Source organism: Salarias fasciatus, chromosome 15, assembly GCF_902148845.1.
Source record: "Salarias fasciatus chromosome 15, fSalaFa1.1, whole genome shotgun sequence".
NCBI lineage: Eukaryota > Metazoa > Chordata > Actinopteri > Blenniiformes > Blenniidae > Salarias > Salarias fasciatus.
The window spans coordinates 22,785,389-22,929,567 of NC_043759.1; the positions used below are offsets into that span (position 1 = coordinate 22,785,389).

Here is a 144,179-nt window from a genome sequence, read left to right on the forward strand (position 1 = left end):
GCGTCGTCCTTCAGTCACACTGGCTTCAGCTGACCGGAAGAGACGTGACCCGTCGCTCCACATCCTGGGTGTAAACCTCCAAGATCCCGAATTTCTTCCGTTTACACGTTGCCATCAACAATGCTTAGTTTGTACAGTGTAGACGGTGCCATGAAGGTTACAACCACGAGGAAGCCCTTTTAAACTGGAGTTAAACACGGTTGCAAAAAAACATTCCATTTATTTATTGGCTTCAAAACAGCTCCACTCATTCAAAAGCACAATCCATAAAGAGCTTTGATTCAAACTTTGATTTAATTTAAGAAAAAAATTTAATGAATAATATGAACATTACATTTCTTTTAATGATCTGAACAACAGTTAAAACACACGGGGGACAAAACAATGAAAAAGCAGAAGGTACAGTTCCTTTCGTTTCGTTTGTGACACGGCAGAAAAAAGGCACACGCGACATCCAGAGACGATGAGCTGGCTCCGCCCCCGGGAGCGGAAACTACGAGAAGAGAAACCATGAATCCTGAAAGCCAAAGACACGCCGTAGTGCTTCACCTCAAGCGTGCTGGAAAACGCAGCTACTGTTTAACAGACAGTTTGGTGGGGAAAAAGAACAAAAAAAAAAAAAAAGTTTTTGCTTCTAAAAATTGTCTTTTCTGTGTGCTGCTGATGTTTCTTTGAACGAAGCGGTCCAAATAAATCAGAATAAATCCCTAGTTTGATTTAAAATTGCTGCAACAAAAGGGCCCTAAAAACAAACTGCAGAGAAACACACAGGCCCGAGTTCCACTCACCGCCGTAGAAAACATCCTCATGTTTAAAAGTGATCAATAAAATGAAAGTACAGGAGAACGAACCGTGGAAGAAAAGATTTGGAACGCTGAACTTGCCCAGCCCAAAGAAGAAGAAGAAGAAGAAGAAAAAAAAAAAAGGAACACTTATCAGATTATAAGAGCACAGTCTGGCTTTTCAACCTTTTCTGAAAATAAGAGCATGTGGGGAACTTTCAGGAATAAATAGGGGCGTGAAAAAAAAAACAAACAAAAAACAAACAAACCCCGCACTCACAGATTAACTGGACTGACTTCACAACACATGGAGAAACTGACAGTGCAAATCTTCTAACCGAAGACACACCAACAAGACACACCCACTCGTTTTTGTACAAATGAATTCAGGATCTTTGTTTTCTCCTGTTCTCAGGATAAAGATGGAATGAAGCTCCAGGATGAAAAAAAAAAATAAAATTAATGGGTGTTTTTTTTTTTTGGATGCAGATAAAAATTAGTCATTAAAAATCAATGTTAAATTACCTTCTTTATTCCTAAACCCTTCATTAGACACATTTTTTTCTTAAAAAAAAAAAAAAAAAATGTTTAAAAGTAGAACTCTGGAGCACCTTGTTGAGAAACATGTGAGACAGAATTAAAACCAAGAAAAACAAATTTCTAAAAGGCAGCGAGCTTGACTGGTGGCACTAAGTTTGGACTTGTAAAGGAGACACGAGTCAATCCAGTCAACTGACTACAGTGCATGAAGGTGTTTCTACGGGGTGATGATGAGTGACCTCTGACCTGTGGGGGAGGAAGAGGAGGAGGAGGAGGAGGAGGAGGAGGAGGTCACCCTGGTCCACTACACCTGTATGAAGTGAAATGCTTACTTCCCCGTGTTGAATTCTCTCAGGGGAAAAAAAAAAAAAGGAGGGGGCAGAGAAGCCTGGAAGAAGGGAAAAGAGAGAGAAAGCGAGAGAACCAAGGCTCCGTTCGGACTCCCCTCCCCCTGCAGGCTCGGCGGGGCGTTTCTCTGACGACGCCCGGCTCGTACAGTACCTCACAGTCCTTTGGATTCGTCAGAGAGTTCTCAGAGACTCAGAAGTGGCGTCCTGAATGGATCCAGTCACAGAGGATGGAGGGATGCTGAAGTGTCCGGTGACTGGAGGAGGAGGAGCCGCGGCTCCCGCCCCCCCCGCTGCTCTCGTTCGTCACTTCACCACTCGGCGTCCCCGATGGCTTTGGAGAAGACGTAGTCTCTCCCGTTCAGATTCATGATCCCGTCCTTCAGGTGGAATTTCCATTTGTTCTTACTTCTGTGGATCTGCGGTGTGAGAGAGAGAGAAGAGAAAATGAAGGATGTGGGCGTTCAGAGCAGGTCGACGCCGTTTCTAATGTCTTCAGCACGCCGGAGATCCGGCCAGACTCGCACAGAGAGACATGAACCGGCGCTGACCCCTGGCCCCGGCTCAGTATTTATACAGTGTTGAGGTGTTGGTTCATCGCGGGATGAAGGTGTCCTACCTTGTCGTACTGGCACACCACTACATTCTCCGTATCGAACAGCTCCTGGTCCTCCTCGTCGCTGACGTCGTCTCCGCTGTTCAGAGGCTCCTGGGAGCAGAGAGGCATCCGCCGTTCACAGGGTTTTACTCACAAAGCCCCGCCGGGAGCGCGCCCGCTTCTCCCGTCGACGGCGTCCCCTCACCTCTTCCACTTGGCCGTCTTCGCCGGCGTCCTTGTCCTTCTCCTCCTCCTCGTCTTCGTCGTACTCCTCCTCCTCGTCCTCGTCCTCTTCCGAGGAGGTGTCCCCGGCTCCGTCCACCTGGAGCATCATGGGGGGCTGCTGCGCCTGCGGCTGGGCCTGGGCCTGCTGCTGGACCTGGGCCTGGGCCTGCACCGGGGCCTGTGCCGCGGCCGCTCCCTGGGCCTGCTGGACCTGCTGGACCTGAGCTGCCGTGGCGGCCTGGCCGGGCTGCGGGGCCATCGCCGCAGCCTGCATCACCTGCAGGGGGCGTCAGAGGACAGACATGCAGCAGAATCAAGACGCTGCTTAAAACTCCTTTGACAATGAGGGACGTGCTGTCTTGCAAAAAAGAAAAATCTGAAAAGCCACATTGTCCAGGGAATTGGTGGTTTTAGAGTTGAGAGTCACCGGATCAGGAATTAAACTTTGCTGACGGCTAATAGAAATGTCCACGCTGTCACCATTGGTAATGTTTGTGGCTTGTTGTTCTCAGCACGTTTGGCTTAATTGCGGGGGGGGGGGGTGTTGGTGCTGAGCTGTGGGGAGCGGTGCAGTACTCACATGCACTGTACACTGCGCCCTAGGCGGCTGCATAGTTCGCCTATTCCCATTCAAACTGCGGCGCACAGACAACGCCATGACTGCATTTGCACTTCCTGCCACTAGGTGTGCTGTTTGCATGTTCAACCTTATTTTACACAGACACCACAGAGGAAGAAGGGCGCCACAGCTGCTGCAGGCTCTCTCTGCATGTTGTTAGAAAAAGAGTGTGAGCCGGCAAGACGTGGTAAAATGTTCGTTGATGCGATGCACCGTTTTTTCAATAAAAGAGAAGAACTGAACGATCGTTTCCGCACATTTTCTTTACGTCGTAGCAATTAAACCGTATGACAAGCAGTTTGTGTACTCAAAAGACCAAGATTCCTTGCGGATAGAACATGCGCAGAACAGTTTTTCATGTCCCTTTCGACCGGGTTTTTAAATATGAATATGAGCATATTCAGGGTTTTGCACGTGTTTATATGGCTGTGCGCCACGTAATGTATTATTCCGTCAATATTCCAGTTAATAAAGAGTTATTGCCTGCATATAAACGTACTCAATCTCGCGGCATTTCGATCTCGCGAGATCTCGTGACACGAGATCTAGCATGGCAGTTATGTCCGTCCTAACGCCCCCTGGTGGCTGCAGGGTCAGAGTAGTAGACGTGATTAATGATCACGCTGGACACATGCGGACTCTAACTCTGAATCTGAAGTGTGAAATAAAGTGTTTGGCAGCGTCGCACATGCTGAGACTTTAATTCTGCAAAACTCCACCGCCTGAGGGTTTGTGTTTTTTAAAAAATGCTGCAAAAAGCTGAGAGAAATCATCATTGTTGCAGTTAAAAGCTTTTGCTTCATATTAGCAGCAAACAACAACAAAGCACCCCTCAGGAGTGTGGAGGCCTTGACGGGTTGTCGCTGTGGCTTTGCAGAGCGGTCAGTCCCTGAAGGAGCCGTGGTTCTGACCTGCGTATTTCCTTGGACTTTGTTTCCTGGAGCTAAGACGATCTGCTGGGGCTGTATGATGACTCCTGTCTGCTGGGGCAGGCCTCCCTGCAGAGGCGCCAGAACCTGCACACATTCAATAAAACACACGAAAACAGTTTCGCTTTTTAAATGCAGGAAATCTCCCGTAATACTGCAAAAACATGCTAAATCTCAAATAACTGATCTGACTGAAAAGCATGCGTTATTACATTACATTTAACTCCTGCTGTTTCTTCTGGAGTGCTCATTAACAGTAATAGCAGAAACACTCCTCAGAAGGGGGAAAAGGTGAGATTTGTGAGATCAGCATCCCCTGATTTCCCAGAAACACCCTGTGTTTTTCATGGCACTTCTCCCTCCACACTTCCAGGTGAATTTTCCAACTGTTGGTTATTCCAGTGCGTCACAGCCGCAGGGCCCCGCGGCGGTGGAGCCTTGTTTAACCCACTTTTCAGGAGGAGTTTATGGACTCACACACACACACACACACACACAAACAAACAGGAAGCATGCAGCTGCGTCGCTGCGTTACCTGCTGAATGACGGGCGCCTGCACGCCGCCGGGCTGCATCTGCTGCTGCAGGAGGATCTGCTGCTGGGGTTGGATGATGTACTGAGCGCCGTTAGCAGCGCGGACCACCTGCAGGATCTGGCCTGCAACCACACCAAAACCTTGTAAACACTGAGGGGAGGGGAGGGGAGGGGAGGGGGGGGGGGGGGGGGGGGGTTTCCTCAGCAGTCACTGCAGAGGAGCGCTGTTTGAGGGAGCTTTACCTTGGCTGGTGATGAGCTGTTGGTACGGAGTGACTCCGGTGGGCAGAGCAAGAGTTGCTGCGGTAGCTGCTGCACTCTAGAGGACAGAAGGAGAACACACACACACACAGACACACACGTCAGAGGCTTCAGTCATGTTTAAAAGTAAAATTTCATGCACTTAAAACCTCGTCACAATTCCTGAAGCAGTAACTTCAATTCTTACTCAGCCAAGATGGAAGAAAAAGATCAGTCAATTTACAAGTGAAGCTTCAGGACTGTGTTTGAAGGTTAAGGAGGGAAAAAAAACAATCAGACGTTGACATTTACAGGTGGTTTGCAGAAGCCGCTGTGAAGCAGAATTTCATCAGAATAACAAAGAGCTCACAGTGTGCGGCGTGAACATTCTGCACAGAGACAATAGAAAAGGAAAATCTTCCTTCGTCTATTCTCTCTACAACCTGCACCGGTCGTCACGCTGGCCGTGTGTTCAGTGGCTACTCGATGGTTTGAGCAGACTCTCAAACTCATTGAAAATGTGCACAAAACCTACTCACCATCCCCGTTGCACTCATGTGCTGAAGGATCTTCGAGTCCTGCACGATGACTTGCTGCTGGGGAGCTGTGGAGAGAAACACGTTCAGGTCACACAATCACAGCTTATCAGCTTCATCGATTCTTCTGACTTCTGTATCTCAGTTATTGATTGTATATTTATTGCAGCACCGTTCATCTATTCTCGTCCTGGATTTCATGAGACAGATTAGAGTCAGTGGAGCACTGTGGAATTATCCAGGCCCGTTGGTGTGTGATCCTGTTAGCAACTACAGCGATCGGCCACTGAACTCCACCACGACACCCTCACTCCGTCATCCAAAGCACACCTGTGCTGTAGGATGGTAATCCCAGCTCCACACTGGCCAAAGGGAAATAAAGCGATCAACTAGTGAGTGCTGTTTGTTTTGTAATGAAACCACACACGCACACATAGAACAATACACTATAAACATAACAATGGAGAGTACACGGACATTCGTGTGGATGGATGATGAAGCTGGATTGTTAATATGAGTGACTCATCTCTAAAACTACCAGTCCAGGGGCCTCATTTATCAACCGTATGCGCAGAGCATTCACACCCAAAGTATGGAGTTTATCAACTTGGACTTATACCTTAAATACAAAGCTTGAAGAGAGTCACAGCAGGTGCAAAAGCCACATATGTCGTCTGTTTTGATTAAAAATGCTCAGCTGGGAATTTCATCTAGATAGAAACAGGCGTTCCGTATGTGGGGTGACGCCGTGGCAGCTGGGTAAAATATATGGAAGTGATATTTTACTGAACCATGAGCTCTGCGGGGAACGAGTTTTCAAAGTGCAGCTGATCCGTTTCCTGATTTACGCACTATACTGGATCCAGAGACAGGAAGAACCGAAGCCAGAGAACATCCAGCTCTGGTTCATTCTGGTATTTCTGACAAGGACTGCGCCACCAAACCACTTAGTTTTGTTTTTTCCTTCTGGCGATCTCTCCTCTGAGCATTAACTGCAGTGACTACCTTATCACAGGCAGCATTTCTCCTTTTGTTGGTTTTTCCAACATTCAATGTAACAAACAATGTTTTCTGGTTTATTTCAACCTGCTGAAATGTATTTCAGATTCAGAAAAGTGAATACTTTTTTTTAAATAAATAGGCATGTTGTTGCAATATGTGGTTAATTAGAGGCGTTTCTGAAGGGAGATGAACCCTAAAGTGCATGAATTAAGAACAAGTGGGATTTATCAACACTGATGACTTACTGATGTGGATACAGCCCATGTATGCATCGTTAATAAATACATTTTTTTTGTCCTTACAAAAAACTTACATTCGTAAGACATAATTCAGAACTTTTTGTACGGTTGATTAATGAGGCCCAGGAGAACATGGACAGGAAGTCATGACACTCTGTCGGTGACTCTGAGCACCACTGTCATGTAAACACTCCCACAACTTAATGACAGTTTCCTGTATTCGCTTAAAAACATCATTAAAAATGGGGCCCAAGACACAAACTCCATAAGAAACAGGCAAAGGTCAAAGGGCTTGACCTCATTTTTATAATCCCTCTGTAATCAATGTATTTTTAATTTATTTCAAAGTGAAAGGGAATAGATGCTGACATTAAACACCTCGCTTAGAAATGTAAAGTCAGCGCCAGCGAACCAGCAGCCAGAATCCTCGTGTTTATTTGAAGTGGAAGACCTCAGACGAGAATTCCGTGGCCCTGACAAAGCTCAAAGCTACGCTATGTTAACAAAAACACAGGGAGTGAGACATTTCTAACGAACACATGCTTCTGGCTAGAAGAGTCTGGTACAGGTGTTGGATGAAGCTCTTCACGTGAACATGTTGAGGTTTGTGCTGTCTCTCCTGTGGACCCACCTTGCTGCTGCTGCGGGGGGAGGATGACCTGCTGCGCCTGTGCGGGCTGGGTCACCTGCTGGACCTGCTGGGCCTGCTGGACTTGCTGCTGCTGCTGCTGCTGCGCCTGCAGGGCCGCCTGCTCCTCGGTGTGGAAACCCTCCACGGCTTTGGACTGCAGCAGTTTGTTCTCCCACAGCTGCAGAGAACCAGAGGGAGGTTCAGGATCATCCAACTCCGGGTCCGATCGGGCCGGCCCAGTCCGGACTGGCGCTCACCGTTTTCAGCTCCAGGAGGACCTGTTCGTCCACGCCCTCGTCCAGAAACAGCTCCCGCACCTCATTGATCACGTCCTCGATCACAGACTTGTAAAGTTTAGGCTGTGGAGGGGAAACACGAGGAGAGTGTGAAAGGTCTCTGAGTTAGTCTGCTCAAGAGGATTTTCAAACTCTGCATTAAAAACTGCAACATATCTAATCTGGCAAGAATCTTCCATTAGAAATAAATCGTCCCAGATTGGTTTTCAACTGTCTTCACTTTACAATTCTTCAATTTTGCCATTAAGAGAGGGAAAAAAAGCATCTAATCTTGTAAAATTAATCATACATTTAACAATTTGACCAGATTAGGAAGGATGCAGTTTTAATGCAAAAGTTAAGAATCATTCCAAGCAAATTTTTAGTTACTTTCTAACAAATTAATAAATCTGAGATCATTTTGACCAGATTTAGCAATGCATTGTTAAATTTTGCAACCAAAACAGGGCTATATCTAATCTGGTAAAGTTCAGGTTGTGACAGAGCAAACATTAGGAGTGTGGGGATAAAAGAAAGCTCTCAAGGTTTGATTTCTTAGAAACTGCATTAAAAACAACATTAATCTGAACAAATTTGTAAAATGGCTCCAACATCTTAGATACATTTTCTTGGGAGGATTCTTGCATTTTTACAATAAAAAACACATTTAATCTTGGGAGAATTTTCCATTATTGATAAATCTTCCCATATTGGACATGGATTTTTTTTTCAGTTCGTTTTGTTTTTAAATTTTGCAAACAAAAACAGGACCCTATATAATCTGGTAAGAGCTACCAATGACAGATTAGAAGAACAAAGTGATCAAAAACATTTTACAAGTCAGACATTGGCAGAATATTCATTTCAGCATTCATCAGGAGAATCCAGAAAGCTGTGTGTTTGTGTGTGTATCTCTGCTCCTGCAGGGTAATCTCTGGGTGTTTTAGCTGCTGGCTGTGCCTTGTTGTTCATCCCCTCTGTCGCGAGCAACAACGTTTACGTCCCACGAGACTGATGCGCGATCGCAACCCGGTAAACACGCAGCTGAGGCGGGTTGGCGGAGGAGGAGGCCGCCGCCGCCGCGCCGCCGCGCCGCCCCGCCGGTCCGCCGCAGACCTCGGTCTGAGCCGCCCTCCTCCCTCCTGCCTCCCCCTCGGCCCGGTCGGCTCCTCCACTATTTAAAGCTCCGTCTGGTGTTTATATGTGGAGCCGCGTGACGTAGCGTCGAGTAGCACCTTCCCATCCCGGGCAAGTCTATATTAGAGAGCCAACATGGCGGTATAAAACCAGGCGGCGGGAAGGAGGAGGGCCAGAGCCGCGCGAGACACACACCGGGCACAAGGAAGCCATTTTACACAGCACGGCCGGGGGCACTTCCCTACTAAAATACTACACTTTGAAGGAATTTCTCTTCTTATTATCTCTTCGCTTCACTATTTTGTCTCTTTTTTTAAAGGGAGGTGGAGATATTTGTCTTTTTCGGGTGGAAGAGGAGGTTTGGGACGGATAAATCCTCTCCGCTTGGACGTGGAAATGGAGGACAATGATGAGGCAGCAGACTGACTAAAAGCGACGAAAACCTTTAATAATTTCTTTTTCAAGGAATAAAACTAAAAAAAGAAAAAAAAATCGGGGTTGTGACAATGTGCTTTGCATACATCTGTAGTCCTCTGCCTATTTTCTTAACTATTTAGCAGAAACTAGAGCTACAACGGCAGCACAGGCATCTAAAAATATTTTATATTAGTATATCAGAAGCCTTTTTAAAACGGTGAAATGAACGAAACGGCCAAGAAACCCCTCAATTCTCTATTTAATTTGACATCTCCCTCAATTAATTGGTTATTAATGGTGAATTTACTGAACCTGAATTTCCCTCGTGATGGATGTAACAGTGAAAGTGTTTAATAAAGCAGATTCATTCAAAAAAGACCAGCTTGTTGACAGTTTTTCATTAACTTCACCCCCTTTTCCCTCCCCACTGACAATCCTTAGAGATTGATCCTTACCACTGGGTTCGAGTTAGCCGAGCTCGCCATTATACGCGTAGTGTAAAAACCACACGGAAATAGGCGAGAGACAGAGAGCCAAAAATATACAAAAAAGCGGGTCAAAACAACTGGGAGCGGTACTTTAAAACAGCCGGCATCGCGCTTGTAAATAAAACACAGTTTTGACGGTCTTATTTACACTCCCGGGCTGCGACTCCCCAGCCGTCCTCCGTCCGTCGATGTCCTGCTTTTTATACTGAGCGAAGGAGCTGCGAGTGCGCGAGACATAGGGCAGGGTCAAACACAACATCTCGCGAGAGTTCCCTTGGAAAGTGATGACGCATCGTTACAGAGGCGTGCTGGGAAATGTCGTTTAAATAAACGATAAGGGTTGAGCTGAGTTTAAAACGACGAAACTTCTTGAAATAGTGCAATAATAACTTTAGAATTATAGCTTGAAATATTTTTGTTGTTGTGGTGGTGGTGGTGCGGAGTATTTGTATTGGAAGTGTTTATATTTTCCCAAACCTAACAATTATTAGCAGAAACTATTGTTCATACAGTGAATACATTGTTTCAATTATCCCTAAGGAGGGAAAGGACAAGTTGGAATATAGCAATTATTGGCCAGTTAGTGTCTCAAATATAGACAATAAACTTTTTACCTCCATTATAGCAAAAAGACTGAAAACCCTCTTACCCAGTATAAGAGCAGACGGGGTTGATCAAACAAAGACAGACACAGGACAGCATCAGTAAGGTGTTACATGTGATTACACAAGTTACCCAGCAAAAAATGAAGACACTGGTGCGAGTCCTGACACAGAAAAAAACATTTGACAAGGTGAGGTAGTCACTTTTATATAAGGTACTTGACAAATTTGGTTTTCATCCATCTATAATCAATGTAATCTCTGAGCTGTATAATAAACCTACAGCCAGAATTAATTCCAGTCACAGCATCAATAGCTGATATAAAACTGCAAGACCAAGTAAACTTACCAGACAAGCACATATGACATGTGGTGCTCTTAGGTTGGAATAAGGCAATCAAGCTTTGTAATCTTGAAGACAAAACTAAAATTGTATGATGGTGCACATATGATTCTGAATTTACCCCAGTAAGTATGAAAACAGGTTTAGGAAGTGGATCTCAAAAGACTTAAGTAAATAAAATATAACAGCATGAATAGAGAGCAAAAAACTATGTGAAAGAGAAGTGGGCAAGAGGCTCAAGACAACAGGTTAGACAAATCTCTTCAGAATAGCAGACACACTGTATAGAACAATGGTGCTGCCATGAAAGGTAATAGAATAGTAGTAACCTAAAAAGGTGTGCTGTCATTGTGAGTTTCCAAAAAACGCATAAGGCAATAGTTAAAGGAGAAGTTTTTTTTTTTTTTGGACATTTCATTGTATTTTCTTCAAGAAGATATTAATATTGGAATTACGTTGAGATTGTTGTCCTTTTCGGTGGTAATTGTTTGATTTAGTGAAAATATGACATTTTCATCACTTACACCCTGCAAAACAACAACATATTTAAAATTTAAATCTAAAGTTTCTGGTCAGTGATAGGAAAGATCGAGAGAGCATGTAATTATTCTTACACAAATGAACTAAAGCAGATCAGAGTAGTCTGACACATCAGATTATTCTACTCTCTGTCTTTAACTGACCGATGAAAAGGATATCATTAAAACAAGTTTGAAACTTTTTGTTATGAATGTTCACACATTGACATTTATAATAGGAGCAATTTACAGGCACTAAAAGAAGATTGAACATGTTTTTGGACTATGTGAAGAAACCTGGAGAAAAGATACATATTTCCATAGAGAGCACAAGTTTTCCTCAGCATGGAAATCAATCCGAACTGAAGAATCAATACAGAGGTCTGAGTTTAGGCATCAGAGTTACTTACTAATAAGGCAGACACTGAAGACACCGGCCTTGGCGGGCCTTCGAGATTTCATGAGCCAAACTCTCTGGTTGTTGAGCCGTGGTCTGCGTGGATGATGTTCATGAACTTCAGATGGTATAACGCCGCTGCCACCTGGAAGACATGAGAGGTCAGAATGGATCATGTGAACACTGACCAGACTCAGTGTGTCACTGTGAGGGCAAAACCAAGCTCAACACACCTGGTTGAGGATGGGTGTAGAAACCGGAGGGGACAGGAAGTAAAGCTGGAAATAGCACAAAAGGAAATATGGTTCGTTTGCCCTGAGACTGACAAGAACTAAAAGAAAACCACACACAGTGAATTATGTTGCAACACACATTTGGATCCTCATCAGATGTTAGATTGCTCTCTTTCTCTCTCTCTCTTTCCAGTCTGGGACAGAGGAGCTGGATCACATTCTTCAAATGATCATGTCTTCACTCATCCCATGCAGACGGATCAATCTGGAACAATCCTGCAAAGAAACAAGCCAATGCAACATAGCAACAAATAAGAAAACTACTTTAAAGTGTCTTTAATGACACTTTTATAGTGATTTAGTTCAATCAGAATCAGTCAAAAGAACCACCTGGAATACATTCAAATTGCAGACTTTGAACACCAATACCGCAGAGTTCATTATACAGGATGTTATTTCCAGCTTTAGTTTATGCATTTTCCCAGTATTATACCTGAATCCAGAGCAGCTGAGGGTCGGGGTTTTCTGTATCATCAAGCGGAAGGCTGCACAGCGTCAGCTCTGAAGTCTGAAGGCTGCCTGACCAGCCTGTTTCCTCTCTTCCTGTTTTACTTGAACACGTGTGCGTCGCTGCATGCCAGTCCTCCTGTCTGCCATCCCTCTGTGTGTGTTTGTGTGTGTGTGTGTGTCATTCCTTAATGTGTTTCACACATCAGACGTCTGATGCTCAGATGTCTCCTCGTCTGCTCCCAGTATGTTAGAGCAGCGTGATCACAGCTGAGAGGATTCAGATAAATTCATCCAGGAGCATTTTCCCACCTTCTTCAGGAAGTGTTCGCATCAAGGTTCAAGGTGACTTTCTCAGAAGTCAGAGCGAGATGAAGAGATCACCGTGGTCACATTACAGCCTACACCACTTAAACTGATCAGAACTTCACACAGAGTCAAGTGCAGCTAAAGTAACTCAGAAAAGCAGATTACTGTTGTCCAGTACAGCGATTTTGTCACAGATATTCTCAGTTTAATGTGTCACTTTACTTTGTTAAACAAAAAAATAACATTGTTACTGCAACAAGTTACAAACTTACAAAATTAGAAAGTTACAAAGTAACATGCTACTCCCCAGCACTGCTCACTGCAGCTATACACGAGCCTCTGTTATGGAAATATCCTGCAAACCTTACTTTCAGCAGCTGTATTAGATTATACTTCTTTTCTATTTTCTGCCATCGAGAATTTGCTTCATAAACTATTTTTTCAATCAGCTTCTCCATTTAAAATGTGGCCAGCAGGTGCTGCTGATGATATTTATTTCTTGTGTCACACTTCCATTATCCATGAAAAGCACATTCTGCTGCACCGTGCATGGAATATAAACTGGAACTGAAGATGAACTCCATTTAACTTTTGCTTTTTTTTAGTGCAGCCTTGGTGTGTTTGAGGCTTTATAATAAAAAAACAAAGAGATAAAACAGTGAAAGGTGTCTGTTTCAACACACTGCGATGAAGGTTCATGTGTCGTTAACTTTTCTTTCAGTTGATCTTCTAAACCAGTCATTTTCAAAGTATGTGGTGGCTAAAAGGGAAAAAAAGGAGGGGTGGTCCTTGAAGTTTGGACAGTTAACAACAACAACGAAATGGTCAAACTATGAGACCAGTTTGGAGCTTTTTGTGGGCCAGTTTTGGCCCACGGGCCTTATGTTTGACACCTGTTTGACTGCTGTCATATAAACACATGAAAACCAAACATCAGCTCTGGAACAACATCAAAGGTGTGCCAGGTTCAGAACATGTGGAGAACAGTTTTTAAATTAAATGTGGGAAAGCCTCTGGAAGTCTGGAATTCAACCCAAGATCACCTATCAGTAATTACACACACACACACACACACACACACACACACACACACACACACACACACACACACACACACACACATACACACACACACACACACACACACACACACACACACACACACACACAGATCCACTTGTTCTGCTGGTTCTGTAGTAACACCGTACCACCACAAGAGTGTGATCACACCACACACACCAGGAGAACAATCTGACACACACACACACACACACACACACACACACACACACACACACACACACACACACACACACACACACACACACACACACACACACACACACACACACACACAATCCATTCACTTTTGTAGAGCTTGCAACTATTTTACATGTTATTCAATAAGGAGAGATTGAAGTGTGTGTTTCTCGTCGTCTCCTGGTTGAAACACACTCCTGCTCCTGAGCTCCAGGGAGGGAAAAAATGTCCAAAAGAGAAAAAAAAAAACCCCTCCAAAATAAAACAATAAAGCTTGGCAATAAATGAGAGCTGACAAGAGAAACGCTACCTCCACTTCTGTCTCCATGGAAACTTGCCTGGCCGGTCACTCTGTGGATATGGATGATATAGACACACACACACACACACACACACACACACACACACACACTCGAAAATGGAATGTCACAGCATCTCGATGAGTTGAATTTATTTCCCTGGGATGAAATGAGGCCCGGCTGACCCCGATGAGGACATGCTGGTGAATTTACCTGTAACCTCCCCTCCTCTCCTTGGGGGGGGCGGGGGGCGGGGGGAGGGGGGGGGGGGGGGGGGGGGGGGGGGGGCGAGGAGAAGTGTAGGCATTAGGAGATAAGAGGAGGGACCTCGGAGTGTAATCTGTGTCTGGGAATCTACAAGATGAGATCAAACGCTCAGCTGTGGCGCGGCGTCGCTTACCTCTGAGCCTCGCTCACTGTAGCTCAGCAGTATGATCCCCTCTAAAGATCTGGAGAATGCACACTTCTTTCTTTCTTTTCTTTTTTTTTTTGCCCCTCATCATCCCCCCCCCCCCCCCCACCCCCCCCCCCCCCCCCACCCCCCACCCCCCAACCAACACTCTTCTTTGCTGTAGTTGCATAGCAACAGAGGAGCTGCTAGCTCCAGTTGTGTTGTGGTGGGAGCGTGCAGCACAGGGAGGCACTGGCTCAAGATTAAGCCGGTCTCTGCTTCAATTATGAATGGGCCTCCTCCTCCTCCTCTTCCTCCTCTTCCTCCTCCTCCTCCTCCTCCTCCACCGCCGCCACCACGATCCAAAATGGCACCGCTCGCGTCGATAAGAGACGTCGAGGAACTCTTTGGTAACTCTCTTCACTTCGACCCCCCCAGCCCCCTCTCCGAGGAGGAGGAGGAGGGGTTCGACTTTAATCAGAATTATTGAACTTAAATGATTAGAGGAGGCAAATGAATAATTAACTGGCTGGAGAGGCCCGGGTATGATAAGACCCTTGTTGATGGGAATATGGGAGGTTAATGATTGGGGTCAGTCTGGAGAGCAAATTAAAGAGCCTCCAGTCGCACAAAGCCAACACTTTACACACCGGGGGGGGGGTTACAGTGAGCTGAAGTGGCAGGTGATATGTCTGACGTGTCTTTTGTTCGGGTATTTCACTTTACGCCCAAGTTTCCTTCCACTCTTCCGTTGCAACAAGGACAAATTGAAGATTTTTGTAAAAAACCTTCACAAATTTATTCAGTTTCATAGATTTCTGGTTCGATTTTTACCGTGCAGATAATGATTTTTGACTTTTTCCACACGTGCAGGCAGGGGCGACTTTCATCAAGGTAATTAATGCAACATAATTTATATTAACTAACAGATAATTACAACATATGTTTGGCTCAAAATGCTCTCTGGGGCCACATCGCTACTGTTTGGTGCCCTCAGCTGTGGAAATAACACATTACAAGTCCTCACAGCTCTGTAAGGAAACAGCTGGACCTGTATTCGTTTCCATTTTTCAATTTACAGAGTACAATTTGCACCATTTGTTTGACTTCTCTACATTTTAAAGTCATGAAGGAATGTCTGAATAAAAGCACAACTTCAATTAATCTGTATTTTTACAGTAAAAATGTGCGATTTATTTCTACATTTGTGTGAAATTAATGTTGTTAATCTGAAAAATGTGTTTTGAATTTCGATATTTGACACAGGGAAATGAAATCCAAAGTGTTTTTTGGGGTTTTTCAAAGAACCGCCTTCCTGTTCTCCAGTGGATGAATCCTCCCAGCGGTGATGACCTTCTGACCTTTCCTCCAAAGCCACCGGCGCATGAAGAGTTAAATAAGATCAGATGAACAGATTCAGTTCAGACTTTCATGGAACCCAGACTATGAATCCTCCAAAGGATTCTCATCAACTTCTGCCCTAAAAATCACATTTTTGATTAATATTAATATGTTTTGACGGGTTTTTTTTTGGAATATATCATAAATTCATGTCCTCCAGAGGATAAATAATGCTGACTTAAGAGATTCTTTAAAATTTCCCACAGTTTCCCCTCATATATTTAACTAACTTTCCGTATTTTATGTCTTCAGTCAAAAAAAAAAAACTTATCTTCTGCAACTCGTATTTTTTTTTATTATTGCAACCAACTGGAAGACAATACATCACATAAACATCATTGTAGTTTTTCAGAAAATGGAAAACAAAATAAAACAACATTTATATATTTTTTTGCCACGGTATTGGACAACGTTGATATTTACATGTAGTGATGAAATAGGTCTTGAAATCATTCTTTGGCAATATGATTGCACAATAAGGAGAAAACCGAAACATTTACTGAAAAAAATAAAACAAAACGAAAAAACTTAAAAAAAAAAAAAAAAAAATTAAGGAGAAGAAACCAACACCCGGGTGTACTCTGCATCACATCTCACAGATCAATAACAGTTTTGCATTTTGACATCTCTAACCTATGGCTTTCCAATAATCAGCTCAGACGTTCACCAGGAAAAAGTGGCAGTATCGGAGAGGATTTCGTCGAGAGGAAAGCAAAATAGAAAATGGGTCTTCATAAAAAAAAAAAAAAAAAAAAAGGCATTAAAAACATCAACAGATGAAATAAAATGGCAACTGGTTTATTGGAGAGCAGTTTGCGGTTTTGGCAGGTTTGGAAAGAAACACTTGTTTTCGGGGGACTTTCAGGCAGTGAAGTGTGTTTCCAGGACTCACAGGTCGGGAGGTCAACTTCCCCAGTGAGACACAGGAAAAGAAAAAAAAAAAAAAAAAAAAGATGGTGGCTAAAGCAAACCCCCTCCTCCTCCTCATCCTCCTCCTCCTCGACACGTTACTGTTACATCAAATCCCGGCAGACAGAGATCAGACGAGAGACGGATGGCACACGACACCAACAACCGACGCCGCGTCTCTGTTTTGGCCTCTTTGAAAGAAAAAAAAATAAAACCAGGGGATGCCATCCGGGTTGCCATCCGGGACGCCATCCGGGACGCCATCCGCGATGCAGAGGTGGCGGCGGCGGCGATGCTACAGGTGGTGACAGACTGCCCCGGTCTCGGCCTCCACCTGAACCGACTGCCTCTTCCGGAAATCACCATTTGACCCACGTGAGCAGGTGGAGGGAAAACTTTTGAAACACCTGTCGGCTCGGCGGCAGTGCAGCGTCGGCGTCTGGCCAAAACTCAAGTCACATGCTCGTACACCTCGCAGGGCGGCGGGAAGATGTCAGAAAACAAACGAAAAAAACAGGAAATCATCAACAACCTCACATCTCCTGGTTAGTTATTCTCTCATAAACACAACTTTTCTGCGTCGTATCCACGAGCTTCATGTGCTAAATAATGCAAACATAAGGCCCGTGGGCCTAAACGGGGCCATAAGATGCATCAGTATGGCCGCCAAACCAACAAGGTAATTGTAAAAATTCCAAATAAAGTATAGATTTTTGTTGACGAGTCTTTCTTGGTTTGGTTTTGTGATAAAACAGACAATTTTCATCGTGTTTACTTTGCGCCACAACCAAGAAAAACGCTCAAATTTTAAATTTACAAGCAGTTATGGCGCCATTTTCCCGATCCGACGCACTCGAGGGCCCATTTACACATTTTCAAGTGAAAACACAAAACATTTGTTGCATTCTAGGCAGTTGAAAACCGAAGGTGTGTGTAGTTTCACGACCAAAGCTACCAACAGCACCCACTAGTGGCCCCACATGAGAACTACAATTTTCAGTGTGACGTTTGGATGTGAACAGCGAGCAAATGCTAAACTTTTCCGTAACGAAAACGCAAAAAACGATGCGTTTTCATTTGAAACGTGTAAAACTCTCTCTTTTTCAGCGTAGAGCCGTCCAGAAGATGTGAGGTTTGTCACGTTTTCCGCGTCCGTCCGATTCAAACGATGTCAATGAAAAAAAAAATAATAAAAAAAAGAAGTAAGGACTCGTGTACATTTACACACACATACACACACACTGGGAGCAGAAATGAAATCAATACTGTTATAAATAAAGACAGGTAACGTTCTGTCGGGACAACAGAGGTACTGGGGCGGGGGCAGGCAGGCAGGCACAATGTTAAAGGGTGTGTGTTTATCCCGGGCACACAAACTCACACACCGGGAGGAGGGGAGGGGGGTGGACGAGATGGGGGGGCAGAGGTTAACACTGAACACCAAAAAACCACTGTACAGGCAGAAGAAGACGGAAGCCCACCCCTTCGAGGTGATTCAGACGGACGCCCGGGGAGGGGGAGGGCGAGATGCACCACCCCTCCACCCCCCCTGCAGGGTGGGGTGGGGTGGGGGGGTGCATTTCGCCCTCCCCACCTCCGGGGCGCCTCTGAATTGCAGAGTGATCTCCCACGTTCCTCCCTGAAGACGCGTCTTTGAAAGCCCGCTCAGAAGTAAAGAAGAACGACACGACCCCCCCCATCCCAAAAAAAAAAAAAAAAAAAAAAAAAAAACAACAAAAAGAACCAAAACAAAGAAAAGAAAAAAAAAAACAACCTCCAATATAATCACGGGTATAAGAATTGGCGGCAAAACTTTTTTTTTCTTTCCTCTAGGATCAAGGTTTATATGAAAATAAGTCATGCTTCATGCTAAATACATCGTTTATCTTACATGATCTTTGAATAAAAAAGATTTGCTTCTTATCTTATTTACAAGCACCCATGCAATATAACTGAGAAAGTCCTGCAGGTCAAATTGCTTCAATTAAGAAAAGGAAAAAAATAAAATATTTTCTAACCTTTTTACAGAGTTGTCCGCGCGGGACAAATTGCTTATATCTTTATGAGGGTAGAGTGAGGGGTAAACAGACACGACGGGAATAAGAAAAGAAAAACAACAAAAAAAAAAACAAAAAGAAAAACCCCACAGGTTGTCTATCGAGTCCTCAGACGCTGTCGAGATGAGTTGGAAGGTGTGTGTCGCTACTGGCAGCTCTGATATCTAAGACTGGGGAGCTTCTTATAGGGACGTTTACATTGATGCAACAACAACAACAAAATGAAGGAGATATTGCCTCAGACCCGGCACACTATCCGTCGCTATGGTGATAAACATGAGCTTTTTTTTTTTTTCTTTCTTATTTTAATATATTTATTCTTAAATACTATGAGTGCTCTTGAAATAAACCATGTCTTTTTTACCCATGACGCTTTTGTTATAAGTGGCGTAAAATAATCTTGAGTGCATGAATATATATCACATTGGGTTTTACAATTATCTTGACACTTAAGGTCGCTCTCTCTAGCTCTTCACGCGGGTTTTTTTTTTCCTTTCTTCTTTTTCTTTCTTTTTTTTTTTTCCTTTACCGTCAGCGCTCGTCGTAATTGGCTACATGAAGCAACCTGGTCGCTTATCTTTGGCACAGTCTCACATTTGTGCTCGTGGATGTAAGGAGAGAGTGATGCGGAGCGAGTCGCCGTCCCTGCTGGGCACCGCCGCAAGATTGCTACAGATTTTCACATAGAAACGAGAAAAAAACAAAAAAACCAAAAAAGGAAGAAGAAAAAAAAGTCGAAACACACACAGCCATCTTCCGTTCCCGTGACCTCGGCTTCTGTCGCGTCTCCACGTGTCCAAATTGGTGACAAAACATGCGTCGTCGTTTTTTTTTTTTTTTGATTTTCTTTTTTGTTTTTTGTTTTTTTCCTGTAATCTTATGGCTTTCATCCCCTTTTGAACAACAGAAACAACAAAGACACATGAGAAATACCCATTTGATGTTAGTGTTGCTGAACATGTAGGAAAACATAGATTTTTGATATTGCCACAAATAAGTAGGATTCACCTAATGCCCTGCAGATAGATAGAGGGAGATGACCAGTGTCCGTGGAGACTAATGCTGTAGTAACGTTACCTGTTCACCTATTTGTGTGTTTGTATATGCGTGTTATTGTGTGCGTGCTTTGAGCCGTCTACTGTGTGTGTGTGTGTGTGTGTGTGTGTGAGATCTATGTGTGTGTTTTAGTTTCTCAGGGCCTCTTTCTGCTCCTTCTGGCCCTTGGCGGTGCGGTTTGTGATGTTGTTGAGGCAGGCCCGGACCCCCGCCAGGTGGAGCAGCGACCCCGCCGCCTCTTTCATCTCCTCGTCGTCGCTCTCCGGCGGCTTCTCCACCGCCGCCGCGCGCCGCTTCTTCAGCGGCAGCGTGTCGCCGACGCCCCGCGCTCGGCTTTTGGTCCAGGGCAAACTGCTGCCCGCCAGCGTCCCGGCGCCCCCCGTCCCCGAGCTGCGTCTCTGTCCGCGCGGGGGCTGCTGGGAAAGGTAGGCGGCGGTGGCGATGTGGGCGTCCAGCGGGATCTCCCGCGGCTCGGGCTTGACGTCCTCCTGGATCTCCACGGCGATGATGTCGTCGTCGTCCAGCGGGGGGGACGCGGCGGCGCCCTGCGACGGGCACAGCCTGCTGGGGGACTTGGCCGTGCTGTAGGTGTGGTCGTCCTGGAGGTCCTCGCCGCAGGGGGGCGGGGAGTAGCGGGACGGGCTGTCCTGTCCTCGGCTCAGGTAGTCTCCCAGGGATGATCTGCCCGGGCCAAACACACATACACACACACACACACACACACTGTTACTGCTGCATACGCCTCACTCCTCCGTTTTTTTGGGCTAGAAAGCATAAAGCGGCCCAGGTGATAATCTATCACTCTCAAACGGCGCCCTCGGGCTGCGGCGCACCTTGCTTAGCTCAAATTAAAAGCTCGTATCTCCCAAATAAGAGCCAGCCGTTCCTTTTCGCTCTCATTTTCAGACCGCCACCTTTGCATTTATTTTTTTTTTCTCCCCCCCCCCCCCCTCCGGTCGGGCGGCCTGTGGGACTGGCTCAGCACTACCAGAAACTCCGGAGTCAGGACGGCGTTAACGGACGGCGGCGGGGTTGTCCTGACAACCAATAAATCAAAAAGGAGCTTCGGCGGCGTGCCCCGTCCCCTGGACATTCTCTCCTTCAGAATCGGAGGGCGAGCATATTAATATCGTATAAGAAAAACACGCGCCCCGTACGGTGATCAAATATTCACCGCATACCTTTAGCGAGCCTTTGGGTATGTTTAATTCATTACGCGGCGCGGCCCATCATACTCGCATGCTCCTGTGATGGATGTGCATGTCCGTGCATGCTCCGAACCGCGGCCTCTCCCTCCAAGAAAAAAAAAACCCGCGTGCGCGCGCACGTTGGGTAAACACAACACACCTGGATGAAGCGCCGTGCACGGCGGCGAGCGTGTGAACACGATAAAGACGTGATTATGTAAACCGCGAGTGGAAAATTTCGTGTCTGGTTTCGGGCGTGCGTTCCTGCGGGGGGGGGGGGTTTACCAACCTGATGGCCGAGGTCCGGCTCCCCACGGGGCTGACGGGTAGGGGTCTGATGACGGGGAAGAGGGCCTGGCTCCGGACGCGGGCGCCGTTCTGGATCACGCCACGGGGAACTGGAAGAGAGAGCAGCAGACGCTCGGCTTCAGACGAGACGGACGCAAATCCCATCTGGGAGAGAAAAAAAAAAAAAAAAAAAAAACCTTCCCAAACCCAATTGGACCTGGACCGGGCCCCGGCGGCGGCTCGATGAGCATTCACTGACCGTCTGAGGAGGCCAACAGGGCAATATTGATGAGCAAGGCAAGGTTAAATTGAGCGGGAAAGCGTCATAAATGAGTTAGGGCCGCTGCGAATCATTCAATTACCAACGACCGCTGGGCTCGGCTCGACCCAGCCTGTCTGACGCTGCGGGCTGCACGGCGGCCGCTGGAGGCCCGGGGCCGGCCAGCCACGCTCACACGGGTCTTTTGTTTGGAAAATTACAAATTTTACTTTCCATGGCGGACGGTAAAAAAAAGTATTTCTGATCTGGTTTCCTGAAAGTTTTCACCTTCGGGAGGCGGTTTGTGGGAGGAAGTTTACAACTAGTACACTGAATGCCTGTTTATCCCAAGAAAAAAGAAGAAGCCTTGCACAGAAAGTAAGAGTTACTGGAGAAAACAAAACCTAACGATTGCAGTTTAATGGTGAGTCACGGAATTCCTGACGTGCAGACGCCAGTTCCTCTGAAAACATCACTTCGTTAGAAATCACTGGCAGTGATGCATGAAAAATATCAAATAAAATCAGAGACTCACAACATAAAAATGTTTTTTTTTTTTTTTTTAATCATTCTATTGTGCAAAGAAAAAATCCTTTTAACCTATTTACACTTTACATATTGGGATTTCAATACGGGATTTCATTCACATCATATGAGGCAGATCAGCCACGAATTCAAACGAACCCTCCAAGATCCAAGAAGAAGACAGTTGAAAAGTTGCCGGAGAGAGTGGGCAGCATCGCTAAAGTGGGAGAAGTTTAGAAGTGCAGATATGAGGACTCATCCAACGGTCCATCTGGTGTCGGTGAGTGACTGGGCAACAGGAGCCTTGGTCGGGGAGGAGGCAGCGTGCTCAGTGGTCATGCTAACCAGCTTTCAAAGAAACCAAAGAACCTGACAGAAGGACGACTCTCCAGCGCGACATGGAAATTGTGCTGCTCTGAAAAACAGGCATATGGCAGGCCCACCTGGAGATCACCAAATATTACGTCCCATCGTCTAATGAGACAAAGACTGAATCCTGCGGCTTCAGAGCCGGGCATTTCAACATTTCAAAAAAAAAAAAAAAACCAACAAAAAAACCAGGTGCAGCTTATGTTATCGCGTCCACGCCGAGGCACGATACGAATGGTGTGAAACACAAAGGGGTCAGCGAGGAAAAACTCACACCGCAGAGCCCGGACACAGCGTCCAGCCACACTTCCACTCCACCAGCACACAGCCGGGATAATGGACTGGCTTTGGAACAAATCCCTGAATATCCTCGAGTGGCCCGCTCCGAGCCCGGACCTGAAGCCATCTGAAATATCTGCGGGGACGGCGGAAGATCAGGGTTTACGCTCCTGAACCGATCCGCCGCCCGGGCGCCAGGCGCTACGCCTCCGCCCGCCCGTTTCACGCTAAACCTCGAAGAACACTTGGAGATGTCGGACGACTGGGCGAGTTTTCCTCTTGCCCAAAATTACAGGAAAATACTTTGAATTATTTCATCCGTTGACCATAACTCGCTTCAGTCTACCGGACCGGTCACAGTGACTCAACGCGCCGTCATGCCGTCTGGAGTAACGCCGCGGTCAGCTGGGTAAACTCTTGCAGCACATTTGGTTTCTCCCTCATATTCTGTGGATTATTTCAGATTATTGTGCAACAACACAACACGGCTCCCGTTGAATCTGCTGCTCTCGTGCACACGCTGACCTACTTTGACAAAAATGTCAAAGACGGTTTGGTTTCGGGGAAACAAACAGTCAGAACTTCCAAATGAAAGCGTTCCTTTTGAGCTGTTTTCACATTTTCCATCAAGGTCAAAGTCTGCTTCTTTCTTTTTTTATACCTCATACTGGACAGATGCAGACTGGTGGGAAGACATTAGGAATGTCAATACTGTCACTGTTGTAAATACGAATGTATCATCAGAGAAGAGAAGAGAAGAGAAGAGAAGAGAAGAGAAGAGAGTACATCTGAGCCAAAAGCCTTTATTATTCAGGGCCGGCTGCTCGCCACAGCCATCCCAGTTCACTAAAACAGCTGTCATTTCCATCTCTGGGGTCAGCCGGGGTTTTGCAGATGATGACCTGCTGTTTTGCTTTTGTCTGCGCTGCGGACTCATTCATTAATTCACCGACGCCGACACCTATTTACCATACCGTCAATATATAGCCGGGAAGCCTGTTGCTGCTTTGTTTCTCTGCTTTTTTTTTTTTTTTTTTTTTTGAAATCGGAGTCCGTACAGGAAGTTTCTGATGGATGTGAGGGGGGGAGAAATTTGATTCGCCCCGGGAAGCACGAGCTCATTAAAACATACACGATTCTGTATATTTGGACCATGTTGTACAGACACACACATAAAGATGAGTTATGATGGATTTGTTTGTGCGTGTGTGTGTTTTTTCTTGTCATCCTAAGTGTGTTTTGCAGCCCTTCCCCTCGGCCGGCTGTGTCCATAGTAATCTTATTGACTCCAGTTAGTGCGGCTCTGCCCCTGATATCTCCAGCTCTGCTCTCCATAACCTTATAAGTAAGTCCCTGCACAGAGTCTCTTTTGTAATCTTGATCACTCGTTGCATGCGTGCGTGTGTGTGTGTGTGTGTGTGTGTGTGTGTGTGCGTGTGTGCGTGCGTGTGTGTGTGTGGGCAGTGCGTTAGGTCTCCCCGGGTTGATGTGCACCCCCTGCCCCTCCCTCTCCCGCCGCTCGCTGGAGTCGGGCTTCGGGTTGCCATCGCAACAGTTTCCCCGTCCACATGCCACCGAGTGGTAGATCATGCATCAGACGAGAGAGAGAGAGAGAGAGAGAGAGGGAGGCAGCGGGGAAGGAAATACCAGGCTCTGTTTGACATGGCCTCTCAGAGCTCAGCGACACACTCCTGACCGCCGCTGTTTACCCTGGATACACACACACACTCGTCTCACGTGCCAGTCCTGCATCCTCACCTCCTCCTCCTCCTCCTCCTCCTCCTTCTCCCTCGCTTTGCAGTTTAAACATCTCAGCCAGCCCTTTCTTTTTGTCCTTGTAACTCCATCCTCCCTCCCTCCTCCCCCGCCGTATCGATCTCGCCGTCGCTCTATGTATAGTGGTGACTCATATTTCCAACTGTGCGCGCATGCTGTCTCCGCAGGTAAAAAAGTCTGGGACATATGCTGCCGAGACGAGGCGACGAACGGAGCGGGCGTCGCTCCCGAGGAGTCCGTCCTCGCGCCTCAGAGGGAGGAGGGAGGAGGAGAAGCCGTCCTCCCGTCTGGTCAGCCGCTCTGCCTCTTTCTCGCCTGTTTTTCCAGGATGGAGTCGATCCCCTCCGCCTCCCTCACCCCCCCCCTCCACTCCTTCGCGGGCCGCGCGCTCGCCCGGCCTCCTCCGCTCTCCCGCCAAATGAGTTCCACATGGCCCCGCGGGCGGAGGAGCACGACCGGCACCGTACCGCTAACACTCACACGCCGAGTCCACAGTCAAAGGTCACTCCCGACAGACCTTGAGAATGTACCCCCCCTTCGGTCTCCATCTTCGATTTGGCTGCTGCGTGGTGTTAAAGCGAGTACAGAGTCTGAGGGCAGGATGCATGCTAATGCCGTCTGACTGATGGGCTGACGGACGGGCCGGATTGCTGGTGGGCTGAAGTTGCTGGCAGTTTAACTGGATGGCTAACCGGCTTGTCTATCTGACACTCCGGCTGAGGGTTTAAGTGGCTCCCTGACTGACATGTGCTATAACGTGAGGCTTGGGGGGGCGGGCAGCAAGAGCACATAAAGAGGAACACTTGGTCAATGTGACTTCATAAGCAAGGTGGCACACAATCAGAGCAGGACTGAGACCCTCCAGAATCAAACTTAAAGGAATATGTGCTCTGTTTGCTTCCTCAAGGGACTAATTTATTAAGATTTTCCAACCCAGGGCTGAAATCAGGTCAACCTTTGACCCCTCACCTGCTCCAAATGTACATTCATACCGGTACAGATGCTTCAGACGTGGGACGTTTCACTCCCTGGAAGATTCACCCTTTTTATCTTCACACCAGCAAACATGGAGTTTCGCCTTGAAAACCAGGTTTCTGGTCTGGCCTGGTGGACTGCCCACAAGCAGCTCGTCTGTTTGTTAAAAGGGTTTTAAACGTACGACGACGTGCTGAATAAAGGACTCACTTCTCTATAACGACTCGTAATGCGCTTTTTCATTAAATGTGCCACTACTGTGGGAGGCAGCAATAAAGAAAGTTTAAGAATAAGGAAGCTAAACAAAGCCATCTGACAGCATTTACTATATCAACTCAATAAATATATAGATAGGCAGCGAGGGGTGGGATCCCACGGCCCCTCAATGCACATTTCGACTGAAGAAGGGGTGCAAATCTTCTTCTTACAGTGATTAAAGCTACTTTACCAGCAGACTGGTGAAACATGCCGAACAAAGCCGCCCTGCCAACTATCACACATCAAGAGCCTCTGAATTTATTCTTAAATTCATATAAAACAAGTATAATCTCAGAGCAGAGAAAGAGCAACACACAGCACTGCCTCACCGCTATCAAACCAGCCTCAAAGCCGTGCTGTCAAGGTCGCTCTGTCAAAACACGCAGCTGCAGGAGAAGGTTTGTGGACATTTCACTGTATTTTTCACCAGAGGGTTTCATTAATATTGGCTTTATGTTGACATTGAAGTAATTTCCTGTAGTAATTGTTTGGTTTTGTTAAAAATATAGACACTTTAATCACATATAAGTGAGAAAAAGTTAAAATTTTAAGTTTATTATGGTACGATTTTGGTGGTCCAGCCCTCTAAAATGTGTTTGACACCGCGGGTCTATATACACGTGCAAAAGTCAGCCGTGGTTGTGAAAATTTCTTAAATACAGGAAGGTAGGAGGGCGGCTTTAATCAAGAGCTGCAGTGTGATGAACTTTGTGGCTTCTGGCGAAGGGAGCGGAGGAGGCGGTGGAGGAGGGAGGAGGGGGGGGGAATAAGTCGGGTAAGCTCCCGGCCACCGTCCTCGCATTCATCCCAGTCCGGGGCCGGGTCATCCAGCCTGGGCTCAGAGCGCGGCGGCTCTGAAAGCTCTGGGAACGGGAGATGGAGGTAATAACCAAGTAGGGCACTCACAGCCCCAAACTCACTCCGCCGCCCCCCTCCTCCCCCCAAACCCTCTCAGAAACCCTTTCCTTGTCTTTGCCCCTGGCTGGCTGTCACAACCCCCCCCCCCCCCCCCCCCCCCTCACCGCCACTGCCTGTGAATGTCACACCTGACCATTCTTGTACTTTGGAAAACACATTTTCGAAAGTTTCCCGTCTCCCCGTCACACGTGCACTCCCAGCCAGCCTTCCCGACGAGACTGTCTCTCCCCCTCGCTCTCTTTTTATCTGTCTGCCCGTCTGTCTGTCCAGCTGCTCAGACGCATCACTCAGACGCTGCGTGTGTGTGTGTGTGTCTACAGGGAGTCCAGGTTTTCAGACACTCTCTCCAGCCTCGGCTCCTTGACCATTACTACTCCATTATCAGCGGCGGTGGAGGGCGCGCCGCAGACGCCTAATGTATCCATTTCCCCCTCCATTTAGGACTCGGCAGCCCAGCGAGCTCCCGGAGTGCTCCCTGATTGGGATTGAATGTCCATTTAAACTGCCGTCCAGCCACCGGGGAGGAGGTCGGGAAGGAAGGAAGGAAGGAGGAGGAGGAGGAGGAGGAGGAGGAGGAATAATGGGAAAAATACGGGAGAAAAAGGAAGCCTGGAAGAGTAAAACACTGGCAGTGTTTGTCCGTCGTTAGAGTCCCTCAACCTTGTCTCACAGACACAGTATCGGCGGTGGGGCCTTTCTGTGGGAGTTTGCATGCGATTCCAGAGCAAGCGTGGGTTTAAGCGCTGCTACTGCGCATGCACAACATGGGTGTCGCAAATAGTCCTTCTGCAAATGCGTGGCTGGATGGACAATAAGAAAGTTTGACTGGCATGCAAGCTACATCATAAACAGACACCATTTTCACAACGCTGGAGTGTAAACAGGAAACTTTTAAGAAACAAAAATGCAACAAAAAAAAAAAAAAAACACTGGATTTTTACTTATAAGGTTGTTGAAACGGGACCTTAGTTTCCTCCCACAGTCGAAAAACGGGTTAATTAAGTGGCAGGAGGGGAAATGGCAGCAGCAGAGTCCAAGCAGAGTTTTTAGAAACTTTGCGATCAGTCGATCCAGAGACATCCAGGACGAGGACTGGACACGACTGGCATACGAACTGGTAACCCGGCAGCCAGAAGTTGTGAGCAGAGACGCTCGAGAAGTGGATCTGGGATGGGAAGTTCAGCCGCTGACGGATCACAAGAGTGGGTTTCCAGGCAAGACCTCTGACCCCTGATCCCAGCACGTATAGTTCAGAAGTAATTTCCACAAAGAAATCGCTTTCTTTTTTAAAGTTCGCAGGTTTGAATAACACTACTTTAAACCACTTTCTCTTTGAGGTTAACTGTACTCTGAAATACAGCGCTGCCCAAACGGATGGATCGCCTTTTTCTTACCAGCTACACCTTTATAAATCCTTTTTTTAAATATTTCTTTTTCTTTTTTTTTTTAATTTAAAGTTTGCCTAGATTGAAAAAAGAAAAAAGAAAGAAAGAAGAAGAAGCGGCATCGATCCTTCGGCATCAAGCCAAGTGTCAGAACTCTGCGCTCTGTATTCTCAAGGTGCGCTCCTAAAAAGAGGGATTTGGAATTGAGATGATTGGAGCTGGCACATCCGTAGAGAGAGGGAGGGAGGGAGGGAGGGAGCGAGGGAGGGAGAGGGTGAGACAGGAGAGAGAAACAGGCGGGAGATCACACACGCAGACACAAGCGCGAGACGTGTGGCGAGGTGAGGCGGTACCTTGTAGGAGGACTCCTCCGTTCTTTCTGAAGAGGGGACTCCCCGACCACAATGGAGGACTAGAAAAAAAAAGAAAGGATGGGGGGAGGAGGAAGGTGGGAGGGAGAGAGAGAGAGAGAGAGAGAGAGAGAGAGAGAAAAAACAACTGGTCAATCATTTGATGGTGTCGCAGCAGAAGCGGGAGCAGCCCCGGCCGGCCGGCCGGCTCCGTCGCCAGGCAGATAGCGAGGCAGGAATTTGAGCCCATAAGCCAGCGCTTCTGATTATAGTGATTAGATTCCCGGGTGTCCCACTGTTGCCATTATTCCCTGTGATTACCTCAGAGAATTACAGCCTCCACGCTGTAGTCCATGGGGGTAATTTCTCATGACAACCCCCCACCGCCCACCGCTGGTCCATTCACACACGTTAAGGAAAGAAAAAAAAAAAAAAAAGACGAGGGAAATCAACGCACACACATTAAGCACTCACACACACACACACACACACACACTCACGTGTGCATACAGCGTGGTGACACATTAAAAAACTGGCGCACACAAAGCCGGGGACTCAGTTTAGGTGATCATTGCACCACTAATGAGGGAGGTAATGACGGCATTCCTCACATAGATGGAGATATCTTCACTGGCACGGGCAGACGACAATAAATACACTTCCGCCGGCGAATCCATAATTTTTTAGACAGAGGGGGGGGGGAGATGGCGGGATAGGGCGGAGGGGAGAGGGAGGGAGGGACGGGGACGAGGCTGTGAGAGCTTTTCCAGGTTGAGTGGTCTTTAGCTCCCCATTAGAGAGCACGTCTGACTGCTCCTTCTCTCTCTCTCTCTCTCTCTTTTTTTTTTCCCTCTTTCCCTCTGCAGCCAGACAGGCTGTTCCCAAACACGGTGGCTGTGTCTGACAACACGGGTCTCACAGTCATATCTACACACTCACGCACACACACGCACAGACAGACAGACAGACAGACAGAAAGCACCTGGGGGACGCCGCCGTGAACTCTGGGAAAGCGGCGCGCTTGTTTCCCACTCACGGGGAGAATTTCCTTTGTGGTGTGAGGCGTGTTTTATGTCCTGCTAAGCTGCTGAATGAGAGGATCTGGACGGCTGCACTTGTGATGCAGCTCTCACCTCAACAGATGTGTGTGTGGGGGGGACGGACACACACACACACATGCATGCACGCAACGCACTTACTGTACAAGCCCACGCACACACACACACACACACACACACACACACAGAGGGACGCCATGTGCATGCGCACACACGCGGCAAAAGGAGCGAACGCAAATTTCAGCCCTGAGCCACCTGCTGTTGCCATGGAGAGTTGCCACATTGCGTTGCCACGGCGATAACATATTTTTCCTCCGCTAACAGCCTGTCTGTTTTCCCTACTACCCCACCCCCCACCCATCTCTTCCCCCTCTTCTCTCCCGCTCTCACTCCCTCCTCTTTCTCCCACTCTCTCTCTCTCTCTCTCTCTCTCCTCCCATCCCTTCACGACTCACTCACTCTCGCTCGCTCCCAACAAATGGCTTCACAGCGCGACAGCACCTGACTTATGCTACATGTGTTGCCATGGCGGCGTTCCGGTTGCCACGGCAACCCTGTGCATTTAATGTAGTGGGCGAGGGGCTAAACTCGTAGCAGACGCTCGTTCTGCAGCCGCCCCATCCCCACCAGCATCCTCCCTCATCCTCTCTCTCTCTCTCTCTCTCTCTCTCTCGGAGGGAAGAGATGGAGGCACGAGCAGGAGAGAAAAAGAGAGAAAGAAAGAGAAATGAAGAAATGAAAGGAGCGAGCTCTTCCTCTGCCCCCCCCCCCCTCCTTTCCATCCATTCTTCCCGCCCTCGCTCACTCTCATCCAGATGCTGATGGGGTGTGAAGGAATGCACCACGAAGCTGACCCTCCTTCCCAGCATGCTCCGTCTTACCTTCTCCCACTTTCCACACACACACACGTACAAACATCTACATACACTCGTTTGGAAATGCATGCATAGGATAAACACACACAGACACACACACACACACACACACACAGACACACGGGAGGAAACTGCATGTGGGGGTCGACTGGTGCGGCGTGAGTTATTATAGCCCGTGTATGGGGAGAAAAAAAGGAAGGTGTGAGCGACAAACGGCAGAGGACAAAGAAGCATGGGCGCGCTGCCTCTCTCTCCCCCCCCCCCCCCCCCCCCCCCCCTTTTCTTTCCTCCTCACGCTGACACTTCCTTCTATCTATCCATCTCCATCGCTCCACGCGCCCGGCTTCCACTCCTGCGTTGTATGGAACTGCTTGAGACAGTCCTTGACCTTAACATAATAGACATGCTGTGCAGCCGTTCACGGTCATTACACTTCATAACATAATATTCTTGAGAGCGAGGGCTCTTGAGAGAGATACCGTCGTATATTGATTGGACTTGACTCGCGAGATAAAGGAAGCTGCTAATGTCGTGTTCTAACGCAGACGTTTGTCTGACTGTGTGGCCCACTTTTCACAATTCTTCTCAACACCTTTATTTATTTATTTATTTATTTTTGGCCTCACTGTCACAGGTAAACCTAACTCATGTCTTCAATGCTCGTTTTCTCTGAATGATCATTTCATTCATTCCCAGACTTCTTGGAGCTCCTCGTATTCTCTTCAGTCTTAAAACAAACTCTTTAAACTCCGATCTTGTTAAGGTCCGCCATCAAACCATCACTCTCAACTGCTTGTAATTTGACACCAGCATCATCATCATTTTGATTCCGTGTATTTTTACTTCACTGCCTCTCTTCCTAAAAAAAGAAATTGCAGTTTTGCATGACAATGTTTCTAAAAATGTTTTGCGTTTCCACGGCAACACTTTTTAAAACAACCTCGAAAAGGTAGAAACACTGAAAAAGATGCAGCTAGCCTGCCAGGTGTGCTGTTACTGCAACGCAATCACACATAAAGGACTGTAAATGAGGCTAAAAGATTCCACAAGCCACACGCCATCAAATTCTTGTAATTTGACACCTGAATCTGCCATTAATAAACCATTCTCCTCCTTATCGGAGCCACTTAACCAAATCTTTTAGATCTCTTGTCTCATTCGATTTGAACCTCTAGCGTCACTTTATATGTGGAGCATTTTTTTTCAGTGCAACGTTAATTTTGATTTCGACAGTCAACATCCAGCCGAAACCTCTCCAAATTTAAGATGTTCTCAAGAGAAAAGGAAACATCTGGACACTAAGAGATTCATCTCTTCAACAACTCGGACGAATGTGAGATAAAAAGTAGAAGAAAAAAAAAATGACAGACCTTAAGTGTTTTTTTTAATCTTCATCAAATTAACATTCAAGGTTAATGAAAGGGGCTTTTGTGCTCCCAGCCATGTGTTTTCTGAAGAAGCTCCATGGAATCCACAATTTGTTTATCTTCTTTTATCATAAGAAGTAAAAATGAAAACAGTCTGCAGCTGTGAATTCTGACCTCCTTCCCACTGTGGCCTCTCATCCCCAGTTATTACATAACAGGCGGGAAGGGTTATATTAAAGATGCTTTATCTGTTGTTCTCTCCTGTGAATTCTCCTCGAATTAAACAATGAGAGACTTAAAATCTTAAAAACAAACTCTTTCCACGGTGTGCAAACCCAGTAAGAACCAACCTGGCGATTGAGAGACGACCACTCGACCAGCCGAGTCTCGGCCGCCGCAAAAACCAAAGAGAAGCAATCACGAGAGGGTTTGATTGAAAACTTCGGCGTTCAAGGTTCAAGTCCTTGAAGTCCGCTAATCCCTGCTCACAGCGGTTGATGGTTTGAACCTTTGCGGGTCGCTCTCAGATGTAAAGGAGGGAACGAGAGCTATAGTTTTGAATAATCAATGAACCAGCCGAGTCAGATCAACAAACAAGTCATCAGCGACTATTGTGATAATTGACTCTTTGATTTGTTTTGATGCAATTATCCTCAGTGTTTTGCCGCGGCGGCTTAATATCTGTGAGCCTCAGACTTGGGAAAACTGATTAATTTAAGTTGGAGGCACACACACACACACACACACGCAGGTGCTGCATCGCGAGGACGCGGGGAACGGGATCTCGTTCCAACGCCGCCGCCGCCTGGCAATGCAAATGAACGGCCCCCGCCCTCCATCCTCCTCCTGTTCCGAATCCAGCCTCCAATTTGTTCCACTTCCCCATACCTCATTGTTCAAAATGACACTTTTACATTTTATGGTGAACCAATTATTCTGTCTTACACAGTCCGCTGGCTCTGCATGCCAACCTGCCCCGATCGGCTGGGGAGAGGTGGAAAGAGAGGGGCGGGGGGGCGAGGCTGGTGCTGGTGCTGGTGATGGTGAAGAGAGAGAGAGAGAGAGAGAGAGAGAGAGAGAGAGCAAGGAAGAAGAAGAAGAAGGGAAAAAAAGGCCTAATAGTGGCTCTCTGACATCTCCACGGGGATGAGCGGAGGAGGTGGGAAGCGAGATGTTAGCAGAGGAGAGGTCAGGAGAGGAGACGGAGGAAACAACACAGGTGGAGAAGTGTGTGTGTGTGTGTGTGTGTGTGTGCGTGTGTGTGTGACCGCGAGAGGTTGAGGAATAAAGTGAACGTAGACAAAAGAGGATTTAATTGAATGATAAAGTGACGGAGAGAGAGAGTGAAAAGAGTGGAGCGAGAGAGAGAGAGAGAGAGAGAGAGAGAGAGAGAGAGAGAGAGAGAGAGAGAGCGAGTGAGGGGGGGAATAAATCACAGCAGGGATAAATAAAGAAGATGGAGTACTGGGTGCCCCACTAGTTGTAATGTATGCCTGAGGACGAGCAGGAGGGAGCACGGGGATATTAAAAGAGGAGACGGAGAGAGAGAGAACGGGTTGAGAGCCGGAGGAAAGAGGAGGAGAAACGACGAGGGGTGGGGGGGGGCTGGAAAATGGTGAGTGGATAGGTGAGAATGTGGAGAGCGAGAGAGAGAGAAAAAAGGGCAACCTGTGCTTTTTTACCTGCGAAGAGCCTGGAGGGAGGGGGGGGAGGGAGGGAGGGGGGGGGGGGGGGGGGGGGGGGGAACGCAAGTGTTGTTGCATGAAAACAGCGTGCAAAAAGATTTGCGGAGCGGACGGGGCAGGTCAGCTTTATAGTGCCTGGAGCGAGTGGGAGGAGAAAGTGACAGATGGAGAACGAGGATAGAGAGAGTCAGAGTGTTGTATAGGTTTTTCTGCTCGGCACACGGATATCGGCTTTATTTGATTTATCTTACATCAGATGGAGAGGGGGGGGTGGGGGGTAAAATAAAAAACTTAACTCCTGACAGTTTAACCTCAGAAATGTATTTCCTTTTTTTCACTCTGTGATCTGGCAGCTGGGCGAGCGAAGCCGTGCGGTTTATAACAAGTAGCATCCTACACACCACACCTCATGCAAACGCACATGTTCACTGAATTGTATTTGCATCATTCAGCCGGAAAAGCCATCTGCAGCAGGCTCGCTTTCCTCGCAAAGATCCCATGAGTTAGAGAACAGGAAGGCGGCGACTGGCAGCTCGAGATCACAGAATGAATGAATGAATGTAATGAATGCAAACGGGACTTCAGCAGGTGGACGGATTTCTCGCAAGCCCCATGCATACCCAGGTAAACCCTGCCGCACGCCGCGCTCGTCTGGCCGCGGCCGTTTGAAACTGGCCGAATCTGTTCCTCACCCACGTTTTGGACCACCGTGCAAGAAACCTGAAGCTTCACTCTTGATTCGTTTTTTTTACATCTCAAATCACAGGTTTGTGTTGTTTGGCTCCGTTCGGAGCATAATTAGGAACTTTAAAATACAAAAACAACGTTTTTTTTCCTGTATTGAGTTTGGTGAAAGCAACAGGGAGCCCAGACCTCTGCAATACGACGACCAGAGGCTGCAAAATAAACAGATGAAAGATGAAGTTTGCTGACAAAGAGCTGCAATTAGAGCGAGGATAAAAAAAAAAACAAAAAACTTTCTCCGGTCAGACAGCTGCTCGCTGTATATTTTACTGTGAGATTAAAGAAATCAGCACTTCTAACTGCAACTGTTTTTACACTCGTACGGTTAAACTTTTGAGATAAATAAGCCTGAGGGTCAAACTACGGCTGCGGCTGACTAGTCCACTACTCGATTACTCATTTATTGTTATTGGGTTTGGAGAACTTGAACCAGCAGAGCTGCTTCTACTCCATATGCAGGACCTCCTGAAGAGACGAGACGTCTCGGATGGTCTGGAATTAGCTTTTCAGCAGAGCTGGAGGAGGCTGCAGGCGACAGGACAGTCCACTGTCCCCCTGCAGACCGGGTGGGACATGGGACGGATGGACGGAGTCATGATTTGGACAATACTTCTATAGCTCTTTTTCAAAAATACAAGATTGCTGATTCAAAACTAAAACTCTGACGATTTTATGCTACTACTGTTATAAAAGTAAGCAACAAAACAAATGAGTCCAAATGAAATGAACACAAAACTGTTGCTTTCAAGCAAGAAAAACATGTAATTCATTAAGTAATTAAAAAAAAAAAACTATTGAGGGGGAATAAAGGTCATTTTTTAAAATTGAGATCAGTTCAAATGAAATAATATTTTTAGGAGTCTTTGTATTAATTAACAATTTCATTTTGTATTTTGAAAAGCTGCATAAAGTTCGAGCCAGAGGCTCTCTGTTTGTTTGTCCATTTAAAGTCGATCTTCAATGCAAAAAAACAAAACAAGTCTTAAAAGTTCAGTTAAGTACCTGTGGAAAAAAACTTTTGTGTTTATATAGAGGGTCAAAAATAGGTCATTAATTCAGATATTTTTTATTCACGGAGTAAATGCGACACGAGATAAATGAAAACTCAGCGATCTAGCTTCCTGTAGAAGCAGTACTGCCATCCTCTCACGAAAACTCAACATCTTCCAACAGATCCTCTCCTTTAGTATAATCAGGGTCAAACTGATGGCACGTCCAACGACTAATAGAGTCAGGAACGCTGCGAGAACAATCATTATATATAATCACACTGAGTAACTGGTGTGTTTTAATGCAACATCACTCACTCACAACAGCCGCTCGTTCAGTGACGGCCTCCGGAGGATCTGGGAAAGGTGGAAGCAGCGGGCGGCGCTCTCACCTGTGGTGAAATGTCGGTGGTAGGGTGGGCGGGGAGGTGGAGGGCGTGGCCAGACCCGGCGAGTAGGGATGATACGGCGTCTTCTTTAGCGCCTGGATCAGGTTGTGTCTGTACTCCGGGTCTATGGACCACAGCGAGCCTTTGCCTATGCTCTGCGAGGAGGAGAGGAGGAAGGAGGAGAGGAGGAAGGAGGAGAGGAGGAAGGAGGGAGGAGAGGCAGAGGTGAAGCAGGGGACAGAAAGACAGATAACACAGTTGTTATTGGAAGCGCTATCAGGCTCCTCAAAGCACATGACAAACAGCACGGCGAGCCCAGAGCCCAAACATCGGCTCAAGGTCCGGACTCTGAGCTGGTCTCTTATTTGCTAAACCACCTGCACACACACACACACACACACAACACTGTGATCATCTACCGGCACTAGTCGTGCTCCCCGCCCCCTCCTCAGTCTGAGAAAAACAGACGTACAAACATTCCCACATTCCCGCAGAAAGATAAAGCTGGGAGGAATGGGACTTAACGCATCCTGAACGCCACATCCTCCCGTCCTCCGGTTAGAAACCGGTGGGGTTCGTTCTGATTAAGACACAGGGAAACTCTTTAACTTTTTCGATTCCGGAGGCGATGCTGGTGTGTATTTTTAGATCAAAGCAGTTTCCCCCTCCTCACCTAATGAAGCTGTCGGCTCCCAATCTGAGTGAAGCCAGCCTATAGATTACAGCGAGAGGCCGCCGTGAAAATTCTTCCCCTCTCTCTCTCTCTCTCTCTCTTTCTCTCTATCTCTCTCAGCCTTCTGCTTTCATCTGCCTTGTCATCTGAATGTGGCAAAATCAGAACGAGAAGAGGAGGAGGAGGAGGAGGAGGAGGAGGGGGGGGAGTTTGTGTACAGCAGAGAGCCAGAACAGCAGGAAGAGAGCGACCACAAAGTAAATATAAAATTTAAGTCATCTTGGCTGGCGTTCAGCTCACTTTGTAGTGCTGTGTGATATGATACAGGTACAGGCTGCGGGGTGGGGACGTGTCAACACCGCGGACTTCTGAGCCTCGCACTGAGAGTCTGCGAGAAAAAAGCCAAATGTGGCAGAACTGTGCAACTGAAAACAGATTCAGTCTGCGTTACTGTTACACTGCGGTCTCATGCTTTCATCTAATTATGATGCCAAAGTGTCACATTATGTTGTATCGTCACAGGATGATGCTGTTTTACAACAAGATGAAATTATGATGTTGCATTGTATTAAAATAAAATGTTATGCTCGTTTACCATTTACTTATGTCGCTCCATCACGTCATGTCATTACATTATTTGCTGTGTCAAAGTGGGCTGTTGGGATGTGTTATGATTCCACCTGTACCCTGCACTCTTTGTCCATAATTTGTCCAAAAACAAATAAATATAATGATATTAAATAGAACAAATTAGCTAAACAGTATCTTCCAGTACCAGAGCAGTATCAGAGAAACGACAAAAAAAAAAAAAAAAAACCTCTTAACTTCTCACTCATCTTCAGTGATAGCAGGTATTGAGACATGAACACCATCTATAATTTCCATTTCTTTAAAGTATAGCTATCATCTCATGACCACCAAAACGTAACTTAGAGGAGAACCAGCAGATTTTGAGGTGATGTGATTTGTCTCAGTAGTAACAGACGCATCAAAAAGCCTCATTTCTGTAACAGATATGAAAAGTAGGAAGAAACTGGGACAGATGAACACATGATGTTGTTTCCTGCCTCTTTTGGGAAATTTTTATTTATTTCCTTCATAAACATATACTTGTGGGGTTTTTTTTTTGTTTGTTGCTTTTTTGTCAAAGCACTTCAGAAAAAAAAAATTGCACTTGTGTTTATATGCCATTTTAGTTTATAGTTTCTGGCAAACACGGGTACAATGCATAAAAGTACCAGATTAATTCATAAAATCTGATGTTTCTTTCAACAAGAGGCCATAGTTATAACCGCTAAAACTCAAAGAATGCATGAAAAAATTATCTCAAAACTTTAACGTTCAAGGTTTCTGTGTAGAAAAACCACCTATCCATTCCAAAATAAAGGTCCCAGAAGAGTCTGGTCCCACCCTGAGAGCCCCGCCTCACGCCAGCGGTGTGAGCGTTTGGCGGAGCGGCTGAAGGCCGGTCCTCACAGACCGGCTGTGTCGTCCATCACGCTGGCAGATGCAGCCTCGCTCCACACCAAAGTGGATTATCCGGGACAGAGAAGGACCGCTTGCCATATCACCGGGGATGGTCGTGTTTGTGGTTTCCAGCTTTTTCCCCCCAAAAAACTATCAGCACAGCGAGCTCTCCCAGGATGCTGCCTGCTCACCGCAGGGCAGAGAGGACTCAGACGAGCCGAATGTTTAAAACAATCCTGCAGAACGTCTCTGAACCCGGCGGTGGAACATTTTCATCTCACAGATTCCTTCACATCTGTGCGACGACCTAAACTGTGTCATGTCTAATGAGCGGCGCCCGTCCGGAGCCTCCGCGGATCCCCGGCGTCTCCGCGGATCCCAGAATATCCAAAAACGCCGCTGCGCCGATCCACCGCAGCTCCTGACCTTGTACGACGGCGAGAAGCTAATATGCTCCGCGTGTGTGTCCCACTGTGTCTGGATCTTTGCATTAATATGTCAGTCGTGTTGAGCGCGGGCCATGTGTGTGTGTGTGTGTGTGTGTGTGCCGCGCTTCGCTGCGGTACATATGTGTGTGTGGGTGAGTGTGTGTATGGCGAGTTCCCTGGGGAGTGTGATATTACCCAGCGTGGTCTGCTCCTGGGAGTGCTTCTATTACTGCCAGCAACGCCTCTCCTGGAGAGCATGATATTACACACACACTCGCTCCCACAGAGGTGACCCCCACTGGGCTAAATTTCCCCTTGCACCTCGAGCCCGCCAGTGTGTGTGTGTGTGTGGATAAATATATATATATATATATATTTGTGTGTGTATTTCTGCTGTCTGCCCGCTTGCCAGCCCATTAAATCAATGCTCTCCTCCACAATCTCTGTGTGCTGTGGGCTCCTGCCTCTGCCAACCCCGCAGCCAATGGCGGCGCTCCGCCGGCAGCCCCCCTCCTCCCCGGCTCGGTCGATAGGCCAATCACAGGGCGCATCTCACAGGAAGGGTCTGTCACCTGGGTTATAGCGGTCGCCTTGGCAACAGGCATCATCCGAGCCGGGGAGGCGAGGGAAGGTGAAATGGACTTTTCATTTTCAGGCAAAGTTGAGGGCGAGCCAGCGAGCGCGATGCTCACTTTAAAGTTGTGACACAGATTTCGCTCCCTCTTCTCTCCGGCAAGATAAGCATTTTCCGTGTGTGTGTGTGTATGTGTGTGTGTTGAGAACAGTCCCGTGACTGCAATGTTTGCAGCTAAAAAAGCAGGATTACACAACAAATAATCCACAGCTCCAAAAGGTTAAACCCCCCCCCCCCACCCCCCCCCACCCTCCGACTTTAAGAAGCGTCTCGCGGAGTATGAAACTGACGAGGCGCTGCGTTCGACTTTAAATTGCGAGTTTAAGCAACATTACCCTTAAAAGGAAGCGGATTAGGAATTGATGAAGAAAGCGGAGATGCTTTTCCGCCTCAGCGGAGCTCGGAGAGATGGAGCTTTATGACGATAAAAAAAACCCAAAAAAAAACACGCTAACTCAACCTAGGACGCCACATGGTGTGAGAAGAAGACAAAAGAGGAAGAGAGATCAGACACGGGCAGAGACGGAGAGGGAGAGGGAGAGGGAGAGGGAGAGGGAGAGCGCAGGAGGGATGATTGTGTGTTGCTAACATCTGTTTCCTGTGTTATATAAGCTGTGGGGGCTGGTCTCCCTTGGAAATGAGAGATATTAAAAAGTCCTGCTGCCGCTGACCCCGCTAGTGACGCCGCGCGCCTGCCGCAGCGGCGTCCCGCTATCGTCCCATCGCGTTCAGCCGTCGCACGGATCACCGCGTGCGCCGACTGTACGCCGTGACGGAGCGCGCACCGAAATAGCTCGACTCGTCTCTGACTAAGTTCATGAAAAATGCACTGGAGGGAAAAGCAGCGGCGCCACGCCGCTCATGCCAGCATCCACCTTTCTGCAGCATGGCTGTGGCTGCTACTTTTCTACAACAAGTCATGTGGCTGTTTTTCTTTTTAGAACATGCTACACAACATGTCAATAAGGCCCAAATTCAAATTCTGACACCACAAAGACTGAATATCTTGACATTCGGGTCCAACCCGAGCCAACAGTACGAAGCTTACACACCACGCTGCTTGTCTTACATACCTGTACTCAACAGCCGACACGGAGCTGGCACCAACAAACAGACAAATAAATACCTGAACATAATCCAGGCAGGTCACCAGTCCTTCCTCAGCGCAAACACTGCGAGCCAGACAACAACACGAGTTCTTATCTCCTACTCCGTCAGAGCAGGTTCTGGTTTGAATTGGGTGCGGGAACTAAAATCAGTTGATTAACGGAATGTAAATGCAGTGAGACGTCCTGGTGGAGCTGTGATTTTGTGCTTTTCCGTTGGTGAAACTTTGCATCAGTCCAAACTATCTTTACCCTTCTTTTATTTGCTAAAAAAGAAAATCATCATATTCCAAAAAGTCGGAAATGCTCCTCTGATGCAGGCCACATAAATTTCTCTCTGCTGTCAAGAAAACCCGGAGAAAGCAACAAATTCATCCCGCAAGTAATTAATGTGTGAGGATGTCCGAAGCGGTGTGTTTCATCCCTCTGCGCCGCCGTCGTCCCCAAAAAACTATTAAAAACACATCAGTGAGTGATAACGCTGCGCCCGGCCACCACTTCTCTTCATGATAACAAACCTGGGCACGGCGGTCTGTTTTTCAGTCACTCCCGTTCGAAGCAGCCTGTTGCTCAGTCGCAGGGGCAGAATGTGCGTATTGATCCCGGGCTGAAAAGAGCCTCTGATGAAAAGCCTTATTTCCTCCGGTTCGAGTCGTGTTGGTGGGAAACTACCTTGAATGGAAGTTTTTCAGGGACGATTGAGCCCATTAAGAAGATGAAACATAAGAGGTGCGCTCATATCTGAAAGGTTGGGAAGATTTGTTGATGATCCGTAATCTGGATCATTAAATGACTCAACAGCGATTCCCTCCTCGCAACTTCAATTGAAGCCTTAAATGAGATTTCAACTCGAATGTCTGTACTTTCTTGGCGCTTGGCTCCCAGAAAGTTCCTGGCTGCGCGGCAGGACCGCCGAGGAGTGTGACCGTATTCTAAAAAAACAGCTCAGTAAGATTGTCTTTCAGCTCAGAGATGAAATGAGATTAAAAGACACGTATGATGCCCAGAGAGCGGCACGCCACTCAGAGTAAGAGGCTTTGTTGTCCACTACATTTACGGGCTTGATATGACTTAACCTATGGCGCCGAGCTGACGCATCACCACGGCACGCCGCTCCGTGATGGACGCTTCCACACAGGCGGCGCTAAAACCTGATTAACCTGCTGTGACACAAGGATCTACCATTACAGACTGTGCATATACAGCCCCGCAAACAGGCGGATTAACAGCATATAGCATGTTGTGGGAGTAGAACCGACACACATGAGGCAAAGAGGAAGCCTAAAGGTGTCGGAAATTGACGTTTCTCTCTGCAACTTGCAGCAACTCTTTCCCCATGTGGTTCTGATTTGGTGAAAAGAGGTTTTCTTTTTTTTTTTTGTTTCTTTTTCGTTCCTCCACTAGTTTGTGCTTCTCATGCAACCGTCGTTTCTCAGGTTTGCAGCAGTGATTACAGTTTTCCCAGAGATGAATCCTGAGCTCCCTGGGAGCCTCTCACACCTGCCATTCGGACTGATTAATGCGAAAACCTCCAATAATATAAAAGCAAGCGTTTCACGGCTGGACTCTCGCCGGTTTTCTAAATTTGCCAGACGGTTGTAGCTGCCCGAGCATTTGCTGTGACCAATAAAAAAAGTCATTTATCCAAAACATGCATTAGCTTAGCAGTTATGGTAAAAAATGTTTAGCTGGTTTGTGTTCATATATTCTCATTCTAATACGATACGAAAACACAAAAATGAAGCATTTTCGTAAACAGAGCCTTACAGATATTAAATGAGGTTGGTCAGTGTGACTAATCCCCCCAAAACGTTTAACTTAGACGAGCAGATTAGCCCAAAAGCATGAAAAACTCTAAGAGAGCAGAGAAAATGTATCACAGCACACGGCTTTAACCTCCTGAAGCCGTCACCTTCAATAAAGTAAAGTGAGAAACACATCTCATCAGGCTGAGGCGCCTGACAGCTCCGTAGTAATGTCACGCAGCTGCACGGCGTTCAGCTGCCTCCTGAAAATACACATAAATTACTTTCACTAACTGAGATTCCTGGTGTCAGCTATTGGCCCGGCAGGATTTTACCGTGTGTCTGACTAATGCAGGTCTGTAAATGTAACTTTCGCTGGCCGTGAGCTGCTGTCAGTACGCTACAATAAATAACTGACCACAATAAAGAATTTGCAATTTACAAAAACAAGATATTGGAATAAAAGAAGTTCGAAAAAAAACCACTGGAGAGAAAGACGCTCACATCTCACATCTGTTCACATATTTACAGTCACCACGTCTTTTGGATTGAAAGACCCCGAACAGCCCGGGTTCGAACCGGGGTTCTTCTCACTTTGAGATGAAACAATACTTCGTGAAGAACACCTCCTGTCAAATATACTAATTAGCACAGCCTGAAACTGTTTCCAGGGCTGGTTTGCATTTCAAAGTCGATCACGCTGTGACTCAGGTCGGTTTTCTTTGTTTATTACACACCGATTGTCAAAACTCGTCCTCTTCCTACATCTGTTTCTTGACTTTACCGCAGCTCTCGTCTCAGATTCAGGCGTCACTGCAACGACGTCTCATATATGAAGTTTCACAATCAGAAATATTAAAACGTGCAGAGAAGCAAACTTTTTGGAAGTTCATCTAAATGCAACGTAAAGAGCGAATGAAAACTTGTTTGTGGAGGGAAACAGCCCGGCTGTCACCGGGTGAAGCTAGAGGTGACACACTCAAGTGAGTCTCAGATTACCAAACTGCTTGTTCCCTCCGCTGCGATTTCATAAGAGGCTTTGGGAGATAGATCGCCCTGTGTGTGTGTGTGTGTGTGTGTGTGTGCGCCCACATCTGTGTGTGTGTCGTGCTGTTATAACACCGATCTCCAGCGCTGATCCACAAGTCTGAGGGCAACAGCACTTGTCATTATAGCATGTCATTCAGCACAGTACGGAATCCTGTTTGTAAACAAAGCCATGGCAACCATGGGACTCTCACGCTCTCTCTCTCCTCTGTCTCGCAAGTTTGCACTCCCTCACACACACATACACGCACACACACACACACACGCACACACACACACACACACACACACACACACGCTTACTCTAAACTAGTCCCCATCATGTCATCTGCCTGGATATGACCCAGAAATACAGCCACTGGAACAAATAGGCCACTGTCATATTAATCTCCACCTCTGTAAATTGATGGAAATATAATTTGGTGCGTTCACAGTAAGCCATGTCTCCTCCGCTCCCCCCACCTCCCTCTCTCTCTCTCTCAGTCTACCCACTCGCGACGCGATGACTTGACCTCCCCTCCACCAAATCCCTTGTCTTTCTTCTCGTTGCACGACGAGCGGTGAGTAAAACATAATGCAGCATAAAGGGAAATATCTTACACCCTGTAATTGCACGCTCAATTCAGAAAGGCATCAACACGTAAAGCTTTAAAAAAAAAAAAAAAAGAGAGAGGGAAAGCAGGGGGGGGGGAAGGTGCATTCACATGCAGATATTCTCAGTGAAAAGCTCTGAATGGCAGAGTCTGACTAAAATTACAGAGATTCTGTAATTGCAGCTTCAGATAAAGCACAGCACTTGGCAGGTAGAGTAAGAGTCTGCAGAGATGTGCCCTCATTTCTACACCGACACCACACTCGCACGTGTGTGTGTGTGAGAGCCCTTTTAAGCATTCATGCATGGTTGCGTGTGTGTGTGTGTGTGTGTGTGTGTGTGTGTGCACTTGTTTGTTTGTGTGTCAGACGCGCCCTGTCGATGTGTGTGTGTGTGTGTGTGAGCGGCTTTGGGGATGCGTGCGGGAGAAAGGGGAATAGATTTGAAGGGTTAATTAGCGTGCTGTCTTAAACAGTGTGCAGCGACAGGAAGACAAGACGAGCTGTCCTTGCCAAACTCACCTCTGCAGATGCTACACACACACACACACACACACACACACACACACACACACACACACACACACACACACACACACACACACACACACACACACACACACACACACACACACACGCAAACGAGCACATATGTGCCTATAGCACAAGAGGAGGAGGTATAGTTTTTCTCCCCCACTCAACACCTCAGTGCCCATTTGAAGCTCTTGCACACACACACACACACACACACTCACGCACACACACACACGCCTAACTCAGTAAAGCCAAATCAGTTTTCCCGTTGCTACAGCAACAGCATACTTTTATGTCAACTGCAACCTTGTTACTATGGAGATATGTATACAAGAGAAACTCTGCGCCGTCGTAGTCAAGGGCCAGATGACAGGGTGTGTGCGCACACACACACACACACACACACACCGAGTACGGATTCTTCATCCGTTTCTCTCCTACACACACACACATTCTGGAGGAAGAGTTCAGACATTCACACGCTGGTCAAGGAAAGCGCGAGGAGTTCTCATATCCTGCAGGATAATCTCAATCGGCTGAGCGCGCTCGGCTCGCATTGATCCTCGCCGTTTGTCCCCCGCCCCCCAACACCCCCGGGCGAGATGAAATCCGAAGTCTGTCGGCATCTGTGTTATTAAATCCTCCAGTATTAATTTAGCGCTAATTGAGTGAGGGATTCATCACCCCCCCCCCCCCCCCACCCCCCCCCCACCCCCCCGTTTACCCGGAGCCTTTAATGGAGTAAAATCTGGATGGGGAAAGCCAGTATAAAAAGACTGTATCAAGACTTAAATCAAAAGCGAAACGCTGTTCCCAGTGGGGAAGCACAGAACGTCAGAGTGAAAGAGAACTATGAAAGCAAGAGATCATCAACTATTGATAAGGCTGAATCTGGTACAGCTGTAGACAAAATACAAAATATGTTTGACTTCAAGTTGGATATGCCTGCAAACTGCTGATAACCGTCTGCCGGTGGAAGAAGTGAGGAACCACGCCGTGGTCTGGTCTTCACCGCCGGGTCACGGCGATGGCATAAACCAGGAGCGAGGAGCGATTTCTGTTAAGGAGGGAGGTCACTCCTGCTTTTCTGGTGAGTCACTGCTCCATTCAAGCGTTCCGACAAAGGCCCCATTCGCACCTGGCATTTAAAAGCATTTTGGGGTGATTGGACTTTGATAGCGCAGGATTTGACCACATAAAAGTATGAGTGTAAATGGACCCGTGACGCAGCGAGGACGGATATAATCACCCGGCCGTCTTTAGAGGCGCTCAGGGACGCATCGTGACCACGTCGGCGAATGAGCGCAGCTCCACCGCCGAGCCGTGAAACACAGGTTCTCACCGCCATCCTCTTCCTCAAAACCATTCCTGAGCACCGGTGCACGCTGTTTTTCTTCACACTACTTATGTTTTTTGCAAGTAAAATTAAAAAAAAAAAAAAAAAAATTGGAGACACACTTGTAGATTTGACATCTGTAAAGCTACAGTTTGGTTTGTTTCTTATGATGGGGAATATTATGAGACATATTATGATTGAGACATATATCCACAACTTTCAACCCCAGAATGCTGCTATAGGCCCACGGGAAAACATCCATTATGACCGTATTTCACTTAAAAACAACAAACCTGCTACACAGCAGGGTTTACTTGAAAGTGAAAAGTAGAAAAGAGCGAGAGAGCTCCAGAAAGCGGTGCGAGTGTCTTCTGTGAAACTGCTAACGCCATGAAATAAAACAAAGAGAGGTAAAAGTGGGTAAAAAAAACACAATGGCCAGAGCTGGAAGAACTCTTGTCGATGGTGCATCTGGGTAAAGAAAACCTCCTCATGGAGCATTTTTGGCCAAAGTGACTAACGGGTCAGAAGAGTGTGTGATGCGTTCAGGGATGCGATGAGCAATCGCGAGTCACCTGCTTCTCAGAACTGAGCTCATTTGATAACAGCTGGACAAAGTGTTAGACCTCAGCTGGGTCTGGATGGGGCTGAACACTGCTGCCTCACAGCAAGAACATCCCTGGTTCGATTCCAGGCTCGGAGGGCCTTTGGCTTCCTCTCTCTGCATATGCGCTTTCTCCAATTACTCCGGTTTCTTCCCGGAGAGACGGGGACATGTCTCTTTGCGTTTGCCCCACGACAGACGAGCCATGTGTCCGTGTCTCTCGCACAGCGCCGGTCGGGATCCACTCCAGCTCCTCATGGCCCCACGCTGGGTATTGCAGTCAAGAAAACCCACTGATGAATCTCAACGTGCAAATATCAACAATTCATAATCGTCTAAGGTGCAAACGGAGTCCAAGACTTTGCACTCACACCATATTGACCTGGACACAAGACAAGGTTTTAAATAAAACCGGCCTTTGAAACGGTGGGGGGTCTCTTCTGTTCAAAGGCTGTGTTCTGTTGGCCACATCAGATATTCCTTTTGATTGATAAAGTACAAATGTTCAACACGGACGGCTGAATTAAGGGTTTTTTGTTGCTTTAATATCACTGCGCTACTGGAGTCTGTTTGTAGTGCGTCTGTTGGACTCGTGAGCGCCTGGTTGGCCCCGTCTGACCTGCAGGAGTTTCTGAAAGCCCCCCCTCACCCCCCCAAACGTGTTCTACCGCTACAATGGTTATAAATTCCAAAGGAGGGGAAATGAGTTCATATAGTCTCCTGACATTTTTACTGCCAAAATGAAGGCGGTAGAAGAGCTGTCAAACAAATAAGAGTTATGAGAGGCACAGGTGACGCGCTGAAAGAGACGGAGCTGATCAACTTCCACCGAAGAGACAAATTCAGGGAAATACCAGGAATGCCTGACCCCGTGGTTCTGCCGCGGCGCCGTGGGCGGGGCGCCTTTCGCCGGCATAACAAATGTGGAATATTCACACAGGTGCAGCGCAGCGTAAAGTAAATCAGGTAGCACTCAATCACTCTCCCAGACACGCCGGCTGTAAAATGCCGAGTTTACTCATTCATCCGTCCATCGCTCAGACCTTGCTTTATGCGGTCCGGGGTTACGGGGAGACTGGAGCCAATTCGGGCTCACTTCACGGACAAGATAGGCACAGTCTGGACAGGTCACAGGTCAGCCAGGCTATTTGAGTCTCAATTTAAATTAAGATGGAGAGACAATAAAAATGTAAATGACTTGGAATCTTTCTTATGGGTTGGGGAATGAACGGCAGGAGCTTCAGTCGCGAAAACATCGTAACGAGCAGGAGATTTCATTCATAGGCTGCAGATTCTCTCTTCCCCTTAAAAGACGTTCTGAACATCTTACTTTTTCTCATTTCTATAGTTATGGGAATGGTCGTCTCTCCAAATATGACAATGACCCCATTTGAAGGGCGTCGGGGATCAGGGATAAAAAAAACGATGTGAATCAAATATTCCTCAATAAATATTCAGCCGGCCTGAACAGAACTGAACACCAATCTTTAGGTTCAAGGCTGACAAGTCTCTCCATTAATATCAGAGTATCAAAAAGTATATATTATTTATGTATGGTGGCATATTCTTGCCAGGGTTGTAAGTATTTAAGCCAATAATCTTTTGTAAGCATTTCTGCCTTGGTTATTCCTCTGCTTTGTCAAAAGACTTTAAAGATGATGGACATAAATCACCATATTTTAAGTTCTAGTCAAACAGCAAGAGAGCTGAGAAACCAAATGCTGTAAAATAAGTCTAAACGTGATGGCTGCACTCGTACACTGATGTTATTATCGGGGTCAGTTTCCAGGCTGCCTGAAAATGCCTCTTTATGTTGCTCAGTTTCCACATTAAAACAAGAGAGCTTTCCAGTGTGGATGATGAGCTAATATTTACTACAATATTTTCCCCCCAACCAACAAAACAATGGGCTGTTCAGTGATGAATATTTCATTGACCTTATTACATGAATTGGAAACACTTGTTAGTCTCTTGCAGCCGTGAAGCGATGCTCCACACGGCCGTGCAGAGTCGCACGATTTCCAGATTTCCAGATTAAAAGAAAAAAAAAAAAAAGAAAAGATCAAGACACAGTAAATGAGATGCAAACGAAACAGGACAACAATCCTGAAGGTCAAACCTGTAAGACGACTTCATTTGCTACTCCAAGAGCGAGGTCAATCGATACCCAGCCCCCAGCTCCAGGCAAAGTAAATAGTATCGGATTGAGTTCTTTACCTGGCTGCGATCTTTATCCACTTTCTTGAAGCACTTGTTGAGTGACAGATTGTGGCGCACTGAGTTCTTCCAGCCAGTGGGGGCGCTTGCAAAGTAAGGGAAGTGCTCGAGAATCCAGCCGTAGATATCCTTCACCGGCAGCCGCTTGTTCGGAGCGTCCTCGATGGCCATGAAGATCAAGCAGCTGAAGGAGTACGGAGGTTTTCGGTTGGCCCCCGCCGTCAAGTCGTACGCCGAGTGCGCGTCGCCCAGCAGGGGGTCGTCCGGCGAGGGGGACGAGGAAGAGGGCGAGCGCGGGTGCTGGCCGTCGGGGTCCTGCAGAGGCGAGACGCTACGCAGCCCGGAGTGGCTGAAGCTGTTGAGGAGGTCCGTGCTCTCGTGGAGCCAGGAGAGGCTGGTGAGTTCCTCGTCCTCAGCCTTGGAGAAGGAGGCGGACAGGGAGAGGGAGAGGTCGGCCGCCTCGGCCTCGGACGCCGCCGTGGCCGCGTCGCCCTGCCGGTACGGCGGGCTCATGCCCTGCGAGGCACTGGCTCCACTACTGGGGCTCTGGGCCTTCTTACTGGGGGGCATGGTGGGTCCCATCCAGCCCAGGGCGCACTCCTACAGAGCGGGACAAGAGAGGAGGAAGCAGAGGGTGGGGGAAGAGAAGGAGAGAAAACAAACAAGATCAGGGTGTGAAAGACCAAAGGGTGGAGGCAGGCAGCAGGATCTGGACCACCTTCCCAATTAGGCTGCCATCACCCCTGTTCTCGGGGGCTTTCTATCCAATTCTGACTGGCAACGCAAATTTAGTGCTTCATTGCTTAAGGAAAGCTGGCCTTGTACAACTACCCTCTAATTACTAGCGTACCAGCAAAGTATTGACATTACAAGGGGTTGCTGTCATAACATATGAATGGTGTTAAAGGTCTAATGGATGCAGGGTCACAGAAACTAGGCCAGCGATTTAACAACTCAACAACGGCAGAAAATTAAATTGTCAAGGGCGGCGCAATAAACGAATAAACTTTTAGCCCCTTGATTTACAACAGTAGAAACAGCATCCAGTGTTCGTTCCACAGCGGGGCATCAGTAGCCAGAGACGATCACGATCGGGACGCGTGCCAAGGAAAGAAACAAATTACGAGCGCGAGTTCAAATCCATCCCCGTCCTAATCAGACCGAGTCATTCCGCTAACATTAGAGCGGCGCTCGTTACACGCCGGCACGGCGCCGTAATTGAAGGGGAACGGGCCCCGAGTATCACACCACAATCAGGAGGCTCACTGCAGGGCCTTTGATTGTCCTCTAGCACAGACAGCTGTGGGAAGGGCCCCGGCAGCAGCTTCAGCAAAATGTAATCTGCTCCCCTCGCTCTCAACACGCTTCCCAGTCTAGACACACACATGCACAGAGCCTCGCCGGCGTTCATGCACACACACAGACACACACACTCTCACATATTTGTGTGGCTTGTGAGGACACTGATGGAGATAATGCTGTTTCAAGTCTGTGAACCCACTCAAACACATACTGAACTGGAACGCTGCATTACTGACAGTCAGTGCCTCAGACGCCGGGCCCTTCACTTAAATATTTACATGTTTAAGTCTCGTTTACGCAACGTTTTCAAGTGAACGTGGAAAACTTTTGTTACGCACTGTGTGTCCGTTTACGAGAGACGATGTAAGAAACTTTCTGAAAACAGCTCCTAAAGTGGAACTTTGGAAAACACTCCGACTGTGTTGCTTTCACGACGGTTTTCTTTGTTTTGGTTTTTTAGGATATCTTGGGTATGAAGCGGTAACACCCCCCCCCCCAGGCCTGCACGATATTAGCTCAACATGCAAGTTGCTTTGATGTTGCGGAGTGCTGCGGTATAAGTTGCGGTAAATAAACATTGATGTATAGGGTACTGATGATTTCTTTTTTGCCGTCGGGTTTAGTTGGACGCAAATTAACCGACTCGCATTGCTCTGATTTTTTTTTTTTTTTTAAATTACATGCAGCGTTTCAGAAGAGCCTGACCGCACCGTGCTTCCAAACACTTCACTGCGTTCACTCAAGCTTTAGAAATATGGATCACATCATAAAAAAAAATCCCACATTTTAACTCTGTGAAGCTTCAGAAGGGACGTGTGAATTTACAGGTTGATTCATATTTATGATGCTTCCTGATTCCAGCTTCGCCCTCTCCTCGAGAGCTTTACAAGTACACACTTGCGGCGGCATTCATTGACATAATACGTTCATCTGCACCTCACCGCGACCTGCCCTTGCTCATATCGAGTGCCTAACTCTATAACTCGATGCCCTTCTGAACTCTGACCTCATTGTAATCCTGACCTTTAAGCAGCGGCGTAAACAATCGGAGGAGTGAGGATCTTCCACCGTTTCATAAAACCATCCACGATCCACACTCGGCTCAACCGGCATGCACGTGAGCTCCATGCATGTATGCACTCGCCGGGTATTTAATACTGTTATGAAACTGTGAGCACAGACATGCATGCACGCATGAGAGCACTCTCTCTCTCTCTCTCACACACACACACACACACACACACACACACACACACACACCAGCGGGCATTAGGACGCCAGGATTAAATCTAGATATGTTCTGGCCGGCCCCTGTGTGGCGCGATCGCTCTCTAATCCAAGGTGATCATCGGCCGATCTGTCCCCTCACTCCGCGTGATTGACTGACAGCTGTCACCCGTGGCAACCCCGCCGTGCCCTGACAACTGTCAGCTCGCTACCGCTCCGGCCGCCGTGTCGCCATGGCAACAGAGCAAAACAACCCATCTCCCCTCTGCTGTTCTGTCGTGTTCCTCCTCCCTTCCTCCTCTCCCAGCCTGTCACTCTGCCACCTATCTCCTCGTCTCCTGTCTTTGTTTTTTTCCCCCTTCCACTTTTCCAACCAGCCGCGGAAAACTTCACTTAACGGCGCTGATAGGCTGGAGTGGAGGGACCGGGCTAAATATAGAATTGTGAATTATAGCTGCTGTGCTGTTGCTCCGGTATTGTTGGCCAGCCTATAGCCACGCCGCTGCTCCAGCGCATCACAGACGTACACACACAGACACCGGACGCTCGTCCTGTTTCGTAGGACCAGGTAACACCAAGACATTTTAGATCATGAGCACGACAAGTGTCGGGGACATAATAAATGTTCTAAGTGGAGGACGCTAAAATATTTGCTCTACTGCTGTTTAAAATCTGCACAAAATATGATATTTTATAAAGCTCTTTAACTCACCTCTGAACTAACTTTGCAATACAAAAGAAATACAGGCATAGTATAAGAAAGTCCAAGCAAAGAAAGTGCAAAATCAGCAAATATAAAGTCTGCTGCATAACACAATGAGAGAAATGATAGTAATGGAAAATACAACACGTTTAGATGATACAGCTTTAATCAGGGTACGATATGGACTGAAAACAGCAAAAAAAAAATCTTTGTCGAAATTCAAAAGTGTTTGGAATAAATATGATTGTGTAAAGAAAAGAAAATTCATTTGTTCATTGTTTGTTACGGAAACTGAAACCTGGATGAGCTGCTGGCGACAACATCTTGACTTTCAGAATGCAGGAAATCTGGAAATCACCTGAAATACCTTCTCAGAGGCGAACAGGTGTTCTGACAGAGTTTATAGTTTCATTCATTGTTGACAGCCCAGGTTGTTCTCATCACTGTGAGAATGACATGATAAGTAATTAGAAAATAATCTAAATACTGGCTACTTCGACAACAACCTACATCAAAAATCTAATCGGCCTTTTTGTAAGCAGGTTTACGTTTATCATTTCATGACTGGACATCGATGCAATTTTTCTCATATTTTGTCATTATTTTAAGTCAACTTTGGTGGGAAAAAAAACGGAAGTTGACATAAAACCAGCTCGTTTCCTCGCTAAATGCTGTCAAGTTATCCAATATGGCGGCGCCATTGACGCACAATCCAGCAACAAATGCAGCGTCTATGCACGTTTTCGATGCATCCCACTGTCTCCGCAGTAAGAAGAAGAAGAAGAAAAAAAAAGTGCGGCTTGACGAAGCTGAATGTCTTTGATCTGGTTCCCGCTCTTCCTCCTGGCTTCTCTCCCCTTCTTCCTCGCTTGCCGCGCTGTCTGACAGCGTGCGCGCTCATTCAACAAGCTGTACCTGTCTGAGGTACAGCGTTGTTGCACCAATATTGACATTGAGCATAATGAATTCAAATTGCCCCGGCGACGATCGCGCCGCCGCTGAAAATAGTGAGCACATAATCAAAGGGATGGGCGAGGTGGGATGAGGGTGTTTGACAGGCTTTTCAAGGCGCGCGCGGCTCCTCGTGCGAGCGCGCTTTTGAAGGGCTCGTCACGGCGCGCACGCATGTGTGTGTGTTTGTCTTGTGAGGGGAAGAAAGGGCATTGTGGTGACATTGTTCCTAGCAGGAGTCCGCTGGAATGTGGAGCTCAGTGACGAGCAGATTCACACAAAGAGATCCAAACCCCCGACGGCAGATGATCGCTTTCACGTTCACCGCTTCCTTACACTATATTTTAGATAAACTTTAAGCTTCTCTCTCAAGAAGAGGGAGGTTACTGCATTATTTCGAGAGCTCACGAGAACGACGACTTCTTCTACCCGAGAGCGTCAGGCAGCGGTTATCAGAGCAGATTTCACGATAAAATCAAATTATTTTGTGAGTGAAATGGAGATTAATTAAAACAAAACCAACAAACAGATTGGCCGGATCAACGATTGAAAGCCTGGAACAAGAAGAAAACTGCAAAATACATTCTTTAAATACCAACAGGCATTAATACTGAAAACACGACGGAGGAGAAACAACTGGCTGCATTAAGATCCCACATGTGCTCAGCAACGGTAAAAGTTGAACCTCTTAAGCAAAACGCGACTTTCTATATTCTCCTGGAGCTTGGCAACTTCACCGTCCGTATATTCACCATCGTTAATGTCTATAGCGTATTTTTCTCTCTGCATGTGTCTGTAGCTTCATCGAAAAGACCAAACAGCAGCAGCCACTCAGAAGTCTGAATGAAAGCACCGTTAAATCATCAAGATGATTGAGGACGGCCGAAGGTAAAAAAAACAGTCACGTGCAGAGACTCTTCAGCTCCGGAAACAGGTGCAGCACTATTTGTGGGGAAAAAAGGAATAAAACCTAACAGTCTCTCTTTGTGTCATTTTATCCAAACATTTGAAAATAACAAGCTTTTCAGCTCCTCGCGGAAGAAAAGTGTCATATCGTATCAGTGACGGTGATACCAGCTTTGGTGTTACTTGGTATCGGATCAAAACGGGGATTGGTGGCGTCGCACATCTCTGGCGGAGATGGCTCTGATGCTCTCTTTCTCTCCATCTCCTCTTCCTCCTCCTTGTTATGTTGCCATAGCGGCGAGGGGGCCATGAAACATTACGGCTGACAGTAAAGTCATCTCATTTTACTGTTGCTATGACAACAAACTCCTCACTGTTGGTTGGGGCCACTGCGAGCTGCCGCCCGAGCCTCGTGCCGGCGTGTGCGCATGTACGCGTGCATACGAGCGGGCGATGCACGTGTGTGTGTGAGTGTGTGTGTGTTTGTGAGCCACCGCGCCTCCCGTGGGCTCTCATAAAGCTTAACACACTTGCTCGGCTTTAAACAAACTTCCATGCAACTTGTGCAGCGGCCCCCCCTCAGGACCGACTGCGAAAGGACAAAGACAGATATCGCTCAACTTCAGACTAAATGATGCTCATTGCCAGCGTGTGTGCGCATGCGAATGTGTGTGAGTGTGTGTGTGTTAGAGGCATCCTCACATTTGTTTGACAGATGGGACTGTGCTATTCTCTCTGTCTTCTTCATTCTCTGGATCTCTTTTGTGTTTGCATGCTTTGTTTTGATTTGTGTTCGTCTCTGTTTGGCATGTCCACATTTGGCTTAGCGTGTGCATGTGTTTTCTTCTCCGTGTGTGCGAGTGTGTGTGTGTGTGTGTGTGTGTGTGTGTGTGTGTGTGTGCGTGTGTGTGTGTGTGTGCAATGGACTGTAAGTACACTCTCTGACTATCTGTCTAGTGAATTCTTGGTGCGAGGGTCTGTGCATACCAATACAACTCAAAGCAGCTGAAATGTGTAGCATGCCTCAGTTCTCATTGTAACCCCGACACACTACGCCCCATTAATATTAATTCTCAGCAACTTCTGCAGACCAAACAAACAAAACACTCTTATTTTGACGGGAGTCATTCGACTGAGAAGCGTTTCAGTAGCAAAGAAACATAACCGATGGAGATCTGTTTTTTTTTAAATAATTTTCAATAATTCTTTTCCAAAAGCGAACCACTAAATATCCCACATTTATTATAAATTGATTGTGAACATACAAATCAACCAAATTAGCAATGAGTTCAGGTGAAAACCTTCTGGGTGTGTGTTCACACGACAACACTGACTGTTTTGGTGAATGAGAAGGTTCTGGTCTCAGCTTCCTGAATGGAAGGCGGCAGGCAGGCAAGTCGTCTCTCTAAAATGATGAATGTGAAAAGAATTAATCTAAAAGGGAAAACCCGTCTCTGTGATCTCAGAGTCGGTGAGGGAAACACCACGGATTTCCTACAAAAGCATCCATCTCCTTTTCCCAAACAGCACTCCCACCTATAATTTGCAACCCAATTTTCACCCTTGTCTTGTAAAAAAAAAAAAAAGAAAAGAAAGAAAGACGACCGAAAAGCCAAACCTGAGCTAAATATATTTTTGGAGCAATTATATTTCTTTGGCCGGGGCTCAGCTCGCTGTGACTGTCTGACACAATATTGACAAATCTAAAGGTCTCATTTCCCAGCGTGCTGTTTAGTCCTGGCCTCTCAAAAGGCACAGCTATCAATGCATGTGACATGAATAGCAAAACACTCTTAAATCAACAACGTGGCTAATGAATGAGGACTGGCTGAACGCGCTATGGATGGAAATCATATCGAGGAACAGAGGAGCTGAAGTTTAAATGTAATGAGATGTGAGGGCTAAACGGGAACCACCGACGACATGCTGAATCTGAAAACTGAGTAACCTTGAAGTACCCCGAGCTACGACCCCCCCCTCAATGAAGCCTTGGTGGCGGGAGAGGAGAGGCCACCAGTGTCTGCACGGATGGGAGAAGGTTAAAGTCCTGGGAGAGCGGCGAGGGTGTAATGCTAATTCATGTGCTCTAATTGACAGAGTAATCATCTTACGCCGCATTCATGCTCTCGCAGATATTAGTCTAAATCACATGCTGCATTTACGTAATCCTCCCAAGATCTCCGGTCCCTGTTGGCGTCGTTTTTCTGTCTGACTTGCGGGCATTTTGTGTGAGTGTGTGTGCGTGCGTGTGTGTGTGTGTGAAGGCAGAAGCAACATTTCAATAACGTCCTTCATTTGGCTGTCTTGTACCGGTGTCTGCTGCAGCGTTAGCCAAACTGACTTTCAGCGAAATCCCCAAGTCATCAAATTACAGAGAAACACCCCCCCCCCCCCCCCCCCACGCCCACCCCCTCCCCCGCATCCTCCAAAACCCACATCAATGCAGAAATATTAAAATAAAACCAAGACGGGCTTGTGACACGCTGTCAGCGGCTCATTTATGTTGGGCTCTGGGCCTCGGCGGACTGCAGCGACTGTTACAACTTTGTCAGTTTGATCGCGGCTCCTGACATACGTCGCATGTCACATCCTGCTGCTCCCCGCTTCGCTGTCAGTCTGCAGCACACAGCCCAATAAAGCCAGTGCCATGAAAATAATCCCCATTTCCCAGCGACCACCCCCCCACCACACACACACGACCGAGAATGGAGTAGTAATAGCAGTGTAGAAGATAGCGGTAAAGAATGGAATAGCGGCTGGTTGGAGTTATTACTTTGCAGAGGGGGGTGAGCTGAACCTTGTGGCTCCTCTGGCCACAGTGATAAAGCAGAGAGTCAGATGCACCGAGGCAAAACTAATCTGGAGTTTTGATGACAAAAGGACGACCTTTATCCCTCCTACACATACGCCGGATGGATGGAAGAGGAGGAAGACCAAGACCAACAGAGGGAAGGAGAAAATGAGAACTCGCTCACAGCCTGGAAAATAATAACTTCTGCTACATATATGTCAACACCGTTTGTAGGGAGCCCAGTGATGTTCTCCATTTCAGCCCCGTGAAATCATCCCCCGGCCCTCCGCGTTTCCTGCTTTTCCCCGACGACAAATATCAGGGTTCCAGGGGGCTTTAAGGGAAGCAGTGCAAGACCAATCACATCCTATAAGGTCTGACTGCTTCTTCCTTTTATGTCATCCGCAGCAGCAAGGAGTTATGGAATAGAGGTCAGGGGTCAGGGTGTCCCCCGAGGACAGCTCCCGACCCCTCCGTCCCGCCCGCTGCTCTCGGCTGCCTGGCAACTGAAACAGTCGCGCACACAAGCTCGCCAGTTCACGTCTTTAGAGCTCGAATTTGAGAAAATATCGTCTTTCTGAAGAGAAATTTTAGGTACAAGTACTATAATCCAGACTTGTGTTCTCTCCTGAACATGTTGCCAATTATAGATCCTCCATGTTGTGAGGTGGTGTCGTCGTACGTTGTGATAACAAGACAAAAAAGCCTGGAGCCATTCTTCGGTCATCATAATGAAGAGAAGTGCTTCTAAGAGTCTCTACAGTTCTTACAGCTGAGAGTCGACACAAGAGGTGTTCAGCTCCTGTTTTGATGACACTCTTGAGTTTATTAATGAACGCAGCTAACAGGACAAAGACACAGTTATTGCCTCCAAACATGCTGGAGGCTGTGGCTTCAGTCAGATTTTCTTGAAACCTTGATCAGTTCTCCAAACTTCCTGCCAGAAAAGGCTGACGAGCCCGTTTCCACAAACCCTGGAATGAAGAGCAACTCTGGCTCACAGTTCCACAAGGTCTCTTACTTTGGATTTCCTTGACATTTTGACATCTTTCACCATGATTTCTGATGCCACTCCAGGGGTCCTGGGCCCCACGTTGAGAACCTCTGGCTTAACTTACTGAAAAAAACCAAGAGACATAAGAGTAAAACCTAGCAAAATCCAAAATGTTGAGGATCTAGAGAAGCATTCACTTAAGGGACATTTGGCTCATTATTAGCAGTGGATGACAGTCTGACCTTCCTGTGTTGAGTTTGCATGTTTTCCCTGGGTTATTATTATTTTTTTCCTCATTAATTTTGTTTCTTCAGACAGTCCAAAGCCGCGCACTTCTGCAAACTGTCGGTCTGCGTTGTCCCTGCAGTGCATCGGTGACCCTGCTTTTTTCAACAACGTCGACTTGGCTTGGCTCCAGCTCGACTCCGTCCAAGACGAGCTGGCACAGAGGACGGATGGATCAAGGCTCATCCATCGGCAGACAACGTGGAATTATGCGAGCAAAAATCCGAACGGCTTTCGTTAATAGTTCTCGAGATAGTTCAGTATTGACAAAAGTGGCGAACAAACAGGCCGACCCCTGGAGCCACGCTGCTGGCATGACTGAAATGTCAAGCATCCGCTGGTACCCGCATCTCAACTGTGAGGATGTTTTTCGAATAATTGAAAAACGGAACCTCTTTGGGTTTTGAACAGGAGGAAAAAGTCATTTGGAAATGTCACCTTGGGCTCTGGGAAATTGAATTCGACATATTTTACAACATTTTTTTTCTTTTTTTTTTTTTTTAACAGTATGTCTGAAACAATCAGGGGATTAATGAATAATGAAAACTGCCATTAGTTGCAGTTGTGCTACAACGTATGCTGTGACTGAAGTGAAGCATATCCATAATGTATTTGGTATAAGAGACTTAATTAATGGGTCCACTGTTAAAAGGGGTCGAGGCCCCTGCTCGCACCCTTAAAATTGTAAGTTTGAGTTCAAAGGCTGCACTGCCAGCGGATTAAACATTATCCCCTCTCTCTATTGGCAAACCAACTAAGGAGATAATAAGCACATGATATACAGTATATTTAGGGGAACTGAGCCCCAGAACTTTCAAGTTGAAAAATGACGACATAAAACTCATCAATGAGGCAGCTGTGAGAACAGCGTAGTGCCGTTTTACCAGAGAGAGAGAGCTCAGAAAGGACACCAGCAACGTATAGCGGGGGGGGGGGGGGGCATCAAATATTGCCAGTGAATTATTCAAGACAACACACAAGCGCGCACACACACACACACACACACACCCTTCGTTCTCCAAAGTAGGCTAACCAACAAAGCAAACAGACATTTGCGTCGGGCAAACACACAGTAAGTTTGGTGTGATTCATCAGCAGCCAACGATCATGAAGTCACGCTTAGCCTCACTCTCAGAGGATGGCGAACAATCAGACACACACACACACACACACACACACACACACACACACACACACACACACACACACACACACACACACACACACACACACACACACACACACACACACACGCACGCTCAGTCTCGTATTTCTATCCTTGTGGGGACCTTCCATTGACTCCCATTCATGTCTAGCCCCTAACCCTGACCCTTACCCTAACCCTAACCCACACCACAATAAAGCCTAACCCTAAAGAAATGTTTTTGCACTTTTACTTTTTTCAGTAACAACAACATGGTCAAGAAAACACTGTTTGTCCTTATTAGGACCGGAAAAAGGTCCCCACAAGGCACGGCGTTTCACGTTTTGCTATCCTTGTGGGGACATTTGGCCCCAACAAGGATAGAAATACGAGAACGCACACACAAGCACACACACACACACACACACACACACACACACACACACACACACACACACACACACACACACACACACACACACACACACACACACACACACACACACACACACACACACACACACACACACACACACACACACACACACACACACACACACACACATTTCCTGAGCTTCCCACCAAGGGACCAAAGTACCTCCAGGCTGCACACACAGAAACATACAAGTCACCTTCAAGCGTACACACTCCCAACCTTCATTTGCTTGTGTGTGTTTCAGGGTTAAAGCATGGTGTGTAAGGTCGGGTCAGGGTCACAGTCGCGGGGATGGTTAAGTCAAAACAATTAAAGTCACATTTATACGTGCATGTGCAGGAGTGCAAGTGCCACTGTTGTATCTGACAGTCAATATGGACTCTCACACAGGGGAACAGACCCAATTGCACAGATATTTCACGCTCCGTTTATATGACAACTTTTCAAGTGAAGATGCATCATTATTACATTTTCATTTCAGAAAGTTGTACATTTATGCAGCAGCATATAGAAAACGATATCCATTTGCACGTGCAGAAGAGCCATTTACTACGACCACGGCGTGCATGCACAGTAAGCCGCGTTTTCTCCTGTTTCCATGGAGACAGAGTGTGAGATTTTCAAAAAGTTGCCACTGCGGTGTCAGGGGGTTCGAGCGCTGCTGTTCTGTAAACAGAAACCCAAGATTTCTGTTCTCACCTGAAAAATATTGCACGGGACCAAATGCTTGATGCAGGTGATAATTTGCATGTTTTTAAGACTGAATGTATTGCTTTTTAGGGTTGGTCTAAGAATTGGATTGAAGAGTGTTTTCATGATTTTAAGTTGCTCTGCTAATCCTGTGCAGCACATTAAAGCTGCCTGGTGTGTGTGCAACCTGCTCTAAAAATAAAGCAGCACTGCCTTGTGGGGTCTCACCTTCTGTAAGTGGACTAAAATGATGGATCCCACCTATTAATAGTTTGCATGTATTTAAAGCTAAAGACGCGTCGGTTTGGGATTAGCTTAAGGTCGATGTCAGTCTGTGCAGGAGAGCTACGGAGCGAGAGGAGGCGCCAGGAAAACGAACGCGCTCAACAAAGAAGAATGCGAGTTTGTGAGTGGTGGTGGTCTGACTGTGAGGTCAAGCTTTAAAAAAAGCCCCGGCCCAAGGCTCATGGTTATGGTCATGACACACCGCAAAACCAACGTGCAATCACACGCCGCTCACTCGGCCGGCTACCGTTTGGAGGGAGTCTGGACGCCGTGCGCTCCCGATGCGGCATTTAGCATGTTAGGGACGTGTCAGAAAGCATCGTGGCCGCTACTCAGGCTGCCAGATCTGCTGGTGTTGTGTAACACATCAACGGCAGGCAGACAGGAAAGGCGTGGACGCCACACGCTGCCCCACCCGCAGTGTGTAGATGGTTCACGACAAGGCACAGTCACAGTGGTTACATACATCAGTGATTAGAAATGTCACAACGTGAAGAGACGGAATAACTGAAACATTCCATAACTGAGCCCCTGAGTCCTGTGAGGAGCCGAAACACAGCATGCAGTGACTTTTTTCTCATTCATTCATCTTAAAAAAACAAAAAAGTAGATTTGATTGTGTAGTTGTAATGTATTTTCTGCAGTGTGGAAATAATAATTTACACGCCTCGTAAATTCCTTTTTGTCCTCATGGAAGGATGCATTAATGCTAGGAAAAGCTAACCACATCTCAGTCATGGCTTCATCCTCGACGCAACGAACTATAAGCCTGCAACAAATCTTCATTATATTCTCAAGAAAAAGTTAAATATTTTCCAAATTGAAGTTATGTGTATACATGGATACAGTGAGATTTGCTCAGAAGCAGCGGCGAGCCGCTGTGTGCGTCCGGGGGGGGGGGGATTTGGAGGTTTTGCTGCCTTGCTCAAGGTCCCACCTTGCCCTCAGCGGCAGCAATCAGGGTGACTTTCACTTTCCAGTCCAGGAATTCAAACCAGCAACCTTTTGGTACACTTTACTAACTTTCTGTTGCCTTATTTGTCACATCTGTCAAAACAGCACGTTTAAAAAACCTGTTCCTGGTAAATCTAATGGAAATCAATACGGTTTGAGACAAAAATGGCCCGCTCTGACACTGAATCTGGATTCATTAGATATCAAACCAACCCGTGCGCCCACCTTTCCCTCCTCTGCTGCCTCAGACCCACCCGCTCCCTCCCTCCCTCGCTCCCTCGAAGGCCTCCCTGTCTTTCTCTTCTCTTTGACAGTGAGCAGGTCCCTGTTGGCGCTCCGTGCTCTTTTACAATATTGTGGGAAAGAAGAGAGAGAGAGAGGGAGAGGGAGAGGGGAGGGCAAAGAAAGAGAAAGGGAGACTGCCAGAAACACTACACGATATCAAAGCGCCCAGTGCACAGCCAACAGAGCTTTGATAGTGGGCAGGGAGGAGCGGGGGTCACACAAGCGCAAGGAGAAAGGCTCAGCCGACTGTTTAAAGAGGGGAGCGGGATCTATGGGGATCCCCGCGTCGAGGGGGGGGGCGCGGGGTGGGACGCAGCTTTGAGCCGGTGAGTGGTTTTCAGCTGGGTGTCCTGCAGTCACACACACAGACACACACCAAAAAAAAAAGAAGGAAAGAATAGAAGAAGAAGTAGGGCTCCCTTCCTGCGACTGTCTGTCTCCCTTGTCTCGTTCCCCCTCTGGCTTTTCCACTTATCTTTAACAAACAGCAGCTCCGGCTCTCAGCCACTGGCCCACAGTTTGTCCCGACAACTGAAAATCATGGCAGCCGCCACTGGAAGAGCCTGTCCGCTTCCAAAAAGGTCCGCCCTCCCTGGCTTCTCCGGCTCGCTCTGCACTTTGAGCCATTTTTTTTTTTTTTTTTTTTGTGTGTGCAGATTTTGGCCGAAACGGAAGATTGGAATCAATATGCAACTTGATGAAAGAAGTTTGGGATGAGGTAACAGTGCAGACGAGGGCCGGAGAGTGTGTTAGGTCACCCTTGGCCGAGGGAGAGCAGGCGGGGGGGGGAATAAAGTAAAACTGCAGAAGGAAGGGAAGGACAGGGGTGTGAGGCAGCAGTTTGTCAGCGGCGGCCCACACCGTGCCTCTGCGGCCCGCCTCTGCTGACGATACTCGCACGGCTTCTGCTGATGATACAACTCTGCTTACATCCTTCACTCCTCCCTCCCACTCCTACAAGCTGTTTCTAACACCGCGCGAGATACCTTATGTCAACTGCAACGCGCCGTGAATGCTGACAAAACTAAATTCAGCCTGTTTACTAACTCACAAACGGGCCGAAAAAAGAAAGGAGGACCGTGATATGAGGAATCGCACGCGGATGGAAGTTGCTTTCCTTTTTTTCTTTTTTTTTTCCTTCTAGGCATCCTCTGGCAAAGAAAATAATGCATCTCATGGAAGTTTTTATTTATTGATCATTCGATCCGTGCATTCATCTGTCTTCTATACCTTCCTTCGTCTCGCTTTGAGGTGCGTAGCGACGACAGATGAAGGCGAGGAACACACACACGTTCGTCCCTGTGGGGAATTTTCCCCAATCAACTTTCGTACTGGAACCAACGTAAAGAGCTAACACACACACACACACAACATGAAAACTGGGGCGAGGCGATACGGGAGATTGGGATAGCGTCCCGTTAGCTTAGCTTCAGATTTCAAGTATTAATATTAACCTTTAAAAACCTCTTTCTTTACACATCCTGACTTCTATCCTTGCTTTGTAAGAAAAATTACAGGTTTGTCAGCAAGTTGGATAAAAGGATAAATAAATAAGTTAATTGACCTTGGAGAGACATCGCCTGTGATGGATTACCCATCTTCGGCGAGTCAACAAATCTCAGCAATCTGATCTGCGCAGCGAGTCTCAGCCGAGCGGAAAAAATGGTCGTCGGGGAAGAAGGGAAAATTTGGGCGAAGGAGTTGAGTGCATTAAAGGGTTGGCTCTTTAAAGTTGAATCTGGGTCATGCTATTTTCCTTTTTTGCTGAAGGAGAGAAGTTGCCGTTTTGCAGACAAACCCTGGAATAAGTGTGTGTGTGTGTGTGTGTGTGTGTGTGTGTTGTTTCAAATTCATCAGCCCTGCGTGTCGCTGTAGCTGTGTACACCTGCATCGCGCTGCCAATGCAGGAACTGAACGCAGCAGAACAACGGGGCTGCGTGCCCTCGCACGTCTTCACACTGCACGAGGAAATCCGAGCATCAACACGGAACCCACAAACGCACGAGGAAGAACATGACAACTCCTCAGAAACTGGGGATATTTCCACTGTTTACCCACTAGCCGACCCCCCCCCCCCCCCCCCCCCCCCCCCCCCCCCAAACAGGTGTTTTCAATAAAACTGCACGAGGATAACCCTGGGTATGAAGCATTCATTGCTTTTATACATCTCTTAAAAAACAGCGCAAAGTGACTGTTTGCCGTTAGTTTCCGTTATCTGTCCCTCGGGTCAGAAATGAATTAGGCAAAAGTGCCTTTATGCGCTCGTCTCCCTCTTCGTGGAGCAGACTGCAAAATTATTTAAAGCTGAAAGCTCTCTTGGTGAGTTTACACGGTTAATGAAGGTTCTTGTGGCAGACTCAATAAGGAGCTGTCTTTGCTTTGTTTAGTCAAGATTTAAATAGGTTTGGCAACGAGCCCGCTGGTCCGACGCTGAAGTGTTGCCTATTGGAGTAGTGCTTGGAAAGTAGTCTCTCGACTATGATTGTATTTTGCTTTGTGTGCTTTTTTTTTTTTTTTTCCTGACTGAGAGAGTTGGTGTTTGTCTGGATGCTGGATCTTGGCTGGCCTCCCCTGATGGAAGAGATATTTAATCTGTAGGGCTGCCCAGTTTAAACAGAAGTTAAATAACATTTGGAGAGGAAGCCTTCCTCACACCGACTCCTCGAGTCTGCTTACGTCAATACACAGACGAACAGAAAAAGACAGGAAAAGAAAAAAAAAAAAAAAGGTATGACTCCTCAGTTCCACTCAGCCGTCCCGTCTCCCGTGTGTTTGCTGATCAGAAAACGAACAAGAGAGGAGACGAGCGCGAGAGCTAATGACAGAAGTGGACAAGAAAGGAAGAGCGAGGGGGAGTCAAAGAGAGAGAGAGCGTGGTTTTATCCCGAGGTCATTAGCGCCAGTTCAAAGTCACCCCGTCTTTCGGCGTATGCTGCCTGACAGGCCCTGCCAGCAGAATTAGGGATGAGGGATGACGGTGTCGTGATTAGATGTGTAACTGAAGGGGGGGGGGGGGGCTGATCTGAGGTTTACTTCACGCTCGCACATACATGAAAGCAGCCGAAACGCCAAGGATCATGAGGAAAACCGGCGAGCGATAAGCACGGCGATAACCCCGATGGCGAGCTGCGGGTCAGTAATTGACTGGATGTCGTCTCCTCTCTCCCCCCTCGGACCCCCGGCTTCGGCACCTGATAAACACCGCGGGCTCCCCCCCGACGAGCCAGCTGAATTCCCAAATTACCCGGCTTAAGATAACATACCTGGATAAATTGCCGCTCTTTATAAGTCTCAAATCTCTTTGTAGATATTCATCAAAGGCCGAGAACACAGGAGATGGGAAACAGGAGAACAACACACAATGTGCTTCATATTAAGGCCTCTGATCTTCTATCTCGAGTCCCTCGTTTTCCGCTACATTCCTTTAGCCAGGGGTGATGTGTGGAGGAGTGAGGAGGAGGAGGAGGTGGGGGGGGGGGCTTGGATTCTCTCTTATAGCATAAAATATGTGACGAAGCTCCCCCGAGAGCTTGAGATTGTTGTACACTTTAAGATCGTCTTACGGCTTCTCCTCTCGTCAATCCGTGACATCAACTCTGGACCGAGTCTGAAGTTTCCATCCGGCCGGTCCCGGCTGAATTCCCATGATATTAGCGTTTGTTGGATGAACCGGGGAGAGTCAGCCTCACTTAAAAACACGCCCTCTGTAGCGTTCACTGATGAGAAACCTACAAGAAGAGGCAAGAAGTGGCAGATCTCGGATGGCTTTTCAGGAGAGAATTTAACAGAATGCTAAGCTTCATTGTGACAAATTGAAAACACCTGCTCATTTCATAGAACTTTAGTGCCTGACGGATTGAGTCGGAGATCTCTGGCGTTCAACGCCGCCGCTGCGCCGCACACAGAGTCCTCAATGAAACGTAGGAGGCTTCTCGCTTCACGCAGCAGCATCGCCTGGGCCGAACGTGGCCCGAGGCCGTTCGCGCTCCGAGCCGGCTTGAGCCACTGAGCCCCGTCACAGCGGCGCTGCCCTGATCGCCACACTACGGTCTGAATTCACACCGTTTATCATTATTCTGTGGCGGCCAGGAGCCCGCCGCAACGGCAAATTTAAAGTTCAACTTCTAAAAGGAATATATTACTTTTTTTTTTTTTACATCCATTTGAGTCCTAATGTCATGCTTAAAGGTGCTCTGAACATGTCTACCTTTTAGATACCCGAGTATCTAATGAAAGCACGACCACGAGCTGAACTTTTCCTGACTTTTCTGCTCATAAAAAGTATGACTGAAATTGTTGAGAATAGTTCACGTATAAATACATAGAGACATACATTCATCCCATAAATGTGTGTGGGCTAACTCCGACTGTGCAAACATATCCACTATCAACCCCGAACTGTAATTAACCAGTTGCACATCGTGTGTTTTTGTTCTCTTCAATGGATTACTCCATCCTCGCTCAGCATCTGTTGCCTCTCCTCACTCTAAGTCGACGCCGTCCCCGAGTGCAGCCTCGTCTTGTACCGACGCAGACCTCACAGAGCAACATCTTTCAGATTTCCACGGGAAAGAAGTAATCTAAGTGGGCGTAGACTAGAGGCGCGCATGAAAAAAACATGAGGACCGAATCAGTGGAGGGCGGAGGGGCCGCGCTGCTTAAGGTACCGCCGAGACAATGAAAAAGAATAACACCGAGTACCAAACGCAAGGGTTTGAGGGATCATCGCATGCTGCACAAAGGTTTATCACACTGAGGTGGAAAAGTTCTCCAACTTTGGCCAAATGATATGACTGGATATTAACAGCGATTACTTCATTTTGGAAAACTATAAGCAAGTTCCAATTTTTTTTTTTTTTTTGTTGCCAGGTGACCCTGCGTATATGAAGTGTTCTCATTCAGATGTCAGGCTGAGTTCAAGTAACTTCTAGTGCAAAGTGTGGGTAATTGATTCTCCCTCAGCTTTAACTTAACAGCTCCATATAAAACACTCTGTACCGACTCTGAGGCCTATGCCGTCATTCTGAGGAATTCACAGCCTCGAGTTAACCCAAATGTGCATCTCAAACGGATGTTTGCACAGATAATTAAGCAAGAAAAAAAAAAAACAGTTACTAATGTATTTTTAGCCATAATAGTTGCTGTACGGTAGGTAAACAGGTGATTCTTATGAAGATGGGGAACCTTTAAAAACAGCCTTGCACCAGAGTGAAGGCACTGCTGACAGAACCGTTTCGGACTTAATGAAAGCCATTCAAATAAAAAGCCTTGCAAAGGGATTAATGAAATGAGGATTTTTATTGAACTGAGAATTACTAAAAATCAACATTAGAGTAAAGTTGTTAGGGGCATTTATGTTGAAGTTTGCATGGTGTCCCTGCAGGGTCTTTCTCTCCAATTCCTCCCCCCCAAAAAAAAGAATCGCCATCTAGTAAACAGCCGACTCTAAATTGTCTGTACTTGTGAATACACCGCATGCATGACCGATTGTGTGTCTAACTGTGTTAGCCCTGCGATGAAGTGGCGACATGTCTGAGGGTTTGCACAGCTTTTCATTCGTTGCCAGTTGGATTAGGACTCCAACACTAATTTTATTAAAACAGGTAGAAGCGATGGATGGGATCAGAAGGAGTAATATTGACAGAAACTGGGAAAATTAAATTAGCCATGCAAACACACAGTAATAAGAAAAAGAAAAGATTATGAGGATAAGAGGGAGGAGAGAGCAGCCAGTCTGCCAGTCAGAAGTAGGTCTTATTTGGGCTTCAGGCAGTGGTCAGCTGCCTCTCTAGCTGCCCTTTTCAAGAGCCAACCAGAAAACTGCAGCACCAGTGGCAAGCATGCAAACAACCCCAACAACAACCAGCAGGCACCCTGGATCACATCACTAATCCAATCAGCCAATCGCATTAGGTTAGAGAGCGACGATGCTCAAATAATGCAAGGAATGGTACAACGAGAAACACCTAATCTGTTCACCTTTGAGTCGGCATCACCGAGTAACACACTGGGAGAGGTTTGAGACATGGCAATAAAGGGAATACGTGAAGTGATACATGAGGCGACCGTGAAACACCCTACAGTCGATCTGAGTGCTAGCCTCTACAAGACGTTCAGAGTTAAACTCAATCGGGGCTCGACGCTCCCAGAAGACTCGCGCGGAGGGAAACCAACAAGTTAAGGCACACTCTTTTGAGTTGATGGAGGACCTGCAGGGTTTCATTAGGCATTCTGGGAAATGTAGTACCACCCGAGCAGGGACACGGGACGGGTTACAGGAGCGAATCACAAGAGCGTGTTCGTGAAGTAAATGCGAACCCATCGGACAGCCTGGCCGAATGATTTACAGCGGCGGAGGAGCTTTGGAGGTTGGAATTTTCCTCTGAGGCAGGGCGTTCCACTCTTTCACCAAAACAGCCAGGGAAACTCCAGCAGCTACACTTTTTTCTTTTTTGTTGTTGCGCACACGCTGAAATTCCTGCACGGAGCAAATGCAGAAGACAAGAGGATGAAGCCAGACGCATTTGCATGCATTCGAGCGACTGCGCACTTGGCCTCTCTTCCTCCCCCCCCCCCCCCCCCCCCCCCCCCCGTTACAGCGGTTTCCTGAGCACGCCGTCTGCCTCTCATGGCACATTCAGAGCATGAACCCCTGGAGTCAGCAAGTCTGGACACAGCTGCTAAATATTCAGCCCTGCGCGCTCCCCGCTCTCGCGTTCTCTCACGGCGCTCGTCTGCATCCGCCTCAAACTCTCCCTCCATCCCGGAGTCGGTTCCTTCCCTCCGCTGCCTCGGCTCTCTGCGCTCCACTTTCATTAAGGGGCTCTCCTCTGATAGCCCTTCATATAACACTTAATCATCATAACAATAAGAGCGCTCTCTCTCGTTTCTCTCTCTTTCTCTCTCTCTCTCTCTCTCTCTCCGGCGAATCACCTCGAGGGGGGCAAGTCCTAAAGACCCTCCGCTGACTGATGTCATTACCGGCCGGGGCCGCCGGTTGGCTGGAGCGGCGGCGGCGGCAGCGCCCCGCCTCCGCGGCGTTCGGCGGAGGGCTCAGCAGGAGCAGAGCGGGTCGGACAGGCCAAGGACATTCCTCTTATGGAGAGGAGCGAGGAGAGGGAGGACGCGCGAAGCCTCCGACTGGGAGGCAGAAGACGAGGCCTGTTTGGTTTTGCAGTCGGCAGAGAGATGAATAAGACTATTGAATAAGAGGGAGGGAGGTTTGAATAACAGTATTTTACATGAATGGATCTTCAGGGAAATGACTGCTCCGTCGCTCCCTGCGCTCGCTATTTTCGGCAGCGATTTGACAACAGGGTTGAGTGAGTGAGTGTGTGTGTGTGTGTGTGTGTGTGTGTGTGTGTGTGTGTGTGTGCGTTGAGGGAGGAGGGGAGGGGGGGGCATTTTGGCTGATTGAGTCTACGACGTTATCACACTGTGGAAGTGACAGCATGCCATATTATGTTGTTGTGGGTGTGTGCATAGACCAGCAGTGACGGCATGACACACACACACGCCAGCAAATCTGCACAAGCGTGCACACACACAATCTTACTCACGCACATACACACACACACACACACACACACACACACTCATCCAAACCACTGTGAAATCACAGCTGTTCTCAGTTGCTATGCGGCAGTCGCACCATCATCTCGGATAACACACACGCACACACAAGCAAGTGCGAGACGGGGACAGCAACACCAGACTTGGCAGGGTCGGAAGGTCACAGGGGGTATTGTGTCAAAGTTGCCTAGCAACAAACGCACCGCGCGCACGATTCCCGGCGAACTTCTCCTGACCAGATCCCGGCGTACTCGAGACAGATGCGGATTGCCGAGCGCCCGGCTCGCCGCGCTCCAGGAGAAACGCGGTCAATGTGCTGCTGCTTCATAAACAAAACCACGATAAACCTGGCGCCGTTGTTAGCGCGCCACGGCGCGACCGAGGGCCGCAGTTAGCGGCGCCGTAGTCTGTCAGGAGGAAAAGAACTACGCGTGCCAGTGTTTCTGGTGTCTTTCCGTTTCGTTCCTGACACCTTTAAAAGGTGAAAATCAGCGTTTAAAAGCGGCCGGGTCACGTCGGGGCGCATCTTCTCACTTTCTCGCCGTAACTCCGGAGGCACGGTTGGGATGCTGACACGGGGAGAAGCCGCACCTTGACGCAAACCGTCCCCGGAGTCCAAACAGGAAACGAGTCCGCACGCCGAGCTCGCTATCGCTAACGAGGCTGTTGTCCTCTGTGCCTCGGTCCGTCTGTCCTCAGAGACGCACCAAAGGGAGTCAAGGTCGGAAGGCCTCCGCTTGAACTGCATCTGAATGAGGCGTCAGCGACAAACACATCCGTCTGTTTAACCTTGGATCAAAAGATTTGTACCACCTGCCAAAATACAAGCAATATCATCGTCCAGGTCACCGCGCATGGAATTCTATCACAGGGGTAACCGGATTTGCTGGAATGTTTTGCGTTTCACCCCCCATCTAAAAGTCCCGATGCAAGCTTCAAGGTGAAATGTTCAGACAGAGCAACAACACTCCGCAGTCGACTTTTGTAATAAGATTGTGCCGACTGGTGAACGAACGGCGCTTGTTGTTGTTTTTTTCCTCGTAAAGAGTCATTGCGTTATCGTGCAGAATGGAATGCTTTGGAAATGGACCGTTCTTGGTCCGAGTCTGTACAAACAAAACAGATCCTTTCTGATTGCTGTCACAGAATGAGAAACTGTCCAGAAATTAAATAATTAAAAAAAAAAAAAAAAAAAAATGCAGTTTCCAGTTGACCGCCGTGTCGTGTCTTAAACAGCAGCCCTGCCTCGTGCGGTGGTCGGAAATACTTCAAAATATTAAATGCTAGGCAGAGAGATCAAACACATCAATACGAGGTTAAATGAGCACTCTGCAGCTACATTTAAATCCCACACAGAACTCTTCAGTTGAAAACCCAAATATTCAACAGCAACTCTGGACTCAGACAGAAAAACAAAGGCTGTTTCTCATAATTAACACGTAGTTTTAACTTGTGAGCACCTGGTTGTGATGTGAACCATTCCAGAAGCATCAGGAGGGTCAAACATCATGCTGAAAGCCAAACCATCGAGCAAACTGTACAAATTTGAAAGAAAACATTGATTATCTGAATAAATTTGCCAAGAGTAGCAGATACGACACAACACTGAGACCTGAACTGAGAGATCAGTGATACTGTCCGTCACTGCGAGAAAACTAGCATTAGCCTCAAAGCCACGCTGTCAGGGTCAGTTTGCAAAAAAACATGCATAATGCAACAGTCATACGAGAAGCTTTTGGGACATTTCACTGTATTTTGCAACACAATCATTAAAATTGGTTTCATGTTAAGATTTTCGTCATTTTCAGTCAGTAATGGTTTGGGTTATTGTGTGAATACAGACATTTCCATCACCTATGCTTTGCATCACAACAAAGAAAAACTTTAAAGTTTCAAATTAAAGGTTATTCTTGCACCGTTTTGCCGATTCTGGGCCACTAAAGATGCAATCGGGCTGTCTTGATGTCCCTGAAGCGAAATGAGTCTGAAAACCCTAAAAACTAAGTCAAGGCGAGGTCCGGCTCTGCCTGCAAGGCCTGCAGTTTACGGCTGAGATGAAACCTGATTTGAGATGTTTATTTGAAAGCTTTTAAACTAATAGAAAGAAAACACTGAGCCACATATTAATGTGATTTGATCATTTCTGGTGTCACGACTGTAACTGACAGCTGCTCCACATCTGCTTCTTCTGAGTCCAAACCAAAGAAATTTACACTTTTTGGAAAAGCCGAGTGACGGTAAAATTTTATTTAGCATGACTACAGTTAAAAGTAAAGTAATTATTATACCGCTACATACAACTTGTTGTTTCCATCTGTGTCAGGTACGGGTATTTTCTACATTCTTCCAGGCCCACAGGTTGTACTGTCTTACAGCGGAGACGCTTTCCCTGCGAGTCGTCTCTCATGTCAGCACGCACACATTTAGTATGTGAGTCATGCTCTCGTATTAGACCACAAAACAAGAAACCCACCGAAGACTCAATAATTATATTTTCTCGAAAACGTTGAAAAATAATGAAGTCCACCCGTTTGGCATTACTCTGAGCCGCGCGCACCAAAACCATCATAAAATCAATACGGCCATTTTTATAAATCGAGTTAGAAGCGGTGGCCTCTGTTTTTACCTCACCGCCTTCCTTTTTTTAGTAAGTGATGTCACATGTCGGGGCCCCGGCCGTCTCCCTCCTCCTCCTCCTCCTCCTCCTCCTCCTCCTCCTCCTCCTCCTCGCCGTCTCCTCTCCGCCGCGTTCAGCGGAACAAAGCGGAGACGGCAGAGGAACTTATCTTTAAAAAGAGACGGCGCTGCGTCGCGGAATAATTTGGGGAAAACTGTCACCGAGAGCGAGCCCCGTCTCGGGGAGCGCCAGTCACGCAGACGCACGCGCTGGCTTAAGAGCATGTGCACGGCGGGCGCGCTCACACACACACACACACACACGCGCGCGCAGGGACCTCGGTGTTTACATCATATGGGAAGGTATTTTTTCCCCTCGCGCTGCCAGGGAACAGGCCCACGCATGGACACACAGACGCTGACTAAGACCCTAAGACTCCTGGGGGGGTGGGATTTGCCTGCGAGGGTGCATGCGTGGGTAATTACTGCAGCCGTGTATCAATATGGAATCGCGTGCATCGATATGGTTATCGACGGCTTATTACGAGCATTGATCCTACACGCTCCGATCCGTCGGACCGTGCTGAGTAAGCCGGCGCCTTTAGAGGGAGACCCGGGTCATAGTGCTCCTCTGATTCCTGACCTCGGGGTCGGAGACTCCCTGACACGGAGCGCTCCCACAGCCGTTTGGGCAAAGAAGGAAACAGGAAAATAACCCGAAATAACACAAGAACAAAACAGCCGTCTGAATACTGCACTCTTGAAACTTTTCAGACTGTTCAAACCATTTAAGCTAGCTGCTAGTGGAGCATGCACACACACATTTCCATGTTCTGTGTGTGTGTGTGTGTGTGTGTGTGTGTGTGTGTGTGTACGGTGTTTGTGCAGCGGTATCAAACAGTTAAGCTGCTGTGTGTTTAGCAGAACGTACAGTGCTCTGTTTGTGGTTCGTACTAATGCTAATCAGTTTATTAGGAAAAAAAAATCTGCATATTTTTGTGTTTTTGCGTGGAAGCACCACACGTACAGACCGTTAAGTCACCGCGCGGGGAGGGAGAGGACGAGCGGGGAGACAAAGTGTGTGTGAGCGTGCCGGAGTGTTATTCGGGGCCGTTTAACGCTCCCAGTCCTCCCATCCGCCGTCGGACGGCGGGCGCTCGGAGCCTCAAACACAACGCTCGGAGAATACAACGGGCGGCCTGTTCGGCCCAAATAGAGCAGTTTCCCTCCGCGGCGTGCTCAAACAGCGGCGGGGCTAAAAACAGAAGTTTCTGCCGAGCATCCAAGTCGCTCCTCACTCTCCGTGACGCTGTGTTTTCACTCTGCTAAAAATAAGAACTGGCGAGCGCAGCATCCGCGCCTCCTTCCTCCTCGGGTTCGTCGCTCGCCGGCAAATTACTGGCGGGTCTCGGGATGAGAGGCAACGGAGGTCAGACGGGGTGGCAGCGGGGCCGCGGAGCCGTGAGACGCCGAGGTTATCGGTTTCCGGCAAGACGCCATGACGAGCGCGTGTGTGCAAAACAACAAAGCAACTGTTTTCTTCACTTTAAGAAGGACAGAAAAGAAGGAGGAGCGAAATCATTACATAAATGTGATCGTTCCTGAGGTCATCTTTGACTCGAGCCATGAGTGTGTCTGCCAGCACACACACACACACACACAGGAGTGTGTACAGATGCACACACTCATGACGTCACCGCAGTTGGCCGGAAAGACGGTCAGACTGACGTCACCCCATTCACTCAGTGTCGATTACGTAACGGCGGGGTCCGACGCCGTCGCATGAAGGGCAAGAACACATAATTGCAATCTCATGTGTGACGGGAGCCATGAAGCCAGGCACGCCGCTGACATCATTAGCGGGAGGAGGCCTGGCGTGAGCGCGGCGGCCGCCACAACCCCACAGCGGGGTTTTTTTTTTTCTGGGGGGGGGGGGGGAGGAGACAGCGCGAACAGACCCGGAGTTATGCAACACAAATCCAACTCAACAGACGAGAAAGGCCCTCCCTTTTTTCTTCCTTTTTGTGCCTATTGGCCGTGTGTACACTGTATACAAAGCGTGTGTGTGAGTGAGTGTGTGTGTGTGTGTGTGAGATGACTTTCCTGTAGCACTTTTACTTGAAGCAAAGAGTGCATTAAAAACACAACAACTCAAGATTACTGTATACACACACACACACACACACACACACACACACACACACAAATGTGCATATACATACACACTCACTCTCCCCCCACCACTTATAAGCGAAGCTTCCTAAGGACAGGAAATCCTTCCACCCACGTTCCTGTGTTGCTCGGCAACCGGAGCAGCGTCACCGTGTGCATTGCCTGCGCCGCCGAAAACACACAAACAGGCAGACGGCGGCGCACACAAACTGCTTGAACTCCCGCTTCTTTGAAGGCACAAAACTGAAACGGGCACACACACAGACACACACGCATGAGATAGCAGAGCCAAACCCGCGTGCGTGCCGCCGCGCCAGGATGCGCCCGGCCATCGCTCAGCACGACTGAGCCGAAAGAGGCTAATTGAGCAGAGGTGCCCGGCACCGCGGACAGTGAGTCCATTTCCAACACGCAGGAGGCCCATTGAAGACAATTAGAACCTGGGGGATACGGTGGGGGCGGGGGGCGGGGGGGGGGGGGGGTTATTCTTCTGAGCCATCTCGGCCACACGCACACGAGACTCGAGAAACACGCACTTTAATCTGAAGAAAGTCGGGTTCCTCCTCCCTGCTTACTGTCAGTGTTTTAAAACTCCGAGCTGAGGCTTGCAGAACGGAGGGTCCAGAAGTCGCTCTTCCCCGACGGTCAAACGAGGGCATTGATTAAAACTCCCGCGGCCTCGCTGCGATTGTTAAACTCCAAAACAGGGCGCACGGGGCCGTTCGGGGAAAAACCCAGTGATTAAAAGTCGTTTGATGTTGGTTATGATTAAGACGCATAAAGTTGAGAAGAAAGTCAGCTTCCAGGAGGCGGGGTGGAGGAAAAAAAACAGTGAGTGGACGACACAGCTCGAACATTCTAAAACTGTCACACATTCTATAACCGTCACGCCTCTTGACACCAGGAAGTTTTCTTTTTTTTTTTCTCTCTCTCGTCACGTAGGGTGAAAAGATCTGAAGCTCTTCTGACTCATCGAGAGTCAGATGAGCTGCAGTACCAACAATGCGCGGCCATCAAAGGAAACGCACACAACCGGGAACTCGGATAACCTCATCCGCGGAATTAGAAACGCGCAGGTAGCCACCGCGCCACGAGGCTAAAGGAAAGCTGTGACTGGCGGCGCGCACGCATTCATTCTGCTGGGAACCGGCGTGGCTACCAACGGTTCGTAAAGCAACAAAAATTCCCAGTTTGCATGTTCTCCATGTGCAGGTTTCCTCTGGCTGTTTGGAAGGTCAGAGTGAGTATCCGTCCCTGTCGACCCTGCCGGGATCTACCGCTGCTGCTGCCGGCGCCGCGTTAGCAAAAGTAGCGTTTTCAGAGAATCCTCAGGAAGAGAAATAAAAAGTTGACTGAATATCTCAGTACTCCGGGCTCCTGGTGGAATCTTCATTAAAGGTTTTGGAGGAAGTTAACTTGCTAATTGACGAAAACACACGCTGCTTCCTCCAGTCCCAGGGATCGCGCGTTAATGACTGGAGCGGCTTCACGTCTGGATCTCCTCCTGATGCGCGCACGAGGTGGAAATGAGGGGGGTTTGGGTTAACAATGACTTTAATTAGCCTGACTATATTTAGTGCGCTCGGATCCGGCGGGAACTAAACCCTTGACGGCGGGAAGTGGCGAGCGCGGCGGCGGGGACGGCGCTCTGACACCAATACCTGCAAAACTTCACAAATCAGACTTTCTGACAGTGCATTTTATTCAAATCTGACCACATCACAGCCGTGTGTGTGTGTGTGTGTGTGTGTGTGTGTGTGTGTGTGTGTGTGTGTAGCTCCAGGCCAGACGAGTACAATCAGAAATATTAAAATGGCCATTTTTGAGCATTTATGCTGAATAAATCATGAGCCGGCGGCCGGAGAAAAACCCGTCTGAAGCCTTCATTCAAAAACTCTTCAATTCATTCACACATGAATTATAGATCCATCATGGACTGTTTTAGCCGTGCGGAGGCATTCCGAGGAACAGCAGTCGTAGCCAGAGCGGCCAGCCCACCGGTCCGTCCACGCCGATTATCTGTGTCTGGGGTGGAGTCCCGATCCAACATTCAATTTACACAATTCAATCTTCCAAGATGTTGGAGGGAAAAATAAATAAATAAATAAATAAATAAATAAATAAATAAATAAATAAATAAATAAATAAATAAAGTGAGGAGGAGGCGGCGGGTGTCAGAAGAAGCCTCGGCCGTCTCGGCCGAACGCGGCGCCACGGGGGCGTCCATTGAGAGACAGCCGGGGTGGAGGGGCAAGGACTCCATTGAGCGCAGCCGCGGGGGGGTCAATATGTGAATGAACGCTCGCCACGGAGGTGAATTATGAATGAGCGGCACTCTGAGCACTCCTGGAGAGAGCATGTCAGACCCCGTCTCCTCCTCCTCCTCCTCTTCCTCCTCCTCCTCCTCCTGTCCTAAAATCTCCCATCATCCCTCCTCTCCCTGCTTCATCTCTCGCCACCGGATTTAATCTTTTCTCATCTGCCTCACTCTCGGTCATCTGATCGCCTCCTCTCCACCTCCTGTCTCAGACCTGAGGGTGGGGGGGGGGGGCTGAGACACACACACACACACACACACACACACACACAGACAGACACACACACGCACACACCGCACGCCGTCTGCCTGAGGAGACGACAGAACACTCTTTCCCAGCACATACATATTTACACAGACTCAGACGGGTGCACACACACTTGTACGTACACATACACACAGACCCACACACACACACACACACACAGTAGCAGAAGATAATACAAAAGCAAACAGTCCTGCACGTGCGAAAGGTCGACGCACGCAATAAGCGAAACGCTCTGAGGCGTACACACACACACATTTCTCCCAGCTGTTCTCCTGGCCAGGGAGCTTGTGTGTGTGTGTGTGTGTGTGTGTGTGTGTGTGTGTGTGTGTGTATTCATCTGTGTGTAATCCAATGTGCTGCTGCTCAGCCTGTGCCACGCTCTCTCCTCTGTTGCTGTGCGTCTGATCAGATCTGCCTCCCTCAACCTGTTTGCCGTCTACGGCGCGCGCCCGCACACACACACACACACTCTCTCACACACACACACACACACACACACACACACACACACACACACACAGATATAGATGCTGCTACTACTCATCAAGCCCCCGTCAGTCAACTCTAAGCTTTTAAGAAAGATCAATTTCTTTTCCAAAAAACTACTGGACACATACATGCTGGGAAAAAGGTGTGTGTGTGTGTGTGTGTGTGTGTGTGTGTGTGTGTGTGTGTGTGTGTGTGTTGGGGGGGTGCATGCTCACAAAAGGAGTTTCTTAAAGTAAGCTTCCAGATGATGTGTGTTTGTGTGTGTGTGTGTGTGTGTGTGTGTGTGTAAGTGGATCACACTGTTCTCAAAAAAAAGTATCCCCTCCTTTTGATCCCTTCACTCCAGTTTACAGCGGTCACTTCAGCTCACTTACACTCTTTGCCCCCCCCCCTCACGCCCCCCCCCCCTCTTTTTTTAGCTGGTGGAAAAAACAACCCCAGCAACTCTCTCTCTCTCACACACACACACACACACACACACACACTCACACACCACTGCATGCACCACACACACACACACACACACACACACATAAATACACCCGCTTTTCCTCCAACCCATGCAGCACATGTCAGCACGCGCGCACACGCACGCGCGCTCTCTCGTCTCGCGCTCACCTCTAGGTCCTTGCGTGTTCCAGACGAGCCCCTTCTTCACACTCTTCCTCCCTCTCGGTCAGACTTTCTCTCTCCTCCTCTCCTCTCCTCTCCTCTCCTCCTCCCTTCCTTCCGTCCGTCCTTCCCGTTTCTATCCGTCCGTCCGGCCTCGTCTCTCTCCTCTCTCTCCTCTCTCTCTCGCGCGCGCGTCGGTTCTCGGTCAGTTCCCAGCGTTTTTCCCGAGCCCCTCCATGTCCGCCCCGCCAGTCGTTTCTACCGCCACACGCACGAGCCGCCGCCGCCGCCGCCGCTGCGTTCCTATAGTCTCTCTCCCTCCCTCTGTTTATCTCTCTCTCTCTCTCTCTCTCTCTCTCTCTCTATCAGAGAAGAGCAGTGTGTGTGTATGTGTGTGTGTGTGTGTGTGTGTGTGTTTCTGCTGTGCTAGAGAGGACTTCCCCCTGAAGGCCGCCCCGGGTCCTACAGAGAGCCGGACTCACTCAAAGAATGCCATTGTGTACGGAAGGTGGAGTCAAAGATCGTCTATGCTTTGAACAGGACGTGTTGCTCTCATGCTGTTTTCCACTTGCCTCGGAACTCGGACTTCCGAGTTTGTTTGTTATTTTGTTTTTATTATTAATGTATTACATACAGACACAGATACACGCATGGATGCCATAGAGGCCTACATATAGAAACTACATGAAAATAAGTCACATTTTAAATGTTGTTTATTCATAAACATAATAATAAATTAATGATATATAAATAATAAATAACTTTTCAAATTAAGTTATTTTGGTCTCAGTCAGGTGCAAACATACAGTCATATAAGGATTTTGCTTTATTTCTTGTGTCTGATGGAGGCTGCACAAACACAATACAGTATGTGGCAGTGTGGTTTGCCCCCCGCCCCCCGCCCCACCAAAACAAAAAGAAAATAAAGAAAATTGGTCAAAAAATGAGATTAGGAAATAACCGTGACACAAAACATCTTCTCACAAAATCAACAAATAAAAGTTGTGGGGAGCCAACTGAAGAGCTCCCACAGCGACTGTAACATCTTGGCTAAAGACTCAATCACAAACTTTTTCAGGCATTGTAAATGGCATTGCATGTTCTGAATTAATCTATTAGCATGGACTCCCTGCAGTATTGTGCATGTTGTTCCATATTCATGAAGACTATGTCTACCAGGCATGATTCTCTGTGCGTTCCGTCAGTAGGGCAGCTTTCACTCGTATGCTCTGCATCATGTCTGAGCATGTTTTATACATGCAAACCTTCAGTAGATCAAGCCTTAAAGAGCTTGTGTAATAAACCATTTTAAAACTGAAAATGACTTGGCTAAGTGTATCAAATCAAAGCAAGAATCACACCAATCAAAATATTGATTTTGTATTCAGTGAATTCCATGTCAGAATGTTGGGCCAGTAGATATTGCATACAGCTGTTATGAAGGACAATGACCTCTCTCATATCTCCTTTTGTTGCTCTCCAACAAAAACAATTAACAGCTTTAAAGCTGCTGTAGGCAGGATTCCGCATCTCCGCCATCTGGCGATTTGACCCATCTAAGATGGCCATTTGAAACCCAGCACAGACAATCACGGTTAGAGCCTCAGGGGCTCTTCTGATTGGTCAAAGATACCTGGAGCTGTCGAGATTCCTTTTCAGCTCAGAACAGAGACAGATGGAAACGCTGCACCCTCACGGTAGTGCAATTATGCTACACTCCTAAAGGATTATCAATGGATACTCTAACATTTAATCCAAAGAAGAAAACAGAAAAATTAGCACTGACTAGCAAAATCCTGCCTACAGCACCTTTAACATTGCTGTTACGATGCATGAGCCTAGATTTGAAGCTGTATTGTTTGGACTTCCAGATGTGACAGAGTCAATAGGAATCACAGCTGGCTTTGCTGAGGCAGGCCTTGATGCCTCTACCTTTGCCACAACTTATAAGACTTCCGAAATGTACGAAATTTATTCAGGGATGCTGTAGGGCCACTGACATATATCACCTGGACCTTTTTCTTGCTGATGTGCAGAACAGGTCACTTTGCAAAATTGCTTAGCAATGACATATGTGCTGAAAATGGTGATGGATTAGCCAATAACACTACCAGATCGTCGGCAAATATGAGAAGATAGGGACGGTCTGATGTTCCACGCATCATCCAATCAAAGGCAACAAGAAGCAAGATTAGGAATAGTGATAGTCACATTTTATCAGACACTACAGATATATAAATACAAAGCAACAGAAATCTACCAGGAGCCCATATAGCCTGTATCTGAGAAACCAGCATGATTGTGCTGTGCATCCAACAAACCCCTAGGAAGCACATTTAATGCAGGAGACGTCCAAAGGTAAAATATAGGTGTCTTTCTTCTCTTTTTTTTCTTCCCAGCAAGTTGTTTTGAGTCTGTACCCGAGTGGTCGCTATGGCAACAGCAGGGCAGAAGCAGAGGCAGGGAGTCATGCAAGGGTGTAGAAGCCATTATAGACGGAGGATGGAGGGGGACTCGGTCCTCTGCACATGATCACGCGTGAGCCCGGCCTCAGATCATAAATCATATTTTCATATGGTTTCAGCTGGAGTCGGACATGTCAACGACTTCCCTTTCATTGTGTGTGTGTGTGTGTGTGTGTGTGTGTGTGTGTGTGTGTGTGTGTGTCTGTGTGTGTGTGGAAAGAGAGAGAGCAGGTACAAATGTGCACACACAGGCAGCGTTAATAGAAATCCACTCTAAAAATAGTTTCAAAACTTGTTAGTAAAAAGCATTTGTATGTGTGTGTGTGTGTGTGTGTGTGTGTGTGTGTGTGTGTGTGTGTGTGTGTGTGTGTGTGAGAGAGAGACTTGATCCATGCAGTTTATGCACTTACAATGTAAATGTAATTGACACAAAATAAATCATCATCATTGCATAGTTTACGTCCGGGTCCAGGTTCCTGGTAACCTTGGTAACCATCACCTGGACCCCTCCCTCCCTGTCTGGAACTTCTGTCCTGCAGAGCTGTGACATTTTTTTTTTTCTCAACAGAGTGAGTCATCACTCCTCGCACACTCCAGCTTCGGTGCATCACTCCTCCCCTGCCTCGCGCCTCTCCACGTCCTGCCTCAGAGCGTCATCAGGTTGCCATAGCAACGGCCCGCCTATGGGAGACAGAGATCAGATCATTATGGACCATGGGATCCAGAAACTGAAGGGCATGATTTTTTTTTTCTTTTTTTTTTTTTTCCTCTTTTTCTGCGAACACAGGAAGTGGGAACACTTCACAAGCCTGAACTCCTCAGTTAAACAGCCTGCATTAAGAAGTTTACTGTTTTTTACACAGTAGATTAAAAAAAAGGAGCTCTGATAATTCATTTTAAGCAATTTGAATAAAGTAATGCATGCAGATGCCGCTGCTAAAAATATAGTAAATTTGATTCGATGTGCAAAATGAGCTGCTTTGAGATGTAAACACGTCGCCTCCAGGAACTGCTAACCTCAACTTTTGCTCGCACACTTCTGAATTAATGGATCTGACAGACGTGGCAGTGATCGGCCCGCTGAAAGCCCACAGTCAGGAAATCCAAGTGTGCTCTCGTTTTATTTATGGGTGGGGAAATCGAAGCGGGAGAAGTGCACTGCGGAGTGCTCCGAGTCGTGAGAAGGGAAGCACAAAATACAGCAAGAAAGCTGTTTTGTTTGATAAAGATCAAAGAGAAGTGTTGGGAGAATGAAGTGTGTTTACGAGCCCTCAAATCCAGGCTGCCTCTCCCTGGCCCTATTATTAGTGGGAGGCCATGTGTGTGTGTGTGTTGCAAGCCCAGAGGGCCGCGTTAAGCTGAAGTGACAGTGGGGATCTTTAAGATGTCTTCCAAAGTTTGCTATTGAGGGAGATTTTATCTCTGGGCCCCAAAAAAGCGGTGTGAGAGAGGAGGCGAGGAAGAGGCTGATACCGAGGACGTGTTTAATACAGTGAAGGTGCAGCAGAGCCGTCTGTGCAGGCTGATTTTTATGGCCAACAAGTGGCAATCTGTAATGTTTTAAGTGTGAAAATGGAGCCTCAGCAGCCTGTGTGGTAGAATAACCCAGAGGTTTTCAATAGTCAAATGCTGCTGAACCTCAACTTATTTCTTCTGATCAAGACTTGTTTTGAAATACTAGATGAAAAACTTGGAAAAGTTGACAAAGTGAACCCCGGATTTTCTCTGCTGCTGCTCTCACCTGGTCTACAGCCTGGCTGGGGACACTGCTGCATTGACCTTCTACAACACAAGCAATGTCGCGGTTCTAGTTTTGAAAATTAAGCATTAAGGACTCGTTTACACAAAATCGCTTTCAGTTTTGGAGATTTTTTTTCTCATGACAGTTTTGTATTTATTCACAATATTTTGAAAATGATGTCCATTTTCAACTTTAACTGAAAACGGCAGAAACACTGAAAACGATGTAGTTTGCCTGTTGGGCCACTAGCGGGTGCTGTTTATTCGTTTTTCGAGTGCAGCCCCAATATGCTGGTGTGCATGTGGCGCGGAAGCGTTTCAGCAAAGTTGTGTTTTCCTTCATTCACTTGGCGATGCAGTCGAAACATTTTCGAGAAAGAAGAACAGTGTGGGGAATCGCTTCCAATTAGCGTCAGATGTCGAAAACTTTCATGCGTGAATTTGTTTGGGTTCATTTCTCCCACTACAGTGCAACAAGGTCATTGCAGGAGCTGCTCGCCTGGACTGACATTCCCTCAAAAAAACACTGACGAAGAAGTTGAAAAGCACGAGGAGGAAGAGAATCTGGCTCACTGGCTGACTGGAAGTGGACGTTTTCTTTGTGTTCCTTCAACTCAAGGTGAACCACTACGTCAATGTCTGTCGTTCGCTTCCTGTATTTACTTCTCACGCTGTGAATGAGCGGCACCAGACTCCCCTCGGACCAGAATCCACCCGTTTGGTCTTTACCGGATCGTCGCATTGTGTAAAAGTCGATTCATGAAGGTCTGCATTCCTTCACAGAGCAGCGGCGAGAGGAGGCCATTTGCAGCGCGGCAGTCAGTCAGGGTAGCGGCTTCTGAGGGGAAGTGGCGGTCTGTCCTTCCTGTTGTCGGCGACAGAGTGCAGCAGGAGGTCAGGAGGCTCTCCGCCGCTGACTGACTGACAGTAATGAGCGGCAGATGAGGGAGGGGAGCTCGCTTCGGCTTTCTGAAGACGTGCAGTCCCGACTTGATTGGAGATGTTTGAAGTCGAGGTCTGCCGAGAAATATGAAGCTCTCCGCCCTCTGTGCTTCTTGGACACGTACTCACAGAATATTTTGTACCATTAAAAGGACATTTTTACTTATTGCATCATTTTAAATGTACATTTCAGCAAAAATGGGAGTTTTATAGTAGTTATTATGTTTTTAGTTTCATCAAAATGTCCTATTTTCAAAACATAATTAAGCATAATTTCACCATTTCTGACTGGTTTTCATGCTTCAGGGTCATTCAGTGTGTTTCCCGCAACAGATGGCTCAAACTGGGGCTCGACGAGTCCCAGGAAGGAACAGGAGCAGAAAAACAATTTAATCACACTTATCTAACACAACAAGAGGTTTACTTCTAATCACCTGCAGATCTTAACTGAAGTTCTTGCACTGATACCTGTGAAATGTGCTTTTAAATAAAATGTGAAGTTTTATGTTTGCCGGTGAAAATGTGAAACTGTTGTGTTTTGGGTGTCCGTCTACAGGACAGCAACGCTGAAGCAGCAGCAGCGTGGAAATGAAACTGTTTTCAGTGTTTCTGCCGTTTCTATGGAAACAGACCTAGTTTTCAAGACATTGCCGAAATGCAAAAACTTTTACAAAATTACACGTTTTCACTTGAAATGTCGTTTAAACGGGTCCTTAAACCCTTTCAGTCCAGATGGGTCTACAAGCATAATCAGTTTATCACACCGGCATTAATATATTAATAAGGTTTTAACATGGACTTCTAATAACCCCAGTGATATTTTTATCCATTATTGATGGCAGATTGAGCCGGTAACGCCCGCGGCCACCTGAGGGACGCTCGATGCTGCTGCGCTCCGGTGTCAGAGGAGCTACAGTCGGCCAATTAAAAGCCCGTGCGCGGTTGCGGGTTTTCCAGATGAGGGCGCCGGGTTCGAAAAGCCTCGGCTGGGATTAAACTTGACGTAACGGGGGATCGTTTTACGAGAAGTGACGCTCGCGCTTAAATGTGCAATCCGTGCTTGAATAATGACATCCGATCGCTGTTTGCTATTAATAAGGTTAATAAAGGCTGCGGCCGTCGCAATCCTCCACACAGCGGGACTGAAACCTGCATTTCAGAGGTCACACGAAGCAAAGGCCTCTAATTATTGGGAGCTGACTCAAAATTAGCTTCCTCTGATGCATTTTATTTGTCGCTGAATCTCTGGCTGAGTAAGTCGTGCATGTGGAGTCAGCGGGAAGGAGGGAGGATTCAGGAGAAATACGCCGCTAATGCAGACAAACATATGATTCAGGTGAAACGAAGCGAAATGCATTTGTTGAAAACCTCGTCGCAACAGGGCAATTTGTTCAAAGTACGTATTTACGTGTTGCGACAACGAGCGCTTTTCTTAACTTCATTATGCACACAAAAGCCACATGTTAACGCCTGGGTGTCGACGGGAGCAACATGTTGACTCAATAATCTTTCACTGCCGCTCCGGCATGGGTCTGGACACACAGCCTATCATGTCTCCTCTTAAACCAAACAATTCCGGCTGCCTGGGAAATTGGCGCATTAACTTTTCATGAGGCTGTAATAACCCTGTGGCCCTGACATTGACGTGGCCACTCCGAACACGGCTGCAGCCGGTTTATATACTCCGAGAATATTTACTCGTTAATATTGTCCCCAGCGATCGGCGGAAGGTGAACCCGCGGTTCCTGCATGTTCCCGCACACAGATGGACCCGGCTCTGGACCCGGCTGGACTTTACGCGCTGAAACATGAGCTGCAGCCGTCGGATTAAGAGTCGGAGATTAAGGCTGTTAGCAAAATGGGGGGAAAGTCTGTGTTCACACATTAAAGTGAAACATGATGCAGGAATTTAGCGGTTATGAAGACAATTTCAATATGAGACGCTGAGTTCATAATCAATTTCTCACCACTGAAAACTTTTGTACGAGTACTGTGATGGAATGACACACCGGGGAATGTTACCGAACAGTGTAATAGCAACAAAATATTATGTGCAGGAAGCAGAGGCAAGGCAAATTTATTTGTATAGTACCATTTATACGCAAGGCAAATCACAAAGGCAAAGAAATACTTTAAATTACTTTAAAATGACAAAAAGAAAAAAAGAAAACAAGAGTACTTAAAAGAGAAAAAGGCAATTAAAACAGTTGGTATCACATCATCTAGAGGTACTGTAAGCAAAGCAATGTATTACAAGTCAAAGATGAGCTATGCAAGCAAAGTCAGTCTTCAGCCGTTTTTTTTGTCCACAGAAGAAGTGAGTGAGATAGGAAGTCAAATCAAGCCATGTAAAGGTTAAATCATTAAACATACAGATCATTATTACATTAAAAAAAAACCGTGAAAACGAACACTGAAACCAAATTCTGTTTATCAAAATTGCAAATATTTTTTTTTTCTCAAGATGCAATGACACCATTTTTTAATATATGGCCTGATAAACACTTATTATTAATTTTTTTTATTAATCTCTCTGAAGACACTTTGGTCAAGCTTCAACTTGATGTATTTTTTTTTCTTCGGGTTGTATAAAAAAGGCCAAATGAAAATATTTAAAAACCAAGCTTTGGTGTAAACGTTAACATCTCCAGCCTGTTAGACTCTCTGTGTATCCTTCTTGCTCAGCAGCAGTGAAAGCTGAAGCTGAGGACTGAGGACAGCTGCTGCGTAACAAGTAAATGGTTTATGTATGACAGCTCGGTATGAAATAAAGAGCCAGCATTGTCGGGGAGGAATCCGCAATGACATTCCTGCTGCCATATACAGTATGTGAGTCTCAGAGCTGAGGACAGAACGGTCCCCTTGAATCCATTTCTATAAACACTGAAGAACGACTCCTTCGAAGGGCTGGAAGCAACAAACAAGCCACGGCATGAGTTACTTCCACAAAGTGTTCTAATTGGCATTATAGAAATAAATTTGAACCCAGCTGAGCTAAATAAACAAACTAAAAAGAATTTCTCAACCTGTGGAGGCTAAAAATAATCTCCTTTTTGTAAATTCGATAAAAATGGCCTTGAAGATAAGTAGTATTGTTCAATGTATGCTAAAAATCGTTTGGAGCAGCCTCTGGTGGAACTGTAGTAGTTTGGGTGAGTCATCTCTGGTTTTTTTTTTGTTTTTTTTTTTTTTTTTTAATTGTTGACTTTGAAATAACGGGTCATCTGAAGTTCACTTAACTCACCCAGCTATTGTGGAAACACGCAGCGGCCTGCAGACGGTGAGTGGCCCGCAGGGCGTCCGTCCCTCTGCCTGCAAATGGGGCGGCCATCTTCACCCGTCTACCCAGAGGCCTCGGGTGGGGGCGGGGGGGCGGGGGGGGGAATCAGTGATCAAGTGCACGAGAGGAAACAGGCTGGCGCGCTTTCTGTCAATCAAGTAGCCACTGCATGCGTGTGTGTGTGTGTGTGTGTGTGTGTGTGTGTGTGTGTGTGTGTGTGTGTGTGTGTGTGTGTCTTCTCGTTCGCCTCCCCTTCAGATCTGACAAGAAAAAGATTTTCACTTCTGAGAGGGAGAATAAGTGAGAGGGAGGTGTAAGAGTCTCCCCGTCTACTTTTAACAATCCTTCTCTCGCTCTCTCCCTCACACACACACACACACACACACACACACACACACACACACACACACACACACACACGCACACACACACACACACACACGCACACACACACGCTTTGGTCTCACATGTCTGAAAGACAGCTAGCAGCGGTTTGTCATTGTAACACTTTAGTGGACTGTGTTCCCAAATCATCCCTTACACTTTTTTTCTTTTCTGCAGACAGGCAGACACATAACATTCCTCAGTGGACAGGTCGAGTTCAGAGAGAGAGAGAGAGAGAGAGAGAGGAGGCCGTATGCGCTCTCTCTCTCTCTCTCTCTCTCTCTCTTTCCACATGCAGCCCAGTGCTCCACACGGATCGATAGTAATCCTCGGTGGGAGCCGTTTATTTTGGAATGTGTGTGAGGCCCACTGGGCGACAGAATCCACATTCACACTCACACGTGCGTGCAACATTATAAATCTTGCCGGAGTCGGCCCTCACACACACACACACACACACACACACACACACACACAGTGACACACAGTCTTCCCGGTCGGCACTCGGCCCGCTGCGGGCCTGACGGGCGCAGCCTCCCGTCGGGCCGGCCTCTCTCCTCCCCGCCGCTGAGCAGCGCTCACTGGGCTCCGGGCTGGAGGAGGGGGGACCCGGCGCTGCGTCCCCCCTGCCAAGGTCTCCCTTTCTGGGGGTGGGGGGGGGGGCGGTGGCAGCTCCCAGCTCCCAGCTCCCAGCAGCTGGCTGGGCCGGAGCTCTCTGTATGCCCACTCCAAGCCGCTGGCTGTTGTGTCCTGCCAGGAATTTACAGTCCTGCTATCACACAGGAGCCATTTTCCCCCCTCGCCAGCATCAGCGAGGTTTCTCTTCTTTTTTTAATGATTCAGACACAGAGCTAAACCCGTTCTTGTAAGCGCTATCACTGTGATCAAGGAATTTGCTGGAGGGAGAGAACCGAATCCTCCCCAGTCGTTCATGAACTTCGACATCGGCGCCCGCCGCCGTGAAATGCGAGACGGTGTCGGATCCAGAGGTGTTCGTCTCCGTTCGCGGTTTAATTCATTTCAATGTAATTCATGCTCTGAGCAGCAGTAAAGCTCTGAGCCATGTCTGCTGTTGCTATGGAGAAGAAGCTGTTTGCTGATTTTAATACCGATGGCACCGTCGCTGTTCACATGTGAATTTGTTCAGCTTCTGCTTCACAGAATTGGAGCTTTGGTAATTGGATATTTCTCCCAGAAATGTACGATAAGATTTTTTTTCGGTAACTTTTTCAGTTTGCCTCCAAATTCTCGTTAACAACATATTCCTCTAAACTTTTCCACCTCTTGGACTGGTGACTGAATCACATTATTGCTGATCAAAGCAGAACAAAAATGGAGGAAATTGGATGAAAACTTTGTATTCAGAGCCGTTGCTTATATTCATCGATAAAACTCATGAGAACCAGAGTTTCCGGGTCACTGATACATTTGTGTGAATGTAAAATCCAGTGTTCCATCGTTTTATTTTGTCTTCGTTTTGTGGTGTTCTCCAGAGTTTTGTAGGGTTCCGCCTTGGAAACAGTTTTTTTTTTTTTAATTGCATTTTCAGTGACATCGTTGTCGTGTAAACAGGCTCCCAAAACACAACAGTTTTCTGTTTCCATTAGAAAACGTTGATCCTGAACGTGCCTGTGCGTTTGGACTTGCACCCCAGCATGACCACATTATAAAATTAGTTCAAAATGACCTCAAAGGAAGGTCTTTTGAATACTTTTGGCAAGCGTACAAGTTAAAAATCAGTTATCTCTTTGCGGAGCTCTAATGCTCTGAAGCTCAGGGAAAAGGGCATAAAACTTTACAGGAAGGTGTTTCGGTAATTGAATCCCCTAAAATATGTTCTTGAGAATATAAAGATGTCAAGAAAACTTTTTTGAAAAGGTCCAGTGTTAAATAAAACACTGTGATTTCAGACAGTCCCAATAAAAAAAAACGACTCATTTCCTGCTGTTATGCAGGTGAACCTTTATTCCCTTCATGACCCTGCACAGCATTTTTCCCAGGATGAACATGTAACCGATGACAAACCAGCAAGTTCTGGGAGAGACTCTTTATCTAACGTCAAAAATTAAAAATCAAAAATTACCAGGAGGAGCTTAAGGAAAACAGAAGTTTGGGAAACTGATTTGTTTTTTGTGGGGGCCAGTAGAAACCTGCTCGCTGTGATTCTGAGGAGAGTTTTAATAATGACTTCGGAGTGTCTGCAATCAGCCGCTGTGGCGCTTTGCATCGAGCCAAGTCATTTGTTTTTCGACCATGCTGCTCCTTCACCATATTCAGTAATTAACACCCAGCTGTTACACATCCTCTCCGAAAACTCACTGAAAATAGATTTTAAACCTTTTTTTATTTTTTTTAATGTTTTTGATGGAACGCAGCGTGATTTGGGCCAGTAATCACACCGAAAGCTCCGGAGGGTTTTTTTTTGGCATCGATGTGTGGAGGCTTGTTTGGGCTTGCTGGCGGACTTTTCTTTTCTTTCTTTTTTTTTTTTTTTTTTTTTTTTTGGGTGGAGGGGGGGGTCAGTTTGAATCCCTTGGTAGAAGCACTCCCGCCCCAGAGACAGCCAGCCAGGTGGGCACCACACACACACACACACACACACACACACACACACACAACACACACACTCCAATCCACACACCTGTGCTTCGCCTGAGAGCATTGCATTATCTGAGGCAATCTAGCAGGACCTGAAATCCTGCTGCCATTTCTGCCGGGCAGCGGCAGGAATGACCGAGAGCGAGGAAAGGGGAGCGTGGAGCTGAGAAACAGTCATTCTCAACATTAAATTGGAACGTCACACTGCAGTAAACACTGACGAGGAAATTGATCTCTGCTAACATGAATCAATTTAGTTAATGCTTCCACACCGAGCAGGAAGGGTCTCGACGTGAGTCCCTCTTGAATATTGTTTGGAACTCGTTTTAAACCTTACTGTGTGTCCACTGCACAGAGAACACGGCTATATAAAAAAGATGTCCAGTTTTAGCACAAATCAGATTTAAAGCCTTACATTTTCAGATTCCTGACTTGCCTGATGAAAAACAGAAGTTGTTTGCGTGAATTCATCATGGCTGACCCCAACAGACCCAAATGAAATGTGAGGTTGGACGCGCTGGTGGATTTAAGGTATCAAATATATCTGAGCATCACAGCAAAAAAAAAAATCAGCCACAAAGACAAAGCCATGCAGAAAAATAGAGGAACAGTTCCATGACAAATCTAAGAAATGGTACAATTAGAAAAGATGCTATGAAAAAGTCCACATGTTAGAGTCGTGGGGGGCCAGGTGAGGATGGGCCACAACATTAACAGCCTCCCTGTTCATCATTTTAGTGTCAAGTTGATCAGATTTTACACAATTTTACATGCAAAATCATGTCTGTGCTCATTTTTATATGTGCGAGATTGTGTGCAAAATATTCAGACATGGGTGTTACAGCCTAAGGTGTTGTGTTGGTGGGTTTTTTTCCCCCTTTTCTTCATTGAGATCTTGATTCCCTCCTGTTCTGAAACAACTCACATGTGTGATTGGTTACCAATCAGGCCTTGATACTGTTTGCACTGAAATGTTGTGAAAAAAGGACACTGCGCCTTGAAAAGACTGAAGTCTACGGTGAGAATGAACGAATGAATGAATGAATGGATGTCCAACCCAAATGTATACTTCATGTCTTCAGAGCGTCTGGGCTAATGGTGCAGTGGGAGGGGGGGTGAATACTGTACGTATCGCCACAGACACATGTGACCCGACCGCTCAACTATCTGTGGTCTTTGCAGCCGTCAGCAATACAGACCTCCCCTCAGCAATACTCCCTCATCCTCAGCAACACAGCTCAATAGTGGAACAGTGTACCTCCTTCAATGCAGCATAATCACCTCTTGTGACAACATCCCCGGCTCCTCGGGAGTCCAGCTACCTCCTCAAATACCCCCACACCATAACATAAAGACGCTGGAGACTCCGGGATTTGGAGGGAGTTACATCCGCACGCTGATGGGGACCCTGGTACGCCTGGGAACTTTGGGTTCTCCCTGACAGATACAATCGAGCGAGCGCGGCACACTGGAGCAAAGCTCAGCGTGTAGCCGAGCCGGCGAGGACGGCTTCCGTTGTTTATCACGGGGCCGGTGTCACGCAAAGAAAAACCGCCGGCGAAAGCAGCAACAACTAACAACGAAGGGGATCATGAGCCGAGCTGGGGGGATTCGCGTTGCGTGTTTGGTAGGAATCAAGTGCTGTGAATGACTTTAACGGCGATGCCCACAAAGGGATTATCGCGGCGTGGAAATAAAAGGTCAGTAAGGAGATGCTTTATGCCATATGTCTTCCCTGTGAATCTATTAACCAGCTCTTTCCTCTCCTCCCGTTGTGTCGCCTCTCACACTCTCCAGTCCTCCTCCCTCCCTCCCTCCCTCGCTGTCCCTGGGTGGGATGAGTCATCGAAGAGAGAGAAGAAAAGAAAGGAGAGGAGGTGTATTTGTGTGTACTGTGTGTGTGTGTGTGTGTGTGTGTGTGTGTGTGTGTGTGTGTGTGTCATTCCTCCTGAGGTGCTTTGCCCTTCACACTTCTCCTCAGCCTCGTGTCAACCTTGCTGTCAGGTTGCGGACATGAGCTCCAAAAGGTGCGCGACACACACTCCTGTACACACAACTTCACGCTGACGCTATCACACTCATCGTGATAGAACCATTTGTGTGTGAAATTATTCTTTCTGCTCAACTACAGGTGTGATCCACATCTTGCTCTTGTGTAAATCCGTCTCGTACGGAGGGGCTGGATCCGCCTACGTTGTGACCACCTACATTTGTTCCAAGTCCACCAAGTCAACCGCAGAGATTTTGGACTTTCTGTCTCCGGCAAACCTTCAGGATGAAATAAATACCTTCTGAAACACTTTGTCCCCTCACGGCGTATTTGTGTCGGCATTCGTTTCTCGCTGGATGGATGTTGAGGGGTTTAAGGGTTCAAATCCAGTGTAGGTGTAAACAGCGTTTACCCGGAGTTGGCTGGGATTGGCTCCAGAATAAAGTCATGGAGAGAATCAGTGGACGGATTGATGTCTTGCTCACTTGTCGCCATGGCGACAGCAACAAAAACCACTGTCTCGTTGGCTCAATTAACCAAACTATGCATTTTAGTTTATGGGAATTTAATATTTATAAATTAAATAACAATGGCAAAATTATTTTAGTAATAATTATTAGCAACTGTTGCTCAGAGATTTCAATAAGATGCGATTGCCAGATAACTGAACATCACTTTGGTTACTAAGCATGTGTGTTTCTCTGGGATGCAGTGCATTCATAGGGATCTGCCACATCGCCATGTGAGGTCATTTCCATGACAACTGCGGCAGATTATCCCATAGCCCGAAGGTCAAGCACATTCACAAGTGAATATTTGACCTAGAAAATGAATCAATGTTTATAGTGTTGATATAATTATATCATAGTCATGGGTGGGGAAACACCACAGTCTGTGCCAGAAAGTGTTAGAAATTATATATATATAAAAAAAGTAAAGAATTAAAAAAAAAAATAAATAAATCTTGAGAAAATTTTCTTACAGTAGAATAAAGATCAGAAACGACTTGTTTGTGCTTGTAAACATCAGAATGAATCTCTGATATCCCACACTTTACCAGTTCACCTGCTCATTTATGGAATTTCACCATTTTTTTCTAAGGACCCATTTACATGACGACATGTTAAAATGCATCATTTCTGTATTTTTATTTCAGGAAGGTTTTGCATTAACGCAGCAACTTTTTAAAAACGCTGTTCATTTACACAGAAACGGCAGTCACGCTGAAAACGCCAAAGTTAGCATGTTGGGCCACTAGTTGACGCTGTTTTGTTGGACTGGATTTTCTTTTTTTTTCCATTTCATCTTTGATCTCTATCATAACTTGATCCAAGTTTTAGTTTTGAGCGCCAAAGAAGATTTAAACATACAGGTAAAACTGTACACAATGCGATAGTAAATACATCAAAAAATTAGCAAATAGTACATTGTTTCAATCTCTGGTTATGAAATAGCCCAACTTTCCCGGGACTGGGTTCTTCTTTTAATCCCTGGGTCGTTTACATCCACGTCTGCCGGAGCCTGACCTCCACCAGCTGTCAGCCAGAGGAATACTGTGAGCCTCCAGCAAGAATATGTCATCATTCTGCTACCACCCAATCACAAAATCATTCCCACACAGAACCACCACGGAGGACTTCCAATTCATACATTCTTCTTGCGATTGTTTGAATAACTCATATTAAAAATTGGACAAAACTTATGACACTGGTGGAAGTTCTCCTTGCTTTTCTCAGAGCTCCTGCCAAGATCTACAGTACGCAACACTGGGTCTCTAATGGGATTATATTTAGCTGTGACAGTACAAAGAAGACAAAACATCTCAAAGATGCAACAGTCTCCTTGGGAGCTTTAATATATCTCTGTCATTTTACCGCCTGTATTGGTGTCGACTTTTGACAAACGGGCTAAGATGAAATTTATCAGTCCTGTCATTGTGCAGCTGGTGATGGATTAGCGCGGATGCTTCCAAAGTGACAAAGATACATCGGAATGTGATAATATCAACATTTCCTGAGAATGATGTTTGGGCTGGATTGTAAACAAGTGTGTGAGGTTCAAAGTAGAGAATTATCAAAAGAGATGGACTTCAGACTGCTGCTCAGTCATGTAAAATCTCCTGTTTTGTTGGGTGTCGAAGGACTTTAGTCCCCTGTCAAGCTGACAAGAAGTAAATGTAGAGCAAATCTTTAAAAGGCCAGACCTCAGCTTTTACTCTGCAGACTGGAATTAAAAATGCAGCAAGCCAAAAAAACTGTAGTTTGTCAGAAAAGTTGGTGTCGATCTTATTTAAATAGAAAATCAAACTTGGTTTTATACCAAGATCCTTTATGCTTTGGATGATTTCAGATCAACTGAATAGTTCATCTTCCAGCTGGTTAATACCAGTGTTATATATTGGTTTACATTGGGCACTACCAGTTGTAAAACTGCTGAACTTTAGCTGTGATGCATGCATCTGTCCATGGATCCATCTAGCAAAGTGAACAAAAACTCGACATTTTCGCCTTCAATTATGATGACATTTGAACTTTTAGTCCCCTTTAATGAACAAAGTTTCATATGAAAATGCATCATGTCGGCATTTCCATTATTAGGCAGTTTTTTGAAAACTATTTCTGTTTGCATGAAAATGGCAGAAATTCTGAACATGTCAAAGCTTTCATGTTGAGCCACTAGTGGGTGCTGTTGTGCACAAACAAATTATATAAACACTCATGACCGCAAGCATGCAGGCATTTCAATGAACCATGTTGACGACCTTGGGAGTTGTTTTCAAAAAACGGAGTTTTCATTGGCAAATGTAGCATAAACTATGTAAAGAAAAAGACTGAACGCCTTGGCGTTGATTGTATCTTTAATACAAACTCTTCCTCCCCCTTCATGCTTCATCTGCTCCGTTTCTGCATCGTTCCAGTCATAATTACTAAAGTCACAAGAGGCTGAACCTAAATCTTACCTTCTATTTATAGAGGAGTTGAGCTCCTTCACTACCTGTCAAATAATCAAAAGCATCAAAAACATTGAGATCTCCAGCTTATATTAAGTAACTCACATGATAAAAAATGCTAAATCACAACAATCAACAATTTATTTACTTATGAATAAATGCTGTAAACACAACTATGAGTTTAAGCCCCATTAAATAAATAAAAAAAAAATACATGCTTTTGTCTTTGGTTTGGTTCATTTATCTCCTTAATGTGCCAAATAACCATCTAGATGTTATTTTTACTGGATTTTCCCATTAACGCCCCTTTTCTTTCTCTCTCTCTCTTCCTGCAAAACGTAGTTAAATGTCGAATGACTCAGCCTGCACTTGAGGGCGTTTCCTAATTCTGCATCCAATAGCAGTGGATTAACATGTCAGTTAAATTTGAAACACCCTCCCTTCGCTTTGAAGTGTTTCTCACTGAATACACAGGCATATAAGAAAATCCGAAAAACCACTCCGACATCTGTTTCATGGGTCCTTTTAAGTATGCTAATGTGTGGAGTCACAAAAATGTGTAATCCAAATAAGATAATGATACAGCACTTATAGGGAACGTGTTCATATGTAACAACTGCAGTAAATTAGAAGGAATGACCCTTGAATGGAAATTTGCTGAAGTGCACTTAATATACTTTATATTGTGGTTCAGGCGAGGACAATGTGAGAGTGTTACTCAGTCACTTCATCACTGAATAAGCAATTATGAATTAGAATATTAGCTGCTGTTGCACAGCAGGGACTTGTGATATATTCCCTCTTTTATATCAGCTTCTATGAGCTAATGATTACAGGATATTGCAATCATGCGATTACGTTTTGCTGTTTATTTGATCCCAATCGTTTCTATATCGTTTCTCTACCTACGCGCACAGGTAGCAACACTGTCCTCATTACTGTACGCTGCTCTCGCCCAGGTGCCTCCATCACTGCCCAAACAGGAGAAATATAGCATGCATCATTAACCAAGGACCTTGAATGTCGCCTGATGACTTATGCGCCCTCCTTTAATGTGAAGCCTGTTTATTTCACGCGGCGCCCGCATTTCCTGCGCAGCTGTGGCTGTTGGAGGCGAGCCGGTTCCGAGCACTCAGCGACGGGGAGCCTGATCTGGCCGGACTGTCCAGGAGCTGTCCAAAAGGAGACGGAGCCACTGGGTGGAGAGAGAGACGGACACTTGAGCTCCCTCTTCTTCCCTTCAGGTCCTCGCCTCTCGCTGTCTCCCCCTGTCTCCGTCTCCCTCCATCAGACGGCCGCAGTGGATTGGAGCTGGAAGACGCCAGGCTTTCATTTGCCGTGACAGGTCGGCGTCTGAAGCGCTCGCGCCAAACGCGCCGCGCCGTCCAGACCCGGCTCGTCCCTAAAAAAAAAAACATCTCAAATAATAAATATATAAATATAATACACAATCCGTCCAGACGCCGGCATTATAACCACTGACACCGGCTGACTTTCACACTCAAGCAAGCTTTCCAATCGTTCATGGATGCACACATGCACACACACACACATACGCATTAGGCAACAAGCGGCGTGCAGCCCTCCAGAGTGCTGCGCTGTCATTTCCATAAATACTCTTAAAAGGTGCAGCCAAAACCATGGAAGGGTGCGATTGCCTCTCGGCGAGAAACGCACAAAGGAGGAAAAAAAAAAGAAGAAGCTCTTTTCTCTTTCAAGAGACTGTAGGAGAGGATGACCCACTTAATCGAACAATTTGGAGCCTGGATATATGTGAGTGTGTGTTTGTGTGCGTGTGCGTGTGTGTGTGTGTGTGTGCGTGTAAAAAGGCCTCCCATTGCCCGGAGACAAACAATAAACAAAACCAATGAGCTTATGGGAGTCCAGAGACACGGCATGATGACTGTCTCGTAAGACTTACATGTGTGTTTGTCCGCTTGTGTGTGTTGGGAAGAGGAGTGTGTGTTCTGAGTGTGTGAGAAGGAGCTTTTGAAACGGCCGTCTCTGCAGGTATGGATGAGGATTCTCAGAGCTGCTGCAGTAATGAAGCCCTCCATCTGCTTTCTGGAGCTGAGCGGAAATGTGCGCCGAGGCGATGGGAGGTGGAAATCTGTGCGTGTGTGTGCACGTGTGTGCGTGTGTGTGTGTGTGTGTGTGTGTGTGTTGAGGGTCAATCCTGGTTTAGCCTCATGATGTCGCCTTGCCAATTTTTTAAACTGTCTTTTAAGCTCTGAAACATTTACTCCTTTATAAAAGTGCTTATAGTTAAAGGTGACCAGCAACATATACAGTAGTGTGTATCGGATGGGATGTACATGGAAAACATGCATAAGCTCAGGTTTTTTTCCAGTAATTTTTTAGATCTTGTCCTGACAGGCTGGGATCAGAATGAGTTCTCTACAGGTCCATGTATCGACTATCTTATAAAATTCTAATCTCTTGTTCGGTTAAATGAAAAGTTGATTTTTAATGACAATGATGATAAGAAAAAAGATCCAAACGGACATAAATAAAGCAGGTAACAGGGTTTTACAGTTGATGGTGAAAATTTGCATATTTTCCAATAAAGTAGTAGCACATATACTCAAAAAAAAAGGATTGTGGTAACCCTGACCCGAGGTTAAAGGACAGAGTCAAGACCAAGAGCTTGACGGCCTCGAGCGCTACAGCACTACCAGTGAGTCTGTGTTGACTAACTCGCCTCGTGCTTCAGGTCGTGTCTCAAACCTCCCTCTGTTTCTTATTACAGGTGCAGATTACAGCATTCGTTCACATCCATTTTAATCAGATCACACTGTTTCGCTCATTCTGCACATAAATATGTGAAGTTCTGAGGACATCTCAGTCACGTTCAGTGTCTCTCACCCGGCTTCCCTCCAGATGTTTTACATCTCGATTTTAGACACTTGCGAGAATTTTGGACGACCAGAAAATTTGCATTTTCAACATCACCAGTCTGCATCAGCTGGAAGTTCCTGCCGATCCTCTGATTAGGTTTTACGGTTCTCGTAGGTCTGCGCCTGCAATGGAACATCAACCCTGAACAAATCGTTCAGATAATTGGCGTGATTACTTCTCTCGCTGCTGATTAATTTGTTTGTTATTGCCACTCTCAGACATCCTCAGCCGTTCTCCTGAAAGCCTGAAGGGCTGTTTAGATTTTAGAGTGGTGACAACTCATAATTTAATAGAGAGGAGAACATCTATCTGTCCCCCTGCTGGGGAGCTGGATTCAAGCCCATCTGGCGTTGGGCGAGAGGGAGCAAATACAATGGCCGTGTCAACAATCCATCACACGCAACACACGGAAAAACAATCATTCACGGCGCCTCTCGCACCTTTCATGCTCCACAGGTTGGCCAACAAATGAGTTTCAACACCACAGGCGGAAATAAGTCAAAGACACGAGGCTTTTCACACTCATATGCGGGAAATGTTGATCAAACATGGCTGGATCCACTGCTGAGCTTTGAGGAAGTCGTGTCACTCGCTTCCTTGTCCTTCTTTCTCATCTCGCTTTCTCTCTGGATCTCCACTTTCATCTCTCTTTGTAAAGCCATGAAATATCAGGCAGCGGCATAAATCTGAGGCGCGATCGCCGTAATGACCCAGAGCCGCGCCGTTCCGACTGACAAATGGGCAGCGAGTGGATGGCGGACCGGTGGCAAACAGGCTGGGTCAAGGCCGAGGCGTCTGCGCCGCCCCAACAGCGACACGCGATGCGCACGTGAGCAGGACGACGCATCCAGGGGCTCAGATTGCACGCTGGACTGAAGGGAACGCTGATGGGATTCAATTTTCTGGGTTCTCGGGAGTCCTGACACGGCCCAACGCAAATATGACCGGCAGAGCACAAACACAGAGGGGCCGTTCACAAGAGAGCCGACAGCGAAGCCATGCCCTCCTACACGCGTACGGGTGAGGGCGAAGCGTTGCAGTTTCCACCGCATCCTCAAGGTTTCCGCCTCTCAGCATCGTCTAATGGAGATCAGGCCAAAGAGCGTCCGCCGGTAACAATGAGAACCAGTACAGGCGAAGGGTGGGACTGCCCCAGAATCCAGGCCTGCAGGGGCTTTCATTGTGTGGAAATTAGACGTCTGCGGTTTGATTAATCAAATGTAAAAGGGGGACTCCTGCTTTCTGACCCGAGGACAAGAAAAAAACAAAACAAAAAAAAAACAAGGACTCTAGCCATTATGGAAAATATCAAACCATCATGCCGAGGACTCGCATGACTTCACTAATGCATCTATTAATTCACCTCTTTTATCACTGCAGACCACATGTGGTCAGAAAAGCAGAATACGGTCGTTGAAAAATATGAAATGGACTAATTTTATATTTTTTTAGAAAATTGTTCATTGCCAAAACATGAATGGCTGAATATCCTCACGGAGTAAATGTGAAAATGTAGCCATCAGTGAAACAGACTGTAATACAAGCAGAGGGACCTTTCCAGGTGAACCGAGTGAACTTTTCCAGGGATTCATTAGTTTTCTGACATTCACAAGGTTGGTGCAATCTTACTATATGTAATTCTTTTGAGAAAGTCAAAAACAAACAGAATGTAATTCCAAATGACCTCAGATTTGGCCTGTTGACAGAAAATGGGTCAGTTTAGCAAAATCTAGTAAAATGTCAGTCTGGCCACAGTTTAATGTTTTGCAATGAAACAGGAAGTGTAGTTTAGAAAGCCTGAACATGGTCCGATCAAACTTTCTACCGTAGCTGTGTTGTGCATGTGTTGTAGCAGAGTTATCTCTTCCTTTGCTTTCAGGAACATTTTTCACCATTTCCATGGATTCAGAGCATTTTCAAAAAGTTCCATGTTGGAAGCCTTTTTAAAGTGTTGCGTTCTCCGTGGCTCCATGCACTGTAGCTGTATAAACGGACGCCCAAAATGCTGCAAAATGCTGAAAATCTTCTGTGTTTTCACTTGAATATGTTGAACTTGGCCTTTGCCTCTACAGGTGCATTTTACACCACTTCACATTACAGGATGCAGAAATGTTCTCATCTCCTAACTGAAGTGACAGCGAACACAGTTTGTTCAAGTCCTGCATAAAAGTGGACGGAAACCAGATGAATTAGTTTATTGGTTATTTTAAAATACCCCAAGGACATTTCAACAAGATGCCTTGAAAACTTCATCATGACCCAAGTGTTGATTGAATTATAAGATCTGATTTGAAGGTGTAGAGAAGTCAAAGTTCAGATGTCTAATTCTAGTGTGATCCGGTACTAATTGCAAAACAGACTTTTTTAAAATGTATACGAAATTTAGATTAATCCACAACAGAGGAGAAACTTTAAAGTTAAAACTTAAAGGTTATTATGGTTCTATTTCAGCAGTCTGGCCCACCCAGGATAATTTTTGCAGCACGTGTCCCCTGAACTAACATGAGTTTAAATCCTTGATTTTAGAGTATTTGCCTTCATTGATATAGAATATGTGGGATGTTTGTCAGATTAATGATAATACAGTGGAAATTTGATCCTAATTGAAGCCAAACCGGCTCAACCATGAGGAGATATGTTCGTGTTTCCTCACCTGGCTCATCGCGACTTTTATTTGCAGACATATATATATAAGCTGTTTTCTGTGTGACACCTTCAATTTTGCCTCTGCTCTGGATCATCTCCAGATTTATTCACTGTACCACTCAGATATATTTGACAACATCCTCCACCGGCCCGTCCAGTCCCACGCGTCTGTGCTTGTGGAGGCTCAAGCAAGCTGTTTAATCACTCCAAGCAAATGAACAAAGAAGCACCACTGTTTTTTTTTGGTGATTCTTCTTCATTCTTCATTATACTTCTGTTCGATGTTATTCTTAGTAGCTCACCTGCAAAAAGAAACAAACTGAGAGCGTCATCTGTCCGTGTGAGCATGCGTTTCAGCTCACAGGATCTCAATAAATCAGGCCTTCGAGGTTTCCAGGATGTGACGGAGGTTGCGAGAGAGGGGGAAAAAAAACACGCTGATTGTGACACACTGATTGGTGTTTCCTCTTTGAGACGAGTGGGAAAGACATGCGTTTCCGTTCGTAATGCTGCATTTCTGCCGGCGGCGTGAGCGTTAAGTGCGTCCCCATTGAGACGGCGCTGACCCTGGCGGCGGCGCTGAGGGCCGTACATCACCGTGACCTTTCCGAGCACCGCTGCAGCCCGCTGCCTTTGTTCGCCTAATGTGTCTCGCACAAAGCGACTTTTGACCAAGAACAGAGGAAGGAGCAGGGCAAGAGATGGAGAGATAGCGACGGAGGGGAGGGGGACGAATTGATAAAGGGACAGGCGTCGGTTGGAGGTCCGCCGCTAATGGCCCCCGCGCGTTTTGTAATTAGGAACGGTGTCAGGAGACGCAGGGGAGGAAATGGGGGTGGTCAAACGACCGGGCGAAGAGAAAACAGGCCAGCGGAGAAAGGAAGACGGAGAGCGGACAGATATCCAGACGGACAGAATAAAGCCGGCGGAAGAGAGAGGAAGAAAGAGAATACAGAAACGAAGAGATTAGGGGCCAATTAAGAGAGAACTGGAGAGTCTGTCTTCTAAAGAATGCCAAGAAAAGGAGCTCCCATCGTCTGATCGGCAATTGATCCTGTGCCATTGTGCCGTCCACGCTGTATGAGAGCGGAAATGTGTGTGTGAGTGTGTGTGTATGAAGGACGAGTGGGGTACACTTTAAGAATGGACCTCTACCACCATTAAGCCTTTGGACAGCACTTTCTGGCACAGGACCCAACAACCACATGGCGAGCGATGATAAGCGCGGCGCATGTGTTTCCCAGGCTTGTCGGGCTCACTTTGAAACTGAAGTCAAATTATTTTTTGCAACGCCGACACCTGCCAGGAAATGGACCTGTTTCACAATAAAAGGAAAACAAATTCGGGACGATGTTTGAAACACAAGAGGGGATTATGTAGGTTGTGTCGCAAACACAGCTGCTGTTTATCACTGTAATGGATGCCGTTTAGGTTTGGTTTGTTGTTGTTTTTTTCCACACTATATGTGATTTAAACGTGGCATCGAAGGGTTTTCCCCAAACAACCTGAAGAGATTTATATATTAAAGGCCATCAGCTTTAATTATTTTAAAATATTCAACAAGAAACGATTACTAAAAGTAGTTCAAAAAGAGGACCAAACTCAGAAATATACATTTTAAATATGATAAGAAAGTTCGCTAGAACGGTTGGAAAATGATTTAAGACAGGATGCATCGATGGAAGAATGGCAAAAACTCACAAATGTCATTAACTTCAGATTAAGGTTGCTGCAATATATGCAATAAATGGTTAACGTCAATATATATGTATCACACTTATGGAAGTGAATCAATACAACCCAAATATTCCAGACACATGGAGCAAATCTAACGAAAACAAAGGCATTCTGAGGCATCATGTGGGAATGTAGGAAATCTGGGACACAAACTATGAAAAAAAATAAAAAATAACATCTACAGAGGGAACACTGGATCCTGGTCTCCTCAGTCTGGGATTATATACCCTCAGAATATAGAATACATAAAGTGTGAACAGTTGTTTATTGGCATGAATTTGTGGCAAACAAACAGATTCATCACTCTCAAATGGAAAGACACAAACAAGAGTTGGACACTGGATGAAGGACATGATGGCAGCTTTTCCACCGGGATGATTTACAGCTCTATAGAGAGGGAAGAAGGAGGTTTTGAATGTCTGGAGATAGTTTGTGAACTCTATGGAGGGATGACGTGAATGAGTGAGAACAATGGCGTCAGATCAGGGAAATTGAGGAATTGAAGCGTTTAGTTGAACAATGTCGCCTATCATTTTTGTTATTTTCATCTGAGAGGCTGTGTACCTTCATGAAAAATGTAAAATAAAACCATCAAATTCAATTTACTTTTTTTTTTCTTTTTTACTAACCTGAAAAAAAAAAAAAAAAACACTCCAAGAACGCATGTTTTCACTTTGTCAATGCGAACACATCTAACGATGACATTTCTGATCACACTCGGCCGGCGGCGGCATTCGAGAGGCCCCGCCTACTTTCACAGCCACCTAACACCAGTGCTGACGGCTCACGGTTGTAACACAACACCCTCTTTGACAAGTTTTTCCATGTGTGCGTCTGCCTGAAACGGCAGATATCAGAGGAGACAAACAGCAGGGTTTCTCATTGTAAATGAAACCCACCGGCCGATGATACGTTTGACCAAACGGGCTAAAATTAGCCGCTCCGGTCGGTGATGGATAATTGTCCCGCGACTGTCCTCTCAAGGGCAGGAGAGCCTCGCACCGCTGTGCTGCAATGGCTCATCAAATGAAGCAATGATGCCAAGAAGGCACCAAATGTCCAAATAAAGAATCGTTCCGGGGTCAGGCCGTCATCGTTACTCTGCCAGGATTAGCAGAATGTCAGGAGGCGGCACGCCATTAAGTCATAAGCAAATGAGACGTTATTCGCTGTGTGCTGCGTTTTCTCAACTGTCACTGTTGTTATTGGATAAAAACGCAGTTACCGATCGTTTGTTGTGCTCCGTGACGTGCAGGAGGGGGTCGTAACGCCCCATACATCACCTGAACGATCGGCTCCGGGATTCTCCTTTGACGTTGATTTCACACGACACGGCCTGACAGCGGCTCTTTCCTTCAGCTTCGGTCACCTGGCGTTAGAGGGAAACATATGGCAAACTCTGTTACTTAAGGAGTAATTTATAACTGAAACTATCATAATGAATACATTTTAACCTCAATTTAAAGGGAAACTTCTGAACATTTTTCACAGCAGGCTGAGAGAGCAAATCGTTCTCAGACAAAATTGATTTTTAATTGATAAATTGTTTTGCATACCATACAAATTTGACCATTTAGGACTGGAACAGTATTCGGTATTGTAAAAATTTGCTCAGCTAGTAAATCAAACCCAGCCAAATAAATCAAACTTTACATAACAATTGTCATTAAATTCTACAACAGGTAAAGAGTTAAAAAATGTATTAAAAAGGGAAGGTCTTGAAAACATGAAAAACAAAGTAATACAGTACTGTTACACCACTACTTTAGTAGCTAATTATTGATCTGAAAGTTACTGAAGTTTTGTGGAGGAGTTACTGGTAACTTTTTCTCCTATATGCACACGGTTGCAGAGCTGCTGTCTCTCTGTCTCTGCTCTGTTCACCAGGCATCGAGAACTTTAACAGTGCCTGCAACGCCCGAGCAGCCTTGAAGTAACATACGATTCCCTTCACAGGAAGACTTTTCTCTTTCCTTTTGGAAACGTCATGTAAACGGAGCCTCTGTGATGGAATTCTAATTGAATTTTTGCCCAACTTTCAATCCTTCATCTCTTCTGTTTTGCAGTTTTTAAAAGTTGTGAATCGGCTCCGGTATTTCCAGTGCTGCTTTACCTCCGCCATGATAATCCCTTCCTGTCCTCTGTGCACTGGAGCCCGTGTGTGGGTTATGAGCGTGAGGCGGTTCCATACAGTGCATGCTCTGTGCTACGCGTCCCACGTGCGTTTTCCCCTCTGTAAGTGTGTGTGTGTTCGCGGCGCGCGATGAGGGATGGACATCACCGGGGCAGCTCAGTCAAAGACTTAAAGCCCCGCTCCCCCGGCGGAGGGAACGGACGGGCTTTGATGTTGATGTGAACAAATAAAAGGAAGCCGAAATGAGCGGAATGGAAAGGAGCCTTCGAAACGGGGCGGAGGGATGGAGAGAGCCGAGAGACACAAAACAAGCTGGAAAAGAGGGGATATGGGGTCCAGAATCCTACTGATATCATTCTCGTGCTAAATCCAAACACTGTTCTATATTTGCGTTCGCAGCCTCTTGCTAATAAACACTGCGAGGGGCCAAGCGAGGATGAGCATCACCAGAGCGCACGGAAAATACTTGATAATTACACCCAGCCTGCTATATATGGCGCAGAAAACTTGCATTAAATTTATAAATAAGAAGGTTTTTCCCAAGCAAGACGCTGCACTAAAACAGATTCAATGCAATAATTTCACAGTGGCTAATAATACGACTTGGCGGGTTCCGCCTCGCGCTGCTATGTTAACTCACAGCGACTCGGCCGGTCCGTCAGAGCAACGAAGTTTCAGCATAACTCAGAATCGGCCGCCGTCTGAAACCGATGGAATCCAACAGCATTGCCTGGATGAACCGGTAAGCGAGCAGAAGCGGGCCGTCTGACTCCACCACTGCCGCGTGTTCGTCTGCCCAGAGTGATAAACCAGCGTGCAAAAAAGGTCATTCATTCCCGACATGAATAGAGGAGGATTTAAAGGTGCACAGGGCTTGTTTGCGCACGCTGACGCATGGTAACTATCTTTTGCACCCGCCGGGGAAATTGGGTCGAACGTACCGGCAGGAAAGCGTGTTCGGGGATAAACGACAGAAAGATGGAGGCGGCTGGAGGGTTCATGTAGTGACGACCCACACGGGACACTGGTTCTGTCCTTGTGAGCAACAGAATACGGAGCGTGGATCCAGTGTCAGCGCCAGAGGTCATAAAGAACATCAGATCTGGAGAAGGCATTTGTTAAAAAGACCAACACAGCGTCATCAATCAGTTTTACCTGGATTCATGCACCAAACAAGGTTTTACTGGGGTTTTTTTTTTTTTTTTTCGAGGATGGTGAAACTGAAATCACAAATAAATGGTAAAAAAAGAGCTTGGAAATGTATTAGCTGCCCTTTGAAGAACATTTGCAGCACCTGTTTCTGCTGGTTCGACATTTCTCCTAAGTGAGGCCGGTCCCGGGGATGGGATGTGTTGTTGCTCTGAATCTGCTTCATCATCAGTTGTATCTGGTTCACTTTCAGCCCCCAGTTCTCCCCCCCTTCACAGACATCACGTTTCATTTCTCCATGGTCAAGTCTCCATTTCTGGTCCGTTTTTTTGTCTTTGAAGCTGTTTTCTTTCTCTTATATTTGTTGTGTATAAAACGTATTGATAGAAATACAAACAGATCATCTTTCCCAGTTGCCGTCGTCCCCGTGTCGATTCAGGTTGTTATTGGCCTCGATGCTGAGAAGGGAATCCCATCTTCTCAAGTGCTTGATCCAATTTGGGATTGTGGAAGGGCTGGAGGAGATCCCGCCTACGGCAAAGGCACAGTACATCCCGGAAAGGTCGGCGGAAGAAAAACAGACAAAAACTCTTCAGATCTTAAAAATCTCTGCCCAAACATTCACTTAAGATTGTTAGTCCATGAGCTCCACCATTAATCAATTAACGAATATTAGAACATTGCATTTTCTCCCCTTATAGGTCTGTATACTTGTGTATTCATGCTGATCAGTCAGGAATCTTGATAGATCTTTGTCAGCCAGCCAATAGTTTGAACAACATATGTATCGTAGCCATAGGTGCAAAGTTTCAGTTGTTTTTTGGATTTAATCACCAAAATTAAGGTTAAAGAGAGACCTGCTCAGCATCCCTCAAGTTACACAAAAAAAAAGGTTGTTTTACTGAACTGAGCTTCAGTCCGGCCCCTTGAACCCATCACCAAAACACAGCTGGTAGCAGGCCGAGCAACACTGCCGTGCAAAAAAAAAAAAAAAAAAAGCAGAAATGCAACAAAAGTTTCAGTCCAGGTGATAAAACATAAGATATGTCTGCTCTGGAGTAGATTCCGAATATCATAGGGAAAAATAAAAGTGCTTTAGCTAACAACCCGAAGCATAAAAGACTCCCTCAAACATAAAATTAACAATTTACAGGAAGAGCAACACAAGCAGTTCAGTCTCCAATAACTGTTTTCATCCCAACTGGATAAATGAGAATCCCCGAGGAGCAGACATAATGCAGGAAATCAGATAATGGATCATTGTCTACAGAAGAAAATCTGCACTGACTTGTATCTTTGAAGCAATTACTAATAAATAATTAAGAAGAGGACCTCTTACCTGCAGGATGATGTGATGAAGGGTGGTGTGTTCCCTGCACCGACGTGCTGAACTGAAAAACAAAGAGTCACGATGGAGGTTTTTACCGGATGCATTCTCCAAAAAGCCTTTCCTGCGACTCCAGCTTCCCAGAGCCCTGACAGTGAATGAGGGTTGGGGGCGTCGGCTGCTAAAAGTTGTAATTAGTTTGTGCTGCCACATCTGCTGAAGGGCAGTCATCTTTAATGAACACCAGCAGCCCTAATGGAGCGTAAAATGACACTGGGAAATACAAGATGTCGTGGTCAACAAGGGAACGGCGATCAGTCAGACCCTTCATTCCTCCACATGTGCTTCTGTTCGGGGCAACGACTTGAGCTCTCGCCGTCTCCTGCTTTTTATAAATTTTTTTCCTCCATCTATTTACCCGCTAATGGGCTCCAGCGTCGGCTTTCTATTTATGTAGCAGGACGCGCTTTTCATTTAAACTTGCTTCATTAGAACTTTCCTGCCGTCTTAAACAGCCTAAACAAGTTGATGTGTCGAGCGCCGTGAGAACCGCTGAGATCTGACATGTCCTATTTACTGTGCTGCTGCTCCTCTCCACCCTTTGTCTACCGCTTTTATTCTAATATCCTCCTACATTTTCCCCAGGTTTTCCCCTGTTGTGAACTTGTGCTGCGGATCGCCGAGCCTGACCGAGGTTTTGGTTTATTCATGAGGTTCAATGAGGAAGGCCTTTGATGTCTATGAATTATTTAAAGGAAACGCAGTTTTTTATAAAAAAAAGAAAGAAAAAATCCTTACTTTGGTAAATACTTCCCCAAATAAATCATGGTGTCTTCTTCTCCTTCACCATGTTGGTCAAAGGAAGGATGTTAGCTGACAGTAATTGAATGACAAGTCAAAATAAACAGCTGTAAGTTAGGGATGCGCCGATACCAGTCATCGATTGCATCGAGTGCTCGTATCCTGAAAGATTCCCGGTACAACCAAACGAGTATCATGTGACGAAATCCACCATCAACGTCAACCGCATGTAGGCAAGACAGGATGTCCACAGTTTGGAGATAATTTGATATTGATGAGAATGACAATAGCAAGAAAACTATGATCTGCCAAAATATCTGGAGAAGGAGGAGGAACACTGTCAACTTCATCCGCAGACACATTTAGACCAGCAGAGTTCGTCTGATGTCGCTTATTACTTCAACTTCTCAGTGGACCCAGGAGGATTTTACGTCCAGCCGGGCTCCATGCTGCATGCTAAAGATTGCACTGCACGCTCAAGAGCGTAATAACGTCAGGAGCCGAGCGTCCAGTCAACACCATCGCTGACAGAAAGCGCTCGAAAGCAGGGCTCCACTCTTAAAAATATGATGCAGATGACGCTCACTGTGGTGTGAATACGTCTAATCTTAGAAAGCTGCGCAAGACTTTTCTCTAGACTGAGGAGTATAGTGCTTTCTACAGCTTCAGATCTTGCATTCAGCACAGTTAACATGCTAGCATCAGTTAGCCACAACAAATAAACATTTATTACCACACAAAAACACACAGAAGTATCAAAAATTGGTACCGTTGAGTGTCGGCACCGGACATTGGTGCCACATCGGTTCAAATGTGAACGGTAGGCCATCCGTAGTGACACACTGTGCTCAAAATTTATTTTAACAAGTAAAATGTCCCCCTGGACAAGCTAGGCTGCCGTTGCTCACCTAAAATAATATATCTGGACGAACAGTGTCTAAATCCCAGTTATTCATCCAAAATGTTTACGTGTGGCCATTTTTGAATGATGTCATCAATCTCCCATGATTCTCGGTTCACCTCGGTGATTATTTTAGCATGTCGGGGTGCCTATTCATGACTGGGATTGGTTTATTTTGAAAAATGCATCAAAAACAATGTTCTCTCTTGCAGTGCCTTGACCTCAAACAACATAAAATGTTCAATTAATGCCTTGTTCTTAATAAAAATTCACTTTTCTCTTTTGAGTGGTAACCAAATAGCGAAAGGTGATCCTTTACAACAGTAGTACTGGTGCATCCTTTACATCAAATACACTTTCTGCAACTCCTCCATGAACATTTTCCTGACTTTGACGAGTGTTTCAGAAACTTTTTCGCTCAGTCCTTTCAGAGTAGGTGTCTATTTTTTTCCCTAATGGTGGGCACAGTCTCTAATCTTGGAACAAAAGTCTTATTACACAGTTGGTTGGTGCTGCTTTCCAAATACCTAAAGTAAGCCGCCTGCAAACACAAGTCAGATTTTTTTGTTATTCTTCAAAGCGGCAGCCGATTAAGTCCTAACTTGCTCTCTGCACGCCACGTCGGACCCGTATTTGGGCTGTTGTAGGGGCAAAGTCAAAGGAAATTGGGAGAAAGAACAGCAAACAAGCGAGCATGTGAGTGTGGGTTATGGTTAACCTATAGAGAAGGTCGATTTGAGGATGCCGGTCAAACATTAGCAAAGTTGGTCGATATGTAAACATTTGCAAATATAACTTGGGAGGATCAGGGGGGTTAAAGCGGGGAAGTCTGGACTAATCTTCAGGAATTTGACCATTTAAAGAGAGTCAGATGGCCAGAACCCGACACAAGGAGCTACTGCTGCCAGGAAGAAGGTCAAATAAAGAATTTGTTAATTACCGTGTAAATTAATGCATTGTAAAAGCTGAAATTACAGCCATTTGGATCACTCTGTGTATGAAATTAGAAACTGTCACACTGGTAAATACTGTGGTTCATCCTCTTCAGAGCAGGGCTACAGGTGGGAGGAGTTGGTTACTGTGTGGTGTGGAGATAACAGAGGCTCTGCATTTATTTCTGTACTTTATTGGGATTTGTGAAAGCAAATGAGCAACTGAATCCGTGTGTTTCACCTTTTCAGCTTCAAATTTGGTCCTGAAGTCGGGGGGAGTCACGCCACTCTGGAGGCCGCCATGTTGTTATTGTCCATCTACTGAGCATGCGCAGAGGAAGTGGTGCACGTGCACAGTAGCAGCAGCTCCAGCAGCTTTGACTGCACCCTGCAGCTTCTTCAGAGGACGTCGAAGTTCACCATAAGATTGGTGTTGATTTCAAAAACTCGTTTTAACAATGACAAAAATACACATTATGCAGGCGTTAAGCTATATAATCAAGGTTGTTTGAGATGCAGCATCGTCTTTTTTTATTCCCAGAGCTAATGATGCTGCTTCCGTGTGGATGAAAATACTAATTATAGCTGAAATTATTGCTGGTACGTCTGACCCACATTTCCCAGTGAAATTAACAATTTAAAAATCTCATTTCTGTTTTGGTGAATTACGTACAACCCCCAAGTTAATCTGATGACGACCTCTAATTTCACATACACACACACAAATATACATCTTTTATAGCATTTTGTGCAACTCACAGTCACAGGGACGATGAGCTGATAAAAAGAAAAGGAAGATTTGTTTCAAGTGGTTTTGGTGCATCTGTTTATGAGCCGTACTTCAATTTCTGTAATGGAAATGTACTTTATTTTGAACATGTTGGGAGCTATTAAATGAAAGGACGAGATAAATGTGCCTTTCATAAGTGCATTTGAGGTGGTCTTGTTTTTGGCAGGATGTGTTTCCATCAGTGAAAACGGACAGCGCGTGTTCATGACGCCGATGTGTGGAGAAAGTGACATGCAAAGCGTGTGCAGTTTGTTGAGATTTGCGTGGATTGCAGAGTCTTATCGGAGGCTGTGATATTGCTGCCGTGTGCGCGCAGCGGACAGGCCTGGTGATTAGTGTCAGCTGAGACCCCCTGCTGGCCCGCGCACGTTAAGTCCGGCCAGCGCCGGGGCTCCCAACTAATCTCAGCTTGTTTCTCGTTTGATTCGTCCGCCGAGCGGAAACAGACTCCGGTCTGAGATCTCTCGCTGCACAAACCTCGTTTTTTTGCTTTTTCTTTTTTTTTTTTTTTTTTTTGCTCTGACAGTTCCTTCTCTATCTCGGTTCCTCGTTCACTCAGCGGTGCGACGAGCGTGCATGCACAGCCTCCCTCCCTCTCTCCCCCTGTCCCTGTCTCAGAATGCTGATATGATCCGATAGCGGGGCACAACGCGGCGTGAGGGCAGCGGCCGGGATCCTCGCCCGGCCGCGCTCGGCTGTTTCACCCCATGCGGCGGCGCACGGCGCGGGCAGGAGTGATATAATTAGAATGGAAATTACAGAAAGTTACAGGCGAGCTAAATCCCCCCGCGCATCGCGTGGCTAAAAATGTCCCGGGCAACGCCAGTGGATGTATCACCATAGCAACAGCCTTCTTCTGCACTCTATTTTCAGACTGAAAAGGGAGAACCATCCAGAGAGAGAGAGAGAGAGAGAGAGAGAGGAAGAGAGCGAGGGAGAGAGAAATGCAAACATTGCCGTTTCTCTAGAAATTGATACATTATTCAAGTAAGGAAAACATCTCGGAGTGAGCGCGGCCGCGCGGGGAGGCGTGCGCGGCCGCTCGTCAGGGCTAAACCCGGCCGTCTTGGGGCCGCCGGTGTGACGGTCATGCAAGGACAATGGGGTGCCGAGGGGTTGACTTACACGTCTCGGCAGAGGTCAAAGCTGAAATCCACACCGGCAGCCAGAGATGTTCGCGTCAGCGCTGCGGCGTGATGAGGCTTCCCAGCCGCCGCCGCCGCCGCCGCACCGGCTTCTATTTTAATCAATCACACATCAAATGGTCGGAGGATGAAATGCTGTAGAAAGTGACTCATCTTCTGAGGGAAATGGAGCAATTTGGGCTTCAATGGGCCACAGTGAGAGCCAGAGTTGAAGTTTCGCATTGTGTCAAGGGCGCCGTGTCATTGCTCCGCCGGCAAAGCCGGCATCTGACACGTGGGCCCAAAATAGCTTCTGAAATTAAATTCCTGATCACTTCATGAAGAAAATAAACCTTAATCCCCCCCGAGCACTTAGTCTCCATTTCTCAATTCTTTTCAGTTTAGTTTAATTTATTATGATTCATTTCAGTACAATGTGGTTTATTAGCATAGCAGTGGAAATGCCAAAGCGCCAAGACAAAAGAGCCACATTCTCCCTCTTTCCGTCTCTCTGCCGGCCTAATCAGGTCTTAACTGAAAGCGCACTCTCTCTCCCGCTCACTCTCTCACGTGCACGCGCGTGCACGCGCCACTCTCTGTCCATCTTTCCGTCTCCTAATGTTTCTCTCACCCCCCGGGGGTCTGATTGAGCCGGCTGGGAGGCATGGATCTTTCTCTATTGATCCGCCTGCTGAATCACTTATCCCTTTTCCAATGGCCTTCATCACCACGCTCAGGTTTTAGCACTCTCTGCATGCACAGATTTCCTTACTTGTTACAGCCAAGATCCGGGCGTTCGGAGAGAGCCGCTTTACAAGTGAAAAGAATATAGTAATTGGATTGTAAAGGACTCGTGAACTGTAATGAATTGCGGTTTCTCGGAGAAGAAACACGCTAATTACGCTGATCAGATAACAAATACCTCGAGGAAACAAAAAAGGCGGCGTCGAAGATGAGCGCAGTTTCCAGTGGCAATCAATAACATCGGCCGGGGAAATTGGGTCATCGCTTTATGTTACAATAGCAATGCGTTCCCGTGATGCTAATGGACGTCGTGCGTCCTGGTGTGTGGCAGGCGTTGCTCTTCATTTAGAGTTCAAAGCTGGAACACGGAGCATGCAGAATTCGCCAATGGATCCTCGCCGCCAGATTTAAAGATGAAAGAGATCCGGGACGATGAAATGTCGAAGGTCAATTCTGCATAAAGGCAACGCAACTGGTTACTGCTGCAGAGAATAATGACTAACGACAGCATCGTCACATGGAAGCGCTCTGACGAATCTGTTTTTCATCTCGGCGGAACGCTGAGAGCGGGCTCCCGTTGCCCGTGGCTTTACACTCCGTGACACACAGCCCGCATTTAATCTGGTCAGTTCAAACGGCTTTAAAACCAAAAACAAAGCAGTTCAAAGGTTTACAGCAAGACTTCAGAGGTGGATCAAAAAAAAAAACAAAAAAAAAAAAACTTGGACGTGAGAAATTTCATTATGCAACTCGAAAGGCAGGTAAAAATACGATCGGGGCCCACAGTGATAACCTGTTGGCCGTGGGTTAATCGAACCAGTGCAAAATGAATAATTACTTGGTCACTCGTGTTACTTTCTTCTCCTGATTAGGAGCAATAATAATAATAATAATAATAATAATAATAATAATAATAATAATAATGTTTACACTGCGTCACATTAGCTGAGCCGTCAACACTGCGGGACGGTCTCATGATTGATTGATTCATTAGCTTCAATGGGAAGAAAGTGTTTGTTATTTCAATCGATCTGAATCAATCTGCCTTATTTTTTTACCCCTTCTTTCAAATCGGGTATTATGTCTGCACAGCAAATGCTATTAAAAGAAAATTATTTTTAAATGAAGGATCGACAGTTTGGAGCAAAACAGCTGAGATCATTTAGCAGCATGCAGACGCAGCAGAACGCTCTTCGTCGGGTAAGCTGATATTTACCGATGCCAGTGAATGCATCACCGCTACTGTAAGGCCCGGTCACACCGCCCGAACTTTGCTGGAGCGTTCCTTGAACGGTAGGGGGGTGGGCCGAATTTCGACAACGCTCGTCACCGCGTAAAAAGTGGGAAAAAAAATCGAAAACACGGGCGTTGGCTTAGCGGTGCACCGCTGAAGCCGGCGTTGCTTTATTGTTGGCTTAGCGGTGACGCGAGCGTTGGTATAGCGGCGTTCTGCGCATGTGGGCGTTGGCTCGGCGGGGGTATAAAGTTGGTTTAGCGGCATACCGCTTGTGACTACGGAACTGAACGGATCGTTTTGTTACAAGTTCTGATAGATTTTTTTAATAGAAGTCGATAGTTGAAGTTCATCATGCGACGTGGACAAAAGAAGAGGAAGGCTGGAGAAGGAAAGGCAGCAGCCTCCAAGAAGATCATCACTGAGCAGGCAGCTGAAGCAATCTGAGGAGGTTCTGATTCTGCTGCTGGACTAGTGCACCAATCACAGCAAGTCTCCCAGCATCCATTGTGATACAGTTTTACTGTAACTTTGAGCAAATTCGATATAGATGAGGTGTGAACTCAACGGCAGCTCGATTCCAAATGAGCTCCTGGTCCATTTCTCCCCGTATTTATAGCCAAATCCTGGTCCCGCTCCGACACCCCTATACCGACGCCAAACCCAAGTTCATCGCCGCCATGAATCGCTGCTTCATTGCCGGACACCGTTCCAGCAACCCCGTGTCCGCTCGTAAAACGCTTACCACCGCTCCACCGAAGTTTGTGCAACGTTTAATCGCCGCCCGGGAAACGCCGGCGAAGCAGCGGTGGTCCGGCGTTCAAGATTTCTGCGTTGGCCTAGCGGACCCGAGCGTCCAGGGCATTGCTTTAACGGGGGCCAACTTCTGTTAAACGGTGGTGAACGGTTACGAGCGGCGATGGATTTTTTTTCACCGCTCCAGGAACGCTCCAGCAAAGTTCGGGCGGTGTGACCAGGCCTGTAGATACATAGAAAAGTGTTTTATTTGATATTTTACAACTATGACCTCTGGGGCAAAGAGTCAAGGGACAATTCAGCTTCTTATCAGCGCAAAGGTCAAAGGTTATCTTCTCTGATGCGGGTGCACTTAGCATTATTGACTCGAATGTCTGTCTCGACTGCATTAGAGCTGAACTTTATTTGCACGTTTGGGAGCAAAGTGCGACTCCGGTGAGATATCTTCTTTCATCAAAGGCCAAAATAATGCCCTGCAACTACAAAACCGAGGCTCTGTGGTGAGAGAGAATAGATGACGGGTGTCAAACATAAGGTTCACAAGCTGGAATGTGAGCATCTCTCTGGGTTCTCTGCATGGCAGACGTTCGTTTTTTAACATTTTGTTTCATTAAATCGTATTAATCCCATTGAGAAAATGTCCTTTGCTGAATAAGCGTCCCACACGACAGATAAGGCCCCATTTCAGCCGAGCTGAGCGTTAAAGCAGTCAAGTCAACTGAAGTCAAACGCCTGCATAAACTTCAAGTCCTCCTGCGACGTCGGTCCTTTAACTCCCGCAGTGTTCTTCAGATTCTAAAATCAGGACGAGATCTTTCTGGCTTCTTGTGAAAGAAGAGCTGATGTGAAGCAAACTTTACATGTGAAGTAAACAGATTGCATTCATGTTCCAAATTTGATGAAAGCTCTCACTTTCAAGCGTTGTCTGTCATCTGCTGGATGCAAGGGCTTAATCTGCACATTGTTCCAACTTTTCTGACACAACTTTTGTAATTATGGTGGATTATGTTCAAACTCAAACCCCAGTGAGCAGAGTTGGACTCTGCTGTGTCCATATGGCGACGAAGCTACGCAGACGAGGCAGAGCAGCATTTATCGCCTACTAGAGCTGGTTAGAATGCTGCAGTGCCCGACACGACCCTGTTATTATCGCCATCCATCAACTTGTCACGTATCATTTTTCCCTCTGTTGAACTGGCCGGCTGAAGACACCGAGGAGAGGAAAACCCAAGAAGCCGTCCTGCAGGATTGCAGTTTGAGTTGTGTGAATCATTTGATTGTCCTCTCATTGATCCCGCGCCGGGAGGAGAGGAGATTAAATACCCGACACGATCTCTTTCGGCTTCTGTATGCATCACGCCGCGCGGCTCGCGGGCCTTCTGGACCTGTCATACCCGTCAGCCGACGGCCGCGGCGGCGTGCGAACACTCGCTTTAAAGTGCTGCGGTTTTGGGACGGCGGAAGTGTTTTACACCCTCAGCACCTTGGCCTTCCCAACACCGAAAATGTGTTCCCTCTCGCACTGCGGGGAATGCGCGAAGACATGCTCTTGCCATCGAAAACAGCAAGAAAAAAAGAGGCCGGCGCTTTAAAGACGGGTCTCATCGTCACACCTCCCTGTCTCTCTCCCTCCCTCTCTCTCTCTCTGGCTCCCCAGTGCTTTTGTTTGACTTCATTTTCGTCATCAAACATGACGATCTGTCATTGTTGACACAATACGCTCTGACCTCCAGCGCGCCCCGTCGCTTTGAACGCTCGCCGCCCTTCTGCCGGGAGGACTGGCGCAGACAGAGGACGCCCAGAAAAGAGAGAGGGAGCAGAGAGAGCAGCGACAAGCGAGGAGGGGAAGCTGAAAGTCCGTGAGAGATCAAAAAGTGGCAAGAGAGGCGAATCGAACGTCCTCCTCCCACCCTGATCACATGCAGAACACACCAAGAGTCATGCTAACCGGCCTCGGCAGTTTCCACACGTGAGCGCAGCGAAGTCAGGAGAGCTATTTCTGGAGAAAGCAGCACGTGAGAAACGAATATGCATTAACAGAAGTCCGGCTGGGGCTCGCAGCCGTCAGAGGTTTCAGGCAGAGCGGGTTGAGAGGGGTCAGCGATGTCTGGGACCGATTTTCAAAGAACCGAAAGAGGAGGGAAGAAGGCTAATGAAATAAAGAGAAGTGAGAGAGAGAGGGGAAAGGCCGACGACAGACAGAAAAAAAAAAAAAAGAGGCAGTGAAAGAAAATGTGTGAAATCTGGAGGCAATAGTGGAGAATCGGGTTTCCAGGAAAAGCAGATTTCTTGCTGACTGGCTGTGGAAACGCTGCACCAAAGTGGAGTCAAGGAGGATATGTCCCTCCTCGTGGAGCGGGGTTAAGTGTGCGTCTTGTGTGTGTCACATTAAAAAAAAAAGAGGCGGTTTGTTTTTCTTTTGCAAAAGGTAAAAGAAGAAGTTTTTTTTTTTTTTTTTTAAGACTCCCAGAGTCCTTCAGGAACTTGGACGGGACCCAAGTCTGACAGGAGGAAGGAAAACAGAAATTGAGAGTAACAGATAAACTTGTTTTTGGTCTCAAACCAATATTTTTTTTTTTTTTTTTTGCTTGAGCTAAAAACACTCTCAATCAGTCAGAGCTTTTTCAGTCAGAAGCGTTTTCACATAAAACAGTCTTCATGCGCTCCTCATCGAGTCGTGCCATCTAGGAAATTCTACAATGTGCTCCAGGACTCGAAAACCAGACCAAACCAGACGGATGCAGTTGTGTCGTCGCTGCAGAAAGGCAGCAGCAGATTGAGGAAGGGAGACAACAATATGTAGATGTCAGAGGCACAGAAATCCATATTAATCCCAAGGTCTTTACAGAAAAATCTCTTCTCAGTCCAAAAAAAATCTTGAGCAAACAGTCAGTGGCTCTGACGTGCTCAGAGGCAAACACTCCATATCCCTCTTCATTTTCTCTTTAGTGGAACCACCTGATGGGCCGGCCGTGGTTTTGTCAACAGGACAGATATCGGGTTTATCTTCGGAGAGATTGCATGGATCCACGCTGGCACGCCTCCTGAATACGCTCACAACTGTTGACATTCTTGGAAAACCGCGTACCATTTTGCAACAAAAGGCAATTCAAGTCAGACTTTCATCGCAAGAGGAGGAGGGAAATCTTTTTTTTTTTTTTTTTTTCTTTCTTCTTGTTCCAAATGTCAAATGAAGACCTGTGAAGATACGGACATGATAATAGTGAGCTACATTATACAGCAGTGCCGTATCACTGAAATGTCAAACGTTTCAAAACATGTTATTTGTTGTATATGTAGAAATATAACAGGTAAAAACAACAAGGTTAGGCTTGTTTTTTAAGCTCACATCCTTGTAAATCTGCCTTAGTTTTTGATGACAGGCTCATGGCGCTTTTAGGCCTGTAAAATGGATCTACACCAGGGGTGTCAAACCGGCTCGCAAGAAGCAACAGTCTGGGCCGCTGAATGGTCAAAATTTCAAAGAAAACACATTTTCAAACAGATTTCTTGAGAGGAGTGGATACAACACAACACTGAGACCAGAAATGAGATATCACTGATGCTACAGTGAAAGTTAGTTTCCTCATTGCTAGAAAGCTAGCATTACAGTCAGGGGGAGTTCATTAAAGCAAGTTTTTCACATTTCAGTGTATTTTTGCACCAGAAAGTTTAATTGAAATTGACTTCATATTGAGGTTGCAGCAATTTTCCAGAGTAACTGTTTGGTTCTCATCACGCATACTGTGCACCACAGCAACGACAAAGTTTAAAGTTTAAATTTAAAGGTTAGTAACACACTATTTTACTGGTCAGACCCCATTTAAAATGCAATAAATGCAATAAATTTATATTGGGACACAATAAGGTAGCAACACTCGTCTGTCTAAAAATATCCTCAGCCATCCCAGCTAGCTACAGTGTCAACAACAGCCAAATATTGTACTCTTCTGGAAAGAAAGCAATTCAAAACACTTTTTGACATTTGAGGCAGTAAACCAAGACATTTTCATTCCATTTCATTTTCATTTATTGGTTCATTTCGAGCAGGTCTTCACAAGAAAAGAAAATACAGTACATCAGTACAACCAGTTCTTCAGACACATCTACTGCTCAAAAAGGAGTGGGAAGAAGAAAAACTTATTGAATCCCACCCATGTCTCCCAATTCTGACTTAACTAAATACAAGAAGTTAACTTCCTGATCTGTACAATAGAGAAAACAAGACAAATGCAAAATTCATTCTCGTTCAGAAAAACAACACAAAGGTTTTAGACAAAAGTTACACAGATGGTGTTCCTCACAGAAACGTTTGACTATTACAACAGATACATACCAGCAACAGTGAGGACAAAAATACCAACAATGGCAGCACAGTAACAATGAAGGATAACACATACCAGCGATGGTAAGAAACATCATGCGCCAAGCATGTCACAGATTCAGGGAAACATAATTTGACAATCCATAATTAGAACAAGTTTCTCTGCATTTTGACCAGACCATGTCTTTAAGTAGGAACTTGAATTTGTGAATGTTTTGGCAGAGCTTTTGCTGTAAATCCAGAGCATTCCACAGTTTTATCCCACAAACAGTCACACAGAAACTTTCACGTGTAGACATTGTATGACAGTTAACATTCACCCCAGAGATAACCTCCTCCGGTGGATCCATTGATTAAAGTTTGGTTACCACCTGACCCTGTTATTATGGTAATAGTCTGTTTTACTTTGTTCTTTAGAAACTTACAAGGACCCACGTAAAAACCTATAAACATTAATCCTCATCTTCAACGCTTTCTGTCTTTAGAAAAAATAGAAAGCCTCCTCTACCTGTGTCACATCAGAATTTAACTGCGAGGACCGTCTTCTACATGGCGACACTTCCCAGGTTCAGCTGTCAGAGTCTGTCTCAACCTTCCAAAAAGCCGAATTCCCAATATTCACCTTGTTTATTCTCATTTTAGCAAAGTTTAATCTTGTTTTTTTTTTTTTGCAAAATGTCATCCAAGGTTTTCTCGTCTTTTTTTGTCGTCTGACATTTTGCAGTGTCATTCACTGTGAGCAGTCACATTTCCTCTCATAACCCCTGTGTTGAATCTAAAGCGTGACACTGTCAGGTTTTCTGAGCCGGATTGAGCAGGTAGCAGACAGGAGTCGCCTCTCAGCAGGACTCCCACTGCTGCTCTTCATTAGTGCAGCAAGGCTCTTTCAGCTGGTTCAACTGTGCTTAAACTGATATTTGGGAAGTTATTTAATCTCTTTTATTCCCTCCGTCTTTACAAGATGACTATTTTTTTTCTTTTTTTACTTTTAATTGACTGAGTTTGTTTTCAAAAAAGTGGGTAATGGAATAATGTAATATCACTCCAGAAGATGGTGCAATGAGTCACTAATGCTATTCCAAATGTTGTAATCAAGACCACCGAACCCGAGACCAAGACCAGAGTGCCCCAAGACCAAGACTTCAAGGAGCCGAGACCCAATCAAGCCAACACCTTGAGACTGGTCTCGAACATGAGGTCTTCCTGCATTCAGTCCCAGACGAAGCAGCAGATTCTAACAAACGGACGGACGGGGATATTTACAAGCACCAAGATTCAGCAAAAACTGCCAAAGATCTGGTACTGACCACATGGTACACAAAAGTTGTCAATATATAGAATTTACATCCTGTATCTTTAAAACTTGCTTATAAAGAGAGTCTGTCTGAAATATTTTTTTTTTTTTACTTAAATGTTATTTCCACAGTAAAGAATCATTAGCAGCATTATTTCAATTTATAGGATAACTTTCATCCTGGTAATGTTGTTTCATGTCAAAATGTGGCAATATGATTAAATTGAATCATTATTTTCATCTTGTTTACTTAAGTATTTGCATGACGAGAAGGACGGACATGAGAGCCCGAGTTTGAGGATCCTGTGTTACTGTTGATTCTTTTATTTTCAAATAATGTGAATACAAAGATGAAATATCTTCAACAGTCCAAGACAACTGTGAGAACTTATTAAAGAACAGTTTATACTTCAGGCACTTTTTGTAGGGACTTTGTAGGAATTCATGGCTCAATAATAAAATCTGAGTTTCCTGCTGGGTTTTGTTTTTTTGGTTTTTTTTTTACAGTGCAACAACTCTCATTTATAAATTGCTAGATTTGAATTTCATATAGAGTCCCAATGTACCTTAAAAAAGATATAATTTTAGTGAATATAAATCATTTAACATATTTTAAAGGGAGTAAGAGAAACTTCAGTCAAATCAAAGGGGTGAATCTCGTGATGCACCGATGCCAGTATTGATTATTGGGATTTGGGGATCACACACCCTGCAACAAGCTGCACATGATTAAAATATGACTGCGACTGATGGCAGAGAGCTCGAGCATGAAGCTCGATTTCTTTTTGTAAAAATAAAAACCAATCTTTTTTTTTAGGAACAGCTGATCTCAGTTCCAGTTCAGGTATTTATTCTTTGACTGTCAACAGCTCGCCATTTTTTACGAGTCACTTGTCTGATGAAGGGTGTTAACTGTCTCTCTGTAACTTGAACGGCGAGCCGAGGGGGAAAATCACCGCGCGGCGGCTAATCAAACATGCTATCCAAGCTGATATTTACTCCAAATGAAACTAAATTGCGGCTTATCATTACTCCCGCGCCGATCGCTATCATTTGTAAACCTAAACTGCCACAACAATGGGAGCAAGTGGTAAACTGCGTTTGGATTGACAGCGCGATTGATCTGCCAACGAGGGGGACGATTGCGAGGGACGTCGGCGCTGCCTCGGAGGCCTCGGCGAGTTTTTCCTCCACGCCGCCTCAACAGGAATCAACATAACGCGCGGCTCAGCCTTTCCCTTGTAAGAATTTCATCAATCCCTAATTAACGTGCGCGCGCCAACGCGAGTGTGCGTGGACGCGAGGCGACGGCGCCGTGAACTGGCGAGTAGACGGTTTCCACGCACACACACACACACACACACACACACACACGTGCATGTGGCTGTGTGATTAGCAGGAGCTGAGTGAGAGCTTTAGTCAGAGGGAGTGACAACAAAGGGTGGGCGGATGTAGCGTGGGTGGAGGGAGGGAGAGACAAACGAACGCCGCCTCGCTCCGGTTGACTCCGTGCTGACAGCAGAGGTCATGGCGGGAGATCCCAGTCTACCTGTAGTTTCGGGGAAGGGGTGGGGGTGTGGGGAGGGGGGGGGGGGGGGGGGGGGGGGGGGAGCGCCTGGCATCTGGAGTCCCGGATCTGATGGGACTTCACGTGACGCGGTAACACACAGATCGACACATTAACCAATCTGCTGGTCCTAATTAGCTGTGAGCCTGTGGGTTCTCCGGGAAGCTGGCCGCCGCCTCCACACGCCGCATACATCCATGTACGAGTAGACGCAGCCGTGCGCCCGCCAACGGTAGAAAAAAAAAACACACACACACACACGCGCGTGCGCTATAGCTTCAGATATGTAAGGATTTTAATCCACGCCTCGGGTTCTGCAGGGGTATTATGGACAACAAAGACCCGATAAAGATGCCATTTTAGTCAATTTAGCTGGAGGATGTGATTAGGAGCGACCCACGCCAGGTGAGGGGCCCGGGGCCACGGCGCCACGGCGCCGATTACCAGAGAGGAGAGATGAAGCGAGTGGAAGGAGAAGCAGAGAGCGAGAACAGGGAGTGGTCAACAGAAACATGAACCCAAAAAGAGACTGGATTGTTACAAAAAGCTGACAAAAATTCAAACGTATTTGTTGTTTTCCGTGTTTTTTTTATTTAAACTACCGCCTCCGCTTGCTCGTTCCACCTGAATATAAAGTTCCGTGAGGTTTTCTACGCTGTAAATGAGCTCAAATACTCTTAATTGAATTGAAAAGATGCTCGCCGACAGCTGATGAATACACATCACTGGGCCTTGAGGTACTATCGCTCGGAACAGATGAGGAAAAAAGTGCAGCGATAATTCAAAGCGAGGCCCGTGGGAGTGGAGGAGTGTGGGGCAAAGAAGGAGGAGACGGCGGCAGCTCTCTGTCGGGCACAGCAGGTTAATTTGCTCTTGTCAGAACGAGGGTTTTTCCCTCCAGCCCTCCTTATCTTTGTTGTCCTCCTGGATGTTGGTGTCAGACCGGCGGGGCTGTGCGGATCCCGCCTCGGCGCTGTCACCTCGCGGGCCGCGGCGCAGGAGTGACAGAGCAGCAGCTTTACAGTGTAATCCTGTAATTATGTCAATTAAACGGCTGAGGAGCGGAGTTACGGGGGGGGGGGGGGGGGGCTCCAAGTCGGCCCGGTAAAGTACAGGTACATGCAGATTCACCACCAACGGGACCCGTGGAGAAAACCACACCGGACCGACGAGAGAAGCCTCCGATTCTTAAACTGGGAGAAGGACAGCGATCCGGGCGGCAGGCTGCATCGCTGGGAGGAACTCGGGAGAAAAACCGAACGACGGAGCACAAAATGCTAATTCAGGATGAGTGTCAGGCGAAAGGACTTAGGGAGCCTTAAAGTGTTGTACTTTACCTCAAATAGGATTTACAGCAGCCGCAGTGAGAGATTACACAATAACACAGTCATGTACTAATCATGTTCAAGTCAAAGTCCTGCGGAGGACCGCGCTTTGGCGCTTTGGCGCTTTGGCGCTTGTTTTACATTCGCTCGGCCTTGAAGGCTGGAATGCACAGGAGAGGGGCGGAACGGCGGCCGGGGAGGCTGCAGCGTGTCGGACGTCTCGCTGGAAACGAGCGAGATCCGAGATCCGGGAGCGTGGCGGCTGTGAAGGATGTGAAAATCACAGCCGATAATCTACAGGTCAAAGGTCATGTCTGATAACAAGTGACTGTGAATTAATTCCGAGTAAACATTTAGCTTCAATACTATCCTTCCACTTAATTAATTTTGGCAGAGGTGCGACTTTCCAGTTTTTCATTTGCTGACTCGCTGGCTTGCATCATATTTTCAAGCATTTGGGGTTTTTGTGCAGGAGCCTTAAACGTATAAAGTACTGGAGAAAAAAAGAAGTTGGTACAGACGGGGTCTGTTTATCGGCTTTGGCCAACAGTTTTTCCATCTCATGCGGGTGAAATTAGTGCAATCTCTTTCTGATTGTGATTTAAATTGGTGTCAGTTTGGTTAAATTTGTGTTAAGATTGTACTTAATGGAACTGCACTCCTCTCGCCGCAGTGTTCCTCACTCTGGAATATTTCATTTGGACTCACGTGGAGATGTGTTGGAATTGCTTGTCAGTCGTTGGCACGAACATCTCTTCTCCTGAAGGCCTCGGAGAGACGGTGAGATCTCTTCAACACGGCCGGCTGCAGAGCTTCAGCCGAGCGTCAGAACCTCAAATGACACAAAGTTCCTGCTTTCACTCTGCTGGGCTGCAGTGATTTGGATCTCATAAGGAATGTCTGATTTTAAATTTGAATTTCTCCAAAATGTGATTTTTAGACCTTGTTTAATGTGACGCTAAACTTTGGTAAAACTTTTTCGTGAAAGTGCACACATGTAGAATTCTACAAAAAAATAAAGATTATATAGACTTTGCCTGCTCGGCCACAGTGCATGCTCTCTACAAACTTATGTTTTGTGTTTGGAGTCTTGTTTTTCCTCTGTACAGAATTAAAATCCACAACAAAAAAAGCAATGTTTGCTGTTTGAGTCCTTCTGAAGTGAGCAGACGAAAGGTTTATTTTAAAAGTGTAAAACCTTTCACATGTTCCATGCAGACTGCGTACTTCCTCCGTGGTTCGGCTCCACGTCAGCCGTCCCTCACTGATGACATCACCTCTCGGCTTGGGAATCTGATGGATCCCTCGCCATTTTGGTGCCTGCAGCTCTGACGAAGTGGCGAGCAGGTAGCTGAGGTGGGATGAAGGGAAGCAGAGGAGGGAGGAGAAGAAGGAGGATGGGGGGGGGGGGCTTCCAAAAAAAAAGAAAGAAAAAACACCCATGGCGCTTTGTCAACGTCAGGGAGGTGCACTCCGGGTCCCACTGCAGCGCAGACAGAGATTAAGAGCAGGGTGGGGACGGGAAGTGGTGTGTGTGTGTGTGTGTGTGTGTGTGCGCGTGCGTGAGTGTTTGCACCATCATCAGATATATCAGGTTATCTCACTACAGTCAAAACGACCCCCCCCCCCCCCCCCCCTTCATTCAGCCCCCGGTGAACCCCGAGCCTGAGAACCGGCCCAGATAGAGAGTCGAGTGAAGGAACGGGAAAAAAAAAAAAGAAAGAAAGAAAGAAAGGAGAGGGGAGGCGAGGCGGAGTGTGTTGCGCCTTCTGCGAATCCGTAAAGTCTGTGTTCATCAAACGGCTCGGTCTCACTTCAGTCTGGAGCCGCAGCGGACCAGCAGGGGGCCTCGCAGGCAGGAAGCGCGCCATGGGCTCATACAGTTAAAATGTAATTTAGCTGCATGAGAGCATGTGTGTCTGAGTCTGTGTGTGTGTGTGTGTGTGAGTGTGTGTGTGAGTCTGTGTGTGTGTGTGTGTGAACACCACACTGTATATACTGTAGATGAGACAAGGACGAGGGGAGCCGCGAGGCCCACCAGCCGTATTTCTGTCAAGGGCGAATCAGAGCTGTCAGAAAGCATCAAGCGGCGCTGCCATGGCAACAGCGTTAGCACCCGCGAAGGTCACAAGATGGAGTGCACGTTCCCCTCCTGCTGGGCGCCTGTCACGAATGACACACAACTTAAGCCCCACACACACACACACACACACACACACACACACACACACGTGCACGTTCAATCTGTATTAACAATAAACCGCCTCGCAGAATACTGTTCATCACGGACTGGGGTTTTTTTATGGTTTGGAGGGAAGCAGGCAGGAAGCAGCAAACACCGAGGGAGACGGGCGATGTGGCGCTTCAGACCGACTCGGTTTCATTTTGGATTTATATTTAGGGAATATGAAATGCTGCGTTTTGTGTGTGTCTGTGTGTGTTTTTTAAAAAGCCGTAAGAGATGTGTCACTCGAAAAGAGTTCTATTTTTGTTCAGTCTCGGGTTGACAATTACAGATTTGAAAGTACAGGAGTGTGTGTACACACATATATACACACACACACACACACACACACACACACACACACACACCCTCAGCAGGTTCACCGGCTCATTAGAGTTTTCCCAGCTGTCTGGAGAGGATCTGTGGGGTGTCGCCATCACTTACCTCAACTACATAGGGATCTAACGCCATCAGCCACACACACCAACATTCACACACACACACACACACACACACGTGCACGTGCTCGCACACACCTGCAGCACCGCGAGCAAATGTGAGCTGAAATCCATGTGCATTGTCTTATCCGGGGGGCCGGCGGCTGGCGGGATGATGAATGTGCTGCTCTGCTGTGTGTCCTCCCTTTGTTAATAGAGTGATAGAGCCACAGTGGCACCCCGCGCCCCCCCCCCCCAACTCACCCCCACTTTCTCAACTGCACCCAGGAAGCGGCCATAAATAGGTACATAAAGCCATAAAGGCCTTGGCATCTAAATAGGGTCAGAGAGGCTTTTCCTCTCTCTCTCAACAATTCATTAGAAGGAGCTGGAGCAGCTTCCTGCGATTCCTCCGGGACGGAGTCTCTCTGCCTCACCGGCTCACTTCAAAGAAGACGAGATAAGGAGTCGTAGTGATTTAACGTCCTCGGCGATGCGATGCGATGAGATGAGATGAGATGATTGGTGCCGTGTGAGCTTCACCTCCGGGGCCCTCGGAGAGGAAGCCTCTTGAATAATGGCGGCAGCGCTCGGCTGCGAGACGTGCCTCCAGGTAGGAGGCTCCGCCCCCTTTTCTCCCACCCAGTTGGTCAAGTTCACACCCCGACACCTGCCAGTCATCCTGACGAGCCGTCTGCTTTGAATCCAGGTTTCGCCCCGGGCGGGAGGATCTGGCAGCTGCGACTGAATGACTGTCTTCCACAAATATTTTCATTCACGGTTTCCCTGCGTTTTTTTTTTTTTTTTCTTCCTTCTTTTTGTCGCTGCTGAGAAGTTTTCCTCCCAGAGCAAGACTTCACCTGTCAGACTGTAGGATGAGAACAATGGAGCTGGAGCAGGTTCAGCAACCCGGAGGAGCATCGGTTCCCACTTCTTTAAATGTTCATGTTTTGTCAGTTACCTTACGCACAAGAGGCGCCAGTTTTTTTATAAAACCACGGTGCACACCCTTCTTTTTTTTTAACAAAGAAAGCAGTGAGAGCATGTTTTCCCATGGCAGTTACAGGAAATGTGGAAAAACTACACAAGTACAGGAAACATGAGCTTCAGCTTGACAGTGATGGTCAGCAGAAGTCCCGGTGGAGCCAGCAGAAATGGAAACTCGAAGACACGTTTACACGTCAACGTTTTAAGTGAAATCGCATCGTTTTTGTGTTTTAGAGCTCATCACTTAAAAAGAACAACAGTATAAAGCTTCTCCATGACTTGAAAAGCAAACCTTAAAAATAAACATGTAATAAAACTGCAGACCGAGGCAGAAAACCTCGCTCTGGTTAACAGAGGTGCTGAAACACTCAACATCCAAATCGGAGGCAGTGGATTGTCCTCGGTTCTGTCCGGAAACAGCGTCAGAACTCCAACACCCGTTGCTTTCTGTGTTTTTATGGACGTGCGCTCAAGGCTACATGGTTTGATTACACCAATCTTAACGGCCATGATGCCTGTATTCCCTCCAACTTAACGCCTCTGCACCACAACGCACTGGACCAACCCTTTAATGGTCATTACCGGGACCTCCCAAACAAAAAAACATTGGATTTTGTGGTGCAGAAAGTTTTGTTTTTTGTCGTTAACTGCAGTGGAATAGCCCACTTCACAGCGGCGGCGGTTACAGCTCATTTTGGAGCAAGTCAGAGCAGTAAACAACAGAGATGCCAGGCGGAGAGAGGACTGGCACGAGGAATGGTTTTATATGGCGAATTATGGTTTTTTTTTTCTTTTTGTTGCTGTTGTTGTCGTGAAATGTCCAAAGGAGTGTTTCCCGCGTGAGCGTCTGGACCAGGGTTCCACCGGAAGCCTGAGCCGCAGCGTGTCGGGACGTGTTTTCTAATAGTAATATAGCAGCGGCGCTGTCAGCACGCCGCTTTCCTCCAGCAGCTGAACAGGCACTTACGATCCTTTATCACGGCGGGTGCCACGTTGTGTACGTGACACACTTTCATCACGCCGTAAGTTGAACTGTATTCCCTGTTGAACAAAACAAACCTCCGCCTCAGGGGTTCCTCGCGTCTAAACATAGACCTCAGAGGATTCTGATACGCTATCGGGTTCCTGAGGCGCCGCTTTAATTCAGTCGTGTTTCACTGTAAATTGGGTGTCTGTGAGCCCCGGCACCGGACGCGCACAAAAGGGGCAAACCCGATGAAAATCTGCCACATCTGAGAGGAAATAAGGGCCACTTTCGCCGCTTCTGTTTATTCGCGGCTTCTGTAAACAGTGATAAGGGGATCACACTCTCCACGGCGTTTAAAGAGAGAAGCTCCTGGGTCCACAGGCAATAATGAAGCTGATGTTTCTCTGGAAGCAGCAGCAGCAGCAGCAGCGGCGCCGGTTTGTTTAAAAGGAGGAGTAGCGCTAGCAGCACACAGCTTTTAAAGCCCGTCCTGGCTGCATTACGCTGTGAATCAGGATCTGCTGAAGAGTCAGCACTGAAAAGACGACTCCACAAGTGTGAATTTGGAACAGGTATAAAATAAAGTGTGACTTAATTCATTTTAGACTCCGTTTACACCACGTTTTCTAGTGGAAACGAGCAGATCAACAATAACAACAATGTTTGCCTCTAAAGTGTCACAACTCCCAGTTCACTTTCTCCCAGGACTCAATAATAATCCGACTTTGTGGTCTGTTCATGCAAACGTTCATGTTCTCACCATCTTTCATGTTCATAGTGAACAAACTTTGAAATATATTCACTTCTGTGTCTCTGTGGAACTTTTTTCTAAATGCTTCCTCTCTTGTTTTAAAAGAACAATTAAGGCAGTTGATACCCAATTTTATTTCTTTTTCCAGCAGTGTTACAAATAGATTTGCTTGACAGACACATGAAATATTAAAATTTTTTGTGTGGTATTGGGTCAGATACATTGTGCTTCTCTGAAGTTGCAGCTTTCTACTGCAGATCAGATCACAATCTTTACATTTCATGTGTGTTTATTCTTTACTGTCCTCACCCAGAAAGTTCTCTATTCATGTTTAAAATATCACATTTGAAACAGTCTTATCAATAGAGTATCGAAAATATTTTTTCCACATTATATACAGTGTTTTTATACTATTTCCAGACATATATGGGCTTCAAAGGACTTTCTTCTCTCGTTTTGTTACTTACATTTTTCATATTGTGCGAACTCAGCCAACCACAAAAGGGGATACTGGTCCATTTTTGATAAAGTTACATAAGGCAGAAATAAATGTCCCTATTGGTAAATGTCAGCCTGCTATTTATAGCGTGTCCACTTGTGTGAGCGGAGCAGCCCCGGCTTGTGGTTGAGGCAGCTGCTGTCAGTCCTGCGATGTCAAAGTAGCGCTGACACTGGTCTGAAGCGATCGCTTCACGTAAACAGCACCGAGGTGATCACTTAGCAGAAACAACAAAATTATAGTGAAAACTTTCAGAAATGTGTCAAAGAGCAGAAAAGGGTTCAGGAGAGTGTCAGCCGGGTCTCAAACAGATGTATTGAGACTTAAAGCTTGAAGTTTCTGCTGCCTAAACAAGCTAATGTGCTAAATTTTAAGTCCGTTTTTGGATATAAACATGAAAGTAGAACAAAAACGTTGTGTGAAATATGAAATAATGACAAAAAAGTAAAACAGCCGTTCGATTTTCTTCACACTCCTCCAGCATAATGAGCAACACTCAGGATAAGAGGCGGCGGCCTGAACCAGCTCCTCTTTGTAACCTTTACAGTTCGATATGGCCGCTTTCAACAGAGGGGCAATTTAGCGAAAAATAAAGAAAATACAAACAGCGAGGGAAGGCAGGAAGAGAAGAGCTCTTCAAAGCCGTGATGTCTGACCCAGAAAAAAATGCAGACGAGTCCTCTTTGAATTAGCGCTGAGAATTAGACGAGGCAGTGGCGGCGGCGGCAGACGAATGGAGAGCAGTCAGGTGGTGATTCTCAGGGTGCGACGACGAGGGAGATGTTTGAGATCACTGACATTTAAGTGGAACAGCTTCATTCACGTGACGGACAGGCAGTCTTTATCGAGGATTCAGGGAGAAAAAGCAGAGAGGGAACATGCAAACTCCACATAGAAAGGCCCAACCGGGATTCCACTGCAATTAAAACTTAAACATTTGACGAGGATAAGGTTTTAGTGCAGGGGTGTCAAACACAAGGCCTCGGGGTCGTCCTCACTGTTCTGGAATCTGTACAGAATATCGGTTTCATCCCGAGGTTTCGACGGAGCAAGACGGTCGGTTTCTCACATCCCTGGAAGCTTGCAGCCCCCAGTCAGACTGAAACAACCTGCTGTGCTATAAGACACCCACACACACTCTCAGCCACACAACTTTGAGGCTGATAAAATGATCAAATGGCAGCGGAGCGCTGATTACAAGGAGTGATTCAGCGTCAACAGATGTTGTGTGATCATAAACAAGAGGATTTTTGTCAGAGCCATGAATCAAGCTGCCTGCCCTCGTGCCGCAGTGTGCCGCACGGAGACTCATCAAGGTGCTATTATTATTCCGGGCAAACTCGCGTTTCAACTCCGGAGGAGAGAACAAGTGGCTAAACTAAAGCCCAGGTTGATTCGCGCTGCCTCTTTGATCAGAAGTGAGGGATTCAGAAGTTTCTCCGAGAGCTAAGACTTCAAGTCTCCGCCTGTCTCCATCACACAGCTCCCCTCGCCAGGGTTTAAACCGCCTGACGCCGCGGTCCGTTCACCGCCGGGCCATATAACCGACAGTAACAGTATTCTGTTGTATTTACCAGTGTGACAGCATCGGGGGTTCTGTAAGGTTTATTAAACTGGCACAAACTCAATTAAAATCCAATTTAATCAAAGCTTCATGCAGTGTAAATGACTTTGATCAATATTGCTTTTTCCTAATCTTTGCTTGATATTTGAAGAAATTCTCAAGGCGCATCGCGGCGCACTCCATTACACACGTCTGCGATTTACTTGGAATTATTCATGCGCTTCACACGGCGGCGTGTTTGGCTCGTCCACCGCCGTCTGATATGCAAAGAGGCGGCGCCCGGATGCAACATTTACGAGGTACACGGGATAAGTGGCAGCTTTTCGTCCCGCTCCCGCGAAACGGGACACGTTTTTAACGCGCGCACAATAAATCAAAGGGGCCACCAACATTCACACGGGAACATAACAGCGTGAGAAATGGAGTGTGCAGAACAGGGGTGTCAAACACACTTTAGTTCCGGGGCAACGAACAGCAAAGTGGGCCGGATCAGTAAAACAGGCCACGATAACCTTTAAATTTAAACTTTAAAGTTTTCTGGGCTGCTGTAGGGGAAGTGTAAGTGACAAAAACCAAACAATTAATACAAAAAAATGACAAAAATCTCAACAAGAAGCCAATTTTAATTAAACATTCTGGTGCAAAACACAGTAAGATGTCAACAAAATTATGAAAAATACTTCTACAATGTTGCATTAAGCTTTTTTTGGCAAACTCACCCTGACAACACGGCTTCCAGGCGAATGCTCTAATGCTAGCTTGAGTTTTGACACTGAGGTTTTATATCAGTGGGAGCCTCAGGCCCCATTTATGTGATGTTTTCAGTGAAAACTAATCGTTTCTGTGTGTTCATTTCATAAAACTTTCCGTTGTACAATGCAGCGTTTTGAAAATGATGTCCGTTTATAGTTCAAATGTTGGGTCACAGGTTGACACTGTTCTGTTTTGGTAATAACATACACACACGCCTCACCGCTGTCAGCGTTCAACACTTATTCTTCTCCGCACTTATGCGTTTTGTTTCATGAAAAAAAAAAAAAAAAACACCCACTAGTGGCCTAAAATGGTAACTACACAGTTTTCAAACATCGTTTTCAAAGCATTGCTGTGCAAACTGAAAAATTTTCTGATGTAAAAATGCAAAAAATATGCTTTTTCAATTGAAACAAATGAAATAAGGCCTCAGTTTCAACACATCAAAGTTTTTTTTTTAAGCCTATAATTGTGAATTTCATAACTAAAAGTCATTTTGCAGGATTTTAGGAATTCCGTGTGGAGCATAAAATAAATGCGCGTAAGACTTTAGCCTTATTCCTCGTCAGTGCCATATGTCGGTTGCTATGAGGGAACTTATTTGCCCTTCATGAATTAAATGAAGAGGCTGTGAGCTGCTTGCAGCGGCTGAACAGCCTCAGCCGCACCAGAGTCATAAACTCGATGTGATCTTAAACGTAACGCGTGAGCTTTCTGCTGGAGTCGGCTGAGTTTTCCGTGAAGTGGCTCTCAGGTTTAACCCGGAGCAGCCAGCTGCTGCGTTAGAGCGGCGTGTCGGGCCGTGCATGCAGAGCAGGCCGGGCTGCGGCCGGGGACCTCCTCATTAAGGTGTTAATTGGCTTGGTTACCTGCGCCGTCCCTCCCCGCCTCGGGCTGCGTGAGCTCCTCGCCCCCGTCGACGGGAGCGCGGATCCGAACGCCGGGTAAAATGCGAGCCGGGGCTGATGGAGACGAATCCGGGGAGAGCAGGAGATCTCCCCGGGGCCGAGGGGGGGAATCCGACCCAGACAGGGGGTTTTGATGAGATGATATTTGATTTGTGATTGATACAAGACCCCCTCTAATTGGTCCGCGCCGTGAGAGCGATGGCTCCCAGGCACAGCTGTCACTCCATCAGACGTATGCTGATGTGTCCCCGTATCATCAATGACCTTTTTGAAAAGGGAGGCTGGCGCTGTCATGTCGAACACAGCCGCAGACGGCGGCGGGGTTACAGAAATCAAGTTACCAACTTGATTCCGCTTGTCACAACTTATTTTCCATGACAAATTCGTTCTTTATTAAAAAAGATGCCGCAGAGGAATACAACCATTCCAGCCCGGCACGCTAATTACAAATATCCACTTTACATTTGCTCGCTTGTCTGTACTTATATGCATCTTTACGGGCTCAGGATCGGGGAAAAGTGGGGTGGGGGCTTCTGTAGCTTCTACTCTATGACTTCAGAACATGGCTGTGTAACCGTTACATCAGGGGCGCTGTAGGATACAATAAAAAGATAAATAAAATTAAATTCAAATATTCACAGTAGCTGCCTCAAAGCTTTGGAATAAACTCCACTATCTAAACCAATCTGCTCAGACCATAAATAAGTGTAAAACTGTAACTCTTGCTGGACTGAGTTACCATTTCTTTCACAAAGTAGAATTTTTCCTGCTTTATCATCTATTATATTAACTCATTTTTATTATTATTTGCTATTGTTACAATGTGCAAGTATAGCTCAATTTTGTGTTTATTTTTTTATTTTTTTTACTTTCATTTAGTTTTACTTTAGTTTACTTTAGTTTCATTCATGTTTGTTATATTTAAATGTATTTTTGCTGAATCTGAACACTTTCTTCTTTATAGACGAACTTTTCCTCAACTAAAAGAGTGAGACGCTGAATCCGTTCACGCGACAAAATTTCAAGTGAAAATATATTGTTTTTGTGTTTTTGTATTGGAGAAGTTTCACATTTACGTGGCAACATTTTGAAAACGATGTTGTTTACCTGCTTCGAACAATTCACTTTGAATATTAACAATGATGAGCACATGTACGGAAGCAAAAATAGATTAAAAAAATCAAATTAAAAAGCATTTGCCAAAATGCCTTTTCAATTTAAGGTTGTGGCCGCATTATTTGACTCATAATTAGAATTAATCATCCAAACTGCATTTTCATCTCAATTTCAAAGAATTAAAATCAAAGCATTATTAAAACAACTTAACTTTAGTGACTATAATTTTCCACATTTGCATATTTATAAACATCTGGAAGAATCAGCTTGTAAAACATGAACTATAATCTCTGAATTGAGTAAAAAGGGCGTGACCTCCGTAGCCACATGCTAGCTCGACTCCTCAGCCATTTTTTTTTCCCTTTGCCAACTGCGTCAAGTTGGTTCAAGTCGGGCCCCGAAGCCCCTTCAAGAATAAATGTCAAGTTCAGCCTCAGGTGAAAATGTCAGCGTCTGCTCTGCAGCGTCCAGCTGCCTGGAAAGGTGTGACTGGCTCGCTCGCCAAATCCATTGATTTTCCCCGAGACCAATTACCCCGGCGTCAGAGATCTCACTCACAAGTTCCAGGCGGCGGGGGGGATTCTCTGACTTTAATCACACATCAATGCGAGCCCCTCAGAGCAATCTCCACTGTTTATCCCGGGCCCCGGCCCTTTGCCAGCGCCGGATCGATTACTGCCCGGCTTTAGTCCTGTACTGCGATTCATCGCTATCTGTGCCCGTCCGCCAGCCGTCCCTCAGACTCCCCTCCGTCGCTCCTCGTGGCGGGAGGAAAACAGCCGGAGGGCCGATGGAGAACAGACGGCCAGAGTGATGATTTCCGCATGAAACGGCCATTGATTTTGAGACACGCTGATGCCATTTCTATCTCTGTCGGGGGAGAGCGAGCAAATGATCCGGCCTCGGCAGAGCGGCTCTGGCTGTTATGTAAAATTGGAAGTGCATGTGAGGAGCGGGGTGAAGCACAGGTGGTTGATTCACAGCCAGGCAGGTGGATTGTTGGTTGAGTGATTTACTCCCAGCTATGCCTGCTGTTTAGAATGAAATTTATACCCAGTCTGAGGCACAGAATCGCAAATACTCTCTTAAAATAAAACTATAAAAACACTTAAGTCCTAATAATTGAATGACTGATTGTATACATGTTAAAACCTGATGCATTTCACCGATATGGCAACAATATGGTTGAACTCTTACATCTATAATGTAGTTAGAAAGACCCAGATTCAACAGTATGTTTTGATTGTACCCTCTTTTTGCTTTTTACAGATGTTCTCACAAACGTTTCAGTAAGTTTGAGATGTTGCTAAACATGCTGTTAAAAAGAAGTACATTCCGTCTCACCAGATGAACATTAGCCTCATAAAGAGTCTTCTTCTGTCAGCTTGCATCAGAAATATCCGGAGGATGCTAAATGCACCTCCCGCCTGCACCTGCTAGATGCTAAAAATGCTAATCTATTTATTTTTCTGCTCAGCCAGCAGTGCACTGAGCCTCTCCTGCTGGAAACAGACACTGTGACACTGTGGACCACATGAATAAACAACAAATAAAAGGTGGCTTTCAAGCTAAATCCTTTTAGCCAAGAGGATGTGCACATTTGGATGTGGTGCCAGTTTACATTTAGTCACAAGATTGGTTTTCTCTGATAGAAAAAAGCAACTATTAACACGAGAAGCTGAACATTTAGTTTTAGTTGAAATGTGATTGATTTGATGATTTTATGCCGGATAAATTGAGAGAAAATGTGCCCGAGAGAGGAAGCTAAAGCTACATTAAATCCTGCATTTGTGCAGCTGAAAACAAATCGAGACGATTCCCAGTTGAGAAGTTCCCCTTTTCTAGTTCACAGCATTGACTTGACGACACACAAATAATGCTGCTGAAAGTTCCCAGTTTACCTGAGTCTGGATGCACAGCAACACTGATGGAATGCTCCATGATTACCAGACTAAAAATGAGATTTCACTGAATTAATCAACTTTAAATTGAAATTGTTAAATGCAAATTTTTAATGGTCTTTAAATAAAAGTCATCCTTTAGTATAGTCCGTTTTCCTGCGTGCGGCTCGTGGCCACAGCTCCTGCAGGAAACCAGCCCACAGATGACTCTTAAAGTCCTTCATTTGGCGTCGCGACGCGGCGGACGCTGACCCCGTCGCCGCTCTCTGATCACGGGCCGCGCCGGAGCGGCCGAGTCCCGCTAACCTGGAGAGGGACGCGAGATCGTCTGCCACTAACTGCAGTTTGATTACCTCATCATGATTTGGCCCACCGGCGCCGCTCTGGACCGCCGCGCCGCCAAGCTACTTGACGTGTGTGTTTGCATGCGAATGCGCGAGTTTGTGAATAAATGTGTATTTAACTGTGTTTGAGTGCATATGAGTTGGCACGTCATTTCTGGAGAGTGCGGGTTCCAGCAGAGGGAGGGGGGGGGAGTGTGAGTGAGTGTGTGTGAGTGTGAGTGTGTGTGTGTGTGTGTGTGTTTTGGCTGAGTCACAGTGGTTCTGGCAGGGTCGAGGCGGGCTGGGCTGCTACTGGGCTGAGTTTGGACGGAGCTGAGGAGCGGACGTGGGAACCCTCTCTCCTGTTCTCCCATCTGTTCTGCTCGGCGGAGGTGCAGGAGGTGATGGAGGTGCTGAGAGAATGTGTGTGTGCGTGTGTGTGTGTGTGTGTGTGTCGCACATCAAATAAATCTGTACTGACAAACACAGGTACGCGAGGGGGACGGAGGAATGATTGCGCCGACGCACACGAAGGTGAAATCATACAAACTAAGCTGTCTGCGGCGCACGTGAGCGATAAATATAACAATGGCTTCACGATAACGACACAAACACACTCATTAACTACCTCCAAAAGTTACCGCAAGTGTCTCGGTTGTATGCCCAAACTACACACTCCCCAATAGACACACATACACACACCTCGGAGCCACAGATGGCAGAGTGAAAGGGTTAGGGCTTCCTGAGGTCTGTGCCTGGGCGTCCTGTGGGCAACATCTCCAGAGCCAAATTTCATCTCCTTCCTCCTCCTCCTCCGGTTCTCCTTTCCCTCCTGACATGACACTCATTCATCACACGCAGACAAGGACTCTGCTCGGCGGCCATTAGGATGCAGGCGGCGCCCGGCTCCTAACCTTGGCCGCAGGTGCGACTCCCTCAGTAGCACTTTGTCCTGTTTAAGGTTGGGATGTGGCGGGAGGCTGCAGCTCGGACAGGAATTTCCGGCAGATTCTGACCTTTACTTTTACTTAGAGGGCAAAAGCTGTGAAGGGAATGTGCGCCGCGCTAAAGCGTATGGCTCTTCTCTTCAGTTTGGGTCACTGTTTCGGTTACTCTGAGGTTGGATGAAATTGCACCAAGGGCCGTTTAACTCTCACAGGTGGAAGCTGGTTCACAAACAGGACACACAGAAACTTGCAGGTGCAATTTAAAATAAAAAAAAGACAAGTTTGCCTTCATGGGTTTAGTATATCATGCATGTCTACCAGATTATGCAAAATATTGTGAGGAATTTCAACTAATCGGTTCATTTCATGTGATTTGCAATGTTTGAAAACATTTCTATGATTGAGGCGTTTCCTCAGCTGGCTCCCAACGACTTTTATTTGTGGACTTTAGGTCCAATTTACACAACATTTACAACAGAAACAATTAAAACACTGCACATTTTGATGTTTTTGTAATGGAAAAAAACAAACATGCACAGACAACAATCTTTAAACGCTTTAAACGAGGACAACGGGACATTTGTATGGGCTCCAACGCCAAGGTATCACATTTCATTTTGTGCCTGTAGGGTTTCTGCACCCCATCCAATCACGTCACAGGAAATAATGCACGCGAAGCCCTCATATAAATCCTCCTGTTTGCATGTGATCTCCTCCAAACCGCATGCAAACTGTAATTGCAATCTACTTGTGCATGCAACTGAGCACAGTTTATCCAGGATCTGAGCGAAGTGGGCTTTGGAAAGTAAAAAAAAAAAAAAAAACAGATTCGACAGAGGCGGCGATACGCAGGGATGTTAAGAATCAGTCAATATCTCGGCTACAGAAGCCGCACTGTGCGGTGACATGACAGAAAAGCTCCGCTTTTTGAAGCTAAACCTGCATTATCTCTTCATCCGACTTCTTTCCCCACTTCATCCAGACGAGGGTTGCAGGGAGGCTGGAGCTGATCCAGAGCAACAGGTCGCCCAGACACACACGTATACACACACACACATACACACGCCTACACAAGCAAAAACATGAAGTCAAATTTCTGTTGCATAATATTTCATAAATGATTTTAAGTGGTTACAATGCGGACGGTCCTGTTATACGACTCCACTGATTCAAGTAACCCATGTGACGGACATGTCGGGACGCCACCGCTGCTTGATCTGCTCAAATGAAGAGCTGAGACGCTTTTGACTGACACTTCACTCACGGCAAGCAAAAATTGTTGACGAAACCTTACAGTTGTGTGATGGTATCATATAATTGCTAACAACATTTAGCTGAAACACGTAGTTATAGTAATAAGAACAGATTTTTCAGTATTTTTAGTTCTTTTTTTCCATGTAGTTGTGTACATTTTTCTGGAAAAGGTAGTTAGTAAACAGTAATTTTATTTTACAGTACTGTATACATACGGTACAGTATTTTACAGTAGAATTTGGGCGTAAAAAGACAAACAGGTATAAATTAACCTTTGGAAGCCGTCACCTTGGCCGGATAGCCGTCGTTCCCGGAGGTCCTGCCACGCCTGAAGCCCTCACTGCGAGACCCATTCTTCAAGCGTCATGCACCATCTGCACCCTGCGCCGGATCTCCTGGATCTCCTGGATCTCCTGGATCTCCTTCAGAGTGTCACAACGTGGACCTTCAAGCTCCAGCTGCCAGGAAGCTGCCCTGTTTTGCACCTTTGCGCCGTCCGTAGTAACACAGCAGTAAATTCTTCAGTCAGATTTTTTTTTTTTTTTTTTTTTTTGTGCAGAAACTGACCCATCCTTCTCATATTACCTCGTGCTTTTAATCATCCTGCAGTAGAACTTTTAATTAAACACGTTTCAACTGATATTTTACAAGCAAAAACACCATGTAAAGCCACAATACAGCGTTAAAAGCAGACAGTTTTCAGCTCTGGTGTGTAAAATGAAGCATTTAGCCTCTAAGCAGACAGATGCGTCCCTGCAGAGAAGAGGGAAAACCACGAAGACACGGAGAGAGATTACTAGAAAGGCCAGAGAAAGGACTCTTAATGAAAGCTAATGTTACTTTGAACCGACTTGACGGGCAAATGAGCGTCAAAGTGGCACTGAAAATAATTTCCTGATGCAAGGAGATTTTGACAGTAATGCTGGGAGCTAACCAGATTTGTATCTGATTTTCTTTTTTTCTGAGTGAATTTAAACTCCGAGTTGTTAGAAACTGTCGCAGGCGATCTCGCTATCATTCATCATTTATACTCCGCATGCAAGTATGTATAAGGTCTTATAATGTATGCAAAATTACTTTTTCATCACAATATTCTCAGCATGTGTCGAAACCATGAAGGAGGCTTTCTGTAAATACAAAAAGAAAGAAAGAAAAGCATTTAAAAATTGAGACTAAATGTGTGCTAATGGGTAAAAATAGAAATATTAGAAGCAGATGTGAGAGAAATAAGGCATTAGATTCAGATTTGGTTGCATAAGAATTTATTTATTTGGAAGAAACTACACAATAAACATGGTCTATCTGTATGTATGCAATTTGTCCCAGTTATGGTTATAATTATGGGCATAATGCTTAAAATTTAGCTCTAAATTTAGCAAAAGACTTACAAAACTAATGGAAATGAAAGATGATGTTGCTCCTCCGAACTCCTCGCTGGTCGCTGCTCATGCTGCCATATTATCATTCTACTTCCTGTGTGGATCAGATCAAACATAGCAATGTCCCTGTACTCCCATCGTTAATGCTTATAGCGTAATAAATAAAAGTAAGGAATCCCCCTGACCCCCACCCCTGCTTTTGAAAAGCAAAGCAAACACACTCACATTACCGAAGGTAATTTATGAAAGAACTGCACTGAAAAATAGATGAAGGTAGAGTCAATAAATTACAGGGAGCTGGGTCTTCCGCTCCCTGAAGGGTCTCGTTATGCTGACCGTGTACGTATTCGTAATCTGGCAGACGTACAGCGAAACAGAATCACGTTAAACACACATACGTGAATCCACAGCGAGTGGGGAGGACGAGCGAACGCGTGTCTTGAGAAATTAACCTCCCTCCCCCTCGCCTCCCACGCGGAAACGCACACACACACATATATCCCCGCCCAGTAATCCCACCTCCCCTGAGTCCCTCCGAACAGGTGACATCCTGTGCCGTTCCTGGTTTGAAATAATCTCAAACAACAGATGGGTCTTTTTCCCGGCGCCTGCCAGCCAGGCCGGCGCCGCACCGCGGGCACTGGTGGCAGCGAAAATACAAACGCTGCCCACGCCAGGAGAGCGCTCCAATTCTCATCGCCCCGCCGCACGCACCGCTCCTCCGGTCGGTCTTCCTCTTCCTGTACCTGCATTGTGAGGTGCGATCGGCTGTGGGAGGAGTGGCAGGTGAAGCTCAGGAGAGCCGGCGGGGGTGTTTCAGGTGTGGGGCTTGTTGTGACAGGTAGGTGGGAACTGTTGCATAATGCAGAAATTGGGCAAGAAACCGCCAGCCGGTTGAAACTCGAAGCAGTTTTCTTCTTCTGTGCAGCATTTTCTGTCTGTCCTGTTAGAGCTGCTAAAAACACAGTGAAATTTAAACGATTAAATAAACTGGCAGCGGCCCAAATGTTACGGAGTAGTACCATTCATGACCTGCGGGGGTGCTGTGGAGCAGTGGAGTTCATCTACAACCAGAAAAAGAGCAAGAGAAATATCAAAGACGAGCTAATCAATCATTCTCATCTCTGTGGAATAAATTTATCAAATTACGAGGGACTCAAATGCTTATTTTAGTAGTTTTGAACCTGTTTTCATTAGAAAGCGACAACATGCGCCGCCCTCTACTGGATGTGTTGGTTAACAACCACGACAATGGAAGATACACAATGGAGTATGAAGGAAGGGATGCATGACATGTTTGGTTCTTCAACCTGGCCCAAAATGATCCACTCAGTCCTTCAAACTGAAACATGTGACGGCTGCAGATTCAATGTCTGGTCTATTTATTGCAGTCATGACTTGGGCGAAAATAATTCAAAATAAAATGTTAAATGTAGGGGTGTCCTCAGATAGTCGACGATTCGTTCGAAGCATCGCAAAAATGTGATTATTAAACGAGGACCATTCCATTACAGCTGTATGGGGGTGCTGAATGACTGATTTTACATAGAATTGCTTGGTTTTTTTTCCCCAAATAAACATGATATAAAGCCTATTTGATATACATGTTAGCCTATCAAATATACTGTGGAAAAATTTACTTAACTTGTAGTTTTATTCAATATTCTATCTATTTAGTGTCTGTGAATCAACCACCATGGTGAGTGGCACAATCCCATTTTGCGCAGAGCTCCGTCACAGAGCAGCATCTCGGTGGTGATTTGGCTGAACTTTAAAAGTCTTACAATGTCGGAAAAAAACAGAACTTCAGACCAAGTCAAAGATGATCCAAAAAAAGTCAAATGCAAGTTGTGTCCTTTCATATCACTTCACAACAACATGGCTTTCCACCTTAAACGGGTAAGTAGCCAGATAATTGGGCTATTAAAAGACGGTTCTGTTACTCAATTCTCATTTTTAATGCTGACTTTTATTTCGTTTAATTGTAATATTTTAGGTTATTATTATATTATTATTTTTATTTATCTAAAAGGCTAATTCTATTTAATTTAGTGTTTGTTTTTGCATGGATGTTGCGCTGCGAAACGGACCGACACAGTGCAATTAAGCCTTTCATTTAATTTGAGCAGATAATGTGAGAAACTGTTTAGCCAAAAAATGTGAGCTTATCTGCAGAGATTATAGATACAAATAAATAACATGCTTTAGCCCGTTTGTTAGAAGAGGGTTTGGTTCTGGTCATTTGAACTATACTTCATTTGTTTGATGTTTGGAGTCACCGACACTTTGTTCCAGTCTGTGTTTCAGTGTGTAGGGAAAAAATAAGTGTCGTTTTACCTGCCTGCGCTGTTTTTTTTTGTTTTTTTTTTTTTTTTTTAATTATTTGTATTTTTTATTATTATTAGTGCAATCAGGGCCGGCTGTGGGTATAGGCGCCCCTACGCTCCGTGTGCTGTGTGAGCACCGCTCTGCACTGTGCTGCGCTGCTCCGACTCCCCGTGTAGGCACGCTCCCCCCCCCCCACCCCACCCCCCCCCCCCGCTCCGCCAAACAAGATGATAGATTCGACTATCAGTCGACTATTGGCAGAATCGGACGAATCAGATTCGACTATGGAAATTCTTAGTCGGGGACACCTCTAGTTAAATGACACCAGCAGAGGGCTGAACTCTTGTGTGAGACAACTGATGGATGAGCTTTGTGTGGAGTCGTAAACCTCCTTCATGCATAAAATGATAAATATAAACACATACAAACAAGCAATTTTTCCAATAATCAGACATTACTGCAGAAAAAAAAAAGGGCTGCTTGCGAGTTCTGGCTCAGTGAATGTACGCGAGAGAGCGTTAAGTTCGGGAGTGGTGATCAGGAGGAAAAAGCTGGTTTTCTGTTCAGCCTCATCTTAATCACTGGATGTTTTTAACAGTGAAATCTGCTGCCTGTTTTATGTTATCTGAGTGCACAGGCGCTGAATGGCAGGATGTTAAATAATTCTTATCTGCTCACACGCTTTAGGCTATGTGAAGCGTTTTGCTGGGTGTTCATTTATTCATTAACGCAGCGAGCATTAATAAACAGTGAAATGCATGGGGAGACGGTCAGAAGAGTGCCTCCAATGAAGAAGAAGGGGGGAAAAGCCTCCTTGGCTGTGGTGCATGAGAAACTGCTTTTTTTTTTTATAGATGGACTCAGTATTCCTCAGTATTTCATAGTAAGATAAACCAACTAGCTGCATTGCTTTCCTATTTTTACTTCTTATATATTACTTGCTTGTCACTTTAATCCTACTTCTTATTTTTTCAGGCTGTGAAAAATGAACTTTGTTTAAATTTTTTGCGTTTCCGTGCTTCTCTGATTGTTTCATTTGAAGTATTTGACAAAATCACCAAAGAGGGAATTCCTGGGTCACAAACACTGACCAGGAATCAAGGATGAACTGAATAGATTGTGGTAACTGAAGGTCACAGAGACCTCAACACTCTGATGAACTGCTCAGAAAGTGGAGATCATCCTCGTGTGTTTGGATAAACATACATTCTCCGTGTCCTAGTTTGTGCGCAGATACCATCTCTCCCCTCCCAGGTGCATTCAGCTTCCACATCCTGCTGCTTCATATTCACCAGACGCACACTTTAGCGAGTGTCTCTACTTTATTTTGATATATTCGACGTGTTGACTTGAAGTTACAGCTGTGGCCTTTTGATAAGCCGGAAACGCAGTTTTCATTTTGTCATGTTGATGCTGTGTGTGCGAGCCGATGGATACGGCATGAAGATAAATTCTACTCTCAAAGGCCATTTCTCCACGACTCCTGCTGGACGAGCGTGTGTGTGTGTGTGTGTGTGTGTGCACGTGCTGACCAGGAAAAGCTTCCTAGCATCCTAAATTAATCACGCCACGTTAACATCTACGTGCTCTCTGCTGAGCCAGCCGTAAAGTTGGAGTTAGTGTGAGGAGAGAGGGGGAATGCTAAGCAGCTCCCAAACTCCCAACTTCGCAAGACAAAGGCTGAAGCTTGTCTCCCCGGCTTCACCTCCTCACCCCGCCAACTTTTACACCTCTCCATCAATCCTCAGTCCTCCTGTACTCACATCCTGAGATCCTCCACCCCCCCAGTCCCGTTCCTACCCCCCCCCACCCCCCACCCCCACCCCCACCCCCACCCCACCCCCATCCTCCACTCGGCGGCACGCTCCCCCCGCCGGCGCCCTCCGAGAACGACTCTGTTGCAGCTCAGCTGGTGACTGCGTGCCAGGAGACTGCTCCTTTAGTGGCCCGCTGGAAAAGACTGCTAACGTGACAGTGGTAGAGTGTGTGTGTGTGTGTGTGTGTGTGTGTGTGTGTGTGTGTGTGTGTGTGCGAGTGAAGAGTGTGTGGGTCAGAACGATTGACATGGGCATCCATCAGCGACAGGCGTGCGGCGTGCCTATAGCTGTCACTGAGATTTCACTGGAGCTTGTCCGCATCAATTATCTGTGGGAGATAACTGGGACATAACTGTACACACACACACACACACACACACACACACACACACACACACACACACACACAACACTACCCCTCCTCCTGCCATGTACAACACTGCAGTTTCCCTAAAATTTTAGTGATGCCACTTTACACACACACACACATACATGAACATGCACACACACGTTGACAAACGTGAAAATACAGAAACGTACACATGCACAAGTGCACGTACATGTACACTTGTGTACATGTACGCACATACACACACACACACACACACAGAGCTACGACTACCCCTACTCCTGCCATGTAGACAACAGTTTCACAAAATTTTTTTTTATGCCACTATACACATGCATGCACGTGCGCGCGCACACACACACACACACAGACACAGACACATATACACACACAAAACAGAAGGACATAGACAAGCAAACAAAAGTACAGGAATTTACAGTATATATGCACACAAACACACACACACACACACACGCTCACACACACACACACACACACACACACACACACACACTACACACACACACCCTCCTCCTGCCATGTACACTGCCACAGTTACTCTGAAATTGTTTGGATGCCACTATAAACAAACACACACACACACAAACACACATATTTGCAGACACACAAACATAAAAAAACAGAAACACAGAAGAGAAAGCAGAAAAATGCAGAAACATACACGCAAACACACACACACACACACACACACACACACACACACACACACACACACAGAAAAGCTTGACATCCTCAAACTCATCTCTCTCTCGGCGCTCCCCATAATAAAGACACAAAAGAAGGGCGCCTGTTTTGAAGCTCAGTCAAGCATGACACTGAGGAGAAGAAGTAGCCTTGTTAAAAGCCCCAACAACTCGGGCTTCTTCTGTGTTGCCCGCTAATGGATGGGTAAATTTAGAAATACAGTCAAAAGAGGAAGCGAGGAGAGCGAAAGGAAATGGTTTCAGCCCGAGGAACCCTCTGGATTGTGAAGAGCTTTTCCTTAATATGCTGAAAGGCAGTTTAAAAACAACAACAACAATGTTTTAATCCTGAGTGGAAGGAGGGAACGCTCCTCGACGCGGCGCCCTACTGAACAATTCCTGCAGTTAAAGTTAAAGCCCAACCTGGCAAAATGGCGACGTGATGGTTAGCCATAAAATATGATAGGATGAAAATGGCAGGAGAGCGGCGAGCGGACCTTTGGGGGATGATATCATCATAATGACATTCATCTTAATGCACCATCTGGAGTAATGGCTTTTGGATGCTTCCCTGACCGGGCCCCGAGCTATACGGTGATTTCATGATTTATCGACGGTGGCGGTCCTCGCGGCCACGCCGCCAAATAAGTGCTTATAATCACGCCATTGTGAAACTGTGATGTGGTGTAACAAAGATGCTTTGACCAGAGTGTGTGGCACGAACACTCGCCGCACTGATCCAGAGTCATCAGACTACACATTACACACACACACACACACTACAACACAGTTCTCAATAACCATCTTTTATCATTTGAGAATTTCAGATCATGACTTTTACAACATATTCTCAACCAGGAGTGACTAATTATTCCAATTTCTTCTGACTTCTATAAAGTTATGTATGCACATAACAGAGAGCGAGAGCTGCACAGTGTGTGTGTGTGTGTGTTTCCCCATTAATGCATTTGACCTCTGTGTCATCCACTGTGCCTATTTTTAATGAGCACAAAAACCGCAAAAAAGAAGAAAAAAAAAAAAGCTTTTATCTCCAAGAGATGCATTCATGGTTCAGAATTTTTTACCGTTTCGACTGAAGCTATTACATTTTCTTAATTCCTTTAAATACAGTTTTTCAGAAGTCTTTTATGATAAGCCTTTAAGTGCCACCTAAAATTAATTAAACACTTTTAAAAACTTTACGTTCTCTAGGGAAAACACATTTCTGAAGTGCACACAGCTGTAGTAATGCTGCACATGCTGCCCATACACACTGTGCATGGTTGCACTAATATTTCAGTGAAAGCGCACTACAGCTGTCCTAAACTTCCTAATTCATGAAATCCACTCATTGCTTTTAAAATCACATTGGGTACAGCCACCGTTCACATTGGAAACTTTCAAACTTATCTCCAAATTACACACATGAACAAACGCACCCTCGAGTAGACCGAGACTAAACCGATACAAGAGGGATTCAACCAACTGGAGATCAACAGGACTGTGATAACAGTAACAAACATGTTCATATTATCAAAAGGGGAATGTAGAGACTTGGGATCCAGGTTCAGGCAGTTCAGAGAAAACAAGCTGATGTGAACTTAAAGCTCGTGTCTGGAGTTTCTGTTCGTTTGCAATGTATGAATCATTTTTTAACAGAGCTTAAATGTGTTAGTCTGGTTCGATACTATAATATAATATAAAGCAATATAAAAATGTATTTATGAGCTCCGCCTTCTTCTCATAGACCCCCATGTTATCCGAAAAAGCGCCAGTCAGCCTCAGCCAACAGATTTTGAGCTTCCGCTTTGTCACGCTGTCAATCAGTGCGCGCAGCCAGAGAGACTTTACGCTTTACCTCGGATATATCCACTGTCTGCTGAACATCAAACGTAAACAGCTAAACATGGAGGATGCTGTAGGACTCGGAGGCTCTCATTTTTACCCCACGTGTAATGCGTGAGCACAATTAAAGAGGCATGGCTTGGTCGCTCACGAAAGCAGAGGGAGGGTGGAACCTCGAGACGTTGGATTAAAAAAAACTCTCTCTTTCACAACTCC

General features: G+C 46.3%; 2 protein-coding genes and 1 long non-coding RNA gene across 4 annotated transcripts; 1 reads left to right on the forward strand and 2 right to left on the reverse strand.

Moving 5' to 3' along the window:
* Positions 1-326: 326 nt before the first annotated feature.
* On the reverse strand, positions 327-9,751 carry gtf2a1 (general transcription factor IIA, 1). Its single transcript, XM_030109534.1, has 10 exons — positions 9,507-9,751; positions 7,480-7,581; positions 7,223-7,400; positions 5,354-5,418; positions 4,818-4,893; positions 4,576-4,697; positions 4,023-4,127; positions 2,473-2,769; positions 2,289-2,378; positions 327-2,088 (listed from the first exon to the last, which is right to left on the reverse strand). The coding sequence occupies exons 1-10, from the start codon at positions 9,534-9,536 to the stop codon at positions 1,981-1,983; spliced, it is 1,173 nt and encodes a 390-aa protein (XP_029965394.1). The 5' UTR covers positions 9,537-9,751; the 3' UTR covers positions 327-1,980.
* Positions 9,752-18,530: 8,779 nt separating this feature from the next.
* ches1 (checkpoint suppressor 1) lies at positions 18,531-97,082 on the reverse strand. Of its 2 annotated transcripts, XM_030109533.1 has the most exons (8): positions 97,071-97,082; positions 82,460-82,467; positions 76,885-77,136; positions 47,880-48,479; positions 35,501-35,652; positions 28,394-28,452; positions 21,298-21,406; positions 18,531-20,502 (listed from the first exon to the last, which is right to left on the reverse strand). In XM_030109533.1, the coding sequence occupies exons 4-8, from the start codon at positions 48,459-48,461 to the stop codon at positions 19,950-19,952; spliced, it is 1,455 nt and encodes a 484-aa protein (XP_029965393.1). In that variant the 5' UTR covers positions 48,462-48,479; positions 76,885-77,136; positions 82,460-82,467; positions 97,071-97,082; the 3' UTR covers positions 18,531-19,949. The 2 variants fall into 2 exon arrangements, with proteins under 2 accessions (XP_029965393.1, XP_029965392.1); XM_030109532.1 differs by lacking the exons at positions 82,460-82,467; positions 97,071-97,082 and having other exon boundaries at positions 76,885-77,208.
* Positions 19,844-38,416, forward strand: LOC115401390 (uncharacterized). Its single transcript, XR_003932949.1, has 4 exons — positions 19,844-19,907; positions 22,383-22,387; positions 32,919-32,949; positions 38,401-38,416. It is a non-coding gene; the product is annotated as an uncharacterized LOC115401390 (long non-coding RNA).
* Positions 97,083-144,179: the final 47,097 nt, after the last annotated feature.

Excerpts from the sequence above, each read along its gene's own strand:
- gtf2a1 (XM_030109534.1), bottom strand. The coding sequence starts at position 9,536 with ATGGCGAGCTCGGCTAACTCGAACCCAGTG. Across the intron at positions 4,128-4,575 it reads AGGCGCCCGTCATTCAGCAG|GTTCTGGCGCCTCTGCAGGG; the intron begins GTAACGCAGCGA and ends GAATGTGTGCAG. Across the intron at positions 2,089-2,288 it reads TGGTGTGCCAGTACGACAAG|ATCCACAGAAGTAAGAACAA; the intron begins GTAGGACACCTT and ends CTCACACCGCAG.
- ches1 (XM_030109533.1), bottom strand. The coding sequence starts at position 48,461 with ATGGGACCCACCATGCCCCCCAGTAAGAAGGCCCAGAGCCCCAGTAGT. Across the intron at positions 35,653-47,879 it reads TGGATAAAGATCGCAGCCAG|AGCATAGGCAAAGGCTCGCT; the intron begins GTAAAGAACTCA and ends TCCTCCTCGCAG. Across the intron at positions 28,453-35,500 it reads CCACCGACATTTCACCACAG|TCCTCCATTGTGGTCGGGGA; the intron begins GTGAGAGCGCCG and ends TTTTTTTTCTAG.